Raw genomic sequence first — 108,323 nt, 5'->3', positions numbered from 1 at the left:
GTTAAGGAAATTTTAAATATTTAATATTTACTTTTGTATATTAGAAAATGATATATTTATCAATTAAAGTTTAATATAAATATTAATAATAATTAATTAATAATTTCATTAATGTAAAGGTCAAGGGAATTTTACTTATATATTAAATAAATTAATACATAATACTTAATATATTTGTGATATATTAATATTGTAATATCACTTTGTTTTATTCTATTGTTTTTAAATTTCAATCTCAATTATTTATTCATAACTTAATTTAAATTACATTGATATTTAGTAATTTAATTATGCTGTACCAATTTACTACATGTCAATTTTCAAGGCTCCAATTGGAGTGGTAGGCCAATTTGAGAAGCTGATGCGATCATTTTTATGGGGTAATTCAGATGGGCAGCGCAAGATAAGCTGGATTGCGTGGGCACAGATCTGTAAGGACCAGCAACTTGGTGAAACAAATCTCTCCTTCTCAAATGGGCCTGGCGCTTCGGGGTGGAAGAGAATGCCCTGTGGAGGAAAGTGGTGTGCTCAAAGTATGTCTGGGAAGAAAATTGCCTACTCTTGCATCTGATGGTGGATAGATTCAATGGATGCTCGATCGTGTGGCAGGACATTCTAAAGACGCTTTCTGAGGATACTCTCTTAGCGAAAACTTACTTCTACATTGCCAAAAAGTGTGGAAACTGTGGTGTAGCATACTTGATCGTGAAGGGGTCTCTTGGTGCTGTCCTAGTCAACTCCAATTTCTGATGCAGGAATGGTCCTCTCTTAATGCAAAATCTGATTATGCTCGATGGGACATGATTCCATATGCTTTGATCTGGTCGGTGTGGCTTGCCCGTAATGAATTGGTTTTATGCATCTATCGAATTTCTCTCCAGCTTTAGGTGGCTCCTTAGTCCTTCCATTTGACTTGTACTCTTCATAGGTAGTTGGTACTTTGTCCTCATTTTGTTTTTCTCTTTGTTTATCTCTTTCCTTTTGCATTTTCTTTTCTGTAGCTTAGCTGGGAGAGCCTGTTCCTAGTGCTATTTCTTTCTCTCATTAATAAAGTAGCTTTTTGTTGTAAAATAAATATTATAAATTGAGATACTTATAAATTATAATTATTAGTATAATTGAGTTTTTAAACTTTTTAATATTATTAATTTTTTTTAAAAGTCATGACTTTTTACGATTAATCAAATTTATATCTTTTACGATGAATACTTTTTTTTTATATCTTTTACGATTAATACTTTATTTTGAAATTATAATTATTAGTATAATTGAATTTTTGATAGTGTTATTTATGAAATTTAAATCTTTTACGATTAATACTTTTTTTTGAAAGATAAAAGCATAAAATATTATCAAAAGACTTGAGAGCAGAACTTGCAAGCGAGAGTACAAACCAACCAATGCCGGAGGCAATAAAAAGACCCCAAAGATTGCAAAAAACCGCAAAAATATATTAATTAATATATAATATATTAATAACTAATTCATATTTTATTATCTTCAAGTCCTTCTTCACCCGCGAGGACAAGTTGGGTCCTGAGCTAAAGTGTAGAAACCTATACAGATTAAAACGAGAGGAGAAAGATGATTTAGAAGTGCCCTTTTCCGAAGAGGAAATCTGGAATGTTATAAGATCTTGTGATGGCAATCGCGCTCCGGGGCCGGACGAGTTTAGCATCAACTTCTTTAAACAGTTTTGGCCAGTGGTGAAGGAGGATGTCATAAAATTCTTCGAAGAATTTCATGCTTTCGGGAAACTAGTCAGAGGGCTCAACGCGGCCTTTATTGCTCTAATTCCGAAACATAATGCCCTTTAGTCCGTGTCTGATTTCGGACCAATTAGTTTGATTGGTAGCACATATAAATTGATTTCCAAAGTCTTGGCTTCCCGATTGAAAAAATTAATGCCACTTGTGATTTCAGAGAACCAATTCACCTTCACTCATGGGCGACAAATATCGAATCACATTCTTATAGCAAATGAGGTGGTGGATTTCTTCTGCAAGAGCAAAAAAGGAGGGTTGTTGTTAAAAGTTGACTTTGCCAAAGCTTATGACAATGTTGATTGGGGCTTTCTTCTCGACATCCTACACGAAATGAATTTTGGCGAACATTGGATAAACTGGATCAGGAACTATATCACTTCAACTTCATTAGCTATTCTAGTGAATGGGTCTCACTCTGAATTATTCAGAGGGGGCTCTGTCAAGGAGACCCACTCTCTCCTTTTCCTCTTTAATATCGTGGCCAATAGATTGTTGTGTATGCTCAACCAAATCGTGGAAGAGCCCTCTTTCAGTGGAGTGAGGATTGGATCTCAATTGACACTAAATCATCTACAATTTGCAGATGACACGTTATTCAGCGAAAATAATGAGGAACAACTGGATCTCTTATGCTACACGCTGCTGGCTTTTCTTTTTGCTTCTGGACTAAAGGTGAATCTGTAAAAAAAAAAATGTTGTTGGGTTGTAATATGGAAACTGTAGAGGTGAAGAGATTGGCTGTGAATTATGGATGGAATATGGGCAATTTCCCAATAACGTACCTTGGGGCACCACTAGGTGGGAACCCACGCAAGAAAGTTTTTTGAGACCAAATGCATGACAAACTCAGGAAGAAAAGATGAACTTGGGGGAGGTAGAAAAAAATACTAAGAAGCTTCCTCTGGGGTGTGGAAGAAGGAGATCGGAAATCTATTTGGATTCTGCGGCTCATGGTGTGCCAATCTCATGCTTCCGGGGGATTCAACATTGAATTTATTGGATGGAAGAATAAAGCCCTTTTGCTGAAGTGGGCATGGCGATTTAGTGTGGAAATGGGAAGTCTATGGAGGAGAATTATCACCAATAAATATGATTTGAATGATAGATTGATTCTGTTCCATTCGGCCATGATTGAGGGGAAGAACTGTTGGTAAATCCGCAAGTGTACGAATCCACCCGGTTTTAATTATCGAACCACAAGGATTGTGAGTGACTAAATTCGGTTTAAGCTTTGAGTTTGAAGGTTGGTATTGAATAAGAGATATGTTGAAGTAGTAATAAGGAAAAAGAAAATATAAATTCAGAAATGAAACAGAAAATGAAAAGAAAGAGTGATTTACTTTGGGTTCTTGCTCAACTAATCAATTCAAGCACATCATTCTAAGCACATGTTCTCATGAATCTCTCCTTGATGTTATAGCCTAAGCAACTACCTATCGATGCCTCGCATAGATAATTCTTTCAAACCAAAAGATAAGCCCAATTCCTTGTGTACTTAAACATTTGTTTGAAGCATAAAGATTATAAAATTCAGGCCAACAAACCCCAACCCTTCCTCTATTCCTAGTAGCAAGTATAGAAGAGGTAATCCCAAATCGGTTCCCTAATCTATAACAAACTTCCGTTCTATTATAGAAAAGCATAAAGTTAGCACATGTTCTAACTTGAAAGAAAAAGCATGGATATGGGATTCAAGGAAAGAAGAAGAACATGTGGGAAAGAACTTAAGATTATAACTTAAAAGAAAAAGTCTTACAAGAAAACCAAAGTAAAGAAGAGAGATTAGCCAAGCATGGCAAGAGCCATGCTTGGCTAAGAACCTGAATTACAAGCTTAGAAACCCTCTCACACTCTCCTAGATGCTCCTCTACCTCTGAGTTTATGTAAATGAAAGTAGTATCAAAGATTACAAAAGAAAATGACTAAAATCCTATATATAGGCAAAAATCCCGAGTTTGGGCTATTCCGGGCGCTCAGGCGCCAATTCAGAGCGCCTAAGCGCCAATTCCATGCTTAAAAAGTGCCTCTGGAAGGTAATTGGCGCCTAGGCGCCAATTCAGAGCGCCTGAGCGCCAATTCCAGAGCGCCTGAGCGCCAATTCAGAGCGCCTAGGCGCCAATTCCAATTTATGGAACAGGGCAATTGGCGCCTAGGCGCCAATGGAGCATGCCTAGGCGCTCAGACTCGCTGGAAATTCCCTTGATCTTCATTTTAACTCTTCTTTATGCCTCTTTAAGCCTCCCTTCAATTCACCAAGCTTCTTGACCTTCCTTCTTCTTCAGTTTCAGACCTGATTACTCTCATCAAAGCTCAAGGAAAAATATCAAGAATACCAACCATTTAATTGCACAAGGGACTCAAAACTAATGACAATTAACAAAAGACTCAAACTATACTAAAATGCAACTAAAGCCCTTATAAAACTACAAAATTACTAAACTAATGCTAATGCACAAATAAAAGTTAAAATGCATGAGAATGCATGAAACACTACATGAGACATACGAAAAAGACTCAAAACTAACAAAGAAAAACCCTAAAAATATCATATAAACCCGGGTCATCACACCACTATACTCAACGACAGCTCGCCCTCGAGCGTCACTAAGATTAGCTTGCCCTCAAGCACAAAGAATTGCTCCCAACACACATGCCAAAAGAGGGATACATCTTATGAAGGAGAAAGTTCAGGAAAAGTCTAAGGATTGTACCAGAATCGATAAAAGGTATAACACGATCGATATACGCTTAAACCTAGGTCAGAAACCCTAGTAAATAGCTATTTTACACTTAAAGAGACGATGGAAACTAATTCCAAAAATCTTCAGAGAAATGTTAGAATTTCTCTTAATCCATGTATAACAAGCGTTTCAAGGCGAAACTCTAGGATCTACGAACGTCCGATTCCAATCTTCGGAAGTTTGCCGAAACTAAAACCCTGATAGTTCAAAACCCTAGAATCAACCGATGATGAAGAATTTTTCTATTCGGAGCTTCAAATGAAGATTCTACACGCGAACACCCATTTCTCTTGATGATTTCAATCTTTCTTCAGAAGGAAATTTTCTATTCCGACATTCGATGCAAAAAGTAACTTATCGGGTAAAATAGTTTTACACCGACTTTGCATTAGTCGCCTAAAATACAAGGAAACCTCTTTTGAGTTTTGGAATTCTTTCGCCAAAACCTATCTTAGAATTCACGGAGAATGAAGCCGGAAAAATCAGATTCGCGAAACTTTCATTTTCCCGCGTTTTTCCAACCTCTATATATAGCCAAGAAATGAGAAAATATCACAAAACTCACCCATTTGCTCCCAAGAAGGCCGCGAGTTTGCAAGGAGGAGGAGAAGAGAAGATTTTGTTCATTTCTTGCTTGATCGTTGATCCAACAGTTGCTACTTCAAGGTATCGAGGTATAGTCGCTAATCCTTACCTCTGATCGTCTTTTCCATAGCTTTTCTCTATGTCTTTCTGTGCTCATAGTTTTGAGGTTTTTGCAAAATTATCCTGATAACTTCATTTTTGATTCTAAACATCTTCCCTACGTGCCCAAGAGCATGTTTATCTAATAATACTGCGCCGATTCTCGAAAAACTATCGTCGAGTTTCAATTCTGCTTAAAATACCCATTTTGGGGCAAAGCTTCGTCCTTTGGACTGAAAACTATCGCCTTAGCTTAGTGCTAGTAGGATTAGTTGTCACAAACGTCGTTGGTGACGTCCCCATCCAATTTGTTTTTCGAAATTTTAGTTTTGAATTTATGAGCTAAAAATAATGACCAAAATACCCCTGCGACAGTTTTCGATCCGATAATTTTTCCGAGTTTAGAATACCCTTAGTTACGACTAATAATAACCTAGGAACCAATTTTGATCGAAGAAAAATCGACCCACCTAATTACCTATAGTGGCCGAGCACCCTAAGGGGGAGGGAGGAAAATTCCATTTTCGAAAACTTGTCCTTTCGCGCTAGATTATCGTACCTCGGAGTATATACTACTTCGAGTAACCCTAGTACCTATTGTTTGCTGAGTTTCTGACTCATTGTGATTGATTTCTGTGGTTTTGCTCTAAAGGTGCTTTTGAGGAATTTCGTGAAGAGCAAGGCATTGATTGTGAAGGAACGCTAGACGGGAACCCTGGAGAATCTTCAGGTGAGGGCTTCTCACTGAATCCTTAGTTAATGCTTAGGGTCGATGCTTTCGACATTGATTTACTGTTTATGCACTTGTTTGTGTTTGATTGGAAAAATGTTTTTTGAGGCTTCGGCTGACAATGTAGATGATTCATCTACTGAATGTTTTTGAGATTGAATTACATGGTACGTGCTAAGTGGGTAATCTAGGATGTGTGATGCATGCTTTATATGCTAAGTGCTACGTGGTTATTTTAGAATATGTTGATATATGACATGTTGGTTGATTGTGTTGATTTAATTATGCCTTTTCAATGATATCTGTGATTCTGAGGAGTGAGAATAGCGGGCAGGTCATGCCGATTTTATTTTGAGATTTTGGGGAAAGTTTGATAGGACGAATGAGATTCGGGCCTTGTTATGGTTATAATGGATCGAGACATTCTCGGGGAGTTAATTGGGATTATGGGATGTTGAAAACCCATAAGATTGCGATAAGACTAAAAGGATATTATTTTGTAAAGAAAACTCATAAGGAATTAAACAACCTCTAAATCTTCAAATAATGATAATAAACTCGAAAGGAAGCTTTGGATGCAAATCTTAGTTTTGGAAAACGAGAAGTGTCGTCGGATCCAAGTGTTGAGAAAATTTGTAAGTTCTGAGTATGTTGATACTCATTCGCTCTTGGAGCAGTTTGTTTAGCCATCCAAGGGATGTGCCGAGAAGCTTCACTGAGGCGTGAGACCTTGTGAATGCGTGGTACTTCACTGAGGCGTGAGACCTTGTGAATGTGTGATACTTCACTGAGGCGTGAGACCTTGTGAAAAGCATGGATCTTCACTGAGGCGTGAGACTTCGTGGATTGCATGGAACTTCACTGAAGCGTGAGACTTCGTGCAAGTGTGTAAATTCACTGAGGCGTGAGACCTCGTGAAAGCATAAAACTTCACTGGAGCGTGAGACTTCGTGATTGTATAAGACTCCACTGAAGCGTGAGACTTCGTGAGAGCATTGATGACTCGAAGAGTTATCGTGAGTGTTTGCACTCATTTTACGATTAATTGTATTTTGTCGCAGAATCGACTTTTACCTTAGGGTATGTTTTTAGAGACAATAAGTTAGCTAGAACACGTGGCGACGTGTCGAGTGAGGTCGGAGACGTTGTTTGGCTAATCACTTTGCATTCATGCACACATTTTGAGGTATTAACACGAGACGAACTTCGGACCTCGGTGGATTCCAAAATGGTCATAAGACCCGGATTTCCGTGTAAGAGTGCTATTAGGCGACTCTTAGTAGCAGACCGAAATGGCAGGCCTTCGGGTTTTATGCTGATCTGGCTACCTTTGTGTGGTGTAAGAGGCACGCGAGCGGAAATGGTCCCACCGTTGCTGGTGCTAGGATTGACTCGTTGATGTCCATCCGTTTCCGGAATGCATATTGGTTAACTGGGTTAACCGGCATCTGCATCTCATGCAACATGCATACTGACTTAGTTGTTGAGTGTGATTGATAATTGTTAATCTTATCTGATGCATGTTAATTGTTATTACTGTCTTTTATATTCATTGTGAAACACACAACCCTAGAATGCTATCTCTAACTTATAAGCCTAAGTGGCTACTCCTTATCTTTACCTATTGGATTTATTACTTACTTAATTCTTTGGAGTTGACCCTCGCGTCTTCTGTGTGTGCTTTGGCGGACTACGCCCTTTGTCAGATGTCCATGGCGGACTGATTCACGATGGTTCACCCTTCGGAAGGAACTAGGTTTGAGATGCTGGAACAGGAGCGCATCGCAGTAGCGAGAGGAGGACAGATGGTGTACATAGACTTGGTCGTTCTGGATTCAGATTCAGACGACGATCACGCTAGCACGTAGTTCTGAGTGCTGGTGTGAGCTCCTCTAGTTAGGATTAGTGTAGGAGGAGAGTCTTAGCTCTGACCATCATTTGTTTATTTGGGGACAGGGTAGTTTCCACCTATAACTTTTTGTGTGGTTTCTTTACGGGAATCACAGAGAGTTGGTTGGACTTAGGAGGTCTTGTTTCAGGCCGATTGGGCTAACTCATTCTCGTTTTTGAGGTTTGTGTTGCGGACACTTCACCTTTACTTTAGTCTGTACATATTGCCTTCGGGCGTTACACTTTTCTACTTTCCGTCACTGGAGGTTACTCGTGACGAGGTTGCTACTTACAGCGGGGGCTGTATTTATATTATATATTAGTTCTGATTATCTTTGTTGTTGAGTTCCCTTTCTTTCAGTTATTATTTCATTATCGAAAAAAAAATATTCACGTTTTTCCGCATTAGTTTCTTTTTGGTTACTAAAGTGACGCCACCGAAATCGGGGTGTTACAGTTCTCACTTTGGGGGGTTTTTGGTGGTGTTGTTAGAGCATTCCTTGATGCTAGTGGATTTTGTATTTGTGGGATTTTGCCAACTTGTTCTTTGGTTTGGACTCTTTACCCATTATTCAGAGGGGTTGTTTCTCAACTAACAATCTATTTCAATATATTTTCACTTTCTAAAACAAAATGTAAAGGTCAATAAACTTTCAAATATTCAATACTTTTATATATCAGGAATAATTGAAATGTATTACTATTAATATTTAATATAATGAATAATATAAAATGATATTAATGACTAATTAATAATTTTATTAATTTATAAGCCAAGGAATTTTTACTTATATATATTAAATAAATTTAATACTTAATTTATTTTTAAATATAAAAATTACGTTGTTTTATTTTATAATTTTTAATCTTCTCAATTTTTTTGGTATGGTAAAGTTGACTTGACTATCAATTAATAACAATATTAAATAAAAAATTATTAATATTAAAAATTTAAATGTATTTAATTAAAATATTAAATATGAAAATGAGTTTTTATCTTAGTTATCAAATTTAAAAAACAAAATATAACAAAATAAATCAAGTAATACGTTAATATTTTATTATATTAATGCGAATATTAAAAATTTAAAAATAATTTAACAAAATATTATATTTTAGAAATATTTGTAATTAAATTATCAATTAGAAGTATTAAAAATAAAATAATCTAAATAAATTTTTATATATAATAAATGTATTACTTATTAAAATTAGTCAATTATAAAATTTTATTTTTTCCTTTCATAATTTTTTTAATAAGTATATCATAAAATTATTTATAAACTTCTAAATGATATTTTTTTCTTGTTTTTTTACGGCAGAAAAGTAATATAACATAAGCATGGTAACAAAACTCTCCCAAGTGAATGTCCGAAAGAATGTATATGTGTATCATATAAAAATCTCGCTTCATTGTAAAAAATAATAATAAAGTGTCTAAATATATTATGAATATTTTCTTTAGAAAATAAAAAAATAGTAATTAAGAGTTAGGTTATCAAATATTTCAATTTACCTTATGATGTTTCATATTATTAAAGATATCATATAATCATGAATTTTTTATTTGTTAAAATGACTCTTTAGTGAATAAAAAATTTAAAAAATATTAAAATATAATAATTATTGTTGTAACTATATACAACTAATTATATTAATTATCTTTATTCAACATGGAATTTTGTTTTATATATTTTTTCCGGGTTGTCTAAATGACCCATGATAAAGTTTGGGTTAAATAACCCATCATCCAATCACATTGGAGATAAATGAGTTGGAAACCCAAACTTTATCATGACTCATTTAGACAACCTCATTTTTTCCTTACCTTTTCTTGTTTTCTTAATTTTGTAGTTTTTATTTTGAACTTTGACCCTTTTAAAATAAACTTTAATATTGTAACTTATTCTTACTTTCTCTCACCCATATCTCTCTTTGTGGCACCCAAATAATTAATACAAAGTTAATGCATTTACAACCATTTCTTTTTAACAACCTTCTAATTCCCAACCTTTTGTTTGATAGAATCCGTTTTCTTTAGTGTTAGAAGTATAAAAAGTAAAAACCAACAAATAACGCATATGATTAACTTTTTGTTATTATTTTATCATTTTTATAGTACTTTCTAACGATAAATCAAAACATATATGCCTTTAGTTAGGCGCATTCATACTTATTGATGCAGTAAGAGACACTATATGTAACAAGTGTATGTCTAATTCATAATAAGCCAGAGAGACCATTTTTTGACACCCGAATCCAGCTTTTAGAACAATGAAGGATGCCGCCGCGGTTGCCACCAAGGAATGCGACGTCACCGAGGCCAAGGAATGCGACGTCACCGATGGCAGCAAGGCCTGGAGTTCAGTTGGCTTCGGAAGCCACCTTTTTGTGAGGAGAGTCATGCAAATCGTCATGCTCCTTATTGGTTTTGGTGTGCTGTGGACATTTCTCAACAAATCTGCTTCTCCCCTTGAATTCCCTGCCATCTCACACCACTTCATTGATAACTCATCAAAGGTGAGTCTCTCTTTTATCTTCTCTTCATTGGAGTCAGAATGTGTTTTGCGGTTAGAACCGGTGGAGAATAGAGAATAATAGAGGGGTTTTGGAATTATGGGTTTTTGGTTTTCGATGCTTAATTATATTTCTTGAAACTAATAAAAAAGTTGAATTTTTCAATTAGGTTAGGTGATTTTTCATTTCACGCTTGAGTTCTGAGTATTTTGACCAATCTTTTAATTTGTTTTTGTGGGCCGATTTGGATTCTCCATGTCAATCAGTTACAGAAGTTAGTGTTTGTTTATTAGTTATGTGGGTAAGTGATTTGGATTCTCCATGTCAATCAATGCGTTTATTTTATAATTTAAATTTGATCTGATCCAGTATATAGAGGTTTGTACTAGGACGATTAGATTTTTTTTTTTATGTAACTTTCTTTCCTTTGATATTGTAGTAATTAAATCCTTAAGTTTGAAATGGATTTCATATCATGGGATGATGGGGAAGCTGGAGAGAGTGTGGCTAGAGTAAATCACATTTGATATTGTACTTCAGCCACACCTTTGATATTGTACTCCAATGATTTAAGCTTAATTCAATTTCACGATATGATGTACTCCAATGATTTAAGCTTAATTCAATATCTGATGAAAAAAGGGAGCAAAAATAATGGATGGTGGCGGATTAGGCTTATTATTCAAGTGCTTGATGAAAAAACAAAATCACGATTTACCAGATCAACGTGCGCAGGCCATCCTAGGATAGTACGGGCAGAGTTTTAGGTGTTTGGTTAGTGTATAAGGGTCTTTGTGGGCTGCTTAGGTTGTCCATGGTGCTTAGAGTTTTAGGTGTCCATGGTGCTTTGTTGGTTTGGTTGGTGCTATTGGCAGGTTGGGATATTGTCAATTTTGCTGCATTTTGATCCCTTTTGAGGAGGGATGTAAATCCGTGATATTTTCCTCAATTAATAGGTACTTTTCTTTCGAAGAAAGAAAAATTTTGTAAGAAAAATAAAATTAAGGAATGTGGTTTCCTTTTCGAGGAATGTTATTCTTTTGGGGACAATGAAACTATGAGTTTAACACTATCTGCTACCACCCTAAAATTGCATGGACTACTACAAGGATGTCCTCTGCACTGGGTCGGGGTAGGGAGTACCTCCCCTTTTCGTGTCCTCACATCCCTTCTCTACCCTTGTCTCCATCACCATTCCCCGCGGTAGGGGAATTTTTACCCACTCCATTCCCGATGGTACCCCGAACATATCATTACATTTTTTTAAATTAAATTAAATATATAAAATCCTTTAAATTCATGCAATAAATTTAATTTTTTTAAGTGATATTGAAATTGAGTCAAATTCATCAATATATAATAAATTAATAAAAATATTAAATGAAATTTATCACATAATATATGATTGTTACAAAGTAAGTAATCTGAATTGTAAATTCAAACATCCAACACATTCAAATTGTGAAGCATGACACTCAAAATATTCTCTCAGGAATTCAACTTATCTAAAATGTGAAATCTTCATTAATATTTGTTGAGTTCTAATTGTATCACCAACCATTCCATCTAATAAAATTTTTGCTTTAAAAAAATCATTTGTAAAAAACAAATCATCCAACAATTACATCGTAAATTGATGTTTCTACAAAACATGAAGCACATAAATATGTATTTAGGCCTTTTATAATTTTTTATTTATTTATTAGCTATTTAAATTGGTTATTAAGAATACTATTGTATTTTCATTAATATTATATATATTTGTATATTTATATATACACACATGAGGCGGGACCTTGTAGGGCAAGGGGCAATTATCCCTATCATTGTCCCAAATTTACTCGGGGATTTTCATTCCCCATCTTCACATGAAAATTTTCTCAAGGTCGGATGGAGCACAAAACAGGATAATCCCTATGAGGACCCACATCTCTAGTTAGAAATTCTCATCCCTAAACTAGTGTGAGAGTTTGGAGGCCACCTGAAATTAAGTGTGCTTAAAATTTATGGACAATTTTTTTTTACCCAAAACAGATTTAGTCATTTAGGAGCCAATATAAGCAAATTGATGGTATGGAGTATGGACCATCTTGATCATTGGATGTTCAGAAGTTTGTGTGTCCCCATAGCACTTGAAAGTACTTTTTTGCACACTTAATTTTTCCCTCTTTCGATATTTTCCTAACCACTGTGGTTGATTCCAAGCACACTTGATATATATATGTTTTGAAACTGACACATGATATCTTTACATTCTAGAAATTAAAAGTGTTATTTTTTTTTTTAAATTTCACGACCATGATGAGAAACTTGTTACCATGCCTAATTTAACTTTAATTAGTTTATTACATGCCATGTTATCCCTCTTTATGTTTGATGAATTTCCTCTTTGAAATATGATCTTTTTTCCAAGTGCTTAATACTAACTCCTATCTATGTCTCAGATCAATGGTTCAAAGCTAGAGAGTGTTCTAAGAAATGCATGCATGAAGGATAAGACAGTGATAGTCACAAATTTAAATAATGCATGGGCTGAGCCAGGTTCCATATTTGATCTCTTTCTGGAGAGTTTTCGTGTCGGAAACCAGACAAAGAAGCTTTTAAATCACTTGGTGGTAATAACATGGGACCAAAAGGCATATACTCGTTGCCTATCTTTGCACAAACATTGTTATCAGATTGAAACTAAAGGTGACAATTTCACCAGTGAAGCATTTTTCATGACCCCAACCTATCTACACATGGTGTGGAGAAAAATTGAAGTTCTTGGTTCTATCCTTCAAATGGGGTACAACTTTGTATTCACGGTATATCAGTATTTGTTTGCTACAAGTTTTTCTTAATAATTTCACCTTGCACACACACACAACCAGAACGACTAATAATTAAGATTTAGATTTTGTGTTTCTCCTTTTGCAGGACAATGATATAATGTGGCTTAGAGATCCCTTTATACAATTTTACAAAGACACCGATATCCAAATTTCCTGTGATAGTTTCAATGGCAACTCCTATGACATGAAGAACTTCCCAAATTCAGGATTTCACTATGTAAAATCTAATGACCGGACTATATGGTTCTACAAGTTGTGGTTCAACTCTAGGGAAACCTACCCAAAATTACATGATCAAGATGTTCTCAACAAGATCAAAAGGGACCCCCTCGTTTCAAAGAAGAAATTGAAGATTAGGTTCCTCAGCACAAACTATTTTGGAGGGTTTTGTGAGCCTAGCAAGGATTTTAAGAAGGTCTCAACAATGCATGCCAATTGTTGTGTGGGTGTAGAAAACAAAGTCAATGATCTTAGGATTTTGATTGAGGATTGGAGGAAGTATATGGCATTGTCTGAAGATGAGAGAAATATATCACAACCTTCCTGGAGTGTACCTCAAAGTTGCAGGTAATGTAAATAACTTATGTTACACATTTTACGTACGTATCAACTCATTTTGTAAATTAATTAAGGCTTCAATTATGTTGCTATTATTAATGCCTTTTTTTTTTCTGTCTAGAGAAAATTATATATGCATCGACATTGTAAATTATTTTTTACACATTAACCATCACATTTTAAAGATGTTAGAAAAAATATTTTATTTAATTTATAGATATGATGACATATACTACTATTTGAAATCTAATGGATTGATAGCGTAAAAAGTTTTCACCAATCCATGAAAATTTGGGATCTATTAATGTTTTCTACTTGACATCATACAGGACATCCTTTCAGCGTAGCAGACAAAGGAGGCATATATAGGACATCCTTTCAGCGTAGCCCGTAGCAAACATATAGTAAAGTTGTTCTGAATAATTCACCTAGTAATAAAATAAGTGGTTAAGTATGTTCAGTTAGATAGTTAAAAGAGTAACATAATTGGTTACTTGAGCTACACAGTGGTTACTTGAGGCTTGAGCTACTCAGTGTAATGAAATACAGTATGTAAGTGTATGTGTTATATGTTGAACTAGTACTTTTACCGGAGTTATTCATTTTTGTTTATTTTATATATTTTTTCTTTTAAATTTGTGCTTTTTTATAACAACAAAAAAAATGTGCATTTCCTTAAAGGATTTCACTTAGGTTTCTGCCCCGAGTTCGATTTCCTCTGAGGTCAAAAATAAAAACCTTTGTGGTCAGGGACATCACTACCGTATCCCGAGCCAGATTAGTCACGTGGGGCTCCTTTCCCTCGTGAAGACTGGTGGCCAAAGGAGAAACAAAAAACTAAAAAAAAAGATATTTTATTGATAAAGAAGTCTTCATGTGAACAACACCCTCATGAATCTATAAAATCCAAATAACAAACTACCCGAGCTCTTAAACCTATTGAAGGAAAAAAGACTACACCATACTTTAGAGCCCTTGAATTGCAACCGAATAATTATTAGTTCACACCTCAAAATCAGGTAGAAAGAGGTGGAGGAGGAGAGAGATAAGAAGAAAATAAAAAGTAAGAGAGATAAAGTATAAGATATGATAAATAATAAAAAAAGAAAATAGAAATAAAAATAGGTGAAAATGAAGTGTATAAAAAATGAGGTGTGTATATATCATTGTTGATTACATTCAAAACACCCCACAGAATCACACATCATTACAATCCTTGAACAAAATAAAAGAGCTAAGACAAGAACATGAATTCCAATCTGCACGCCTATCCTCCATTCCATTTTACCACCAAGGCCTTGTCTTCCTCTGTACATCCACACGCAGCATGAAACAAAGATACCAAACCAGCTCCTTGAACCTCCATAGTAAGGATCCTGCATAATTAGCCTCAACACAGCAAAACATAGGCCTCCCTCCACACCTCTGTGCTGCTGAACCGCCTCTCTTTCTTCCCCTCCTTTATTTGCTCATCCAGGTTACAATTTGATCTCCTTAAATTGACATTAATTGGCTTTAATTCGTGCTTCTCCTCTTGACCTGATCCCCCAAAACTTCTCTCTTTGCCAACCGTTGCCACCCTTTGAATCCATCCTAGTAAATCCTGAGCTGAATAACCTGACTCAATTAAATCTTTTAAAGTTTCAGTTACCAAACGACTTACAGCCATCCCTACCTGCGTTACTTCCCCGCCGGTCTTCTCTACATCCTCACCGCCATCACCATTGATCATCTCTGGTTGCCCAACATCGCCATAGGCTCCTGTCGAACGACCTTCGGTTTCATCCTTTGTATCCGATCAAAGTTCTGACTTGTCCTTTTCAACCAACACACGGATCACCGTTCCATCAACGTTATATCCATGAATTGTTGCTCAAAACTAGGATTGGTTGTATCAATCAATAAACGTGCAAAATCAAGTCGTTATTTTCTGGATGTTATCCCATCAATGCAAATAAAGTTCCCTAGTGAATTTCCAATGACGGAAAAAAATCTTGTATTCCATGCTCCCAACGACACTTTCCAAACCCGCACCCATGCTAGAAAGGACTTTTCTACCGTCAAATCCACACACAGTTTAAACCATTCGAAGCACTCATCAAAAGAACTAGCTGCCTCCAACAATGTGCACTCCATATCCTCCCTTGAATCGAACTCAAGAAGCACGTCGCGTGCCCCCAACAACTTAACTTTAAAATTTGTCAACCCTTGCCTTCCTGAACGCTCTCAAAGATCAGACATTATACGTAGTTGCGCATGCACACCTAGTAATCCATGCCTTCTCAACTTCATCCATAGAATGCCTTCTATTCTTTTTATGTTTATTAAAAGAAAATTTATTATGAATTAAAATAAAACAATTAATTTTAGATATAAGCAACATAAATTATTTTTTTTCAAGTGATGAATCTATTTGTTTTTATTTTATAGAAGCAGAATAATTTTATTTTTTTGTAGTTTATGTACGTACTTTTTTGTTTTCAAGGATTATTAGTTTTAGAAAAAAAATTTCGTTGACCTTTAGTGTAGCGGATAATTGAGTAAGAAGGTAAACGATAGAAACATGACGATATATCCTAGTTCAACCACAAACGATGAGGCTACATCCAGTCCTTGGCTAAACCAAGATTTCACTATCCAAGTATGAAGGAATTCTCCTACAAGTATTCACCAGGACTTCTCCCAACAAGTATTATCCATGACTTCTCCTTACAAGTATTAGACATGACTTCTCCGAACCAAATATTCTACAAGGCTTCTCATAAACAAGTATTCTAAGGACTTCTTCTTCACCAAGTATTGTTCATGACCTCTCCTAAGATCTTTTACAAGATCGTTTGATTCTACAAGGTTCTCCTCTCACAAGAGGGATAGTAGATGCTTTTTAAGAGCTTAGGAACAATAAAGTATTTGAATTGAGATTTGACTCTAAAGATATACTTTATGTTCTAAATCTAGAGCGAGTTGGATAAAAAGATTTGACTCTTGGGTATGGTTCGCTCCCTCTTGAAGCAGACGATGTCAAAAGATTTGACTCTTAACCTTGTCTTGATTTCTAGCTTCTGGTAGACTTTGATCGTTGAAAGAGGATTCAATAGAGATTGGATCGTTGAATGCAGAAATCTTCAAGTCTTGCTTATATACTCCTTGATCTTCCGTGAGAGTGATTAAAACCATTAGAGCTTGTTCTTCACAAAGATTCTAGCCGTTGAATCATTCGGTGCTTTTGTGTACTTGATGGCAGGTGCATTAAATGCATGACACTGTTTGATGAAGATCTTTTTCCCAAAAGATGTATTATGTCAGCTGCTAGGTATCATTGGTCTTTTCTTCTATCCGTTGAAGAGCAAATATGGAAACTTGATGGTGACAACGTTGTACTTCAGCTTTGGCCATTGTGATTTTTCAGATCATATGCTCTTCTAAAATGTCTTCTTCTCCAAGTTTGTCTGAGACTTTTTCTGATTTAAAGATGGCGCTCATTCTTCAGACAATCTTCTTTTCTTAGATGGTCTTTTTCCTTCCATAGGTCATTTTGAGTGAGACGATAGACTTTGACTAGTAGAATGCAACTTCTTCACAGGGATTGAACCGTCTTTATGTGTAAGATGATTGGCTTGAACAGAACAAGGATAGACGATAATTCAAGGTATTCTGAAATATGAAAAGTGTTCCACTTATGCCCTTAAAATTGTTATCGTACAAAACAAGACAAACAGTATGAGTAAACGTTTGAACTTAACAAAGTCTTCTAAGATTGTTTGCAGTACCGCTTTTATTACTTATCTATGTATTTTTTATCATCTTCAAGTAAGCTCATCGTATAGCACACATACTTAAATGTGTCATATGTCGCACAAAACTAAATTTAGATACAAGAAATCATAAATTTGAAAGTTCTTTACCTTGAAAAAACATGAAAAATTAGGAAAACTCAATTATACATGGAAAACTGTCCAATATAAAGTAGGATGGAATCAAGAGGAAATCATTACGAAATTGACGAGCAAGTTATATCATATTTAGGAATTCTAAGCTAAAACATCAGTATCTAACTTATGGGTATATGTACCTCCAAAATTATAAAAGTTCGAGCCTTAATTCAATGCAAACACGTCAACACATACTATACGAAATGCACATTTTGAATGAGCGGTGTAACTAATTTATATAGTTGTAGGGAAAATGGCTAGTATAAAACCCACTCAGATTTTAATTTTTTTTGGCAAAAGACAAATAAATGATAAAATATAAGAAAAAAGCAAAAGATATAGTGAAAGAGTATTCATCATTTGAGAGTGTGATCAAGCTTGAAGGGTCAATGATTCAATCTACTTTAAACCAAATAAGAAGCAAAAATAAAGGTAAGAAAATCGGGAAAAAAAGTATGGAGCAAAGATGTATTTATACCTATAGTTTAAACTTTGAAGAAGATTGAAGGTCTAGAAAAACTGAAGAATATTGAAGGTCTCTTCAAAGGTTCTTAGGATCCCTTATGAATGAATGAATTGATTTTTACAATTAAGTTTAGTGAATGTATTTGGGAATGCAAAAAAACAATGAAATGACTATAAAACGGACGGTTTTGATTGAATCTTGGAGAATAATTTGCATTTTTACCAAAATAACCATAGTCAAATTTTCAACATAGTGTAATAAAATTTTAAATCAATATTTTACCCTCAAGGTTGCAAAAACTTCTCCAAAAATGAAAATATAGATATAGATATAGATAATAATAGAGATTTCATTTTGCATTCAATTTTTTTTCTTTTAATTCTCTCTCCCTGTGTGTGATACTTCTTGATTGATGCATAGCACTTGAGTAAGGTGTTCTAACAAGTGGTATCGAGAGCTTGGTTCCCATCTTAGTGATCATTGCTGCGCATCGTCATTGCTACCATGAATGAAAATTTCACAACTTCACTTCCTGTTTTTTATGGGAAGAATTATGAAAAGTGGTGCATTCAAATGAAGGTTATCTTTGGATCGATGTCAAGAAGTAATGGAGAGAGTGAATCTTCTCATGCATATTGAAATTCTGGTTCACGCACAGGACAGATGTCGAACCAAATGTCTAGGACATTTGGCACAACGTACAACTGATAACAACACAGTATTAAATCAACAAAAAACAGTAAAGAACACAGAGAATTGTTAACCCAGTTCGGTGCAACATCACCTACATCTGGAGGGCTTCAGCCCGAGAAAGATAATCCACGATTATAGAGAATCAAGTACAAAAAGGTCTTAATTGAACTGCCCCAGTTCACTGCCTTTCTACCTAATCCTACCCGTGGTTTATTACTTAGGTCTCCCCTTACGTATGAGAACCCCCTCTCACTTTCTCACACACAATCACTGCGACAGTGATTGAAACAATAAACAACAAGATAAAGATGAAGAGATTACAACTCAGCTAAAGAAACCAACTCTATGCCATATGATAAACATGTAAGATCAAGTTTTGATCTAGTAGTACAACTCTATGTTTTGATGATTTTATGTTAACTATTATGTATGAACAATTATGGTATTCTAACGTTGTTTTCTGAGTGTTCTAATGACAGGCCATGACTCTGGTCTTATTTCACATAATTCAGAAACAGTTTGCTAAAGAGTAACCTTTGCAACGCTTTCGCACGTACTATGTTCAATCTGAAGAGTAGATCAAGCTTTAGAAGATCTGAAGATCATAAAGCTCTGATATGGATTCAGCTCACTAGAAGCTCTGAAGGATCAGAAGCTCTGAAGGTCCAGAAGCTGAGTAGTGAAGATTCTGAAGTCCAAGAGTAAGTTGACTCTGAAGACCAAGTACTTCTCATCCGAGTCTAGAAGCAGAAGGTACAAAGGTCAGAAGATCCAAGCTTCCTTCTGACTCTGATCACCAAGCTTCACAAGTTCCAATATGAAGCATCACTCTAATCAGAAGTCAACAAGGATAAAGGTCATGTCACTATCCAAAGTACAAAAGCAATTGTACCATTCCTGACGACCTTACCTAACTTATTCAGCCACAGCAGAACTTGGAAAACCCAGATTTGCTCTCCAACGATAGCATTCCATGCAAACTTCCAAACCTAATTCCTTGGAGTATATAAAGAGGCTGAAGATGAAAGATGCTTTTCAGAAGAAACTTTGTAGAAGCTCACGCGAAAATCAAATATTCTCTCAAAGCATTCTTTCCTCACATTGTATTAATTGTGTTTACTATTATCTTTCTAAGAAGCATTTCTTTGTAAACCCAAACCTTCAAACAGTTGTTTGATTTTCCTATAGGAGATCAAGGTTGGTTGGATCCTAGAGAAGACTAAGAGAGTGAATCTTAGTGATAGCTAAGTCAGTGTATAGTTAGTCACTTTGCAGGTAGCAAGTGCAGTTGTAACAAACTCTTATTAGTGGATTGCCTTCATTCTAAGAAGGAAGAAATCACCTTAACGGGTGGATTGGATTAGCTTGAGGGATTTATCAAGTGAACCAGGATAAAATCATTTGTGTGCTTTCCTTAACTCTTATCTTAGCACTTTTATCTTTGGTGTTTGAAGAGATTTGTTTAAATCTCAAGTGGATCGAGTTTTAGATTTAAAACACTATTCAAACCCCCCCTTTCTATCGTTTTTCATACCTTCAATTGGTATCAGAGCGCAAGTTCTGAATACCACACCTAACAGTGTTCAGTGATCCGGGCCGGTGTGAAAAACTAGAATGACTGCCACCATTGAAACGCAAAAAGATGTCTACAGTGCAAAACCTCCTATGTTTGATGGGCAAAGATTTGAGTACTGGAAAGACAAGATTGAAAGCTTTTTTCTGGGCTTTGATGCAGATCTCTGGGATATTATAGTGGATGACTATGAGCGTCCAGCTGATGGCGATGGCAAGAAGATCTCCAGAACAGAGATGACTGCAGAGCAGAAGAAGCTTTACTCACTGCATCATAAAGCTAGAACTATTCTTCTCAATGCTATTTCCTATGAACAATATCAAAAGATCACAGATCGTGAGTATGCTAAGGGTGTCTTTGATTCCTTGAAGATGACCCATGAAGGAAACAAAAAGGTGAAGGAGTCAAATGCGTTGACCTTGATCAGAAAGTATGAATCCTTCCAAATGGAATCCAATGAGTCCATTGAGGATATGTTCTCCAGATTTCAGTTACTCATTGCTGGAATTAGACCTCTCAACAAGAGTTACACAACTGCTGATCATGTCATGAGGATTCTTAGAGGCCTTCCTGAAAGCTGGATGCCTCTGATAAATTCCTTGGAGCTCACAAGAGATGTTGATCAGATGAGTTTGGAAGAACTCATAAGCATACTGAAGTGTCATGAACTGAAGCGTGCTGAACATCAGAATCAGAAGAAGTCTATAACGTTAAAATCCAAATCTGAAAAGGCTAAAGCTCTCCAAGCAGAAGAAGAAGAATCTGAAGAAAACTCTGAAGATTCTGATGAAGATGAACTAACCCTGATCTCCAGAAAGCTCAACCGCACTTGGAAGCACATGCAGAACAAGTACAGAGGCTCTTGATCAGTGTTATCAGACTCGGACCGGTGATCGACTCGGTCGTGGTACTGGGTCAATGAGTCAATGGTTCACCCACTGGGTCACTGGTTGAACCGTTTAACTCGGTTGATACTAAAAAAAATTAAAAAAATTCATAATACCATAATAAAATGTCACAAAATACCATACACACAAAAGCAATAAGGAATTTTTTACCACAACAAAATGTCACAACTCACAACTAACTGAAATAAGTTTTAAACATCATCAAACAACATCGATTTTACGCTTTAATCACAACAAAAAGCGTAGAAACAAGTTTAAAACAGAATAAACAACTAAGATCTTGTACATTATAAACTAACAAATGATATATGCATATGAAACAACTTGTATATAATCCAGTTTCTGATTCAGGCTAGCTAAAAAGATTTTCAATTTTTCAATTTTTTACAACACCAAAGCTTGTTATTCATATTCTTTAATTTGTCCTCAAAGAAACGACAAGAAGACTTTGCAAAGAAATTATATACAGAACAACTTGACTCATTCTATATTAAAAAATTAAAAGAATTAATAATACTAACTAACATTAATTAATAACTTCATAATAAAAACACACAAATAATTATTTTAACTTATTGTTAAATAACGTTTTTGAAACAATTCTTAAATAACGTTTAGAAATAGTTATTGTTAAATATATATATATATATATATAAAAGTAATTATTATAATGGTTGGGTTGTGTTTTAGTTATTTTGTGTAATAACACTAATCTTTACTTTCGTTCAAAAAAAAAAAAACTAATGTTTACTTGTCAAAGATTTGTATAGTATTATTTTTGTTTATATAAATACAATTAATTGTAACCATTATATCAAAACACTTGTCTAGCCTAGTGGTAAGGTTCACCTCATTGAATCTTGAGGGAATGGGTTCGAATCCAAGCTAGACACTTTTCCAAATTTTTTTCGCAACTAATAAATGCGAAGGAAAAAAAAAGTGCTCTGTTAAAAAAAAAGGCCGGTTCTAAGGAAAAAAAAGTGCTCTGTTCAAAAAAAAAATGCAGGAAAAATAAAGGCCGGTTCTAAGAAAAAAAAATTTGTTCAAAAAAAAAAGGCCGGTTCAATCGAGACCGGCCGAGTTGACCGGTTCACACCGGGCGGCTTGCATGGCCGATCCGATGCTCGGCTCGAACCGGTCTAGGGTCCGGTTCTTGGCTCAACAGGTCGAACCGGCCGTTTCGAGCCGAGTTTTATAACACTGCTCTTGATAGAATAAAGGAAAGAATGAATCTTCTTCCGGTCAGAAGAAGTCTTCATCAAAGGAAGTCACATGCTTTGAATGCAAAGAATCAGGGCACTACAAAAGTGATTGTCCTAAGCTGAAAAAGGACAAGAAGCCAAAGAAGCATTTCAAAGCTAAGAAAGGCCTCATGGTGACTTTTGATGAATCAGAGTCAGAGGATGTTGACTCTGATGGAGAAGTTGTTGAAGGACTCATGGCTATTGTCAAGAACAAGGAAGCAGAGTCAAAAGAAGCAACCAACTTTGAATCAGCATCAGAGGAAGATCCAGACTCTGACGATGAAAATGAGGTATTCGCTTCTTTCTCAACCTCTGAACTTAAATGTGCTTTGTCTGATATCATGGATAAATATAACTCTCTTCTGACTAAGCATAAAAAATTGAAAAATGATTTTTTCTACTGTTTCTAAGACTTCTGCTGAACATGATAAAATTATTTCTGGTTTAAAAGAAAATAATCATGTTTTAGCAAACTCTAACTCTGTGCTTAAAAATCAGATCCTTAAGTTAGAAGAAGTTGTTGCTTGTGATGCCTCTGATATTAAAAATGAATCCAAATATGAAAAATCTTTTCAAAGATTCCTAGCTAAAAGCGTAGATAGAAGCCTGATGGCTTCAATGATCTATGGCGTAAGTAGAAATGGAATGTGTGGCATTGACTATTCTGGACCTAGTAGAAATGAACCTCCTATGCCTAAGGCCAAAACTCTGTATGAACATTTTGTACCCTCTGGTACTATTTTGCCTGAATCATTGCCTGCTAAAGTTGCTAAACTCTCTCGTAAAAAGGGAATCCTTTTATACTCAAATGTCATGCTCAAATTCCTTTACAATATCATGTTGAGAAACCCAAGGTCATAAGAACCTCTGGGGTAACTAACAAGAAAGGACCCAGAAAATGGGTACCTAAGGATAAGATTATCTATGTTGCAGATATCCTTGATCGCTCCACTGAAACACCAATCATGGTATCTGGACAGTGGATGCTCGCGTCACATGACGGGAGAAAGACGTATGTTCCAAGAGCTAAAACTTAAGTCTGGAGGCGAAGTTAGCTTTGGTGGTAATGAAAAGGGTAAAATTGTTGGTTCTGGTACTATTGGTGTTGATAATAGTCCATGCATTGATAATGTTCTGTTGGTAGATGACTTAAATCATAACTTATTGTCTATAAGTCAATTAGCTGACAAGGGTTATGATATAATTTTCAATCAAAAGTCTTGCAAGGCTGTAAGTCAGATTGATGGCTCTATTATGTTTAACAACAAGAGGAGGAACAACACTTATAAGATCAGACTATCTGAGTTGGAGACTCAGAAAGTAAAGTGCATTCTTTCTGTTAATGAAGAGCAGTGGGTTTGGCATAGACGGTTAGGGCATGCCAGTATGAGAAAGATTTTTCAGCTGAGTTTGCTTGACCTTGTCAGGGGCTTACCCACTCTGAAGTTCTCTTCAGATGCTCTTTGTGAAGCATGTCAGAAAGGAAAATTTACAAAAGTCTCTTTCAAGGCAAAGAATGTTGTTTCCTCCTCAAGGCCTTTGGAACTTCTACATATCGACCTTTTTGGACTAGTGAAAACTGAGTTTATAGGTGGTAAAAGATATGGGCTGGTCATTGTTGATGACTATAGCCGCTGGACATGGGTAAAATTTCTATCCCGCAAGGATGAGTCTCATTCTGTGTTCTCTACCTTTATTGCCCAAGTGCAAAACGAGAAGGCTTGCAGAATCATGCGTGTCAGAAGTGATCATGGTGGAGAGTTTGATAATGACAAGTTTGAGAGTCTGTTTGATTCCTATGGAATTGCACATGATTTCTCTTGTCCTAGAACTCCTCAAAAAAATGGGGTTGTTGAGAGGAAGAATAGAACTCTTCAAGAGATGGCTAGAACCATGCTCCAAGAAACTGACATGGCAAAGCACTTCTGGGCTGAGGCAGTAAACACAACATGTTACATTCAGAATAGGATCTCTATCAGACCAATTCTGAATAAGACTCCTTATGAATTGTGGAAGAAAGTAAAACCCAACATTTCTTACTTTCATCATTTTGGTTGTGTTTGCTATGCTCTGAATACTAAGGATAAACTGCATAAGTTTGATTCTAAATCTTCTAAATGTCTATTACTTGGTTTCTCTGAACGTTCCAAAGGCTTTAGAATTTATAATACTGATGCTAAAACTATTGAATAATCTATTCGTGTTAGATTTGATGATAAGCTTGACTTTGATCAGTCAAAGCTAGTTGAAAAGTTTGTAGATATGTGTATAAATGTTTCTGATAAAGGCAAAGCTCCAGAGGAAGCTGAGCCAGAGGAAGACTCTCTAGAGGAAGATGGTCCCTCTGATTCACAGCCTCAGAGGAAGAGTAGAATTGTTGCCTCTCACCCTAAAGAGTTGATTCTGGGAAACAAAGATGAACCAGTCAGAACCAGATTAGCATTCAGACCCTCTGAAGTGAATCTACTTAGTGTGAAAGGATTGGTATCCTTAATTGAAGCAAAGTCAATTGATGAAGCTCTTCAAGACAAAGACTGGATTCTGGCAATGGAAGAAGAATTGAATCAATTCTCCAAGAATGATGTTTGGAACCTTGTCAAGAAACCTCAAGGTGCTCACATCATTGGAACCAAATGGGTGTTTAGAAACAAGCTGAATGAAAAAGGAGATGTAGTCAGAAACAAAGCAAGGCTAGTTGCTCAAGGCTACAGTCTGCAAGAAGGAATAGATTATACTGAAACATTTGCTCTAGTAGCAAGATTGGAAGCTATCAGACTGCTGATCTCATTCTCAGTGAATGACAACATAATTCTTCATCAGATGGATGTTAAGAGTGCCTTCCTGAATGAATACATCTCAGAGGAAGTGTATGTACACCAACCTCCTGGTTTTGAAGATGAGAAGAACCCTGACCATGTTTTCAAATTGAAGAAATCTCTCTATGGTCTGAAGCAAGCTCCCAGAGCATGGTATGAGAGACTTAGCTCATTCCTTCTGGATAATGAGTTTGTGAGGGGTAAAGTAGATACAACTCTCTTTTGCAAAACTTACAAAGATGATATCTTAATTGTGCAAATTTATGTTGATGATATTATATTTGGACCTGCTAATCCATCTCTTTACAAAAAAATTTATGAGATGATGCAGGCTGAATTTGAAATGAGTATGATGGGAGAACTCAAGTACTTTCTGGGAATACAAGTTGATCAAAAACCAGAAGCTACTTACATCCATCAGAGCAAGTACACAAAGGAACTTCTGAAGAAGTTCAATATGACAGAATCTATAATTGCTAAGACTCCTATGCATCCTACATGCATTCTGGAGAAAGAAGATGCCAGTGGAAAAGCATGTCAGAAGCTCTATCGTGGAATGATAAGTTCACTTCTATACTTAACTGCATCTAGGCCAGATATTCTGTTTAGTGTACATTTATGTGCTCGATTTCAATCAGATCCAAGAGAAACTCACTTAACTGCTGTTAAGAGAATTCTCAGATATCTGAAAGGTACCACTAACTTTGGCTTGATGTATAAGAAAACATCAGAGTATAAGCTTTCAGGTTACTGTGATGCTGATTATGCTGGAGATAGAACTAAAAGAAAGAGTACTTCTGGAAATTGTCAATTTCTGGGAAGTAACTTAGTCTCATGGGCAAGCAAGAGGCAGTCTACTATTGCACTATCCACTGCAGAGGTAGAATATATCTCAACAACTATTTGCAGCACTCAGATGCTCTGGATGAAACATCAGCTAGAGGATTATCAAATCCTTGAGAGCAACATTCCAATTTATTGTGATAATACTGCTGCAATCTCACTCAGTAAGAATCCAATCTTACACTCAAGGGCAAAACACATTGAGATAAAGTATCATTTTATTTGAGATTATGTTCAGAAGGGCGTACTTCTTCTGTAGTTTATTGATACTGACCATCAATGGGAAGATATCTTTACAAAGCCCTTAGCAGAGGATAAATTTAAATTTATACTGAAAAATCTGAATATGGACTTTTGTCCAGTATAAAGATGGATCAGAACCTCTGACTATGATGCTTCCTCATCATAAGATGTCTAGTTCAGAAGGTAACTTAGTCAGAAGATAAGTACTCATTGGTGCTTACTCTAAGACAAGACAGTAAATGTGTGTCAGTCCATTCTGATGCCTCGTTCCTTGTGCCCTCCGGATAATCTGTTGTAATGAGTGTAGTTGTGCTTATTCTCCACCGTGTGTTTTGTGTATTAACTGTTCATATTAATGTCTTTAATTTTCAACCGTTGATTTTACTTTTGCTTTACAATCAACAACGGTTACTTTCTAAAACCCACTACACACACACGTTCTCCATCACTTGTGTTATTTGCTTCTCTCTCCTGTTTGCAAAAACCTATATCTCCAATTCTCTCTATCTCTTGTTCATCCCTCTTCTACCCAAACCTCCAACCTTCAACAATGGTGAGATCTGAAAGAGCTGATTCCGGTGAAAGGGCTGACTTAGCCGATGGAAGAGTGTTCCCAAGGATGGTTGTGGGTCTTCCAACAGGGCAAGCAGGTCCTGTTCTTCGTCCCAGATCGACGGGGGTGCTCAAGCACAAATCCAAGATGCTGAGGATGTTGTTCCTTTGTCCCAAAGGAGTTGTGCAGTTACATGCGTCTTCCCTCCAGAAGAACTTCAAGTTCTTGCTGAATGGCGTTTCGACCTAGACACCATTGCTGCTAATGGGGTCGATCTTCGTCCTGAAGTTCAGACGCAAGGCTGGGAAGGATATTTTAATAGATTTCATGGTCCAATCTATGATAAACTGGTGAAGGAATTCTGGAAGCACGCTGATTGCAACGAGTATCAGGTGGTGTCTTTTGTTCTGGGAAAAAGAATCATCATCTCATATAAGTCTTTTGTAAGATTTCTGGGTGCAGATACAAGTCGTGGCTACAGATTTCAGATGCAAGAGTCCAAAGTCAAGACAAGTACCAAGGAGAAGGTCAACAAGGCCTTATACTCTACATGGAGACCTGGAAAAACTGATTGCAAGACTAAGGATCTTCATCCTGACCTGAGAATCTGGCATAAGATCCTCCTGAACTGCATAAACCAAAGGCCAAAAGGAAGCTCTCCTGATTACATCAATTTCACTCAGAAGGTGATGCTCTTCTTCATCAAGGAGCACAAAAAGGTCTGTCTGCCTTACATTCTCTTCTCCTATCTGAAGGAGTGCATCAAGAAGTCAAGGACTACTACTTCACCAAAGTCTGCCATCAAGTACATACCCTTTGGCAGATTACTGTCTGACTTCTCAATTGAGAGCAAACTGATCTCTGCTCTGACCAAAGCTGGATGCACAGAAGACCTAACTACAATTGTTGGACATGTCTTCACTCCCACATCATTGAAGAGAATGAGCTTAGTGGAAACAAAAGTTGAGGTTAACCCTGCTACTGCAAAGTCAAGAGGAAGAAGAATCCCTCTGAAGGACTACCCTCTCTGGTCAAAGGCTGATGATCCATAGGCTATCAGGTTCTATCTGGATGATCTGAAGCAATAAGGCTTTGTGATTGACGTGGATGAATTCTTCAGAAATCTTCCAGAGCCTCCGAATTTTGAGTCTCCCAGGAAGAAGAAGACCAAGAGAAAGCAAGTGGAACCCTCTAAGACACGGGATCCCTCTGATGGTGATGATGATGATAATGATGAACCACCGCCTCAGAAGAAGGCCAAGAAGGTCAGAATTGCAATGCAAGTCATTCATCTGGAACCTTCAATCTCTACCAGAGTCACAAGATATGCAGTCAGAGCTTCAAGTAAGTTCATTGCTCTTTCTGATGATGATGATTTAAATTTGCTTGATGCAATTCCTGTAGTTTCCAACCCTGAACCCACACAAATTGATCAACCCACTTCACACAATTCCCCACCTAGGGCCTCATTCTTTCAACCCTCCATTGAGGAAGAACCCCTTTGGAAAATGCTTCAAACACCTAAGTCCACTACACCAACCTCACCCATTATTCTTCCATACAATCCACAAACCTCTGAACCAATGGTTTCTGAGACACAAGCTTCAGAAATACCAAACCCTGAAAAATCCAACCTTGAGCCTCAACCCTCTGATCACTCAAATGAAGAACCCTCTGATAGAGAAATTCTCTCTCATGCTCCCTCTGTTTCTTTTCCTACCAATGTTCCATTTTCTTCTCCTTCAAATAAATCTGAAGCTTCTCGCCAATTCTTTCAACTTGCCAGAGAAAGAGTTTCAGAAATTCCTGAACATTTCCTAACTATTCCAAGTCCAAACTGTCCTCTTTCTCCTCCCCCTCAAAATGAAAACTCTGTCTTTGACCAATCTCCAAATCCCGAGACTGAAGTTTCTCATCAAAACCTTGAGACCAATCACTCTGAACTCCAAACTGTGCAAATTGGTTCTCCTCATCGTGTTTCTGAAGCTACAAGTAGCAATCATCTCTCTTCACCTGAACCCCACCTTTCCATTGTTCCCTATACTCAACCCAGACCAAACACCCTGCTAGATTGCATCAACTTATTTAATCATGAAGTATCTTTAAGGGTTCGCAATGTGCAAGGTTGCACTGACCTCAGTGAGAAACCACACTTGGTTGCTGAAGATTGGGATCGTCTTTGCACTTGGATACTTGACCAAGCGACAGTGATGATAGGTTTCCTTACTGCTGAAAGGGATCAAAGAATTGAAGCTGCTAGTCAGTGTTTCAGAAGAAGAGAAGCAATGGATGAACAAGGTTGAGAAATCAACTTCATGCTGCTATTGAAGAAGCCAGAAAGAAGAAAGAACAAGAAGAAGAAGCTGCAAGGCTTGAAGCAGAACAACATGAAGCTGCAAGGCTGCAAGCTTTGGAACAAGCAGCTAAATTACAAGCTGAAGCTGAGGCACTTAGAAATCAGGCACTTGAAATTATTCCATTTACTGATGTTGCCTCCACATCTGCTCAAGTTCCTCACTCTGATCAAGCTGGTTCGTCTGCTCAACCTCAGTTAGATTCAAGAATTGATCTCATTGAACAAAGACTTGATTCTCATGAAGCTCTTCTTCAGAGTTTGAAAGAGATGTGCGCAGAACTTCTGAAGAGGACACCCAAACCTTAGTCTTTAGGAACTCTTTTTATTCTGCTTTTCTACTATGTTACTATGTTTTCGCGTTTAACTCTGGTTCTTCTATTCAATTATCGTTTTTATATATGTTTGCATAATTCTTGTTTATCATGACTTAATTCTCACTCATACACATTAATCAACAACCAAGCTTTTTTAATTTCTTAATAAGATAATTCATACAATGCATTGTTACATTTAAAAAGGAGGATTTTTCCTCCACACTCTACATTGCCTACGCATCGCTGCTTTCTCAAGCTCCAGACGATGCTGCCTATGTTCTAAGAGGACTAAGCTATGGCGCAGCTCCTGCCTCTCAGGACCCTCCGCTACAGTCTCCAGAGCCACCTCTGTTGCTCTGATCTCCTCGTAAAGGTCCAGCTCCTTCTGGAAGAACACTTGCATTTCCTCCACGAATCTGAGGAAGCTTCTGAGGATGTTGTCCATTTCTGGACTCAGGCCTATGCCTAGTAGCTGATTTGTCAGACTATAGACACTCGGCTCCTCTGGATGGCGAACATTGATGAATAGATCTTCATCAAAGGCCTTCTTCCTCAATTGCTCGATGCATGCTATGAAAGATGCCATTGCAATTTTGAACTCAAGTGAAAACAAGATGTGAAGACTGATATGCTTTAACCGCTATTTATAAGCTCAGTTCAATCTACAGAAGTTAATGCTGAAGCAGTTTCTCGAGGTTTGTTTATTGGTAACAGATGTTTACCTTTAACTCCTTGCCTGGTGGTAAACGTTCCACTCCTTCATTTAATCTTCTGCATATGCATTACTTAAAAACGTTTTCTTTAATTTCTTATTATTTTCTCCATCTTTTTACACTTAGACCTTTTCAAAGGGGGAGTACTTTGTACTTCAAGCTAAGTTTTTCACACCCCGTGCTTTTTCTTATGACAAAAAGGGGGAGTATACAACCAGTTAATTTTTTGATGTGTAGTGTGATTTCTTTTTCTTTTGGAGAATTTAAGAGTTCCACTCTTTATGACCATAGATCTGCCCGTGGGCATTTGCAAGGAATACATTTTCACTTCCTCTGAAGTGATCATATACTATATTGGTTGACTATGATAATTGTGCCTTGCTCCTGACTCTGAATATTTATGTGCTTTGATATTCACATATTATCTATGTCATAAATTCTTACTCTGAACTCTTCTATTATTTAGCTCCGAATCTGGATATTACTAATGTCTTCATTAAGTCTTAGATTCAGGGGGAGCTAAGCTCAGAATCAAGCTATGACTTGGATTCAGAATGAGCAACATAAACCATTCATATCAGGATAAGTTTACTTCTTTTCTTTAAACTCTGAGTGAATTCAGTTTATTGTTTTAGAATTGTTCATCAAAAGTACTTGGTTTTGTCATCATCAAAAAGGGGGAGATTGTAAGATCAAGTTTTGATCTAGTAGTACAACTCTATGTTTTGATGATTACATGTTAACTATTATGTATGAACAATTATGGTACTCTAACGTTGTTTTCTGAGTGTTCTAACGACAGGCCATGACTCTGGCCTTATTTCACATAATTCAGAAGCACTTTGCTAAAAGAGTAACATCTGCAACGCTTTCGCACGTACTATGTTCAATCTGAAGAGTAGATCAAGCTTCAGAAGATCTGAAGATCATAAAGCTCTGATATGGATTTAGCTCACTAGAAGCTCTGAAGGATCAGAAGCTCTGAAGGATCAGACGCTTTGAAGGATCAGAAGCTCTGAAGGTCCAAAAGTTGAGTAGTGAAGATTCTGAAGTCCAAGAGTAAGCTGACTCTGAAGACCAAGTACTTCTCCTCTGTGTTCAGAAGCAGAAGGTACAAAGGTCAGAGGATCCAAGCTTCCTTCTGACTCTGATCACCAAGCTTCACAAGTTCCAATATGAAGCATCACTCTGATCAGAAGTCAACAAGGATAAAGGTCATGTCACTATCCAAAGTACAAAAGCAATTGTACCATTCCTGACGACCTTACCTAACTTATTCAGCCACAGCAGAACCTGGAAAACCCAGATTTGCCCTCCAACGATAGCATTCCATGCAAACTTCCAAACCTAATTCCTTGGAGTATATAAAGAGGCTGAAGATGAAAGATGCTTTTCAGAAGAAACTTTGTAGAAGCTCACGCGAAAATCAAATATTCTCTCAAAGCATTCTTTCCTCACATTGTATTAATTGTGTTTACTATTAGCTTTCTAAGAAGCATTTCTTTGTAAACCCAAACCTTCAAACAGTTGTTTGATTTTCCTATAGGAGACCAAGGTTGGTCGGATCCTAGAGAAGACTAAGAGAGTGAATCTTAGTGATAGCTAAGTCAGTGTATAGTTAGTCACTTTGCAGGTAGCAAGTGCAGTTGTAACAAACTCTGATTAGTGGATTGCCTTCATTCTAAGAAGGAAGAAATCACCTTAACTGGTGGACTGGATTAGCTTGAGGGATTTATCAAGTGAACTAGGATAAAATCATTTGTGTGCTTTCCTTAACTCTTATCTTAGCACTTTTATCTTTGGTGTTTGAAGAGATTTGTTTAAATCTCAAGTGGATCGAGTTTTAGATTTAAAACGCTATTCAAACCCCCCCCCCCCATTTCTATCGTTTTTCATACCTTCAAAACAGTGGAGGCAATAGAGTGGTGTACAAATAACACACTAAGGACTCAAACCACAAGCCCTAAAAACACCACCAAACGGTGCCAAACGCACACTTAGCAACTAAGGTTAATACTCTTTAAATAGTCGTTCTTCAGCAGGCCTTGATCTTCAATGAGCTTGTACAAAAATAGAGTCCATAAACCAGATCTGGAACAAATCTTTTAAACCAGTAAAAAATATTATCAAATAATATTTGAACAAAAGATAACAACTTTCACAGTTTAAACAAATCAAATCCTCTTCAGTAGATTTGATTCCACTATAATATATTCCAGATAGCACATAGAAGCTTCTTCAATAACCCTAACTTGAATACCACGTAATCAAAGCACAGCTTCACGGATAACTTAGGCAACTCATATCAGATCCGCAGGGACACATGTCATAGTTAATATGTTACAACATCGTGTTCGACATGTTGGCACAGAGAAGTATACCTTAGCTAAAATGCAGACAACCATGAAAAAAGGAACAACAATCTCCCCCTTTGTCAAATTATAGCTAATACAATCCACTACCATAAAGCTCTTCAGAAAAATTGCAGCTTGAAACATCAGATCAGAGCAAACAGAAATATCAAGGTAGCTTACACATCTTTCATCAACATAGCTTTTATCATCAGCTATGAACAAACCATAAACTACACAGTAGTTACCAAATAACCAGTAGTAACTACACAAATATCACAACGGCAACGACCACACAACTGCTGAAAATCAGAAACCACAACCACAATCACAGTACTCCCCCTCATTAGCAGAATTTTTGCTAAAAACAACTTGTGAGCATAGTGGTGGAGAAAATCGTCATCAACAACTATCGGTTGCACATCATTGGGTTGCACATCAGAGACACAACATAAACAACAGTGGATACATGAGATCACAAAATTAGATATATTGATTGATCATCCTTCCTTGGCGTTGTCCATGAAACCAGAATATATTCCCTGGAACTCACCCAAACATAATAGGGTGCCTGCTCTGATGCCAATTGAAATTCTGGTTCATGCATAGGATAGACGTCGAACCAAATGTCTAGGACATCTGGCACAACGTACAACAGATAACAGCACAATATTAAATCAACAAAAAACAGTAAAGAAGAAAGAGAATTGTTAACCTAGTTCGGTGCAACATCACCTACATCTGGAGGGCTTCAACCCGAGAAAGATAATCCACGATTATAGAGAATCAAGTAAAAAAGTTCTTAATTGAACTGCCCCAGTTCACTGCCTTTCTACCTATTCCTACCTGTGGTTTATTACTTAGGTCTCCCCCTACGTATGAGAACCCCCTCTCACTTTCTCACACACAATCACTGTCACAGTGATTGAAACAATAAACAACAAGATAAAGATGAAGATATTGCAACTCAACTAAACAAACCAACTTTATGCCATATGATAAACAATGGAGGTAATAGAGTGGTGTACAAATAACACACTAAGGACTCAAGCCACAAACCCTAAAAACACCACCAAACAGTGTCAAACGCACACTTAGCAACTAGGGTTAACGCTCCTTAAATAGCCGTTCTTCAGCAGGCCTTGATCTTCAATGGACTTGCACAAAAATAGAGTCCACAAACTAGATCTGGAACAAATCTTTTAAACCAGTAAAAAATCTTATCAAATAAGATTTGAACAAAAGATAACAACTTTCATAGTTTAAACAAATCAAATCCTCATCAGCATATTTGATTCCACTATAATATATTCCAGATAGCACACAAAAGCTTCTTCAACAACCCTAACTTGAATACCACGTAATCAAAGCACAACTTCACAGATAACTTAGGCAACTCATATCAGATCTGCAGGGACACATGTCATAGTCAGGATGTTACAACATCGTGTCCGACATGTTGGCACAGACAAGTATACCTTAGCTAAAATGCAGACAACCATGAAAAAAGGAACAACACATATATAATATGATTGTTAAATATTAAAGTTAGTTAGTCACAACATGAAAATCCTCTCTCCTCTCATGGTGTTGTGCTGGGGTTTCATACCCTATTGTTCATGATAGGCATTCACCGGCTAGGGCTGCAGCGAATCGGTCTTAGTCCATGCCACCATCCGCACAACAAACTTTCTCCTTCACTATTCTTCTACTCCAAGCTTCCTTCTCGTTTACGATCTTGGTTTTAGAAATCTTATCTTCCTCATCCCAAGGAGACGATAACCGCTTCAGGGCGTCAGAGGCTAGGTTTCAGGCGGAGGCCACGAGCCCAAATTCTTTATTGACCCAATGATTCATCCCTTTCTCCTATCAGCCCTTTCACGACTTGTGTCAAGAAGCCTCTTTCTTCCTCTGTTTCATCGACATGAAATGATGAAACATGGCCTTTATGGCTCTATGGTTGGATTTGTAATGACCTCCGATAGTGGTCAACGATGACCGGGGGAGCAAATCACAGATGAGGATGATGAAACGAGCCTAATGATGATGTAGGTGGGAAAAATGTTGGGGTCATTCGTATCTCGCTTTCCCCTTCTCTGCTGTGTGCATCATTGTTCGTTGGTGGGATTTCAAATTCGATTGGGTATCACCAGGTTGAGGTCTATTCAAGCATTTGAAAAAGTTGACAAATGTATATGTACTGGTGTTCCGGCTTGGGTTCGTAAGATTCGCATCTAGGAAAGAGGTCTTGACAACTATCAAATCGGTGGATGGGTATCAAATTTGGAGGTGCGGATTTTCCTGTTACATTGGCTAGGTCTCCGATATATGTTGCTTCAAAGGTGGGTTTTCAAAAGGCATGGGTAAAGAGTTCAACAATGAAAATAGATGGGCTTGGTTCAGCGATTTTCTTGTCATGTTGTTGGATGTATCTTCGAGAAAGGGAGAGGCACGTCGTGTCCCTCCCTTGTGATTCACAGTTTTGTTATGATTCTTTACCGTGTGGTTGTGAAGTTAAATATCTTTAGGCCTAGAGACAGAACTAGAAAAGTTGAGTAGAGAGAAATTAAAGGAAGAAGAAGGATCAAGATGGGTTCTCTAGAGGCATTATTGTAACTGAAAGGCTGAGCGTTTTTGGAGGCATGCAGATGGAATCAACTGATGCTTTTGTGAATAGATTCTTCGGAGCCACAATGTGTTATGGATAGGGCGAGCAGTTCCCTGTTTGTAACGCCCCGATTTCTCGAGTGTCACACAGTAATCAAAACGTCGTGAATTTTCGTCGTTTAATTAATTAATCTTCAATTAGTGACAAAAGTTCAATTTTACAAAATTCTTGAAACTTAACCATTTCAAACTTGCGGAAATAATCATCAACGTAAACCTCAAACTTTATTAATCATTGAAAATAGTATGAAATAAATATCCGAAAGAAAACTTCAGAGTAAATTACATCAAGTTAAAATATCCCAACTAAAATAAAGTAATGGTTCAATGCTTCCAAAACTCGGTACTCTCAACCCTAAAGGAAAAATGGATGTCTCTCAACCCAACCATATCCTTGGCTCTTTCCTCTTTATCTTCTTCCTCTTCATCAGGAGTATAGTCGTCATCCGATAGTGGCTCGTCACGTAGTATCAGCTCCCAAGAATGAGTCGTCGCCGTTATCTTCACGACCATCTACCCCCCCCCCAAATAAACACATAAACAAGTAGTGCAAGGGTCAGGTTCCACAACAAATCATGCATAAACATAATCACATCTCATATAAACTTTCATCATATGAACATAACCACGTGTCATAACTTCTCTTTTATTAATAGCACTAATTGAGATAGTAACCTACTTCTCAGTTAGACTAACGTTTCCTCACATCACACAACCCAGTAACCCATCAAAACACCTTGGCCAATCACATACATCCGCAGATGTACAATCACATGGATACGCAATGATCCACAATTCATAAGTCTCACGGTGACCGCAGTCAACCAAATCACGAGGATCCACCGATCCACAAAATCTCCCTCGCGTGCAAGCTACCGTTTGTCTCTAACGGCACCATCGTTCTCATGGCCCATAGTCTTCACTAGACCTATGTCCGATTTATCACATTTACTTGCAAGCGAGTTATATCTCATTCTCTTTGTATTTAAGGCTCTAAAGTCAGTCCTAGAGTCTTATCAACTTTAACGACAAATAATAAACATAACGACAATAAATATTCACAACACCAATGGGAATTACAACTAGGTGAGCGACCCATGTTCCCCAGTCAGGCGATATTCATAACACATAAAATATCCCTAACCATATTCGCATGCTTCTCAAACACATATACATGGCAAGATAACCAAAACGAGATGTCTAACAACCGGTGCAAGAAAACGAAGAAAAGGAATGGCCTGAACCCTAAAACTAGGTTCGGCCGAACCATGTACATGGCTCTAAGGTTTTTCAAAAACATTTCCTTCTTCCTTTTCAAGTGCACTAGCCTAGATCAGCCCTCAAACATCAATCTAATTACCCAAAATTTCAAGATCAGATTAATCATCAAACGTCATGTTGGAAACAAATGAAAAGTAAGCCAATCTAGCAAGTAGTCATATGAATTTCACATAAAATCATAGATCCATGGCAAGTATATCAAATGTGTATTAATAAGCATGCATCCACTGCACAAATTTCCAGCAACAATTATATTCACAAAACATCAAGAGAAAACCTTCAAGATCATCACTTTTCCTCATAGAAATTCATAGCATCTCCTAATCACATATTCCTAAACAAAAACTTCAAACATTTTCGCAACTTAGCTTTAGACAGCAGGGACAACATTCATTGAAAGTGGTCTATAGAACGCATCTTCCAACCAAAAATCACGTATGATACCTTTCTGGAAAGCTATTTTAAAGATATACAACTCTCTAGGTAAAAACTTTTTCATCCGAGATCCAGAAATGGGTGATAATAGGCCCTGAAGTCCGCTGTCCAGCACAGAAAACTGGCAGAGAAACTTCCGCCTCTAAATTAATTTATAAACCAATTAAGCACAAGGTTTTAAGCTATATTTCAACAACAAAGATTCAGTTAACATGTGTCTCATAACATGCATTAATTTCCTGAACCAACAACACTCAACAAGATCTCATAAAAGTATGCCAAGAATCACAACATCACAAACACTCATGATAAAGCCCTAACTCTACCCTTTTTCTAAGAACAAGCCCTTACCTTGATGAATCTTGATGAAAAAGAAGGGATCTTGATGCAAAACAGGTCCCAACAAGCTGTTGTCCAGCCCCTCTTCTTCTTCCCCACTCGATCTCTCCCTCTCGTTCTCGCTATCTCTCTCTCACTCTCTCGGTTTTCCTCTCTTTCTTTCTATCTTCTTTCTTCTCTTTTCTTCTGTTACATGAATGAGAGAAAAATGTTGTGTTTTCTTTGTGATTTGAGAAGAATGAAGATGAAGAAGATAGAATCCTTGCTTTCCTTCCTCTCCTTCACGTCCCCTCTCTTTTCCTTTCTCTTTCTCGGCTGCTCTTTCTTCACTACACCAGAAAAGGGCTTTTACAGCGCCCCTATTACAGCGCTTCTCCTAGCAGGCGCTGTAAAAACAAAAAGACGGAGCGGATTATAGGATTTTATAGCGGTTAAAGAATAAACCGCTGTAAAATCATTACTTATTAACAGCGGTTAATTTTCCAGCCGCTGTAAACACAAAAACACGGAGTGGATAATAGGATTTTATAGCGGTTATGTTCTAAACCGCTGTAAATAATTGGGTTCCACTATTTACAGCGTGTGTCTACTAACCGCTGTAAATAATATATCCTGAAAATTAAAAAAATGTTTCATTTAGGATTCGAACCCGGGTACACATCAATAAATTGCATGACTTCTTACCACTGGGCTCGAGTGAGCTTTTATTGAATATGTTGGTTTTTATATATAAGTATATTATATTGAATTCGTACCCCACTAACAAAACCCAGTAACTGTAAACCCTATTCTTTACCACACTTCACTCTAACCTCTTCTTCTCTGAAACGCGTTTTACCTCTGCCTCCACCGTCCTTGCCGCCGCCGGAGACGTCCTAGCCGGCGTCGGAGCCGTCCTTCCCGTGCCGTCCTTCCCGCTCTTGTTTTGTGTTCCTTTGTGCACGGTTGTTGCCATCTTAACGTCGGTTCCATCTCTCAAAAGCTTGCTGCACCTTGTGCCTCCACCGTCCTTGCCGTCCCCTCCGTCCCTGCTGCGCCGTTGCCGCTCTTGTGTTGGGTCCCTTCGTGCACGGTTCGTTGCCCTGTCCTCAGAGTTCAAAAGCGCACCCTTGTTCCTCGCCTCGATCAAGCAATTTTCTTCTTCCTCATAAGGTATGATTTTCTTCAATTTTGTAAATGCAACCTAGGGTTTGAGTGTGTTTGGAATTAGAAAATTTTCTTCCTGTACAGATAGCTTGATCATGTCAGAAAGTTTCATGTCAGTTTGGAATTAGAAAATATAGTTGTCACAATTTCTGATAACCATTGCATATTTGGTTAAAATGAGTCTGGAATATTGCAAAGGTACTTAATTAGATCCACTCTTCAAAACCAGCACTTCCAATGAGTTTTTCTCCAAGCTTAGACCATTCTTCTTCAATATTAGCTTGGATGGGGAGAGTGACCCATATCCCAATAGAAATCTTAACTCATCAGCTATGGATATGCTGCATCTAGTCAATGTCGTCGATGTTAGTGATAAATTCTGGTTACAGTGCCATTCTAGTGGATGCATTTATGCTTGTGCTTCTCTCAAATATATTCCCGAGAGAATTGCAGGTTGTTCACCTTTATGGTTTCTAGATACCTTTCATGTTCTCATAAAAAAATCATCTCGGAGCTTGTATGCCTACCTCTGTTTGCTCCCTCTTCTAATATTTCTACTCTAGAACCCCTGAAGAACAGAGACACATGCAGAATATAATGTAATTTCTGATGTTGTTCGGGATTGCAGGTGCAGCTATGTTGTCTCCTATGATTAATCTATATGAGTCACACATGACTAAGGATGAGATTAGTCTTTGCCCATTCCTGCTCAGCTTTCAACCCTGGCACTTGGTTCCCCAAATCATCCCTTTCATCTTTCATCACAATTCCTTTGTTAAACAGTTCTATCTTTCTCTTAGCAACCATGTCTTTCTGTGATGTAAAATCTGCAATCTCAGATTTCACTGCATTGATTTTCTCTTCAAGCTCCCTCTTTTTTTCTTCCAAGGAGGCCAACTAATCACACAAACATCTCTCCACCATGTCCATTTCCCTGAATTCTTCAGCATTAGCTTGAAGATCTTGTTTCAGTTTCCTAGCTTTTGATAAATCCAGTGGCGTAGGCACAGGGGTGACTTACCCCTGCTTAGTCACCCCTGAATTTTAGGAAGTTTTCAATGAAAAAAAATTTGAAGCAGTGTGGGACTTGAGAAGGAGAGGAGGATGGTATGTATGGAGCTTGACATGTCTTTTCCCCCTACATACCTTTTGTTCGTCCCCTCTTGTCATGTTTTTTCTTCCTTGTTTTCCTCTCTTTTGCCTTTTAACTCTTGTAAACATTGATTCTTGTTCGGTGAAAAAAAAGAACATAAACATGTCATCATCCTTTTTGTTCCTCCTATGTTCTTGTCTCATCATCCTTTTTGTTCCATTTTGTGAACCTGGAACAGCATGCAGGTCCACAATTACCTTCAATTCATACTTTCTGCAATCACATTAATTATGATGAGTCATGATGATTGAGAGATTAATGTCTATTTTATTTCATGGTATAAAATAATTAGTCTTACTGTGCCCATGTGAATGCATTGTCAAGTATTTCCAAGGATCCTCCTACAAATGGCTTTGGTGGTGTTGGGTCTTGAGCTATCCACCACCCAACTGGAATTCTAACAGCATTTAAGCCATTTGTTGATATGAATCTGAAATCATCTTCAGTGATATATGTATTCCAGTGATCCTGCATGTCTAGCATAGCTCTATCAATCAATTAAAATCTGTTATAAATTTAACTGCTGGTGCTTGTTCTCTTTAAAGCAGATATTGTACCTGCATGATTATTGGAGCTCTGTCTGGGCCATAACCATTTGTAAGTTGGTATTCGCCTTTTAATATGGTGTGATTCAAAATTATCATTTTGAAGACTGAAGGGTCATTATCCTCCCAGCTCGATCCTTCATAATCTGCAGTCACTAGAGTCTCTGATATGGCCTGATATACATTATAAAAACATAACATTACAAAATATGGAAGCAATTACCACTGATAAAACTCATAATATGGTTAGTGAGAGTTTACTACATTTCAACCAGTCCCAAAACATTAGATTCGAGAGGGTTTAAATCTTCAGCAACATCATTTGATCAATAGCATAACTAAAGTAAATTTACCTGTAAAAACAGACCAGTTGATCATCCACCATGTCATTAAGAACATAAACATGTCATCATCCTTTTTGACTGTGTTGGTCTCCATGTGATGCTGTTAGCACACTGAATTTTCAATGTTGTATTGTTTTGGTAACTTTAGGAAATTTAAGGGCTATACACTAACTGTTTGTAAATCAAGTTTAAATTTTAGCCTTCAACATAAGGGCTTTTATTGTCATTGGACTACTGTTTTTTTCATGTTTTGTTCATGATTTTTTTGGCACAAGGGCTTTTATTGTCATTTGAAATCTATGCTCCTAACTTGACTGATCTTATTCAAGTGTAGGAGGCTCTTTAACTTACCAATTTTCTTCTTCTTGTGTTTATCTCAGGCCAGTTATCCAACTCCTTGCTAACAAGCAAAGGGAACATGTACCCCTCATGAACTGTGGGTTGGCGTTTGCTCTTGTAATACCATTTACCTAATTTACTCTACAAGAGAAAAGACAAACCAAAGTACACAAGGTAAGAATTCATTCAAAGGCCTAATCAAACGTGACAACTCATGCTTATCAAACTTTTACTTGATAAGCTTTGACAATTCAAACACTTAAAGGCTAAGACTCTAGATAAATAATTATTTACCATCTTCTAGGAAATTCTAGGAAAGCAAGGGGATATGATATTATTTACCTGCTTTGATATTTAACCTTTCATACATTTAAAGTTAATTGTACTTTAATTGATTTTTATAGTTGTTTTATTGTAAATTTTATTTAGCATTTTGTAAATTTTTGCCCCCTCATTAAGTTTCCTAGTTTTGTTCCTGCTTGGTCATGAGTAAATACAATTTAGGATTTTTTGAAAACTAATTGGTTTTATGTTAATATGCTAAGCTTGGTGTACTTGTAGTCATTGGAAATTAACAGGGGATTGAAAACAATAGTATCCTTAGACTATGTTTACATACGCACAGTACTCTTTTTATGATTGGAGCACTAATCCAAGGTACTGCCTGAGCAATCTATGAGACCATAATTGAATAGCTGAATGTTGATTGTCAAGTCCGTGGTTTTGCTACTCTCCTTTTATTATTTGATGCCTTATCTTTCATGCTTTCGTCTAACTTTTTTTGTTAATTGTTGTTCATAATTAGTTTGGTAGATTGGGATAATATGGATCGAAAATGGATGTTTGCGAACCGTTTGTCGAATGAGTACGAGGGTGGAGTCAACGAGTTTGTCAGTTTTGCGGTTCAACATGCCGAGTCCATTGATAATATCATATGCCCTTGCTTACGTTGTTACCATATAAGACGAGTCAATCAATCTGAGCTGAAAGATCATCTAATAATTAATGGAATTGATCCAAGGTACACATGTTGGACGAATCATGGTGAGACAAGTTCTGAGTCTAATGTGAGATATGCTTCACGTGATGATGACATGGAGACTGATGCAGATGAATGTGATCGTATTGAAGAGCTTGCAAATATGTTTGAGGATGATTTTAGAGATTGCCCTAAAATGTTTGAAACATTGAAAAGTGATGCGGAGAAACCATTGTATAATGGATGTTCTAAATTCACAAGATTGTCAGCTGTCTTGAAGTTGTTTAACTTGAAAGCGAGCAATGGATGGACAGATAAGAGTTTCACTGAATTACTTATTCTTTTGAAAGACATGCTTCCAGAGGACAATGTGCTTCCAAGTAAAACATATGAGGCTAAACAAATGATGTCTTCTATTGGCATGGGCTACGACTTGCATTGTGTACCGATGGGTTTAATCCGCATAGCCTTCAAAGTAACAGTCACAGTACATGGCCGGTGATTTTAGCTATCTACAACCTACCTCCATGGTTATGCATGAAGCGCAAATATATGATGTTGTCGATGCTAATTTCAGGGCCCAAACAACCAAGAAATGACATAGACATTTACTTGGCTCCTCTGATTGAAGATTTAAAGCATTTGTGGGACATAGGTGTGGAGGTGTATGATGGGTATAGGGAAGAAAACTTCACATTGAGAGCTTTGTTGTTTGGTACGATTAATGATTTCCCGGCATACGGTAATCTATCAGGATATAGCGTTAAAGGACAGTGTGCTTGCCCTATATGTGAGGATGATACAACTACCATGCGATTGGAACATGGTCAGAAAAATGTTTTCCTTGGGCATCGTAGATTTTTGCCTGTAGGACATCGTTATAGGACGTGGAGAAAAGCTTTCAATGGGAGTGCTGAACAACGATTAGCTCCTAAGGGGTTGAGTGGTGCTGATTTATTTGCTAAGGTGCGTGGCTTGAGTTGTACATTTGGCAAGAAGTTTCAGAAGCTGCTTCCCAAAAGCGGATGGAAGAAAAGGTCTATTTTCTTTGATTTGCCATATTGGAAGGATCTATATGTGAGACATTTTCTAGATGTCATGCATATTGAGAAGAATGTCTGTGAGAGTGTTATTGGTACATTACTAAATATGCCGGGTAAGACTAAAGATAACATCAAAGCGAGGAAAGACTTGGTTAGTATGGGCATGAGAACAGAATTGGGGCCGGTGAAGAAGGGGAATCGTACGTACCTACCTCCGGCGGCCTATACTCTATCTAGAAAGGAGAAAATTATTCTCTGTGAGTTCCTTGAAGGAGTGAAAGTTCCGGAGGGGTTCTCATCAAACATCAAGAACCTCGTATCAATGAAAGATCTCAAGTTAAAAGGTTTGAAGTCTCATGACCTTCATATTCTCATGGAGTATTTGTTACCGGTGGCTATACGTTCTATTTTTCCAAAAAAGGTGCGGCATGCCTTAATGAGATTGTGTTTCTTCTTCAAAGCCATATGTAGGAAGGTGATTGACCCTCAAAAGTTACCGAGGTTACAACAAGAAATTGTTTTGACTTTGTGTGAGCTTGAGATGTATTTTCCGCCTTCGTTCTTTGACATAATGATTCATCTAATTGTTCATTTGGTGAAAGAGACGTTATCATGCGGACCATGTTATATGAGATGGATGTATCCGATGGAACGTTACATGAAGATATTAAAAGGATATGTGAAAAATCGAAGCCGACCGGAGGGTTGTATTGTTGAACGATACATGGTAGAAGAAGCTGTTGAATTTTGCACTGATTACTTATCTAATGTCAATTCCATAGGGCTTCCGAAGTCTCGTCATTCAGGAAGAACAGAAGGAGAAGGAATCATGGGATCTAAAATATTTGTCGTACCAACCAAAGAATGGGAGCAAGCACACTTGTATGTCTTACACAACACCACCGAGGTTGAGCCATATGTTCTTGAACACAAGAATGAGCTCATGAGTTTGTACTCAAATAGAAGTGACAGTTGGATATCAAAAGAGCATAATCGAACCTTTATACAATGGTTAAAACATCATATTTCTAACAAAGTTGATGAAGATCCATCCTCAGTTTCAGAAAGGTTAAGATGCTTATCTTATGGTCCGGGTATACAAGTATTTTCCTACACTGGTTATCTAATTAACGGGTGCACGTTCTACACAAAAGCCCAAGATGATCGAAGTGTAAGGCAAAATAGTGGTGTGAGTCTTGTTGCTCAGTCTATGCATACCTCAAGTTGTAACGACAAAAACCCCATATATGCAAACATGTCATACTATGGGGTGATTGAGCACATATGGGAGTTGGATTACACTAAGTTTCGGGTGCCGGTGTTCGGTTGTAAATGGGTTGACAACCAAAACGGTGTTAGAACCGACGAAATGGGGTTCATACAAGTGGATCTTAATCGGGTGGGGTACAAAGATGAACCTTTTATTTTAGCATCTCAAGCCCAACAAGTGTTCTTTGTTAGTGATCCAGCTGACAAGAAATTGTCTATTGTCCTTTTTACAAACAAAATAAACAACAACATTGATGATCAATATGAAGAAGAAATTCCTACTGTGGATGATCCTTTTGTGGGGATGTCACAATCACTCAACAATGATTCAATAGGTGATGATGGTTACTTCATGAGAGATGATCATCAAGAGGGAATTTTCATTAAGAAACCACTTCGTTTCAATGTGGGACAAACAACTGTCCAACTGAATAAGAAAAGGAGAAAAACTAGAAAATGTATGGATAATTTTTTGCAAAACATTTCATGCAAGTTTATTGCATTTTTATTTATTATTTGTGTATCATCATATCCTACTATGCATTGGTGTTTTACTTGTGTGTTCTAATTATTTTTACACAGAATGACTTCTTCGCCTAATGAAAGTGTGCCTTCTAATGAGAAGAATTTGAGTAGAGATTTTAAGCGTGGAATGACTTGCGCAAAGAAGGTCATGAGCGCAAAAGAAAAAGGAGAAAAATTGGAGGTAATATATTTTGTTTTTCTATTGGGAAAGTGTTGTACTATATGTTCTCAAAATAATATGTTTTGTTATGTCAATTAGATTGGATGGAATATTTGAGGTCAACCAATAAACCCCAACAAAAATAGCTTTGTTGAATATATTGGATATTTATCTCGTACACATGTTCCAATAACGTTCAATCATTGGCCGACACACCAAAACTATACAAAGACAAGATTTGGGAAGAGATTGAGGTAACTTAACTTACCTTGATACTTAGTTCAGATTCTGGTTTTTATTATTCTGTTTCTATTAAGTACTAACACTCATTTTGTTCTATAGTCTGCTTTTGAAGTTGCGGAAAATCGAAAGAAATTTGTCCTTCAAAAAGCCGGTACTATATGCAGAAATTCCAGGTCATCATTAGGAGACTATATGACAGATCCTTATGGTAATATTGTTGCGCATCCTCCGGCAACGTATTCACGCGTCATAACTGAAAGTGCATGGATGAGATTTGTTAAGCATCGTCAAACCGATGAATTCAAGGTAAAATCAATGTTAAGTGATGCAATTTTTGCAACTTGCCCAACAAATACATTATGTTAACTACTGTGTTTTCAAACAGAAAATTAGTGCATCAAACAGAGAAAGAGCATTGAATCCCGAATTTCCATACAGAAGATCACACATGGGAGCTGCAATTGTTGAACAAAATTTGGTATGTGTATATAATATGCTTCAAGTCTCCATTTTTGTTCCCTATTTAAGTGACTTATTTTGATTAACCATGGTAATAATATAGATAGCAGAATCAGGATCAAATGAGACATATTTGCCTCGTTCTTGTATATGGAAGGCTTGCCGAGTGGACGCAAGATGTGTGATTGATAATGAAAAGGTTCAGCATATTTGGGAACAATGTGTAAGTGTAATAACATTGTATTAAACATTTGTGGGTTTGTTATTTTCTTACATATGTATACTGAATAATATTTACATGTGTTTGTGTCAGGAAACATTAGCACAATCACAATCAGAGGCAGATGATCAAGGTCATGATGACATTCTTGCTAAAGCAATGAAAGTGCCAGAGCACCCTGGTCGTGTTAGGGGTATTGGATCTGGAGTCTCTCAAAGGAAATACTTCAAAGGTAAAAAACAGTCAAAGAAGGAAGACAATAAGTTTAATCAATTACAAAGAAAGTTTGATGCTTTAGAGAAGAAGTTGGAGCTGTTAATGCATGCTCAAGGACAGATGAGTGAGGACCAAGAGCTTGAAAACTTAGCATACACCAGTGGTAGGGATAGTTGCACTCCGCTTGAAGTAAACATGACCAATATACCTGCGGTAATTATTTGTTATGGTTAATATGATTTTTGCTTTGAAATTTCATTTGTATCGTAGTTAAGAACATTAACATATATACTTCTTACTATTGTTGTAGGATCCCACCACTTGTAATTTATGTTTAGACAACCCGTGTTTTCGCATTGTTGCTAAGGGAACGGTTTATAACCTACCAGGTGATACTTTGCATAATAAGCCACTACCTCCCAACCATCTCAGGGTTAGCATTGACGTTGTAGATGAAGATGTGGCAGCATTGCCCGTACCTCTTGAAGATTTTGATTTGCACATTGTTGGCGATGCTCTTGGTACTTTTGTGGCATGGCCAATCTACTTGATTCAAGTCAATTCTAAGGTATATATGTCATTAACTTTTTATCTATATATATATTATTTGTTTGTAATTAAACTATGTTTCATCAATGTAAATTTTTAGGCTCCCAATTCCAATGAGAAAAAGAAATCAGCCAAAAACACCGATGAAGTCTTAGCATCAACACAAAAACAATTCAATTCTGAGGTACATATATGTCATGCTATCTTTATATATATTATTTTAGTCAACTATCAACCATAAATATAAATTTAATTTGTAGTCTCCCAAACACTCGAAGGAGAAAAAGAAACCAATCGGAAGCACTAATGAGCTCATAGCATCAACAAAAAAAACAATTCAACTCGGAGGTATACATATCATGCTATCTTTTACTCGCATATAAATATTTTTTTGTAATTACATATGAACCATAAATATTAATTTTTAGACTCCCAAACATTCCAATGAGATAACGAAATCAACGGGCAACACCAAGGAGTCCATAGCATCAACACAAAAGCAACCAATGAATGAAGAAAATGGACGAGATAATGTGTACTTTAATCGTGTGGATCATATCAAGTGTCTCCAAATTGTTGCTCAAGCATCACTGAAAAAAAAATGAACAGAAGCCTATACTTTATGAGCCAGCAATATTCAATTATGAATGTACTGACCACATTGGGTTACCTGAAATCATGCATGTTGTGAATCATGAGCAATTATCTGCATCTGTGATTTGTCTATACATGAGGTAGTGTATTACTTAAACTATCATTCAAACAGTGTCTTTTTACTATTTTTTATTGAAATAATAATTTTTTTCAGTTATTCATTTGTGTATTCTCATTTAAGGTTTTTATATGACATCGTCTTGCTCGAACATGGTTTGAGAGAGAGATTCAGCTTTTTGTCTCCAGCACAAACCATTAAATTCTCTTCTGAACAAGTTAACTACATACATGAGGCCTTCACGGCACAGGCGCGAAGAGATAAATTGTTTCTCGCACCATTCAATGCTGGGTAAGTCAATTTTTTTATTAACCTATGTAATTGTTGAGGAGTAATTTGTGTATATTGAACTGATCATATGTGTTTGGCTAAAAAGTTTGAATTAATTGGTTATATTGTCATGTGTTGTGGATTTTTTTCATGTATTGCTTTATCTATAGGGAACATTGGGTGTTGATAGTGATTGATGTGTTTAAAGAAAGAATATACTATTTGGATCCTTTACGTCAAGAGCTGACAGAACGCAAACAAATGAAGCTTATGTTTGATACGTAAGTATAAGATTTTGTTTTTTTTTTTGACATACGAAATGATAAGGGAATTTGTTTACTTTTAAATCTTATTTTTTTCTTGGATTTATTAGGGCTCTGAAGGTTCATCGGTCAACTTCTGGTATGAGTGTACCCAAAGCAAAGTAAAATTATATTTCGTGGGATATCATTGAGGTATAATATTAACTCGTTATTACCGTTTAGTACGTTTATATACAGCGGTAATAATGCTAAGTGCTAACAATTTGGAGAAATTTTGTAGTATTTAGGATTGAATGCTACCTGTCCTAATTTGTCATAAGTTTGTATTGCTTTTGTTGTAACAAGACATTGTTTGCAGAACTGTCGCACTAATATGTAAGTACTTGTAATTTTTGTGATATAGTAGCTGCTAAGTATCCTTTGCCTCGTGATATAGCTGGCAACCTAAAACTTGTACCTAAGTTAATGTAAAATGGAGTAGTGTCTGTTTATAAACTTGTCTATTTATTTACATGAAGTTTTCTATATAGAACAAAGATATCTGAGCTTACAACATTCATTTAGTGTTTATTCTTTGGCTTTTGTAGTGCCCTCGTCAGACTAATAATGTTGATTGCGGATATTATGTGATGAAGTTCATGAAAGATATCATCACTCACCAACAACTTGTGATTCCAACGAAAGTAAGAAACTTTGATATGCGTTCGCATTGGATTTTAAAAGCTCTAATTGTAACTTAACTCTATTTTTATGCTGTTTTGTAGTATTTTGAAGATTGTCAGTTCGTTTCCTACAATGAAGAGCAATTGCGTGAAGTTAAAGATGAGTGGGCTGCTTATGTTTTTTACAATTGTTTTTAGTATTTAATCTATTGGATAGTTATCTATGAGATGGTGGTAGATGAAGTTAAGGACGTGGTTGAGATATTATGCACTTTAGAAATTGCTTCGAATTTATGAAGCTTTTGATATTTAGATATATTGGTTTTGATATGCTGAAGTTCAGAAAATGTTTATTTTATGGCTGAGTTGATATCCTGTGTTTAGAAAATGTTGATCTTTTTTGTTTGGAAGACTCAAATGGGGAGAGGGTCCTTATGATTTGGAGACACTCAAGGCACATTTCTATTGCAAAAACTCATTTATGAGAGTTTTTTTTGTTGCTGTCATGAAATTACTGTTCATATGCTTGCTTTAAGAACAAAGGTTCTGTTTACATGAGATGTTACTGTGCTTATATGATATACCTTGTTTTAGCTTATGTTACTGTGTTATACCTTGTTTTAGTTGGGTGATGTGTATTGATTTTGCAGTCAGCTTTCATAGCTTTTGAAATGTGTACCCTTTCGGTTAAATTATGATCAATATATCTTCTTTTCAGAAAAAGAAAAAAAATGAAATGTTGATCTTTTAGCTGAACAGGTGTGGTAATTAATTCGACAAAAAAAACAAATTACAGCGGTTTGGAACCGCTGTAATATATATTATCAAATACAGAAAAAAAAAATTACAGCGGTTCCATTACAACGGTTTTATTAAACAACCGCTGTAAATAATGCATCTTTTACAGCGGTTATAACCGCTGTTAAGGCTTTTACAGCGGCGAGATCTACAGCGGTTTTGTACCGCTGAAAACCGCTGTAAAAGCCATTTTTTGGTATAGTGCTTCTTCTCCCCTTCAACTTGCGTCCCTCACTTCACTCTCTCACGACCTCTCTTCTTTTTCTTTTCTCTCTTGTGCTTCACGTGTAATTGTGGGTTGAAGGAGCTCTCTGTCAGCCGTTTTACTCTTAAGGAAAAGAAGCTGAACCCTTATTCTCCTCCTTAGTCAACTTGCGGCTACACTATACACTACAAAAAAATGTATTTTTAGTGGCATTGATATTGTTAAGTTGTGGCATTTATTAAATGCCCCAAGTGTTATTAGTGGCATTCACCTTTAAGTGCCTCTGTTACAGGTGCCACAACTGTTTTGTGGCATTTTTTGCTTAAATGCCGGTTTTTGTATGCCACAAATGCTTCTGGCATCTTCTAAATGCCACAAATTGAAACTGGCATCTTTTTAAATGCCACAAACTACATATATGCCTCATTTTATCAATAATATTATATTTACTTATATATTCATACTTTTATACTTTGTGGCCGAAATTCTGTTTTTTTTTTTTTGAAAATGAAATCCTGTTATCTTTTATAGAGAAAATGATTAAGTATAAGCTCATGAACAATCAATAAGTATGCCTCAAGATGTCACAAGGTTCAAGCAAATTAACAAATGGGCATGAACATGAAAGGACATATATGGTTCCAGCATCTGAGTTTGAGTACATAAAGATTGAAACACCAAAATACATAAATCTATTAGAAGAAGATATATGTAAACATCCAACACTAGCTAACCAATTACATAAAGATTTAAAGACTCAAATATTGTTAGACATTTCCTCATTGTATCTATATTGCCATCAATTGACCCTGCAATGAAAAGAGTAGGCATATGTCAAATTTCTAATCAGTAGCTGAAATCCAAAAAAAACCATAGAGTAGGTTATGTCCTTTCTCCATTGAGATCGAACTAGAAGCCTAACTGACATGCATGACTCTACTCATCCATCTCATCCATTAATTCAATTCAATCTATCTTATCAGCTACACAAGGGGAAGATGGATAAGGTGATGCTATAAGAAATGAGAGAATAGTTGTGGATGCAAGGACCCAATCAAGTAATCACTTCAATGAGAAATAGAAAGGAAAACATTCAGGATTCAAAACTAAATCTCCAAACTAGTGGCAAACATGACTAACCTCACTAACATTAGTGAAATCCTTTTGCATGATCAGCAGTTTCAACCGGTTCATCGTAAAATTGTTGGTTTAAGTTAGTTCTTGTTCCACCTGCTCCTATATGTCATTTGGGTAAATTGATAGCATGTCATTAACTTAACTTATTTTAAATCAGCAGCACAAAAATAAATTAAAATTAGTATGGCTGCATGTATAACATAATAATCATAACTTAAATAAACTTAAAAACATATGACATACAACCCAAGGGTGGAGGTTAGATACTTAGGACATCAATCAGCATCATCAACAATCTCCATTGTCACGAAATCAAACCCATAGGAAAATCCAACTCAAAGGTAAGGAACCAAAGCATCATAAACACAATACCAAATGTGATTGAAAACTTTCCAATAGAATAGGTAAATACCTTGACCATAGTTTGACTGAACCTAGAAATGAGACAATATCGATTCAAATACCAGCCACTGCAATAAGGGCACCAAACCGCAGTAGAGCCTCCTAGGAAACTCCCTCGGGTAAGCACTACTTCAATGTAGAGGTTAGTGTTCAACTCACAATGTTATCAATATGGAACAAGAAATAAATACAAGTAGGGACTATGTACCTGCAACAAATATCTGCTTCCCATTTCATGAAGCATCATTTATACTCACTTTCTTTGATACTGATGGATTTTACAATGTATATTCTTAGGAAAAAAATACTTCGACATGATAGTTTTAAGAAATTATGTTTCCTCAACTGAGCTAGTTCACTAAGAAATCAGAAATGCATTTCCACATAAGAAAAACCAATGACGAAAATGGTTAAAAAGGGAAAAAGTGAATAGAAAATGGTCAGGTCAGTGTCCGTATCATTTCCAAGTTCATATTTATAGCAATTAGTTAAAAGGGAAAAAATACCAAACTAAATAACATGTCTTGTAGAATAATATACCACACAGACATATAAAGAAGAAAGACTTACAATAGCTTGAGGATAGAGCATAGGTCTGTAAGCAATAATACTACTAATGTAAAAATCAAAATAACATGTTTAACACTACAATTGTCAGATAAGGTATTTAATCTTAACTTAAGAACCATTAATATTCAGGGAGATGAATAATAAGATATAAGTGCGGGAAAAAAGAGTGAAATGCAGGGCATACAACCCCAATGATCTGATACTGTTGTATTTGATTTGTTTGTTTAGTTGTCATTTGAGAGTTTGATGATGAGTTGCTTCACGCAGCTGCCCTGATGGCACAGGAACTTCAAATGGAAAGAAGCACAAAAATTTCAAAACACTGTCGAACATAAAGAGCAAATCATCCATATATCTTCCATGCATTGGATTTGAAGAAAAATTAAAACAATTGAAAATTCAAGTCCCAAAATCAGACTTTACTCAAAAGGTATACCTTCTCCACGGTGATAACACGCCCTTCAAGTACACAGTGAATCAGAATATCAGATACTTAAGACATCGATCAGCATCGTCAACAGTCTCCATTGTCACGAAATCAAACCCACATGATTCTGTAGTCCATGGATCAACTAACATATGCCTATATATCACCTAGGAAAATCCAACTCAAAGGTAAGGAACCAAAGCAAAACAAAGACTGCCACATGAATAACGACACCAGTGGTAGCTAAAAAAACACAAGTGAACAAGTCACATCCAAAAATAAGATTTAATCCCTGTGTCATGCCCAAGATCTTTCAAAACAAGTTAAACCATAGCTTAAAGTCAAAACAAGTTTGATAATGAATATAATAGATGAACATGTTTAAATCGAGTTCACTATCAAGAGAACTAGCCAAACCTTTAAGGCTAATCAAGACTTGAGAACATATAGATAAGTTCAATGGCCAAAAAACCAATTCATCAAACAAAATTTCACCCTGAAACTATTATCCAAGCAAATATGTAAGTTAGCATTAATAAAGAGAAAAACCACCACTTCAGACTTGTTCCTAGAATCGGAAATGTACAGGATTAAAATTTACAAGCAAAGAACAAACAACTAAATACTGCATAAATGCTTGGCATTTCATCAAACAGTTGGTGTACAGTTAGTCGATCTTTGTCATTTCAACACATACTGAGTATCAAATGCAAGGTACCTGATCCAGTGATTGGAGTTAAAAGATGAAAAATAACACAATAAATCAAGGAAGGGAACGTTGAGCAATCGAAGCTACCTGGAGACCACCACAACCTGCTGCGATTAGTCATGGTTTACTCGTGGAAGCAGGGAAGCTCAAAAACCCTTCGAACTTGGAACTATGCATCGCCGTTTTGCAAATTTCCTGAACCCTAACATGCATCCCCTTCGCACATAACGTCTCCGCCAATTTCCTCCGCACCCTCGCCGCAACCCTGTCTTCGAGTTCACAGTTTCCAGCGCCATCATCGTCGCCCTCCTCGCTCAATCCAGCAACTTCTCTACCAAAAACGCCGCCGGTGGAATGGTACCAACATCGCCGTCGATCCTCCGCCACCTGAGACAGTTATCTCCAAAACGGTTCAGGATTTGACGCCGCTTCTCCGATTTCTCGCCGCTTCGCTCGGAGACGGAGAAGCTACGAGAAATCGATGATCAAGGGAGAGAAATCAAAAGTTAGAAGGGAAAATGATATTTGCAGAAATAAATAAAAAAAATTGACTTGAAGTTTTTGTTTGTGTTGTAAAAAGCTTTTAGAAACTTAAGAAATGAATGTTTGATTGCACAGTCTCTCTAGCACACTAGTAATTAGGCGAAATGACCACTTTAGAAAATGTGCTGCCAAATAGCTACTAATTCGCTAGGAATGCAGTAGTGGCATTCTATTTAAATGCCAGAGTAATATCAGTTTGTTGCCAAATAACTGCTAATTAGCTAGGAAGCGGTCCTGAATTAGTGGCATTCCAATTAAATGCCAGAGTATTCCAGTTTGTTGCCAAATAGCTGCTAATTATAACTAGGAAGCGGTATTAAATTAGTGGCATTCTAATTAAATGCCAAAATAATATCAGTTTGTGGCATTTTTTGGTAAATGCAAAAAATGCCACAAATGTAGTGCCACTAAAAACAAGTTTTTTTGTAGTATATATAATTAAATTTATCTTCGACTGCATTTATAACAATATTTATTATTATTTATAATAATTTATATTATTAATTATAGTACCTATTAATAATATATATTATCATACATGTACATTACATTATAATATAATATAATATAGTACAGTATATTAAATTATTTTACTATATTATATTATCACAGTAATATATATAATATATAAAATCTAATATAATACCGTAGTAATAATTTTTTCAAGTTTTAAATTCTTTATAATACAAGACTTTGAAGTCAAAACTGGGTTTTAGAAGAAAACAAATTGTGAATAAATTTTGAGTGTCAGAATTAATTCTTATAAATAAAATTTATACATAAATTCCATAAAAGTAATTTTATTAGTAAAGAAATTAAACTTGAAATTTTTTTGTACTTACTTTTCCTTAGCTTTTCATGCGTGTGTCTTTATTAGTTTTCTTTGTGAGGATAGACCACTTTTTAAAATAATAAGAAAAACCCAAACTTTAATATTGCAATTTGTTCTCACTCTTCGCACATTCTTTTGATACACTGCAAAGCAAATACATTCCAAATAGTTTTATTATTCCAACAACATTCCAATTCGAAATCTAGTCTTTGTTATAATTCATTTGTTTTACCGACATAACGAGAAAATAACACACCAGAAGCACTTTTAGTCGTCAATTTTTCATTTTTATAGTGTTTAACAGTAAACCAAACACACCTTTTTGATATTAGTTTTTATCAGTAAATCAAACACGACACGGTTTTGACATTAGGAAGTTTTCAATACATGCATCATGTGACATATGCATAAAGTTAGGTTCATTCATTTTAATTCATGTAGTTTTAAGAGATAACATATATAGAGCGTCTAATTCACAAGAAGCTAGAGAGACCATTTTTTTAAACACCCCAAATCAGAAAAATGAAGGACATCACCGCCGAGGAATACGTTGTCGCCGATGGAAGCAAGGCCTGGAACTCAGGTGGCTCAGGCAGCCACCCTTATATCAGGAGGGTCATGCAAATCATCATTTTCCTTGTTGGGTATGCTATGTTATGGATGATTCTATACAACGACTCTAATTCTCCCCTTGGATTGCCTGCCATCTCACACCACTCAGTTATTGACTCATCAAAGGTGAGTCTCCTTCCCTCTCTCTCTTTATATGTTTTTTTCCGTGTGTCATTCTTTGTTTTGCAATAAGAATTAGTGAAGAACAAATAATAATAAGAGAGGTTTTGAAATTTTGGGTTTTAGGTTTCGATGTTTATATTTCTTGCAACCAATAAAAAATTGGATTTTTGAATATTAGGTCTTGATGTTCTTTCTAGTTCACTCTTGCATTCTGATTGGTTTTGACCAATTTCTTTTTGTTTCTTTTGGCCAATTTGGATTCTTTATGTCAAACTGCAACAACAAAATTAAACCTTGATTTTTCAATGTTTTTGTTATATTTTTGTTGTTGTTGTGAATATTGTTAATTCACATTGACTATTAGAGAAGTTAGAGTTTAATGAGTCGGGTAAGTGATATATAACACATGAAATGTGTCACATGCACCTACGCTGAATGTATAAAGTGGGTGTGTTCACTTGTGACCTTCTTGATTAGTGTGAGGAATAGCTAGAGCCATTAGGTTTGCATCCATTCGACTAAAGCTCGACGACAATTGAATACAAAATATGAGCATATGAAAATGAGAAAAATAATCTAAAAATTAAATCCAATGAACTAGATATAATGCTTGCGTATTAAGCGATTTTATTATAATATTTTATAACCATAATTTTTTTAAGTTATGTGAAGGAAATCAATTCCGTGACCATTATTGATAATGAAATACCCTATATATACAACTTACCTAGTTGACTAACAATAAATATTAAACCCTAATTACAGGCGTAATTACAAAGAGAATAAATAATATCCTATTCTATCACACCCCCGCAGTCGAAGCGGGAGGTTCACCGACGCTGAGACTGGAACGAAAATCATCAAAAAGAAGCCGAGGTAGGCCCTTGGTAAAAATGTCCGCAATCTGATGACGGGAAGGAACATGAAGGACGCGAGCCTGGCCACGCGCGACCTTTTCCCGAACAAAGTGGATATCCATCTCAATATGTTTGGTACGCTGATGGTGCACTGGATTCCCAGAGAGGTAGATGGCACTAACATTGTCACAGTGGACCAATGTTGCCTGAGAGAGAGGAAAATGAAGCTCCAGAAGTAAATTGCGGATCCAGCCGGACTCGGAGACAACATTAGCAACACCGCGATATTCAGCTTCAGCACTAGAGCGAGAGAGAGTGGGTTGCCGCTTGGAGGACCAAGATATGAGGTTGTCACCGAGGAAAACACAGTAACCAGAAGTGGAGCGTCTGGTGTCAGGACAGCCCCCCCAGTCAGCATCAGTGTAAGAAACAAGCTTTTCAACCGGGGAGGGATACAAATGTAGCCCATAAGTCAATGTGCCACGAACATAGCGGAGAACCCGCTTGAGGGCAAGCATGTGCTCGGTGTGGGGTGCATGCATATGTAAGCAAACCTGCTGAACAGCATAGGAAATGTCAGGACGAGTAAATGTGAGGTACTGTAGGGCACCCGCAAGGCTCCGATATAGGGAGGCATCCTCACAAGGAGTCCCAGAGGAAGAACTGAGCTTCTGCTTGGTGTCAACCGGTGTAGCAGACGGGTTGCATGAGGCCATGCCGGCGCGAGCAATAATCTCAGTAGCATAAGTGCTCTGACTGAGGAAAAGGCCACCTGCATGTCTAGTGACAGCGATGCCAAGAAAGTAACTCAGAGGACCGAGATCCTTCATAGCAAACTCGGATGCAAGAAGTGCCATAAAGGATTTGCGGAGATCATGCGATGATGCAACCAGGATGATGTCATCAACATAGAGAAGTATGTAGGCAATATCAGAACCCTGCCGGAAGATGAAAAGAGAATGATATGAAGTGCTGTGCCGGAATCCAATAGAGGAAACATAATCAGCAAATCGCTGATACCAAGCACGAGGCGCCTGTTTCAGACCATAAAGGGACTTCTTCAGACGGCAGACATAGTCCGGGTGGTGAGGGTCGCGGAAACCCAAAGGCTGATGCATGTAGACAGTCTCATGGAGATCACCATGCAGGAAAGCATGCTGGACATCCAACTGATGTATGGGCCAGGATCTGGAGAGAGCAATGCTGAGAACTGTCCGGATGGTAGCCGGTTTCACCACGGGGCTGAATGTCTCATCACAATCCACACCTGCAATCTGAGACCTGCCATCACCTACAAGACGAGCCTTATACCGCTCAAACAAACCATTAGACTGCTTTTTATGGCGAAAAATCCACATGCAACGAATAACATTAACATCACAAGGACGGGGAACCAACTCCCACGTATTATTTCTAATAAGAGCATTAAATTCAGACTGCATAGCGGACTTCCAATTTGGATCGGATAAGGCTTGTTTTGGGTTACGAGGCAAGGGTGAGATGGACGGGTCATCAATAGAGACCGAAAGACTAAAAGGCTTTTTAGGTTTGGAAATGCCGTGCATGCTACGGGTAGTCATGGTCCGTACGGGTGGTGCAGGAGGGACCGGAGGCAAGGGCAAAGGTGAGGGAGAAGCGGTAGGGGAGACGGGAGCCGATAAGGGAGGCGAAGAGTCAGTGGGACTCGACGGCTGGACCGGAGGGTCAGGTGGGCGGGAGGATACGGTTTGCCAATGGTGGATCAAGGAAGGAGGGAGGTCCTCGGTGAAGCACTCATAAGAAGGGGCAGGAGTCAAGGATAGGTCAGCAAAGGGAAATCGGGTTTCGTCAAAAATGACATGCCGCGATATTAAAATTTTTCTGTGTGACAAATCATAACATTTATAACCTCTGTGATTCATCGGATACCCTAGAAAAACACACGGAGTCGATCGTGGTTGCAATTTGTTTATTGTAGCGGAAGGAAATAGAGGAAAACATAGACAACCAAAGACACGTAAGTGGGAGTAGGAAGGGTCGCGATGATACAACAGCTGAGTTGGAGAATCATTCTGAAGAGTCTTGCGTGGCAAAATGTTCAGAAGATATGTTGCCATTTGAAGGGCATGATGCCAAAATGAAGGAGGAACTGACGAATGAGCGAGGAGGGTGCGGATCATGTTGTTAATGGTGCGAATTTTCCGTTCTGCTTTGCCGTTTTGAGAAGAAGTGTGAGGGCAAGAGAAGCGAAAAATAAGGCCATTAGCATCACAATACCGATGAAAGGATTCATTGTCATATTCACGTCCATTATCACATTGAAGACATTTAATATTTGCTGAAAATTGTGTTTGAATAAGTGTAGCAAGAGTAGTAAACATTTCATAAACCTGAGATTTCTTGCTAATCGGAAACGTCCATAAAAAATCAGTGTGATCATCCAAAAACAAAACGTAATAACGATGACCAGCAGTACTTAAAACAAGAGACGTCCATAAATCACTATGCAAAATATCAAATGGTCTCAAAGTAATAGTTTCAGATGAACGAAAAGGCAACCGGACATGTTTGCCTAAAACACAAGAGTCACAAACAGAACTAGAACGCGAAGGTTCACAAAAAATAAGTTTATTATTCCTAAGATGGTTTAAAGCTGAGGAAGCTGGATGACCAAGTCGATTGTGCCAGACACTAGAAGCAAGACCAGCAAAGGGAGAGGAACGAGTGACTGGGTAGAGGTCGCCGAGGCTGTTACATCTCAGGAGAGGCATCCCCGTCTTGAAGTCAGACACCGAGAATCCAAATGGATCAAAAGAAACAGAAACATTATTGTCAGTAGTGAGTTGTCGCACAGAAATTAAGTTTTTAATAATTCGCGGAGTGTGCAAGACATGATTGAGTGCTAAAGGTTTGTGAGGGGTAGGAATAGAAGTGTATCCTGAACCCTGAATTGGAATGCCCTGACCACTACCAACTATCAGTTTCTGATTTAAATGACTTAAATTAGAATAAGACGTGAGAGTACCTTGAGATGCCGCAGTATGGGACGAGGCGCCGGTGTCCATGTACCACGTGGTGTCTGTAGGAGTCAAGGACATGGTGTGCATGGCAGCAGCGATATCAGTGGGTGCTGGAGAAGCAGTAGCGGTGTAGGCCTGAGGACGCGGACCTAAAACGCCGGGTTGCGGCGGAGCACCCATGGGACGCGACCACTGAGATGTGGGGTAAGGACAAGGAGGCATGCCCCAAGGGGAAGGAGCCCAACCAGGGGGAGGAGCCCAACCCCAGGGATTCCAGGATGCCTGCGGTGGTGGGCGCCAGGGTGGAGGAGATGCAGCAGAGGAACCAGAGGAGCCAGATGATCCAGGATAACGGGAGCCACCTTTCTTCTTAGGTTTACTAGAACCACCCTGATAATTGCGAGTGTGCCCTGACCCATAACGATGGTTGGAGTGGCCCTGATCGCTGCGGTAGGTGGGGCGCTGCGGAGAGGAGTCAACGGAGGCCTGTGGACGGGAAGCAGAGGTGTGCAAAGCAGTCTGAGAGGCCGGACCGGACATCCTGGCGAGACCAGATTCCTCTAGAATCAACATGGAGCGGACCTTGAGGAAAGAAGGCAAAGGCTCGCTCTGACGGATCAGGGTGGCAACACCACGAAAAGGCTCAGTGAGACCAGAGACCAACTGAAGAACAAGACGATGGTCACTGACTGGGGCACCAACATTGCGCAACTGATCAGAGATATGTTTCAGACGCTGACAATAGGCCGAAACATTAGGAAAATCTTCCATGCGTGTGGAGATGAAATCCTGGTCGAGAGCGACAGCACGAGAGTTCTGATTGTCCTCAAACATAGAAGCGATGCGGTTCCAAGTAGCCATAGCAGTAGAACCTTTTTCCATAATAGTGGAGAGAAGATCAAAGGAGATGGTGGAATAAATCCACTGCTTGACAGTAGAGTCAAGAGTAGCCCACCGAGCATAGGAAGCATCGGTGCGCGCAGGAGGCTCCAAACCAGCTTGTGGAATGATGTGGTAGAGCACCTGAGTGGCGTGAGCATGAGTTTCAAACAATTAAGCCCACAGAGCATAGTGGTCCTTGTCGAGCTCGAGTTTGAAAGGAATGTTGGTTTTGATGTTAGTAACAGCAAGGGCCGGATGAAACTCGGGCTTGACAGTGGGGGACGAAGGGGCCGTAGGTGTGGCAGTGGGCGTAGGAACCGTAGTGGTGTCGCCGGTTGGAGAGCCAGTTGTCGAGTCGGAGGTAGCCATAGAAACGGGTTGGCTGAACCGGTCCGGTCCGGGCGAGTTGGATCCTGGCGAACCGGAAAGAAATAAAATAATAAGAAAAAAAGGAACTTGGATCCTGGATCGGATCCGGCTGGGCACGCGGGTCTGCTGCCAACAACAAGGGCTGGAAGCGACGGGAGGGCGTGCGGTTGAAGGCGCGAGGGACAGCGGTGGCCGGCGGGAGGGACGGCGGTGGTGGCGGGACGTCCGACGAGCCTGGAGGCGCAGAGAGTCACGCAGGCACAAGGTGAGAAGACCTGTGCAGCGTGGTGAGAGTTCTTCGATGGGAGAGGAAGAACCGGCGACAGCGAGGAAGGCCTGTGGCGGCGGCGGCGCGAGAAGGAGAGGAGTGCTGCGGCGACGGCGGTGTGGCGGGTGCTAGGGGAGAGACAGCGGCAGTGGGTGGGTTTGGAGGGAGAATTTAGGAAATAAAATAAAAGGATTAGGTCAGATTGGAAGAGGGGATCTGAACCTGCTCAATGATACCATGAAGGAAATCAATTCCGTGACCATTATTGATAATGAAATACCCTATATATACAACTTACCTAGTTGACTAACAATAAATATTAAACCCTAATTACAGGCGTAATTACAAAGAGAATAAATAATATCCTATTCTATCATTATGTAATTATTATTTATATTTCTATATTTAAAGATTTCTTTGGGTAGTTTACTTGTTGGTTTCTTTTCCTTTGCCAATCTCTATGTAGATTGTACTCTTAACAATTTTTGCATCAATTAATTTCTTTTAGTTGAAAAAAATACTTAAAGATATGCTTAAAAATTATTTTTAATTATAAAATATAATAAAATCCCTTAATGTTTTTTTTATAGGCAAATGTTAGTGATTAGTTGTTTGTAAGTTAGAAAATCCCTTCAAAGTTCCCTTCCAGGATTCGAACCCTGGACCTTCCGCTCCCCACCTTTATGTCCCCTAGCTCTTACCACTTGACAGTCTTTGGTTATACGATCATTTCATATATGATATGAAACATGATCATGCTAAAATAGAAGTTTATCATCATTAAGTTGAAACATTATTTGTTGATGAAATTGTATAGTAATTTCTGGATTTTTAGAAAGATAATAGGCGGCATTTCTAAAAATCCTATATAGCAATTACAAATTTTTTAATGTAGGAAAATAATTTTTTTCTTTAAAATTAGTTTTTAGAAAAAATTTCTAAAAACAATTTTTAAATACAGTTTTAAAAAACTGCAGACCTTAGTTTTTCCATACAATAGTATCCCGGTATCCCCCTATATGTTTCATGAATTTTCTCTTTGAAATATGAATTTCGTTTTTCCAAGAGCTTAATGTTTACTCATCTTTACATGACCAGAACAATCATTCAAAGCTAGAGAATGTTCTAAGTGAGGCATCAATGGAGAATAAGACAGTGATAATCACAGTGATCAATGATGCATGGGCAAAACCAGGTTCCATATTTGATCTCTTTCTTGAGAGTTTTCACATTGGAGGGAACCAAACAGAGAAGCTTTTAAATCACTTGGTGGTAGTGACATGGGACCAAAAGGCATATGTTCGTTGCTTATCTTTGCACAAACATTGTTATCAGATTGAAACTAACGGTGGAAATTTCACCAGTGAAGCAATTTACATGACCCCAACCTATCTACACATGGTGTGGAGAAAAATTGAATTTCTTGGATCCGTCCTTCAAATGGGATACAGCTTCGTGTTCACGGTATGTCAGTCTTTGATTATTTGTTTTCTAGCTACAAGTTACCTCTTAAATTTTTACCATGCACATTTAATTTGAAGACAGTGTGGCCTTGGTGTGTGTCGTTGCTGCACTGAACTTTACCACATATATATTCTGGTTTCTTGTTGGTTCACAATCTGCTATCCACAATTCTGGCCTCCACTGTTTGTTTTGCGTGGCGTGGGTAATGGAGAGTTTTAGGCTTTGTAAATTTGCAATGGTCTAACTCAATTATTGAGTGACCTTGCTGTGCTCTGTTATTTACTCTGTTCTGTCCAGTTCTTTTTCTGTTTTCTTGTGCTCTTTCATTGTATTAGGGATTGAAGTATCCCTTCTAGTTCCTTCAATGAATTTGTACTCTTTGCTGATAAGAAAAACACACAATCAGAAAGACAAATAAGATATGGATTCGAAGTTAATAAACAAATTTAATAAGATATTTATGAGGCATGTGGACTTCAAACACAGCGAGATGGGAGGCGCGTGGGTTGGAATCCGGCGGCAGTGGCTGACCGTAGTCTCTATTAAGATATTTAATGATATCCAACAGTTGGGAACTCTCAACCACATATATGATCAATGTTAGAACAACTAGAGAAAGACATGTTCGTAATAATAGAAAACGCAAGAGGTTTGTTCTCACAATTCGGCAAAGTGTGCTTATGTTTGCGACCACATTGTAGTTCCATCTTATTGATTAGGTCAAGTACTGGAGTTACAGTGTTACAAGCATTATATATAACTAATAACATTCCAAATTACAATAGTACCCTTAGACATTACCCATGAGTCATACTCAACGAGATATCTCTTATATATGAGATGACAATCCTCTTCCAAGTTAGATTTTGAGGTAGAGTTATGTCTTTCAAATTCTAATAATTAATTAATGTTTTGTTTTCTCCTTTTGCAGGATTGTGATATAATGTGGCTTAGAGATCCCTTTAGACATTTTTACAAAGATGGCGATTTCCAAATTTCTTGTGATGAGTTCAATGGCAACTCCTCTGACATCCGGAACTCACCAAATTCAGGTTTTAGCTATGTCAAATCTAATGAACGAACTGTTTGGTTCTACAAGTTCTGGTTCAACTCTAGCGAAGCAAATTTGAAAACTCAAGATGTTCTCAATAAGATCAAACTGGATCCTCTTGTTTCAAAGAAGAAGTTGAAGTTTAGGTTCCTCAGTACACACTATTTTGGAGGGTTTTGTGAGCCTAGCAGGGATTTTAAGAAGGTCACAACAATGCATGCCAATTGTTGTGTAGGTTTACAAACCAAAATCAATGATCTTAGGCTTTTGCTGGATGATTGGAGAAAGTATATGACATTATCTGAAGATGAGAAAAATATATCCCACCCTTCCTGGAGCGTACCACAAAATTGCAGGTAATGCTAAAGACTTTTGTTAAATGTATACGTTGATTATACATATGAAATAAGTACAATATTTTAGAATATATTAATTATTTCTTTCTTTTTCATTGATCTCTACGTTGACCATGATTTGAAATTTCAAGTGTAAGTGCTAATTGTTGTACAAAGAAAATAAGTTACAAATCTTGCCTTTGATTTTTACTTTTCAATATGAAATTTCAAAGAAATTCCAAATAGCATAGAATCATGATATAATTCAACTAATGAAGAGGGGTATACAACAAAGTTAAAATGTTTAAATTTACATTCACTTGAGATAAGGATTATTAAAAAACTCTCATTTATTAACATTTGTCCATCACAAACTTCATTATTTAATTGAGGCTTCGATTTATGTTGCTATCATTAATGACATTTTTTTTGTCTATTTATATTTTATACGATAATGACATCATGCAGGACATCCTTTCAACGTTACGGAATTAGGAGTAAACTGACTAAATTGGTCACCGCTAAAGGGTATTTTACCAGGTCGGCTGTTGGAAAAAAGCCTACACCCACACAATTTAAAGAGAAAAAGGAACGTAAGGTGAAAACTACAAACATAGATACTGTGAGCAGAGCCAAGGACACTTTGCAGGTTGCCCAATAGTTGTTTCTTGATGCACCCTATGATTTTTTGTTTTCTGCGATGTATTTGAGTGTTTTGCACCCCTTTCACAAACTCCAATGTGCATTGTTTTAATGTATTTAATTGATCATTTATGGCTGAATCATGAGTCTTTTGTGGTGGCCGCCCTCGACTTGCGCCAATGCTGGCGGCGGAGCCCCAACTTGGTTGGAGAATCTGGAGTACTACTTTTTCAAACATATACTATAATGACCATGCGGGATGATTTCACTACTAGAAATATGGGATTTAGTGACAGATTTTAACGACAGAAGAAATTTCTTAATTTATCATAGATCTTGTTTATTTAGGCTGCCCTCGTCCAAAGTTAGTCCCGACAAGGCGCTTTGTTGTTTGAACACCTAAGTAAGTGTTTGAACACGTAGAGTTTTTCCTAAGTATCAAGTACTTAGAGTCATTCTTAGAACTGCTCATCACTTAGATTCTTTTCTAAGTTTTAAATCCTTTGATCTTTTCTTGATTGTCACCAAAATCATCCACGGTCAAACCCCTAGGTTGGTGGGGGTAATGTTATAGTCAGGAATGATTGCACTGAGTAGCTAGTTTCTAGGGAGGGCTTCCTTGTAGTCATGATTAAGTTGAGTACATCTGAACCTTTCTCGAGGTGTAATCCTTAGAGGGTCACTCCGGCCAAGCGTTGGTTGATGGTGGAGGACCTCCTAACAATTAAGGAATTACCCAGTCGAGTTGACATCTTAGAGCGATTCCCTTTTGTTCCGGAATGAACACTCATAACAAATATATGCCCAAACCTAGCAGAAGCAGAGTGAGGTAATAACCTAGTCGTTTTTAGATAAATGTCAAAAATTCATTCTCATGGTACCAAAGTTCTCTTTTATAGGGTGATTATATAAGAACCCTAACACCTAAGCTAATTGTTCCTTGTTATCCTCGACCCAACTGCCTTATATATTCTTGACCACCTTATGGCGGTCTCACTAAATGCCCAAGGCCTATGCCAAACACGACAACTCTTTGTTGTGGACGAGACCTCTTTAGGGGCTAGGGGGCCCGCCCGGTCCACCTTTTTTAACTTTGAGCTGAAGGGGTCTGATGTGCACAAACTTCTTAAGCATTTGTGTTGTAGATTAAAATGTTAGTTGCATAGAAAGTTGTTCACAAAGTAGGCTGCACGGGAATTTTCTTTGAAAGGAACTCTAACATTCAAGCTCCTTTGTAACGTAATTAGTCACGCGTGAGCTGAAAAATTCTTTAGTTTTGTAGGAAAAATAAACAATTAATTGATTTATTCATATATAAGTTTCATCTTGGAAGCCATGGAAAGCTTGGGAAAGTTTCTATGGTCATGGTTCTGTTTTCTTTATTTGGGTTTCATCATCTCTTCATTTCCTATCTCTTGTATATGTTTCTTTTCTATTTTTGTATTCATATTGTATAGCTTGATTCATTGCTTGTTGTAAACTCATTCATTGATGTAAATGGAAATCATTCATGTATGGTGTTTCTCTTTGCACTTCATGATTCCAACCAGTCAATTGATAATCTAAGAGAACCACTAGTTTATTATTAGATCAGAAGATAATTATGAATTGATGAATGACTAGTTCAAGCAATGTAGAGCTCCTATGTCTTAGGTCACAACTTCATGTGTTGAAGTTTTGTTTTTTGTGCTTCAAGTATCAGTGATTTGTGTTACATTTCTATGGACTAAAAGAGATCAAGAGGTAATTACGGGTCCGGTTAGGGTGCGAATATCTTGGGCATGAGTCATAGTGGATTTCCATGTGAAGGGTGAGTTTTTTAGTTCTAACAAGAGTTTCTAAGGTGACAACGAGGACTTGCAAACCTAGGGTACCTTGTCCTAGAATAGACTTGTTATTGGGAATGTCTTTGATAGATAATATGAGATGTATTGTTCCTTTTGAGGTTTCTAGATGGTAAGAGATTACGTTTAGGAATTCTAAATGATAGATTCACCTTGGCTAGGGATATGGATAGTTAGGTGGATAACTCTCGACATCATTAGTGAAATGAACCTTTACAAAAGTGTTTGAGTTTAGAACAATCTAACGATTAGGTGAATGAATTTCTCATTGCACCTTCTTCTTTGTTACCTTGGCATACCTTCTTTTATTGCTCTTCTTAATTAAAAACCAAAAAAGTAATTCAATCAAACTATCTTTCTATTCGCTTATAAATGCTTGGCTAGTCAAACTGATGTTCACACAATTCCTGAGGATGGAAAATCAGTATCTTCCTAACTACGATTGAACTATAAAGGTTTAAGCCAAAAGCAGTACAATTAAGAAAAAAAAAACCTTTATCAAATTTGATGTTGTTTCCGAGGGTTGTGTTTCGAAATGTTGGTGAAGATAGTGGAATTGATGTTCACACAATCCCTGAGGAAGATAAACCCGTATCGGCTTAACTACAATTGAATCATAAAGGTTTAAGGAAAAAACTGTACAATCAAGGAAACAAAACCTTTATGATCTTCCCATTAAGAGTCTAGAGCCGATAAGCTCCCTTTCCAGTGACTTGTGTCACCCTATATGAGCCTTCCCATTTGGGGCCAAACTTTCCATGGGTAGTGTTGCGACCTCTAATGTCGGCTTTACCATTTGCGTGGAACTACCCTTGCATAGTACCTTAGACAAATCCTGTATTTCGTGGCCACTTCTCGGATATGATCTATCACCGTTTGCTAAATCAAAAGTCTTGATTCTCGGTTATAACACAATCATTATCCGATTCAAGAAACAATTGGTCCCTCTAAGATGTCTCGCCAATTTTTAAGCAACATGACCTCAGAGTCGTAGTTGAGCTTGGAAGAGTATTGTCTCATGGAGTGCAGAGTTCTCTAATAAGCCCATAAAAAATGGTCTATCCGGTCGGGCTAATTTCAGGTTTCTTCTTTTTAACCCTCATTTTAAGGGCTCAAAGGATCATGTGGTTAGCAGCTTCGGCTTGTCCATTGGTCAACGGTGGCTAACCACGGTGAAGTGTTTTTTTATCCATAGTTGCTTCAATAGCTCTTGAATCATTTTTCGATGAATTAGGTTCTTTTATTAGTGATAACTGACTTTGGGACACCAAAAGAATTGTTGATATTCCTACAAAAGAACTTTTGTATATTGGCTGAGGTTAATGGTGGCTAGAGATTCGACTTCGATCAATTTTGTGAAGTAGTGAACAACAACAATAAGGAAGCGAACCTGGCCTAAGCCCATAGGAAAATGTCCAAGTTGGTCGAGTCCCCACATGCAGAATGTCCAAGGCTCAATTAAGGTGGATATCATGGCCGACAGTGCTTAGTGGAGATCAGTGTATTCTTTCAGTGTTGCATTTCTTGACGAAGTCATCTACTTTAGCATTCATGGTAGGACGGTAGTAGCCAACTCATAGATCCTTTATGGCAAAAGGACTACCATCCAGGGTGGTGGCTGCAACTCCCTTCATTGATCTCGACCATGACATATCAGCATTGTTTAGGATTTGGGTATAAGATAAAAAGAGCAGAAAATTCCCTTATGTAGAGGTGAGCATTAACATGGTGTACCAACCATTGATGATTTTGTTTGCTAATTTCTCATCATCTAAAAAATCATAACTAGCAAGGTAAGCCTAAATAGGCGTCTTTCAAGAACTGCATAGAATTGAAGGGAGGAACTATTTCCCTTTCATTGTGTACATTGTGCTTCTTGACCATGTTGAGGAGTCGTTGAAGCAGCGGCTCCTTAGCCTGAGAGTCCTCATTGAATTCTGATAGAAACAACTACAATCTGATTTGATGATGAAGGAAGTTTCCCTGGTTCTCGTAACTATTCGGAGTTCAACAATTTAGGCCTCGTATTTGGATTTATTGATTACTGTTATAAAGTTGAACATTAAAGATTTTCAAACTAAGAGGCCTTTGAAGTTTTACAAAATGATTTCGACTTCACTTCCTTTCATATTGGATGAGTCGTCTACATGAATGACCTAAGACATGGAGTCATGAATACAACTAATCAATGGAAGGATGAAATCGGCCAAAATTTTACTTTTAAGGTTTGTAGTTGATATCATTTTCAAAGAGATATATCGCCCGAGCGGTTATCCTCATGACCAGGTGATAAGTGTCATTTTAACGTATTCTTTAGTATCTTCTTAGCAACTTATCTAACTTGAGTGCTTCACTTATTAGTTATTTGGGTTAATCATCAAATTAGTCCATGTGTTTTTGCGCCTGTTTGAGTTTAGTCTCTCGCCCGAAAAAGGTTTGATATACATCCCCACGATTGCAGCCAGTTTGACTTTGGTCATCGTCGGAGGGCGGAGCTCCGGTGAGAGTGTTGAGTGACAGGAAAAGCTGACGTGGCATATCCACGTGTAATTTTTAATTAAAAATTAATTTCCAAATGTGTAATTAATAATTAGCATAGTCCAACAAGGACTAAAATCAAACTGGCAGTAATCGTAGGGATATATCAAACTTTTTTTCGACGAGAGACTAAATTCAAATATGCATACAAAACAAGGACTAATTTGATGATTAACCGTAGTTATTTTATCCCTAAAATTAGTTTAATTAGTAAATAATAAATTTAGCATAGGACTAGTGTAAATAATAGGTTTTTCATGTTCAATCTTTTATTCTATTTATAGGTATAAAAAATCATGAAGAATAAAGTGGAGAATGGAGTTCATGTAACACCCCGGTTTCTCAACTGAGGAGTCACATTAGTAACCTAATAAAGTCTAAGGACCAATCTGCAATCCCTAAAAACCAAGGGAATTTTTTTCTGAAAAACAACTAAACACTTCGGCTAAAAGGTTGGAAACATATCATAACTTTATTTAAATAACCTGTTTCCCGATATACTCTAATAATAGTTTACAACACCATAAGTAAGGTTCAGGCTTTAATAACAGAGTTCTCATATGGTAAGGGAGACTCAAACATAATCCATAAAGGAGAAGCAAAGCTGCTTCTCACACCTCTACTCCACCGCCCACGACCCGAAGCTAAGCTTCGGCGGAAGGATCTTCATCGCCTAATAGCGTTAAGCGCCCAAACAACAAGTAGCAAATAGAAAGGGTTAACTCCATGCAACTACCACATATAAAAGAGAAAATCATGCTATTCAAATTTAATTACCTAGCATGGTAAATAAACTAGCAACTTAAGTTAATCCAGATATCAACAAAATCAGCAACATAACTAAACTCATATATCAACAAATGAACATAGATTAACTCAGATAATAATAACCTCAACAATATAACATCAAGTCAGATATCAATAAATCAATAACTAAAATCCAACAACATAGGGTCAGGTGTTAGTTCCCTATAATGCAACTATATGCTACTATCAAAATGGATCGATCAATATCGTCTCTCAAGACGGGACAATCACGCGGGACCACACCCACCTCATCGCCACTTAGCGCCACTACGGACGAGACAATCGCGTGGGACCACACCCACCTCATCGCCACTTTAGAACATCTCGAAAGATGGGACAATCCCGCGGGACCACACCCACCTCATTGCCACTTTATAACGCCTCGAAAGACGGGACAATCACGTGGGACCACACCCATCTCATCGTCACTTAAGGACCAAAGCCTATATGCCAAGTCAGTCAACAACAATGCCCAAACCAATGATTAATTCAGAGTAACCACATGTTATTCCTATTATCAACGAACATAAATCAACTCAATTGCATACCAACACAGTTCAATGACAGAAACCAGTAAACGGCCGAAGCCTCTCAGAAAACGGAGACACACGTCTCAATAAGTTTACTCGACCGAAGCCTTCAGAAAACATTTGGCACAAGCCTCAGAAACAGTCAACATAAGCAAGCATACAACATTGCAAGCATAATAATCATAATCCAATGTCAATCAATATAAACATCTTCATCTCAACGCAGGCAGTGCGATAAAAGCAGGCAAGACTCAAGGACACTCTAAAACTGAGTTACCCTTACCTTCGTGAGTAGAAGTTGTGCATGGAAGTTGTGAACCTAGAACAAGGAAACACAATCATCAACACAGCCTCACTAGAAACAACACTATCTAATAACACTAATCGAAATCGTAAAGAAAGCTTTTAAAGCTTCAGAGTTCCTATTTAAGCACAAATTGACAACGGAGACTTCGTTCGCTAAAACGAGCTACAGAACTCGGAATGACACGAAACCGGAGCCAAAATTTCGACAATTGAAAGAGCTACGCTATAGCTCAGGTCATAGAGACCCAAAAATTATTTTTGGACACGGTACCCTAGCAAATAGGTTTCGGCCACTCTCAAAAATAGGGTTTCCGAACTTTTTCTTCGATCTAAATCGATTCCTAGGTATTCTTAGGCGATATCTAGGCCAGGGAAACTCTTAGAAAAATTATCGGGTCGAAAACTGTCGCAGGGGTATTTTGGTCAATATTTTTAGCTCGGAAACTCAAAATCAGAATTTCGAAAAAACAAATTAGATGGGGTCGATACCAACGACGATTATGACGACTAATCCTACTGACGCTAAGCTCAGTCGAGAGTTTTTGACTCAAAAAGCGGAACCTTTGTCAGAAATGGGTATTTTGAGCAGAATTGAAGTTCGGCGGCGATTCGACGAGATTCGGCGAAATGTAATCCGCTAAACATGCTCAGGGGTACGCAGGGAATAAGTTTAGACAGAGAAATCAAGTTATTTGGACAGTTTTACAAAAAGCTCAAAACTTTGAGCATAGAAAAACATAGAGAAAAGCGACAGAATTTACGATCAGAGGTAAGGAAAAGCATCAGTACCTCGAGGCCTACGCGTAGCAACGAACTGTGGGACAATCAGGCAAGAATCGGCAAAATCACTTCTCCTCCTTCCTCCTTGGAAACCCACGGCCGTGTGTGTGTGTGTGTTTGTGATGTTTTTTTTTGTTTTTTTTTCATTTTTCAAGCTATTATAGGTTTTGTAAAATGCGGAAAAATGAAAATTTCGCGATTCCGATTTTTCCTGCGCATTCCTCTGTGAATTCTAAGATAGGTTCTGGCGACAGAATTCCAAAACTCAAAAGGGGTTTCTTCGAATTAAATCAAACGATCCAAAGTCGGTGTAAATCGATTTTACCCGAAAAACTACTTTTTGCAGTTGATGTCGGATGAGAAAACTTCCTTCTGAAGAAAGGTTGGAAACATCAAGAGAAATAGGTGCATGCGTGTGGAATCTTCATTTGAAGCTCCGAATAGAAAAAGTCTTCATCGTCGGTTGATTTTAGGTTTCTTGAACTATCAGTGATTTAGTTTCGGCAAACCTCCGAGGATTAGAATCGGACGTTCGTACATTCCAGGGTTTCGTATCGAAACGCCTGTCATTGAAGGATTAAGAGAAGTTCTAACATTTCTCTGAAGATTTTTGGAATTAGTTTCCATCGTGTCTTTAAGTGTAAATTAGTCGTTTACTAACGTTTTCACCCTAAGGCGGAAGTGAATACTACTCGTGCTATAACTATATCGACTATAGTACTATTCTTAGTCATTTCCTGAACTTTCTTCTTCATGATATAAATCCAAACATTAAACGAAAGTCAAGTTCCTCTCACGCTTACACAGAATCCTATGCGTGAGCTGGAAATTATTTATTTATTTAATTCTAAAATTTTGGGTCTTACAGTTCACTTAAGCGAAGCTCTAGGAAAACAAAATCCAAAACCAATATTTTTCAATGTTGTAGATTTCGTTTGAGCGAACATTTTCTAAAACTAAATATGTTCATTGTAGCAGATTTCACTTGAGAGAAGGCTTGAGCGGTCGTTTTCTAGATAGGACAAACAATTTTGCAATGTGGTTAGCTTGAGAAATCATGATATGGGTTGAGCAAACTAAGGCGGTTCCAGAACTTTTAAACGTGAACAAAGTTTGCTCAAGCGAACCTAAGGCAGTCATAACATCTATATATGGCTAGAAACTTCATTTTTTTTTTCAAAATCCTTCCCACTCTTCTCCAATTTTCTCTCTTAAATCACACGAAGGAAGCTGAGCTAAGCTTCTTGGAGGAGGGATCCTTGGGCTAGGAATTGATGGAGTGAAGCTCCACATCACGGTGACAACCTCTTGGAGGCCATGGAAAACTTGAGAAAGTTTTTAAGGTTGTGGGTTCATCTCCGTTATTCCGGGTTTCATCTCTTCTCTCATTTTCCCTTGTATATATTCTACTTTATTTTCGTATTTAGATTGTTTTAACTTGATTCATTGATTATTGTAAATTTATTTATTGATGCAAATGCAAATCTTTCATGCATGGTGTTTCTTTCGCTGCTTCACGCTTCTAACCAATCAATTCAAAATCAAAAAAGCTTTACTAATTTATAAATAGTTCGAGATTTTGATATGAGTTGGTGTATGCTTAGTTCAGTAAAAGTAAAACGACTATGTCTTAGGTCACAATAATATGTGTTTTAAGTTTTTCTTTCTACACTTCAAGTATCGCTGATTTATGTTAGATTTCTATGGACAAGCATGAGATCGAGAGATAATATCGGGACCGGTTCGAGAGAGAAACAACTCAATGAATTAGTTATCTGAGGGTGAGAATATCTTGGGTAGGAACAATAGTTGATTTCCACGTGACAGGTGGGGTTTTGAGTTCTAATTGGAGTTTCTGAGGGGACAACATGGATTCACAAGCATGGGATACCTTGTCTTAGAATTGATTGATCATTAGGAATGTCTATTAGAGAAAATTTTAGTTGTAGTGTTCCTGTTGGGTTTTCTATATTTTAGGAGATTAAGTTTAGGAGTTCCAACTAATGGATTCATATAGCTAGAGATAGTTAGGTGGACAACTCTCCACATCAGAAATGAAGTGAACCTTTACATATGTTTTTTAGTTGAAAACAATTAGAGGATTAAGTGAATGCATTTATGGATACACTTTCTACTTTGTTATCCTTGTAAACATTCTTTTACTATTTTCTTTTTGTTTTAAAATAATAAATACAGTTTCTCAAACATCATTTTATCCGCTCGAATCAATATTTAACTCGTGGAACTGATGTTCAAACAATCACTAAGAATGATGAACTCGTAACTGCTTTATTTTGCTACAATTGAATCTAAAAGGTTTACGTCAAAAGCAGTACAATCTAGGAAAAAACCTTTATCACCAGGTCTGGTGAGGATCTGCTCGAAGTCAGAGATCTTTCCTTACGCCGGTCAGATGAGATTAGAAGTAGTGTCATCTTGATTATGAAGGTAAGGGTGGATATTTCTAGCTTTTGATATCTAGGGCCTTGTGAGATGTTTCTCATGAAATATACCAGGCGTTGGTCATCTTCAATTTCTCTAATTTGGGTCAAGCTTACTGCTTCTTTGCCCACAACTAAGTATAGGAAGATGAGCTCTAGTACATCAGGCTTTCTCACGACCTTGAGTTCTTGGAAGGAGGCTTCATAATCCTTAGGGTGTCAAAATCACTACCCTTTCGAAGATGTTGGTAAAGAGGGAATGCTCAATGCACAAATTTGGTCATAAACATTGTTAAGGCTGTAATACTTGCCGTTAGTCGTTTAACCTTTTTGACGCTTCTAGGGCTCTGCATTTCGATGATGACTATGCATTTGTTTTGGTTTTCCTCAATGTCATGAAGGGTTAGCATGAATCCCAAGATTTTTCCAACTTGTACACCAAACATGCATTTGAAGGGGTTAAGGTGCAAGCTATGGTTCCTTAGTTCACGAAAGATCTCTTAGAGGTCACCAAAGTGGTCAATGGAGTTTGGTGTTTTTACAATCATATTGTCGATCTAGACTTCCAAGATCTTTCCCACCTAGTTCTCGAAAGCTTTTGACATCACCAATTGGTAAGTAGCCATGACATTCTTCAATCCAAAAGACATCACCTTGTAGCAGTGAGTACCTGTGTTGGTGATGAACGAGGTTTTCTCATTATCAGTCGGGAACCAAAAATTTATTTGCACCCAAAGTAGGGTTCGAGCTTCCAAAAAGGATAAACCTCGAGGAGTTGTCGACCAATGAGTCAATGCTGGGTAGAGAGAAAGGTCTTTTCGGAAGGCCTTCCCTAAAGTGGTAATAAGCCTAAAGCGGGTAAGAGATGAGAGATTTATGTAATTTTGAAGTTGAAAAACTAAAACTAGAAATTGCTCTGTGCAGGTCCTCTTAAGTAACAAAAAAAAAACTAGTTTAGCATCATAAAACACACGTTAGTAACGGAAAATCATACCAGAATGCATTGTGCAATTTTTTGAACATGTTTTATCAACCAAAAGATGTTGGTGATTTTAGAATCATCAATGTATTTTAGTAGTAATGTGATCTACTATAGGCTGATGCAATTACGCGTTAGGCTCGGAATCGAGTCAGGTTAGTGTAATGTGCACGCTCGGTGAGCCAACGCATAATTGACCGCGAATATGAACCGGGGTCCAAGGGGCGGAGCCCCTGGCTGGGGTCAATTATTGTGACCCTAGTTTGAAATTGTTTGAAAAGTTGTGACTTATTTTCGAACTGTTGTGATCATTCGTGAAAACACAACCTCTATATAAGGTTACTTGCAGCCTAAGGAATTCTACACAGAAAAACCAGAAACAGAATATCTCTACTTTCTTTATCTGTTCTCTTGTGCCAAGAAACAAATTGATTGTCAAGTATTATCCCAACAAAGATTTCGTGAACCCAGGCAATTATAGGGTCGAAATAATTTGTTCGGAAAGTGGACGCTCACGATTCTTGACTTTATCCAGGATTATCACAACCAGATTTCTAACAAACGAACAAATTATTTACTAATAATCATGGCTGGAGAAGGCGCTGTCAAGGAGATGACTACTAAGTTCGGGAAATTGGACAAGTTTCAAGGACAAGACTTCAGGCGTTGGCAGAGGAAGATGCACTTCTTGTTGACAACATTGAAGGTGGTATACGTCCTGTCTACACCGATTCCTGAACTTCTGGAGGAAGAAACTGTTGAAAATATAAGAAGCAGATCAAAGTGGGAGAATGACGACTACATATGCAGAGGACACATTCTTAACGGTATGTCTGATCCTTTATTCGATATTTATCAAAATGTGGAATCTGCAAAGGAATTGTGGGATTGTCTTGAAGCCAAGTACATGGCAGAGGACTCATCCAGTAAGAAGTTCTTGGTGACTGATTTCAACAATTACAAAATGGTTGAATCAAGGTCTGTCATGGAACAATACAATGAACTTCTACGAATTCTTGGACAATTCACACTGCACGGATTGAAGATGGATGAAACAATATCTGTCTCAAGTATCATAGACAAGTTGCCCCCTTCATGGAAGGATTTCAAACACAATTTGAAGCATGGAAAAGACGACCTGTCTTTGGTCCAACTTGGAAGTCACTTGCGCATAGAAGAATCTCTAAGAGCGCAGGAGAGTGACAAGGGAAAAGGAAAAGAAGTTGTTGGTCCCTCGGTTAATATGATCGAGGAAGGTAGTAAGAACAATAATAACAAAAACAAAGGAAAGAAGCGTGCTTTCAAGAACAACAAAGGAAGTTTCGGTTCTAACAAGAAACCGAAACTAGAATGCTGGAAGTGTGGTAAGACATGCCACTTCAAGAGGGATTGCCGTTCTGGAAAGAAGCATGATAACGCGAATGCAAGTGGTTCGGGAAAGGGGTCTAAGGACCAATCCCAAGAACAAGGTCAGAAATCAATTCATAACTTGAATATTTTGATTAAACATTCAGTTTCATTAATTTCTGAAGCATTTTATGTGCAGGATGATGCTATTGCGTGGTGGATTGATTCTGGCGTCACAACACATGTTTGCAAGGATCGTTTCTGGTTCAAGACTTTTGTTCCAGTGGAAGATGGATCTGTCATCTACATGGGAGATCATCACTTTGATCCTGTTGAAGGCAAAGGAAGCGTGGTGTTAGAATTCAGTTCTGGAAAAACTATTACTTTGTTTAATGTTTTGTATGTTCCTAAACTACGTAAGAACTTAGTTTCTGGTCCTGTATTGAATAAGCTTGGATACAAGCAAGTGTATGAATCCGATAAATATGTTTTATCGAAGTCTGGTGTGTTTGTAGGATTTGGATATTATAATAATGGTATGTTCATGATGAATTTGAATGGAGTTCCTAATGATTCTGGTTCTGTATTTATGTCCAATTCGAATGTTATTAAATCTTCTTTATGGCATGCTCGTCTAGGACATGTACATTATAAAAGAATGCTTGAAATGTCTAAAGATGATTTAATTCCTGTTTTTGATGGAAATGTAGAAAAGTGTAAAACTTGCATGTTAACAAAGATCACTAGGCAACCTTTTAAAAGCATAACAAGGAAATCTGTCATACTTGAATTGATACATAGTGATTTATGTGATTTGCATGCTACTCCATCATTAGGACATAAAAAGTATCTTGTCACTTTCATAGATGATGCATCTAGATTCTGTTATGTTTATTTGTTGCATTCTAAAGATGAAGCCTTAGATAAATTTAGAGTATATAAAACTGAAGTTGAATTGCAACAGAATGTGATGATTATAACATTACGTACGGATAGAGGTGGTGAATATTATGATCCTGAATTCTTCCAATCCGTAGGAATCATTCATACGGCACCTTATACACCTCAACAAAATGGTGTGGCTGAAAGGAAGAATAGAGTTCTTAAAGAAATGGTGAACGTCATGTTAACGGCTTGCTATTTGTTAAATAGGGTTCCTAATAAAAGGAACAAGACTACCCCATATGAACTTTGGTATAAGAAACGACCCAACTTAACATTTCTACGTGTTTGGGGTTGTAGGGCCGTGGTTAGACTCCCGGATCCTAAAAGGAAAACTTTGGGTGTAGCTTGCATCTTCGTTGGATATGCTGAACATTCCAAAGCCTATAGGTTCTATGTTATAGAACCTAATGACTCGGTTTCTATTAACACAATTATAGAATCAAGAGATGCCATATTTGATGAGAATTGTTTCTCTTCTATACCTAGACCAAAGGACCTTATATCTAAGTCGGATGAACCTATAAAGGATGATCATTCAACTGATGTACCAAGTAAGACACTCGAACCTCGGAAAAGCAAAAGAGCTAGAAAACCTAAATCTTATGGTTCTGATTTTCAATTATATTTAGTTGAGGGATCAAAGGATCAGATTGATAATCAATACTATTATTGCTATAGTATAGAGGAGGATCTAAGAACGTATGATGAAGCTGTGAAATCTCGAGATTCTGCTTTTTGGAAAGAAGCAATTGATGAAGAGATGAGTTCTATCATGGAAAATAATACTTGGGTATTATCTGATTTACCACCAGGTTGTAAACCATTGGGTTGCAAATGGATCTTCAAAAAGAAGATGAAAGTCGATGGTACAATTGACAAGTTTAAAGCTAGATTGGTAATCCAAGGCTTTAGACAGAAGGAAGGGATTGATTACTTCGATACCTATGCTCCAGTTGCTCGTATCACTACTATTAGATTGTTGATTGCTTTAGCGGCTATTCACAATCTAGTGATCCATCAAATGGATGTCATAACAGCATTCCTGAATGGTGATTTGGAAGAAGAAGTGTATATGAAGCAACCTGAAGGATTTGTAATTCCTGGTAATGAGCATAAGGTGTGTAAGCTAGTTAAGTCGTTGTATGGGCTGAAACAAGCTCCGAAGCAATGGCATCAAAAATTTGATGAGGTTGTTTTGTCTAGTGGTTTTATTCTAAACCAAGCTGACAAATGTGTATATAGCAAATTTGATACATCCGGTAAAGGAGTTATTATTTGTCTATATGTGGATGACATGTTGATCTTTGGCACGGACCAAAATCAAGTTGATAAAACAAAGAATTTCTTGTCATCAAAGTTCTCCATGAAGGATATGGGAGAAGCGGACGTTATTCTTGGTATTAAGATTAAACGGAAGAATAAGGGGATTGTAATTACGCAATCTCATTACATTGAGAAAATACTCAAGAAGTTTAATCATGAAAGTTGTTCTCCGGTTAGTACTCCCATGGATCCGAGTGAAAAACTTATGCCAAATACAGGTAAATCTGTAGATCAGCTCGAATATTCAAGAGCTATAGGCTCTTTGATGTATGCTATGATTAGTACTAGACCGGATATTGCTTTTGCGGTTGGAAAGTTGAGCATATTTACTAGTAATCCTAGTAGACATCATTGGCATGCGATAACTAGGGTATTCAAGTACTTGAAGGGTACTATGAATTATGGATTGTCATATGTGGGATTTCCTTCGGTATTAGAGGGTTATTCGGATGCTAGTTGGATAAATAATGTTGAAGACTCATCCTCTACAAGTGGTTGGATGTTCTTGCTTGGGGGAGGTGTCATCTCGTGGGCTTCCAAGAAGCAAACATGTATAACTAGTTCTACAATGGAATCAGAGTTTGTAGCATTAGCTGCTGCTGGTAAAGAAGCGGAATGGCTAAGAAACTTGGTATATGAGATTCCATTATGGCCTAAACCGATATCACCAATTTCTATCCGTTGTGATAGTGCTGCCACATTGGCCAAGGCTTATAGTCAAATGTACAATGGAAAGTCTAGACACTTGGGTGTTAGACATAGTATGATTAGGGAATTAATCTTGAATGGGGTGATATCCATTGAGTTTGTTCGGTCGCAACAAAACTTAGCTGACCACTTGACGAAGGGGTTAGCTAGAGACTTAGTGAAGAAGTCGGTAATTGGAATGGGATTAAAGTCCATTTAAATCTACTAGCTATGTTATACCCAATTCCCTTCTAATACAACGTTAGAAGCTGAATTCAATGTGGAGAGATCATAGTTAGAGATTGGAGCACTTGTGTTTATCTTCCCAAGGTATGTGCTCAGACCTGCAAGTGATGGCTAGGTTGAAGTATATCTTCTTAATGGTTCTTTTGGAAAATTGTAAATGCAGGTGCAAGATTAAAAGGATCACCTATGTAAGCATGAAGTTTTGCCGCTTCAAGAAGCTTGGACTTGGCTTCCTATATGCTTATTAATGGATAAGGACACATGGCTTGTAAAGTGTCAAGTATGAATAGTAGAGTGTTGTAGAAACATATGTGTACAATATCTTTAGATATTCAAATGGGTTGACGGGTTCAATCTTTAAAGACACCCCGATTCTCGAGTATTTAGAATGTGTATTTGTACTAAAGTGGAAATTCAATCGCAAGATATTTTCATCTATGCATTTGTTTGATCGTTATATCTGTGTGTTATAAATTTGTATATATTTTCTTATACAAATTGAGTAGATCAAGGATTACACTAAAATGGGGGGGGGGGGATTTGTTGGTGATTTTAGAATCATCAATGTATTTTAGTAGTAATGTGATCTACTATAGACTGATGCAATTACGCGTTAGGCTCGGAATCGAGTCAGGTTAGTGCGGAGTGCATGCTCGGTGAGCCAACGCATAATTGACCGCGAATATGAACCGGGGTCCAAGGGGCGGAGCCCCTGGCCGAACTGTTGTGATCATTCGTGAAAACACAACCTCTATATAAGGTTACTTGCAGCCTAAGGAATTCTACACAGAAAAACCAGAAACAGAATATCTCTACTTTCTTTATCTGTTCTCTTGTGCCAAGAAACAGATTGATTGTCAAGTATTATCCCAACAAAAATTTCGTGAACCCAGGTAATTATAGGGTCGAAATAATTTGTTCGGAAAGTGAACGCTCACGATTCTTGACTTTATCCAGGATTATCACAACCAGATTTCTAACAAAAGATCATCTCTATCAATTTTAAATCAATCCAAACCTCTAATTAACCTTAGGAATCATCCATATAATCAATCAACACAAAGAAGTAAAGAACTCTACCCACCCAAATAAAAGACCGACACACAAATAAAGAGGTTCTTCAGGTTCTATTGTCACCATCCTCTATGGAAGATCGATGAAGCTCCTTCATCATCATCGTCGCCTCCTCTCTCCTCCTCCTTCTTTTTCTTTTTCTTCTTCTAGAACACTTCAGACCAAGACTTCCATTGTTTCTTTAGTTCTTAATTAAAAAATTAAATTTCTTTAATAGATAAATATGGAACAATTACCAACATAGATATTCACAAATTATAAATTATTTTAATAAGTTAGATAATCTAAACGTTTAACATCAAATAGATTTACATTTTTATTTACGTTTAGGTCAATTTTGTATATTTGTTATGGTTTGCTTTTAAGTAGACACCATAAGGGTGGCTTGATCTGGTTTTGGAACAGATCACCCCGGTCTAACTTGGAAAGTGTCCGAGTGACCTTACAAAGGGGCAAGATGAACGCTTAAAGTCAGACAACACCTAGCAAACTGTGCGCCAGAAGCTCCACTTAAGGACTTCCCTTACACCTACAGAGGCACTGAACACAGATACTGGCCTTATAAATACACGTTAATTACTTGAGTTCTTCTAGGACTCGTAGATTTTCTCATTGCTCACACACTGACTTGAGTGTCAGAGTCTCTTTTGCGGGTACTTCCCCTACGTTGAAGGTTAAAACCACCGCACTCTCAGGCGAACCTCAGCCAAGCATCGCCGCTCCAAGGAGAATGACAAGTCCAGATTCTCGGAAGAGTAATATCTTATAAAAATAATCATACAATTGTCTAGAAATAATATTGATTTCTTTTATCTCCACTTATGTCGGTCACAGTGGTTAAAATTGTCAAGCCCGCCAAATCCCTCATTATGACCTTAATTTTTTCAACCCACCAAGCCCTAATTAACCCTTACAATCCACTAAAATTGTGGGCTAGGGCACTTTCAGTTGCCGTTATTAAAAATATAGTCGATTTCAATGCTCAAGTTATCAAAAACTCAATCCATAGAAATCGCAGTACTCTTAAAAAGGCATTTGGCCTTCACAAGATCAAAATTACAACAGCAAGAGTTAGTACATAAAAATCAAGGGGTTTTTAAGGGTCAAGGAATGAGACAGAGTAATTGATGTCAATCCCGATCGAGTAGTAAGTTTGGATAAACAATGCAATATAATGAATATATATTAAAATTTCACATCCAACATACGTTTCTATCTAGAAGAAGACTACACTAAATATGACTCGTTCCGGTTGCAACAAAAAAGATTTAACCAAATACTGAAAATAGAGAACTACTAATTAAAAAATAAAGGTCCTGGACCAATGAGCTGTCCCTCATAGTAGTTTAACTTTATGTGTATCTCATGCGATCATAATAGTACTATGTTGATATAAAGAACACATTAATGCAGAATATTCTTCTTGACAAGCTGCCTTGAATGGACCCATTAACCATATCCGGATCTTCTCCATTACGTACCACAACTCCTTCCATTCTCTTTCCTAACTCAAATTCATGAACAATTTTCAAAAAAAAATTCATGCTACTAGTAGTTTTGAATTTTTTTTACAATTGATTCTAGAGTTATTTTAACTTATCTACCGTCAACAATAATATTAACAAATTTCAGTGTTGTGAATGATCAGACAGAGTGATGAATAGCTAATAAGGGACGAGTGAAGATCTACCACACCAAAACTAATTTTGACGAGAAATTGTTCGGTCCCTTCCATCTTATTTTTATACATTTTTTTATTATTTTTCTGCAAATTGTGTCACATAACAAATTATAATACTAATTTTTCTTTTTTCTCTTCTTCTTTACCTAAGGTGGAGATAGAAATGAATTGTCAACATAACATTATTCGTGTGATAATTGATTAGCAGAGAAAAAAATTCATCCAACTTAAAATAGAAATTTAATCCACTCAAATCATATTTTCTTTTGCGTGACATTTTTAAATCCGCCCACTTATTATTTTTTTATTTACCATTTCTCTTTTCTTGACTTTTTTGAATTATTTAAACATGCAATTTTGTTCATACTTTTCTTTTCCTTAGCTTTTCCAATTTGTCTCTTCATTAGTTTTGTAGCTCTTGTTTTGAGATTTGACTTGTCTTTTTTCCCTTAATGTATGTACATCAACTTCAGTTATGACATTAATTCTCCAAAATTACATAAAATTTGTTAGTTTTTTCTAACAAATCATTTTCTATCGCACCGGATTAAAATCATAAAATAAAAACAACCTCATTTATTATAAAAATAATCCAGTTTCAAAAAATTGGGTGTGTGTCCCTGAATAGTACCTGAAGTGATAAGAGTTAGAATTTTGCGTTGGTTGAGAGAAGTCCAGGAATCAATTCCCGATTGATGAAATTTATTTTTTTATGTAAAAAATATGGGGTATATATATATATATATATGTGAGTATAGTTTATAGAAATGCTCTGACTCCAATCCTATATATTTTCTTCCTGAGCGAAATTAGAAATCACAAATCATCAAATTAATTACTACTACCAGTTTTCTATTGCAACTTGCTTACTACTATTATTAGTTTTCTATTGCAACTTGTTCTCACTCTTTCTTCTCTGTTTTGTCTCACACAAATAATGGAAATGCAAAGTTAATGCATTCGAAACCGTTTCATTTCATTTTCAATTCCAAACCCGTCTTTGAATTTGTTTCTTCTCACATCACACCCTTGATCATCATCATCACAAATCTCCAAGAGTGTAGCAAAACAAACAGCTTTGGAAACTCCTCTGCCTTTTTTGTAAGCATTCGATTTCGACACATAAATCCAAACGCTGTGTGCTGATGCTGGTGGTGATGAAATCAAGGAAGCTTATGCAGTAAGAAATAGCTTATATACAAGTGGGTCTGATTCACAACAAGCCAGAGAGGTTTTTGAAATTGCTGATTCAGGTGGTGAAAAATGAAGGAAATCGCCGCCGCTGCTGCTGGTGAATACGCCGTTGTCGTCGTGGCTGATGGTGGCAAGGCATGGAATTCTGGTGGAGCCTCCGGCAGCCACCTTTTGGTGAGGAGGGTCATGCAAGTCGTGATGTTTGTTGTTGGTTTTGGTGTGTTGTGGATGTTTCTGTACAACTCTGCTTCTCCTCTGGGATTCCCTGCCATCTCACACTACTACTCATCAAAGGTGAGTGACTCTCTTTCTCTCTCTGTTTTTGTGTCTTTTGCAATTGGAATTGGGTGAGAACAGGGAATAATAATTTGGAGGAGTTTTAGAATTCTGGGTTTTTTGGATTTTGATGCTTGAATCTTTTTAATTTTTGAGTTTTGATGCTATTCTTAGTTCAACTTTTGCTTTTGATTGGTTTTGAACCAAACTTTTCCTTTATTGGGTCAATTTGGATTTTGCATGTCAAACTTCGACTATTTAGACCCAACAAGTGCAGGTTACAGTGATAAAAAATAACTATTTAACTTTTAGGTTACAAGTTCGATTCGTATCATAGAAGCTGCAAATACTTTTGCCCTTCACCAATGTTTATGGGTTAGGTTGGTATGCATTTTGCCGTTTTCGTTTCATGTTTGATCAAGCAAAATAGCAACCTTTTATTTCTGCTATAGAGATTCATGAGTTGAAGCATGATCTTGCTCATATAGAAGTTTATCCATTATTCAAGTGAAACATTACTTCTTGATGAAAATGCCTAGCAATTTCAGGGATTTTTGGGAGATAGACAGATAGTGATGTTTATGAATTTATTACTATGAGAAAAATGGGGGAGGAAATAAATGGATAGTGGAGGGTGGGGACTATTTCCAATGCTTGATGACAAAAAGATTACACAATTGCTGATTGGACATGCATCTCATTCAGTTGACTCTTTGGGTAAAATTTCCGGATTTTACAAATTGTAAATTTGGCACTATTAGGAATTGTTAAATGACACTTCTCTTTCAAATAGCCCTTCAAGTATTGTGAAAAATGGAATATGCCAATATGGGAAATTTATTTCAAGCACAAATCTTATCTGAAAAAGGTATAATGCACTATGTAAAGATGTATTCAGTTGAATTGATTAAAGTTAAAAATTTGATTGGTTGATAATTTTTTACTAATCAAAGATACTAGTATCATTTTCTTACGGTTGTCAAACATACTAATATTATTAAGTTTGTTAAAAATGTCTGTTTCGAGAGAGTGAATTACTACTAATTAGATAAAAATTGATCTCTTCATTGTTCATATTTAAAACTTCCTAACAAAAACCAAGAGTTTTTGGTTTTTTGAGGTATCTCTACCGTTAACAGCTGGGATTAATCTCTTGAGCCTTAGAAATCATGTTAAGAGTGTATGTTTCTTCCAATAAATGTTTATTCATATGCACTGTTTAGAAATCGAACTCTGAACTAATTGGTTAAGAAGACTAACAAAAACAAAGACTTTCGAAACTAGTTTAATAAAAGAATAATCTCTAACTCTAATATATATATATATATATATATATATATATATATATGCGTAACTATTAATAAATATTGCACAGCTAATCAATGTATAAAACATGAATACTTCTAAGTAGTTTAACTATCACCGAGTAATGCTTCATCAATTATATTAATTTGTCAGGTGATATGTGGCCATGTGGGTGTCATCAACATGCATCGTGGCTATGTTTATATATTTCAAAATTGATTATGACTTTTAATTTGGTATAATTAAGTTAGAATGGAAGAACATATCTTTGACAGCATGATTGTGTTTTTTGCATTTTAAGATAGAATTATTAATTCTGAATTGCAAATGTTCTTATTCTACCCTTAAAATGACTTTTTCTCTACAGAAAAAATAAATAATTTCACTTTCACAAAACCTTTTTACTCATTGTAAATGTAATTTTAATATGAAGTATTTTCTAACAAATAACTTCTAATGTAAGAAATTATTTTAGTGAAACATGTTTTGTCAAACTACCCTTTTTAGTTTTTCCTCTTGTAATAAAAAAAAAGTACCCTTCTTAGCCTTAAAATAAACAAGCACTACGCAAGCATATGTTGAGTCTACAAATTTTTTAAGTTTGCACCCAACGCGGGTGATTTTTCTATATGAGGGTCCCCATTTTAGAATTGATTATTTTAATTTAGTTCCTCTCTCGGTGTACCCACATTGGATAAGGAACTCGTTTTTTATTTATTTAAAATACAGCATGAAATGCATTAATAATATTATATACAGTACTTTTTAATACCAGATTTAATTATTACTTTTGACTATAGTTGCATAAATTAAAATTTGAACCTTTCTTGTTTGAGATTTAACATTACGGGCCCATTTCAAATGAACTCTCTCATACTTTTCTTTCTTTCTTTTTTTTATTAATTCCTGTGAATGGTTTCATTTGTACTTTTGAACACTCCATATTATTTTCCTAACTGCTCTCCCCTTGTTTTCCTTTCTATGCATTGGTCTACGTTTCAAAGGCATATAACATCAACTCTACCAACGTAATATTATTTCATATGGGCCATATGCCCATTTGATTCGTCACTATAAAACTACGGACTGGCTTCAATTATTAAAATTGTCGTATTTTTTATTTTGAGTAAATTATTTTTTTTCTTATCATTTCTTTTCATAGATGTACACTGCCATATTTATATTTGAGTCCCACTTTTTTCACCAAATATATAATAGTGGTTTGAAAAATCACGTGAACAAAATAATTTTGGATGCATTTTTCTAATGTCATATTCTGTGGTACACGTTGTTTTGAATAATATTTGTGAACCATGTGCCAATGTAGTAGCAATCTGTCTTGACCAGCTGTTCACGTGGTTGTCCATTTGGACTTTGCATTGACTCTGTTTGCTTTAATTTCAAATGAAGAATCTATGGTTCATTGGTTGTCTTTCATCATGATTTTTGTTTGCTTGGAGTTTATTACCAATTAGTATATTTGATAGAAATAATAACTTTAAGCAGGTAGTGTTGATTATTGCCACTTCACTGCCAATTTGCTATATATCTATTGGAAACTTGCTTTAAGTGCATTACCTTACTTGCATTTTTAGACAACAGGACCAACATGTCATAGTGTCCACAACTCAATATTTGATGGTTAATGTAAGTGGGAAAGGAATAAAGGAATTTGATTTCCTTTTAGAAATTTTATTCTTCTATGTATGTCATCCCCAATAATGGAAGTGTGACAGTTTCACACTGTCAGCTACCACCCTAAGATTAAGACCAATGTGAGAGATTTGTCCATTTAAAATTGATTAATGTTATGTTGAAGCAAATTGTACACCCACATTTAGTGTTAAAAAGAAAGAAAAGTGAGATAAATGTGAGATATGATAGATGATGTGATGAAAAATGAGAGATAGGAACAAAAAAAAATGTTAAATTGAAATTGAAGAGAAAGGGGGTGTGAATATACTAAATTTCTTTGAAATTCAAGAACAAATTTTTACCCAAAACAGCCTTAGGAGCCAATAATGTATGAGCAAATTGATGGGGGGACCATCTTGCAAATTGGATGTGTAGATGTTTGTCTATGTCCTCCCCATTAGCAGTTGGAAGTACTTTTCGCTAACTTTTATTTTTCTTCCTCTTTTGGATGTTTTCATAGCCACTTTGGATCAGATCACTCCCAAATTATTTGATTCCATGCACACTTGGTGTCTTTACATTCTAGAGAAGTACTGTTTTTTCATTTCACAACCATTTAGGAGAAACTAGCTGCCATGCCTAATGTAACTTTCGTTTTTTCCATGCCATATTATCTATCTCCCTATGTGTTTGATGAATTTCCTCGTTGAAATATGAACTTTGTTTACAAATGCTTAATGTTGACTCATATTTACTTATCAGAACTATGATCCAAAGCTAGAGAGTGTACTAAGAAACGCATCCATGAAGCATAAGACAGTGATAATCACAACTTTGAATGATGCCTGGGCTGAGCCAGGTTCCATATTTGATCTCTTTCTTGAGAGTTTTCGCATTGGTGGGAACAAAACAGAGAAGCTTTTAGATCACTTGGTGGTAGTAACATGGGACCAAAAGGCATATGCTCGTTGCATCTCTTTGCACAAACATTGTTATCAGCTTGAAACTAAAGGTGACAATTTCACCAGTGAGGCATTTTTCATGACCCCAGACTACCTACACATGATGTGGAGAAGAATTGAATTTCTTGGTTCTGTCCTTCAAATGGGGTACAGCTTTGTGTTCACGGTATCTAACTTTCTCTTTTCTTAGAATCAATTCTGATACTCAGAAGTCACTCAGTCCCCAAAATTGATTTTGAGTGTGAATTAATTGTAGAAAGATTTCCAAACATGCACTTACATTCAAAGTTAATAAACATACTTAATGTTGTGTTTTCTCCTTTTGCAGGATACTGATATAATGTGGCTTAGAGATCCATTTAAAAGCTTTTACAAGGATACAGATTTCCAAATTGCTTGTGATTATTTCAATGGCAACCCTAATGACATACAGAACCAGCCAAATGGAGGGTTTAACTATGTAAAATCTAATCGAAGAACTATTTGGTTCTACAAGTTCTGGTTTAACTCTAGGGAAGACTACCCAGGATTGCATGATCAAGATGTTCTCAACAAGATCAAAACAGACCCTCTCATTTCTCAGAAGAAGTTGAAGATTAGATTTCTCAACACTCGCTATTTTGGAGGGTTTTGTCAGTCTAGCAAGGATTTTAAGAAGGTCTCAACTATGCATGCCAATTGCTGTGTGGGTTTAGAAAACAAAGTTAATGATCTAAGAATTTTGCTTGAGGATTGGAGGAAGTATATGGCATTGTCTGAAGATCAGAGAAATAAATCACATCCTTCCTGGAGTGTACCACAAACTTGCAGGTAATGTAAATAACTTCTGTTACATATCAATTCATTAGGTGAAAAAATTCATTACATAATTCCAATTACTTACCATTTTGCATCACATACATCATCTAATTGAGGCTTCAATTTATGTTGCTATGATTTCTGTATATTTATGTTTTCTCTACATCATTGATATCATGCAGAACATCATTTGAACGTACAAGACAAAGGAGGCAGGGTAAGGGGAAGTTGTGACAGAGGTTGCATATTACTGTGTGATGCTTGTATCAATAGGTATGGGAAATTATCTGCAATTATAGGCTACCTTATAAAAGCATTGGACATTAATTTTACATTTGATTTATTTGTTGTAAGTTGTAACTAGCTTGTTGTCTTTCAATTCACTCCCCAACAAAAGAAAAGAAGAAGCCTTGTCTAAAATGTGCTTTTGTTTTTACTTCAAAATGATCTGCTAATTTCCAATGTTAATTTTTGTCCAAGATGTATCATTTAAAGTGCAAACAAGTTAATATGAATTTCTTTGTGAATCATGTATAAAGATAACTTTTGCTTTCATCTATACTTATTAATTTCAAACAGAACAGAGGAGTTCCTTATTACAAGAGGGAATCCTTTTGTTTACTTACAATGTTATTGCACCATGTTCTTGGACTAGATGTTCCCTCCTTTCTCTTCTATTAAACAAGTGGATAATTATATATTTAATTACTTCTTGTAGATTATTTTTTTGCTTAATTACTTATACTCTATCCTGATTTTGTCATGTTTATCAATTGGTTTTGAAGGTTGGGGAACAATTTGCTCAAGTTTAGGATGACAGCTAAAGATTTTATGTTGACAAGCCAATTCTTTTGGGTTGGAAAAAGATTATAGAAGTGATAAACAAATCGAAAATGCGGACAAAGAAAAAAATGTTCAAGCTCTCAGACTGTGATGTAAATTTTACAATTGTGAAATTCAATAGTTTTTTGCTCAAAATTTTATTTTACTCTTTTGTGATTTTTTTACCTTTTTTTTCAAATTATATTTTTGTCATTTTTCATGTGTATTTATTTTAATACTCCTATTTAACATTTTTTAGTTAACAGTTTATGCGAATTTCTCTTAAACTGTAAAACTATATGTTCATAATTTGGAAAAAAAAAACTTTAAAAACGGCAATTCCCCTGTTAAGAATATTTTGGTTACATCCCCTGTTAAGAATATGACTGTAGGTTCTAAATATTAAAACCAGTGCCGTAATAAAAGTAAAATTCAAGAAATGAGCAATTTAGTAAAAATTCACAATGTTCCATCAAAGCAAGAGGGTGTGTCATTGGTCTTAATTCTTTATTTTTAAATACAGATTTTGTATTTTCAAAAAAGAAAAAAGTACAGATTTTGTAAAATGATGTTTGGATTATGAAGTGAGAGTGCTTAAGAATTCTCAGCCAAACATTTCCGTTGTATAAAGTAGTTTGGCACGTTTGTATTAAGGGCAGCAGTTTAACATAAAATGAACATTAGTTTTTTTTTCCCTACTTACCACCTATTTAATGATATTTATCAAATATTTTATTTTTTTTTGTCAAAGAATTCCTTTTGTATTAAAAGAGATCGAAGCCCAAATGCCCTAAGGCTTACACGACAGAGTACAGACTCTCTATCCTTTAGATTGGGCTCAAGCTAAGTTCACAAGGGGAAGAAAACCCAAATCGTTTGAAGTCCATCCCTGGAGAGTGGAGAGGAAAACCGCAAGGTGAGAAGGACGCTTTGAGGGACTTGATGTCCATAGTGAAGGTACTGATCTCTGCTACTCTAAGTTAGGCTTTGTTTGGTTGGGTGGAAAGAAATGGGGAAGGAAAGAAAACACGGAAATCAATGCATGAATTTAGACTAAGGTAAGAAAACACGAAAACCGATGCATGAATTTAGATTAAGGTTAGTCTAAATTCATGCATCGGTTTCCGTGTTTTCTTTCATTCCCCATTTCATTCCTCCCAATCAAACATAACATTAATTTTCAAACATAGCATTAATGTTATGTTTAGTTGGAAGAACGGAAAGGGAGAAATAAAGAAAATACGGAAATTGAGGAAGAAATTTATACTAACCTTATTTCAAATTCATTTTTTAATTTATTTATGTGTTTCCTTTTCTTTTCTAAGTGTGAATGCAACACAATGCGCGTGGTGGCCGTGTATACCTACCACTACCAATACCACCGCGTAGCTTTTCTGTTATTTTAAAATAAAGAGACCAAACAACCGTTATATTAATATAGTTTTTTGCGAGACTTATTGACTCGAGGTCTGCGCTCTAAGCATAAAAATAAGAATGAAGAAGGGCAATTCATTGGAGTGCAGCCCCAGCGAGGTGTTATGGCCTATTCTTCCTTCATCTACGATGTGTTCATCAGTTTGATAACCTCTGATACTCGATTCGGTTTCAGTGGCGATCTCTACACAGCTCTCTCTGACAAAGGAATCCTCACCTTCATTGATGACGGACTTCCCCGTCCGGATGACATCATGTCAACAGTTAATTCCAAAGCAATTGAAAGTTCCAGGATTGCTATTGTTGTGATCTCTGAGAACTATGCTTCTTCTTCGTTTTGCTTGGATGAACTCATGTACATCCTTAAGCGCCGCGAGGAAAAGGGTCTGTTGATATGGCCTGTTTTCTATCAAGTGGAACCTTCTGATGTGCGGTATCAGAAAGGGGGTTTTGGAAAAGCTTTTGCCAGTCATGAGGAAAGGTTCGGCAGTGATAGTGCGAAAGTGAGGAAATGGAGGAACGCTCTGAAACAAGTAGCAGATTTGAAGGCCTTCCATTTTTTCAAACACGGGTACCATACCTCTCTCATTAATTTTACATTTGATTTATTTGTTGTAAGTTGTAACTAGCTTGTTGTCTTTCACTCCCCAACAAAAGAAAAGAAGATGCCTTGTCTAAAATGGGCTTTTGTTTTTACTTCAAAATGATATGATAATTTTCAATATTAATATTTTCCCCAAGATGTATCGTTTAAAAGTGCAAACAGATTAATAAGAATATCTATGTGAATCATGTACAAAAAAAGTTCTGCTTTCTTCTATAATTATTCAATTTAAACAGAACAGAGGAGTTCCTTATTACAAGGGAGATTCCTTTTGCTTACCTACATTATTATTGCATCATGTTCTTGTCCTAGATGTTCTCTCCTTTCTCTTCTATTAAACAAGTGGATAATTATTTAATTACTACTTTAATATATTTTTACTTACTTACACTTTATCCTGATTTTGTTAAGTTTATCAATTGGTTTTGAAGGTTGGGGAACAATTTGCTCAAGTTTAGGATGACAGCTAAAGATTTTATGTTGACAAGCCAATTCTTTTGGGTTGGAAAAAGATTATAGAAGTGTTTAACAAATCGAAAATGCCGGACAAAGAAAAAAATGTTCAAACTCTCAGTGATGTAAATTTTACAATTGTGAAATTCAATAGTTTTTTACCTTTTTTTCAAATTATATTCTTGTCATTTTTCATGTGTATTTTTTTTAATATTTTACATTTTTTAGTTTACAGTTTATGCGAATTTCTCTTAAACTGTAAAACTATATGTTCATAATTTGAAAAAAAAAATTAAAAAAGGCAATTCCCCTCTTAAGAATATGACTGTAGGTTCTAAATATAAAAATAGTGCCGTAATAAAAGTAAAATTCAATAAATGAGCAATTTAGTAAAAAAATTACTACAATGTTCCATCAAAGCAAAAGGGCGTGTCATTACTCTTATTTCTTCATTTTTAAGTACACCGTATTGGCTATTAGACCCAAAAAAAACACGAAATTGGCTTAGATGGAGATGGTGCTCTGGGAACCACATTGGCTATAACTTCAATGAGAGTAGGAGACCAAGTAAAACAGCAATGTGAGAAGGACGCTTTGAGGGACTTGATGTCCATAATGTAGGTATTGATCTCTGCTACTCCAACCTACACTCTCTAGTCACTATTATAGCAAAAGTTTGTTTTTAGATTTATTCAATAAATGATGTATGTTACCATTTTAATGACCACATACATCATTTATTGAATGAATCTAAAAAACTTACTTTTACTTATAATAGTGATACGAGGGTTAAAGTGTGAGTGCATCACAATGCGCGTGGTGGCGGTCTATACCTACCATTACCTTAAAATAAACCAAACAACCGTTATATTAATATAGTTTTTCGGAAGACTTATTGACTTGAGGTCTGCGTTCTAAGCATAAAATTAAGAATGAAGAAGGGCAATTCATTGGAGTGCAGCCCCAGCGAGGTGTTATGGCGAGTCGATCTTCCTCCTCCTCTTCCTTCACCTACGATGTGTACCTCAGTTGCAGAGCTTCTGAATCTGATACTCGAACATTGGGTTTCAGTGGCAATCTCTACAAAGCTCTCTCTGACGACAAAGGAATCCTCACCTGCTTTTTTGACACACTTCGCAGTGGGGATGAAATCATGTCATCACTTTACAAAGCAATTGAAAGTTCCAGGATTGCCATTGTTGTGATCTCTGAGAATTATGCTTCTTCTTCATTTTGCTTGGATGAACTCGTCTACATCCTTAAGCGCCGCGAGGAAAAGGGTCTGTTGATATTGCCTATTTTCTATAGAGTGGAACCTTCTGATGTGCGGTATCAGAAAGGGAGTTTTGCAGAAGCTTTTGTCAGGCTTGAGAATAGTGAGTTAGTGATGAAATGGAGGAACGCTCTGAAACAAGTAGCAGCTTTGAATGCCTTCCATTTCAAACGCGGGTACCATACCTCTCTTACTAATTTTTTTATCTACGGATATATATTATATATATGTGTATGATGAATAATATTTCAATTTGTGCATAAAACAAACACACCCCACCGTCCCACGTATCAGATATAGGAAAAGAACAAAAAATGTAATAGAAATAAAAGAAAATGTGTGGTGAAAAAAAGTTGAATATGTATAAATCACTACTCGTTCATTGACATATATTCTAGCACGCAATTGAATAATTAAGAAGTAAACCACAATAAGCCAATAAAACCACACTTTTCATCCTAAACTTTAAGGAATGATTGTATAAGAGCTCACCAATATCTATTATCATTGGAGCATATTTTTAATTTCAACATGGCTAGTGAGGGTATGAGAAAGTAGATACTCAATTTAGTCATGAAAAATGTGTTTGCATTTATTATTGCTTAATGTAAAAGGTTTAAATAAACTTGCAATTAGTAAAATAATTTTTTTATATAAACGTTTAAGAGTTGTTGGGTTTAAATAAAAATTAATAAAATGACGTAGATGATGTGACATTATTGGGAGTTGTAAAAAGTAAAATGTAAATACTTTAGCATGGTTAAAGATGCTCTAAGTAACTTCACTTATATATTATTCGGGTTTGTCTAAATGACCATAAGAAAAATTTGTGCTAAATTACCATAGTTCTAGGTGGACCAATGACATTTAAGCTATTCGCGGGTTGGAAGAAGAACTTATGATGATATTATCTTCAAGAGTATCTCCAATGCAAGGTTCTTAGTTCTTATTTTTGAGTTAAGAACTAAGAACTGAGTTCTTAACCATTGGAGGTGCTGACATGGAGTTCTTAGTTTTTAAAAATAAGAACTCAGTTCTTATATAAGAAGTTTTACTTTTTGAGTTCTTAGCATAAAAAATTATTTTTTCTCTCTCATCCAAATTACTTTATTACTTTATGAGTTTTGTTTTATTACTTTATGAAAATAAAAAATATAAATAATGTGGTTGGTGAGACCAAATGAATAGTGATAAAAACTAAGAACTAAGAACTCATGGTTGGAGCAAAATTGCTTAAGAGTTGCTTAAGCACATGTGGCAATACGGGCCCACATGAATAGTGCTAAGAACTAAGATTTAAGAATTAGCATTAGAGATGCTCTTAGTGTCTAACTTAGTGGATTGTTTTGCTTGCTTGCTTCCTGACTTAGGGAGCCATTTTTTATTTTTGTGGAGTTTTTATAGGTTGTTCTTTGTTGGGTACTGTTTTGGTGGGCTTTTGTTCTTCAACTCTGTAAAGGTTCTGGTCCTCTTTTTATTTGGGTTGCTTCTTTTTGTCCTTTGTTTGGGTTTCGGAGTTTTTCATGATGATATGAAATCATTTTACTTTCAAAAAAATTATTATTATTATTATTGAATTTTTGAACTCATTTTAGTGATCTACCTACTATGATAGTAGATTTAACTCAAATTTTTCTAGCATCATTCACATGACTCCATATTATTCAATACTCTTTTCTTTTTCCCTTTCAGGAGTGGAAATGAAAGGGACTTCATTATGATTGTCGTTGAAGAAGTCTCTAAGATGATTGTTTCTCAAGTTATGTTACGGGCTAAAGGGCGAGCTGAGATGGTGTGGAGACTTGTTGGTCTTGCATCAAGTGTAGTTGGCATGTTATGTCATGCTTTGAGCCCTTCTTTCACACGTTTAATTCGTGGGTGGAACTTTTTGAAGCTTTCTCTTTACTGTGTATTTTTCCTGGTGGTATGTGCCTCCATTTTGTTTGGGAAGCGGTTTCCACTCTTAAGACAGCAAAGTATTTTCAGAAGCTACGTGATCTTTGCAGTTTTGATTATCATCTCTGTGTACTCATTCTTATACGACAAAGCTGTAAATGGGAAACCTGAAGTAACGAGCTTGGTTGCTAATGCTGCATTTACTTTGATGTCACTGAGCTTGTCCAAACTGATCAAGTCTGGATATGAGATTGGTATGTTTGCCTATTTCCTAGGCTGCTTAACCATTCAACTGGTGACCATCAACTGGGCGCTGATTTTGGTCGCCATAGTCTTCGGTTGTCCACTCTTTATTATGCATTCCTCTTCAGATTCCCCACTAGATGCTGGTAATGAAGGTCAACTTTTCCATTCCTCTTTGGATTCCCAACCACATGTTGGTAGTGCTGGTCAACATGTCGTAGACATACCAAATGAAGAAAGCAAACTAGTGTCCTTTGATAGTGGTTACGATAGTGATTATGATTATTATGGAAGTGCAGACCCGACGCAAATAGGATTTTGACACCGGGGTGGCTAAAGCTCGAAACGACTCCACATGTGTAAATCAATAAATAAAACTGATTTTTTTTATAAAAAGAAGAAATAAGTAATATAATTAGTTTGAGTATAAGAGAGACTAATTGACTCATAAATTTGTTAAAACTGAAAGTCCGAATAAATAAAAATCCAAAACATGTGTTTGTCTTTTTATGATATTACTTAATGTATAAATAAACTAACTTGTCAAACAAATCAATATACTTGTTCCTAGTTTAGTGTAAGTCATATTAAATTTGTTCTTAATTTTGGAGGGTTTAACTATGTAAAATCTAATCGAAGAACTATTTGGTTCTACAAGTTATGGTTCAACTCTAGGGAAGACTACCCAGGATTGCATGATCAAGATGTTCTCAACAAGATCAAAACAGACCCTCTCATATCTCAGAAGAAGTTGAAGATTAGATTTCTCAACACACGCTATTTTGGAGGGTTTTGTCAGTCTAGCAAGGATTTTAAGAAGGTCTCAACTATGCATGCCAATTGCTGTGTGGGTTTAGAAAACAAAGTGAATGATCTTAGGATTTTGCTTGAGGATTGGAGGAAGTATATGGCATTGTCTGAAGACCAGAGAAATAAATCACATGCTTCCTGGAGTGTACCACAAACTTGCAGGTAATGTAAATAACTTCTGTTACATATCAATTTCTTAGATGAAAAAATTCATGGCTTAATTGCACTTTTGCTCCCTTAAGTATCATTGTTGTGTGATTTGCCTCCCTTAAGTTTAAAAGGAACGATTTGCCTCCCTTATGTATCAATTTGTGCCAAATTGATCATTCTGTTAAGTAGGCATCCAACTACTAACGGAGGAAGTTTACATGGCCTTATTAAATGACGTGTCTCTGACATATACCCACTTAGATGTCATGTCACATTTTTTTCACTAAAAATATTCTTTTTTTTCTTTTAATTTAATCTTTTCTTTTAATTTTTCATACCACCACCACCATTCCTTTTCTTCCCCAACCCCAATCCCTCCATCTTTCCCCAAATCAATTTTCCGAAAAATCACAAGCAAAAAAGAATAAGGTGAATAAGAGGAGGAAAACAGATAACAAAACCCAGACCTTCAGATCCAGAACCCACTCCATCTACTTCTCCCTTCCCAGATCAGAAACTCAAAGCTTCCAAATCAGAAACCTCAAAACCCAAACGCCACAATCGTAATCCATTGCTCATCGGCAACCAATTCCCACATTCACCGGAGAGTGGGCATCACCGTCGTCTTCCGGGAGCTTCGACAAGGTCCACCAGCTCCTACCGGGTAAAGTGGACTCTATGAACTCGAATCATTTTTCGACGACTTTCTGGAACCCAGAAGCATCTTCCTTGCTCTCTGTTGCGACGAGTCTGCAACGGGTCTTCGAGCTCGTAACCTAGAAATTCTTTGAACGAGCCGATTTGGTGAAGGAAAAGATAAATCTGGTTTGCGGGTTGTTGTAGATGGAGGAAAAGACCCAGCAGAAGACCCATAGCAGAACGGGAACGAGAAGCACCAGACACCAGTTGCAGAAGAGAAGCCAAGCAAGATGAATTGAAACAGATAAGGAACGAATGAGCAGGAGGATATGCCGGCCTGGGCAAGAGAGAATTCCATTTGTTTTTTTTTTTTAATTTACTTATGCATCATTTAAGATGGTGTAATTAGTCAAGTGGTGCAAATAAATGTTAAGGTGGTGTAAATAGCAGTGCCACGTCAGCAAATTCTGTTAGTAATTGGATGCCTACTTAACGGAATGACCAATTTGGCACAAATTGGTACATAAGGGAGGCAAATCGTTCCTTTTAAACTTAAGGGAGGCAAATCACACAACGATGATACTTAAGGGAGTAAAAGTGCAATTAAGCCAAAATTCATTACAAAATTCCAATTACTTACCATTTTGCATCACATACATCATCTAATTGAGGCTTCAATTTATGTTGCTATGATTTCTGTCTATGTATGTTTTCAACATCATTCACATTATGCAGGACATCCTTTGAACGTACAAGACAAAGGAGGCAGGGTAAAGGGAGGTTGTGACAGAGATTGCATATTACTGTGTGATGCTTGTATCAATAGGTATGGGAAATTATCTGCAATTATAGGCTACCTTATAAAAGCATTGAACATTAATTTTACATTTGATTTATTTGCTGTAAGTTGTAACTAGCTTGTTGTCTTTCACTCCCCAACAAAAGAAAAGAAGATGCCTTGTCTAAAATGGGTTTTGTTTTTACTTCAAAATGATATGATAATTTTCAATATTAATATTTTCCCCAAGATGTATCTTTTAAAAGTGCAAACAAATTAATAAGAATATCTATGTGAATCATGTACAAAAAAAGTTCTGATTTCTTCTATAGTTATTCAGTTTAAACAGAACAGAGGAGTTCCTTATTACAAGGGAGATTCCTTTTGTTTACTTACATTATTATTGCATCATGTTCTTGTCCTAGATGTTATCTCCTTTCTCTTCTATTAGACAAGTGGATAATTATTTAATTACTACTTCAATATTTTTTTTTACTTACTTACACTTTATCCTGATTTTGTTATGTTTATCAATTGGTTTTGAAGGCTGGGGAACAATTTGCTCAAGATTAGGATGACAGCTTAAGATTTTATATTGTCAAGCCAATTCTTTTGGGTTGGAAAAAGATTATAGAAGTGATAAACAAATCGAAAATGCTGGACAAAGAAAAAACTGTTTAACCTCTCAGACTAATGTAAATTTTAAAATTGTGAAATTCAATAGTTTTTTTGGTCAAAATTTTATTTTACCCTTTTGTGAATTTTTTTACCCTTTTTGTTTCAAATTATATTGTTGTCATTTGTCATGTATATTTTTTTAATTTACAGTTTATTCCAATTTCTCTTAAACTGTAAAATTATATGTTCATAATCAATGAGCTTTTTGTTAAACCAAATTCAAAACAGACTATAGGATATCCAAAATTATAACGCAACTAAGTAACCTTTTTTTTAAGAACAAACACATAAGTACCTAAAATGAACAATCGATACCATAAATTAGCCTTATTTTAAAAAGAATGACTTGCTAACAAAGCAACAAACAGCACTGCAACTTCCAATATGCAAACAAAGGCCCGTTGCAACATTGACTTCTTCGTCAATTTCAAGTTTGCATTGCTTCCCATTTTCCATCAACAATCCTGCTTGTAAAGAATGATTTATTGACTACGCAAATTTTATAATCAACTAGAAAGAATACTATAGGTGATCAAGATGCACCCAAGTCCCAATCAAATATGTATTTGGTTGTTAAGCATATGGGGAGGGAATGAGGATGTATGGAAAATTGTGATATTGTGTGCAAGCCTAAGGAGAGGGGGGATTGGGGGTAAGGGACATTGTGAAATTTAATAGAGCGCTATTAGGAAAATGGAGGTGGAGGTTGTTGCATGAGGGGAACAGTTTGTGGGGAAGGGTTTTGAGGGCAAAATATGGTGAGAAAGTGTGGGTTGGGGTTGATGGGTGCTTTGATAATGGGTCAAGATGGTGGAGGGATGTTGGCCGGGTTAGTTCAGAGAGTAATGAGGGAGCTTGGTTTAAAAATAATATTAAGCGAGTAGTGGGTGCGGGAAAGAGGTGTGTTTCTGGTTGGGGCCTTGGGTGGGAAGGGAGAGTTTAAAACAAAAATATAGAAGGTTGTTTGAGGTTTCAGAGGGGAAAGAGAGCACAGTGGCAGATATGGGAAAGTGGGGTATTGAGGGATGGGAGTGGAGGTTTATTTGGAGAAGGGATTTATTTGAGTGGGAAAAGGAACTTATACAAGTTTTATTGCAGGAACTCTCCTTAATACAAATGAACAAAGATGCAAAGGATAGATGGGTTTGGCTACAAGAACCTCATGGCTGCTACACAGTGAGATCTGCCTATGGAACACAACTGTCAAGGCGTGAGACTGCTGATGGACAGTTCTATAAGGCGATTTGGTCAAGCCCGGTACCGTCGAAAGTGGCTGGGTTAGCATGGAAGGTGGCACTCCAGAGATTGCCGACAATTGATAACCTTGCAAAGAGAGGCGTAACTGTTAATCTAAATGGTCAAGGAAGCTGCGCATTCTGTAGAAGGCATGATGAAGATAATTCCCATGTCATCTTTACATGTAGCTTCTCATATGGGATTTGGATGGCATGCTATAACTGGCTGAAAGTACAGACTGCTCTTCCAATGGATTGTATAACACATTTTGAGCATCATGGAATGTGGGGAGTAGGGGGAAACCGAAAGACAAAATGGCGAGTTATCTAGTTAGCTGTGGTATGGAGCCTGTGGTTACATCGTAATGCAATTGTTTTCAGAGGTGAGCAAGTCAATTCTGAATCTGTGCTAGAATGGATTAAGCTTAGATCTTGGCTTTGGTTGTGGTCTTTAGTCGCAGATTTTAAAGTCTCGTTCCAAGAGTGGTGGAGAGAGCCACAAGCTTGCATGTCCATTATATTGTGATTAAGGGGATTTCATGGCTGCTGATTTAATATATGCTGGGATGGACTTGCAGCAGTAGCTTATCTACACTTTAGCTGTCAAAATTGAAAGTAAATGGTGGAGATGGAGTTGCAAGTATCGTTTTTTCTCTCATGTTGACATGATCGAAGGGTAGACTTGGGGTGTGGATATTAAATTTACGTGGGGCATATGTATCTAAATGGCTACCCTCTGTTATCAGGCTAATTTGCCAAGTTTTTTATAAGTTTTCAAGTTTTCTGCTTTTCTCCTTTACTTTATCCATGTATTAAGGGTTGGAGTACCCCTTGTACTCCCTTTTAATGCATTATATTCATTTGGTTTATCAAAAAAAAACTATCATGCATTTGATGCACCGACCAATGCACAAAGGGTGTGTTTTTAAGGTATGACATACGCAGAACAGCACAATATAATTAAATTAACTAAGTCACTGCACAACTTTTAGTTCTATCAAATGTGTAGGTGGTTGATGCATAACACTAATAATTTTGCAAACATTTTTCTTTTTCGATGATGTTCTGTGTGGGACAAAAAGTTGTCCTAGATTTCCTGAGTGACATATTTTAAGACTAGTGTGCTGTCTGCATGTTTAGTTTTGTAATGTCCAGCTACCATTTTCAAAATCAAACGTGAAAGAAGTTTTTTTCTGATAACTAACTAGCACTTCATATTCAATCAAAGTTTATGCACCAAAAGATTCTACTTTTCACATTTCTTCAACATCTAATAACTCTTTATTCTTTTTTCTGATCAACATCCATTAACTTCAAAATAGAGATTTTTCCCAAACCACAAGCCACTTCCTTTCATTCAATACAAGCAATGACATTACCCCATCCTAACTAAAGAGAATCGACTTACTGTTGAGAGATGGGATACAAACAATCACATTATTGCACATGTACAATTTGTTTCTCAACCCAAGGGATTCATAATTTAACCATCAATAATCTATAAGCAGAGAGACTGAGCAAAGAGCAGAGAAGGAAGCAAAAACAAAACGAATTATAAGAATCTCTTTTCAAAAAGTTGAATGCCAATTTTACCTTTAGCACATTTTGGTCTCAACTTTTGCTGTTGGTGAGTTTTGAAGCAAAAAGTCCACTATTCCAGCAGGTATCGGTGCACGCTCAAATGTTGTTTTCCTTAAGTAGTCAGCTTCTTTCCGTAACCTAGCAGCTTCTCTCCGTGACTCAGTAGCGGCTTTCTTTCTCTTTGCAACTACCATTGCCATTTGAAGCGGAAATGAAAGTAGCTGCAGCACTTCAACTTTCAATGACTTCAAGTTACTTAAGAAAGGGAGCTTACGGTTCACTAAGTCAGGAATTAAGAAGAGAACCTAAGCATGAGGGTGAATTAGGAATGACTTAACATGAGTAGAATGATTTTGGTAAAAAAGAATTGAAAAAAGAATTTTAAGAATTAAAAATAAAGTCTCATATTAGTAAAACTAGAACCAAAGGAGGCACCTGAAGAGTATCTGTAGAAACTGTCAATGATTTGATATTAGTAAGCTCTTCCAGCCAGCTGAGTACAACCAAAGGAGGGTCTGGGGAATAGTAGCTCATATCTGCATGAATACTTAATTCTTTAACCGAAGAAAGACTGCTCCCACAAAGCCGCTGAGAAGGAGAGGAGCCAGTAAAATCAAACCTTCGAAGACTTGGTGCAGAGAGCTCAATTTTTTTAAAGCCCCCAAAAGGATTAATAATAGTTACATCAACAAGCGTTGTACTTGAGATGCAGAAGGTTTGTGCATCCTGTACCGTACAATGGTCAATGATCAAACTATGCAACTTCTGAAAGGCCGAAAATGGCTCAACTATGCCATTGCCACTCCCGCTGAAGGTGAAACAATCCAGATGCAAGCTGGTTAATGCTGGCAAATTCAGACATGAAGCTCTCGGAAATAAAGTGCGAAGAGTATTAAATCGCCCAGGGTGAACTGAAAGCTTGAGAGAGGTTAAAGACTGGCATGAAAAAATGCGAGCAAGGAGATAATAATCATATTCCACAGTCATTGCCAATCGCTGGACATATAGAGACAAAGCATAGTCTACTACCCGTCTGTGGACAATATACTCAATAGAACCATGACGGTTAAAATCAAAGTTGTGCAGTGGGAGTGAGCGATCACGAAGTTCGAAAAGCTTAGCAACGAATTTGGTGAAAATCTTCAATGTCGAAAAGTCTGAGGAAAGTAAAATGAGCGAAGGAAGACACTTCCAGAGATCCTTCCATCTCGTGGACAATATGCAAGTTCGCACCGCGTATTTGGTGCTCACCAATGACAAAATGTGAAGGAGAATGCAATCAGGCAAATCACTGAGCTTGTCTTTGTTCTCTTCATCACTCACACTCTCACTTTCACTCTTGCTAAGCCTTCCTCGCTTCGACTTTGGCAGAATCAACATCTCAACCGTTGAATCAGACATTCAGATAAGTACATACCTAAGCATGAAAAGGCAAAAAACAAAACCTAGAAAGAACCCTAATAAGGATCAGCGAGCATGATCAATCATACAGGAAAAATGGAAAATGAAATTCATTCGGGAATGGTGAAATACCTCAAGATTGATTTGCTACTACGTTTGCGCTACGGAAACGGTGGAGTAAGGAATCGAGCGATTGAAATTTGAAATGAATGAATCACAAGTGTTACGTTAAGGTTTTATAGGGTTGATGGTTTGAAATTATAATTTTGCGCGGAAGGTAAAGAAGGTTGAATTTAGATCCTCTGATTTGAGTTTTTCATATGACCATATCATGTGTTAGGATCATGACCTTTCAATAATTTTAATGAGATCCAACGGTGGAGAAGGTAGTTATATTTCTCTCGGTTTAATTTTCACGGCATCATGTTTTTCACTTTTTCCATTCTCTTCTTCCTTTGATTTATCTTTAGTCCAATGGATCCAAATGAGAAAAACACTGATGCCCACCCAATTAAAATATTATCTTCTTTCTTTGAATTATACTAGTGTTCAAAAAAAGAAAAAAATTATCGTAGTCTTTTTTATGGGTATTTTTGTCAGCCCATGACCAATTAGAACCATAACGGTTTTGTGAAACCATGGGATCTTCCAATGGGTCCAAAGGAGAAAAACACTGATGCCCACCCAATTAAAATAATTTTGGAAAAACAGCAGACAGACATAACGATTCTAGCAACATTAAGAGCAACTCCAATGGAGTTGCTTAATAGCATTTTCAGTTGGAGCAGTTAAGCAATGTTGATTACTTTGGAGCAACAAGGAGCAACATGGCATGCTTAGTTGTTTAAATTTAAGTGAAAGTTGTTTATTCACTTTGTTCTTACTTTTTGATTAAAAAAGTATCATGAACTTGAATAGTATCATAACCTTGAAATAATATAAATATATGAGGTATAGTGAGACACAAACAAAAGTAAAATAAACAACCGTGGTTGAAGCGAATTATGCTTGGGTTACTTAAATCCTATATGGTCGTTTGAGCCCACCAGAATAATGTTTAAGCAACTCAACTAGCAACATTGCATTGGAGATGCTCTAAGGGAAGAAGAGAATGGGTCTTGACTTGATGAAGAACAAATTTGGACTTTTAGGTTAAACAGTAAGAAGAAAGAAGGTTAGGGAACGACACACAGTAATATTTCGTGAAATATAAGACTGAAATTATCATCCGCGGTTGATTCTCATTAAAATTAAAAAGGTCACGATCTTATCACATGACATGATCATGCGAAAAGTCCACATGAGAGGTTCCAAATCCAAAGAAGCATCTACATTATTGTCCCTAAAAAATTTCACATCAGTCAATTTATTTATCTCTAAAATGCAATAATTGTTTTTATATCAATTTAGTCCATCCAAAGAGACTTTTGTACCCAAATAGATTAGTTTTGTAGCAAAATTACAGTTTTGGGGTTATTTATTTATTTAACATTTTGGTCTAAGTTGTGGCCTTTCCAATGAACCAGGGGAGGGGTTGTTAATGGTTGGTGTCCTAAAGAGATGACTTCTATTTTATATCTTAGATATAATATCTGTGCGTTGCACCGGTTTATTTACAATATTTGTTAACATTATATAAAAATTAGTATACTTTAAATGAATATTAAAATAATTTTTAAACTATAAGTATTATAAATTAAAAGTAATTAACTTGAGATAATTTAGAGTTTTCTTTGTGTAAAAAAATACATGCTCAAATTTAATAATTAGCATTAAATTAGTTTTAATCATTTAATAAGTCATTTATTTGTTTATATGAAAAATAATTATGCAAGTTTGAAATGTTTTATATTAAATAATAAATTTTTAATATCATCAAATAAGTTATAATAATAGCATAATTTGTGTGTTTTTTATCAACAAAAAAGTAATTTTAAATTTTTAAATTATAATAAATTATAAATTTATTATAATTTATAAAATCAAGCTTTTTATAAATTTAAAAAGTTTTCCTTGCTGTAACAGCCCCTGTTAACCGCTCTTACGCCGCCTCCTTTTTTTTGATAAACCAAAGCATTGCATTTAATCAACACAAGGAGTGCTAACCCAAATACAATGAGAGAATATTCAGTCAAAGTGACTAGAACCAAGACAAAAGAAAGAAAATGAAACTTACATGAATTCAAGCCAGCAAAAAGAAACAAAACAAAGCAACCCAAAAACTAATGATACCCTCTAGAATAACAAACATAGGCTCCTCGCTGAATTGCATCATTCGAGAGCAGTACCATCCAGCTTCATCTTGTACACCCTGTGAATATGGATATGAATATCCAAACAAACTCGGGTTCTCCTTCCATTTGAACCAAGAATAACTGAAACCAACAACTTTCACCCTTAACCACTGTCATACTCTTAATTGTGCCAATTCCAAAATCTGATTTCTATCAAAGGTCTCCCCATGAAAGATCACTTTGTTCCTCTTTAGCCAGATAGATCACACAATTTCCATCCAAATAGCGCTCTCCCCTGCCCTTTGAGCTTTGCTTCTTCCAATTAACGGAAGTTGGAGTAGATGATCCTGTATTGACGGTGCCATCGCCGATTGAAATCCAAGCCATCCTAAGCAAGATACCAGATGGGGCTTGTGGCATTGCAGCGGAAGAATAAGTGGATGTTGGATTCCTCCTCTTGTCGACACAGAGGGCATATAGAATCCTCTCCCTTGTAAGAACGCGCCTCTTGCATAAATTCTCCCTTGTTTGAACTCTGTCTCTCAATAGACGCCATATGAACGCTTTAATATTAGAAGGTACTGGCTTCGACCACACCAGTTTGAATACTGGGTCTTCATCCTCCAGGTGTTGGGCCTGCAAAAACAAATAAGAAGAGTTAAATGAATAAACCCCCTCCCCAACGTGTCTCCAAGCCCACTTGTCATGTTTATTTTATGTTAAGGGTACAACCCTCAACTTTCCCAACACTTCCTCCAACCACTGCACCTCCCGACCTCTAAGCCTCATTCGCCATTTAAAATCCCAATTCCACACCCCATTTGACCACTTACCCAGATTTTGACAACCTCGCGCTTTTGCTGTGAGAGATTATACAGTCTCCAAAAGCGTAGATCAAGAGCTCCAGACCCAAGCCAATTTTCGGTCCAAAATTTTATAGCATCGCCAAACACAGTTTTCTGGAGCCCAGTTTCAAACCAGTTCCACCCCTCAAATATGCAGTTGGACTGAACATCTCTCCACCAAGATGAATCACCATACTATTCACTCCTCGCCTTTATCACCCTACACCAAAGGCTCTATGGCTCAGTCAAATACCTCCAATTCCATTTACCCAGGAGTGACATGTTAAACAAATGCCAATCCTTAATTCCCAATCCACCATGGTCCTTAGGTTTGCATCCTCTGAACATTTTACCCATGCAATCTTACTTCCCATGTCCACCCCTCCCCATAGGAACCTCCTCATAACTCCAGTACATATCTGGGCTACACCAACAAGGACTTTGAAAAATGAGAGAAAGAACAGTGGTAGTGCAGACAACACGCTCTGAATGAGGCAAATTCTCCCCCCAAAAAGAAATATGTTTCTGTTTCCAAGCTGACAATCTCCCCCTCAACTTGTTGATAATCGGATCTCATAGTGCCAAGATTCTGGATTTACCTCCCACTGGAATGCCTAAATAAGTGAACGGAATGCTCATCAGTTTACAATGCAACACAACAGCGAACGTGCCAAGGCAATCACTTTCCACAGCAACCCCAGCCAACTTACTCTTGTGAAAATTAACTTTTAGGCTAGATATCAATTCAAAACATCTCAGAACACTTCAGAGTTGTCACATTTTGTATTGTTGCATCTCCTATAAATATCGTATCATCTGCAAATTGAAGCATTGAGATGACAAGTTCCGATTGTTCTCCAAGTTTGAACCCCTCAAATTTTCCCATGCTCACAAATTTAATGAATAGACTATTCAAGCCTTCTGCTACGATTAAAAACAGGAACGGAGCCAGTGGATCCCCTTGGCGTAGTCATTTCCCCATTTTAAATGCCGCATCTTGTGATTTGCTCTGGCAACGATCTCTCTTCTCTGCTGGATGATGACGGTGGTTCATCCCTATTGGAGAATTTCATTCCTGGGTTCGTTAGTTTCACCACTGTTGTGCTCTTCCTGTTGTGTTGTTGTTCATGCATACGCGTTGTGATCTTCTCTTACGTCGGTTCCTTGTCCTCGTCGCCGCTTCTGTCAATGGAGAACACGATGAGGAATGCAACGTCTGCTATCCATGTTTCCATCTTCTTAACCTGTTCCTATTTTGTGGCTCCCAAGTTTCACAAACGACAGATTACGATGGGATCGGAGACTTGAGGAGTCGAGATTTGGACTCGGCGGTGGGATTCCAACAAACAGGAGTGCTTCAGATTCGTAGGTCAGCGTTGAAGCATGGCATACAAATGTCGTTGTCGTTGGTTAGATCAACAGAGGTTGTATCTTCCTAGTCGATTGGGTCTTGAATTAACAGAGGTTGTATTTTCCTAGTCGATTGGGTCTTGAATCGTCCAGTTGTTCACCTCTGGTTGACGCCAGTTGAAGATTTGGATGATGCACAGAAGATGTTCGATTAAATGCCTCAGTGGGACGTTGCCTCTTGGCACGCCTCAATCCCAGAGTCAACATAAGGGACGAGCTCCTTGCATGATCTGTCTCCATTGTCGTGGAGCTCGCTGCCTATAATTTGCGACTCCAATGTAGAATAGTTTTCTTCATTCTGAATTTTATTTTGCTTAGTTTTGTTACCGTTCTAATTTTCTAAACTGACAAGGTTTTTTCTTTGATTTGAGGTGAGGGCCCAGAGTCGCCACTTTATGGTAGTCAGAATAGACCTAAATATCACGCTAACCATTGAAGGAGATGAAGACTTCTAAGGAGAGGGTAAGTGAACAAAGAGCTGGTCAATTATGAAGAACGCATGGAATCCGGAGTCGATTAACACCCAGGAGCTGATGTGGCTTTATCCACGTAATTTTCAATTAAAATTTAATTCCAACCAAATCTTCTACAATTAAAAAATGAATCGTGTGCCGCGTAGCAACCGTAACACCAAGCTAATTCAAGATTTACAATTCAAGATTTATAATTCTTTTATGGAATTTGAAATTATCATTCAACTTGTCTTTCAGACCAACCTGAACTCATCTTTTTGTGGACCGATATTTCTTAAACCCGAACCTCATTGGGTTTCTTTAAGTCTAGGAACGGGTTCAGGTTAAAAATTTGTTAAGTTAATATATAGGGTCGGGTGAAAGTCAAGTATAATCCGCCCCATGAAAACTCCTTGGACATAACACATGTTCGTTTTGTTCAATATATTATGCTTCCTTGAAAAAAACTTCAATAGAAAAAGTATTATTTAGTGAATTTAATTTTTTTCAACTTTGGTCATAATTATTTTCCCTTGTTATACATTAAGTCACTTATACTCATATAAAATAGATCAAAAAATGTATTTAAATATTTTTTCAAATAATATACACATACGTTATACTTAACAGTAAAACCTTAGAGGCCCCTCCATTTAACCAAAAAGTAAAACCTTATATGGAAAAGTTTAATTTTTAAGAATTTAAAACTACTTTGTCTAGTTCTACTACTTTAGAATCGCTTTTTTCTATTCCGTGCTCCAGATACTAGAATAAATACCTGACGAGTTAAAGCTATCTCTATCAAGATGATAGATCCATTTTTGACCCAACGACTTATCAGCTTCTTCCTAAAAATGATTTTGCAACCTATCCTTCCGGGCCTGAAAAAAACCAACGAGTAATAAACAATCCTGTTATACACAATAAGAGGCGGTGGTTTACCCTGTGGCGGATGCCAGCGGTTAAATATTTGTTAATTAATAGTATTTTATTTTTAATTAATTTTAATTCTTAATTTTTTTATATACAAAAATTATTTAGTTTTATTATAATATTTTAAAATTTTCCCTGAATTTATGATTGATAATAAATATTCTAAATATTTTTAATTAATAATTAATACATTATTTATTTGTATAAGAAAATTAAATGTTAAAAATTAATAGGTAATACAATTGATGACATAAAATAAATAATTAATCACGTGATTTATTTATTTTTATTTTTTTTGGAAAGATGAAGATTAATATTAATAAAAGGATCATAGTACAAGATAGAAAGGAACGCAGAATTAGAGCCAACATTGCACTAACACAACTACCACAAAAGCAAAAATGAACAGCCAGGATACAAGGGATAAAAACCATGTGTAAAACAAGATAAAAAACCCTGTGATTTATTTATTTTTAATATCAACCATTAATTTTAACAAAAGGTTAAAAATTATTCTATCGCTCTCAATCTGGAGTAATGCTATTGGAGGTAGGGTTGGCATCTGTTGAAGTGGGAAACCCTTGTCCTCCCCAAGCAGCTTGGTGGTATTGGCATCAGAGATGTGCAGCACGCTAATTTTTCTCTTTTAGGTAAATTAGTTTGGGCCCTACTGCAGAAAACTAATAGCATTTGGGTTAATGTTTTGGCCCATAAATACCTAGGGCATGATTCTATTCTTCAAGCTTTTGCGACTCCTAATGCGTCTTCCCTATGGAAAGGTGCGATTCGTGCCAGGGAAGATCATCAGGAGGATTTTTCATTTTGGATTGGCAACGAAAGTGCGTCGTTTTGGTTCGAGGATTGGAGTGGTTTTGGGCCTGTGGCTCGTCGGGTTCCCTTCGTCTACATCTCTGACACAGATATTACTCTGACATATTTGGTGGTCAATGGGCAGTGGAATGTGTCTTGTCTGTATACTGTTGTC

At 36.8% G+C, this 108,323-nt stretch overlaps 7 protein-coding genes across 13 annotated transcripts; 6 read left to right on the top strand and 1 right to left on the bottom strand.

The window, feature by feature from the left end:
• Positions 1–10,085: 10,085 nt before the first annotated feature.
• On the top strand, positions 10,086–14,089 carry LOC130736775 (uncharacterized protein At4g15970-like). The gene is made up of 4 exons (XM_057588565.1): positions 10,086–10,331; positions 12,773–13,135; positions 13,248–13,729; positions 14,050–14,089. Exons 1-4 carry the CDS (start codon positions 10,086–10,088, stop codon positions 14,087–14,089), a joined length of 1,131 nt encoding a protein of 376 aa, XP_057444548.1.
• Positions 14,090–38,247: 24,158 nt separating this feature from the next.
• On the top strand, positions 38,248–48,874 carry LOC130738643 (uncharacterized). 2 transcript variants are annotated; one of them, XM_057590737.1, is made up of 18 exons: positions 38,248–38,599; positions 40,295–40,343; positions 41,016–41,148; positions 44,848–44,971; positions 45,050–45,204; positions 45,293–45,499; positions 45,579–45,671; positions 45,756–45,875; positions 45,966–46,301; positions 46,399–46,656; positions 46,738–46,821; positions 46,898–46,985; positions 47,066–47,371; positions 47,473–47,640; positions 47,790–47,900; positions 47,993–48,074; positions 48,470–48,565; positions 48,647–48,874. In XM_057590737.1, exons 6-13 carry the CDS (start codon positions 45,386–45,388, stop codon positions 47,083–47,085), a joined length of 1,113 nt encoding a protein of 370 aa, XP_057446720.1. In that variant the 5' UTR covers positions 38,248–38,599; positions 40,295–40,343; positions 41,016–41,148; positions 44,848–44,971; positions 45,050–45,204; positions 45,293–45,385; the 3' UTR covers positions 47,086–47,371; positions 47,473–47,640; positions 47,790–47,900; positions 47,993–48,074; positions 48,470–48,565; positions 48,647–48,874. The 2 variants fall into 2 exon arrangements, with proteins under 2 accessions (XP_057446720.1, XP_057446719.1); XM_057590736.1 differs by lacking the exons at positions 38,248–38,599; positions 40,295–40,343; positions 41,016–41,148; ... (11 more) ...; positions 48,470–48,565; positions 48,647–48,874 and adding an exon at positions 42,491–44,723 and having other exon boundaries at positions 45,050–45,198.
• On the top strand, positions 47,316–48,742 carry LOC130736774 (uncharacterized). The gene is made up of 6 exons (XM_057588564.1): positions 47,316–47,371; positions 47,473–47,640; positions 47,790–47,900; positions 47,993–48,002; positions 48,470–48,565; positions 48,647–48,742. The coding sequence occupies exons 1-6, from the start codon at positions 47,316–47,318 to the stop codon at positions 48,740–48,742; spliced, it is 537 nt and encodes a 178-aa protein (XP_057444547.1).
• Positions 48,875–54,605: 5,731 nt separating the features above from the next.
• Positions 54,606–63,909, top strand: LOC130738642 (uncharacterized protein At4g15970-like). The gene is made up of 4 exons (XM_057590735.1): positions 54,606–54,905; positions 61,376–61,741; positions 62,673–63,148; positions 63,596–63,909. The coding sequence occupies exons 1-4, from the start codon at positions 54,690–54,692 to the stop codon at positions 63,786–63,788; spliced, it is 1,251 nt and encodes a 416-aa protein (XP_057446718.1). The 5' UTR covers positions 54,606–54,689; the 3' UTR covers positions 63,789–63,909.
• An 18,249-nt stretch (positions 63,910–82,158) lies between these two features.
• LOC130738641 (uncharacterized protein At4g15970-like) lies at positions 82,159–97,134 on the top strand. Of its 6 annotated transcripts, XR_009019494.1 has the most exons (6): positions 82,177–82,785; positions 86,470–86,835; positions 86,998–87,479; positions 87,650–87,740; positions 88,253–90,294; positions 90,759–90,968. XR_009019494.1 is itself a non-coding variant. In XM_057590734.1 (5 exons), the coding sequence occupies exons 1-4, from the start codon at positions 82,561–82,563 to the stop codon at positions 96,576–96,578; spliced, it is 1,125 nt and encodes a 374-aa protein (XP_057446717.1). In that variant the 5' UTR covers positions 82,159–82,560; the 3' UTR covers positions 96,579–96,617; positions 97,116–97,134. The 6 variants fall into 6 exon arrangements, 3 of the variants coding, with proteins under 3 accessions (XP_057446717.1, XP_057446716.1, XP_057446715.1); XM_057590734.1 differs by lacking the exons at positions 87,650–87,740; positions 88,253–90,294; positions 90,759–90,968 and adding exons at positions 96,527–96,617; positions 97,116–97,134 and having other exon boundaries at positions 82,159–82,785; XM_057590732.1 differs by lacking the exon at positions 90,759–90,968 and having other exon boundaries at positions 88,253–90,463.
• A 1,115-nt stretch (positions 97,135–98,249) lies between these two features.
• LOC130736773 (uncharacterized) lies at positions 98,250–98,813 on the top strand. Its single transcript, XM_057588563.1, has one exon. It carries the CDS (start codon positions 98,250–98,252, stop codon positions 98,811–98,813), a length of 564 nt encoding a protein of 187 aa, XP_057444546.1.
• Positions 98,814–100,049: 1,236 nt separating this feature from the next.
• Positions 100,050–101,464, bottom strand: LOC130736772 (putative F-box/FBD/LRR-repeat protein At1g78760). The gene is made up of 3 exons (XM_057588562.1): positions 100,499–101,464; positions 100,210–100,368; positions 100,050–100,158 (listed from the first exon to the last, which is right to left on the bottom strand). The coding sequence occupies exons 1-3, from the start codon at positions 101,462–101,464 to the stop codon at positions 100,078–100,080; spliced, it is 1,206 nt and encodes a 401-aa protein (XP_057444545.1). The 3' UTR covers positions 100,050–100,077.
• Positions 101,465–108,323: the final 6,859 nt, after the last annotated feature.

This window comes from Lotus japonicus, chromosome 2, assembly GCF_012489685.1.
Source record: "Lotus japonicus ecotype B-129 chromosome 2, LjGifu_v1.2".
NCBI classification, from domain to species: Eukaryota; Viridiplantae; Streptophyta; class Magnoliopsida; order Fabales; family Fabaceae; genus Lotus; species Lotus japonicus.
Note: the sequence above shows the minus strand (reverse complement) of the source record. Positions and strands in the feature narration are given on the sequence as shown.

Coding starts and splice junctions, on each gene's coding strand:
- LOC130736775 (XM_057588565.1), top strand. CDS start 10,086: ATGAAGGATGCCGCCGCGGTTGCCACCAAGGAATGCGACGTCACCGAG. Junction 10,332..12,772: donor TCATTGATAACTCATCAAAG/GTGAGTCTCTCT, acceptor TCTATGTCTCAG/ATCAATGGTTCAAAGCTAGA. Junction 13,730..14,049: donor AGTGTACCTCAAAGTTGCAG/GTAATGTAAATA, acceptor GACATCATACAG/GACATCCTTTCAGCGTAGCA.
- LOC130738643 (XM_057590736.1), top strand. CDS start 42,491: ATGAAGCGCAAATATATGATGTTGTCGATGCTAATTTCAGGGCCCAAA.
- LOC130736774 (XM_057588564.1), top strand. CDS start 47,316: ATGCATGTTGTGAATCATGAGCAATTATCTGCATCTGTGATTTGTCTA. Junction 47,372..47,472: donor GTGATTTGTCTATACATGAG/GTAGTGTATTAC, acceptor TTCTCATTTAAG/GTTTTTATATGACATCGTCT. Junction 47,641..47,789: donor CTCGCACCATTCAATGCTGG/GTAAGTCAATTT, acceptor CTTTATCTATAG/GGAACATTGGGTGTTGATAG.
- LOC130738642 (XM_057590735.1), top strand. CDS start 54,690: ATGAAGGACATCACCGCCGAGGAATACGTTGTCGCCGATGGAAGCAAG. Junction 61,742..62,672: donor GATACAGCTTCGTGTTCACG/GTATGTCAGTCT, acceptor CTCCTTTTGCAG/GATTGTGATATAATGTGGCT. Junction 63,149..63,595: donor AGCGTACCACAAAATTGCAG/GTAATGCTAAAG, acceptor GACATCATGCAG/GACATCCTTTCAACGTTACG.
- LOC130738641 (XM_057590734.1), top strand. CDS start 82,561: ATGAAGGAAATCGCCGCCGCTGCTGCTGGTGAATACGCCGTTGTCGTC. Junction 82,786..86,469: donor CACACTACTACTCATCAAAG/GTGAGTGACTCT, acceptor TTTACTTATCAG/AACTATGATCCAAAGCTAGA. Junction 86,836..86,997: donor GGTACAGCTTTGTGTTCACG/GTATCTAACTTT, acceptor CTCCTTTTGCAG/GATACTGATATAATGTGGCT.
- LOC130736773 (XM_057588563.1), top strand. CDS start 98,250: ATGGGAAAGTGGGGTATTGAGGGATGGGAGTGGAGGTTTATTTGGAGA.
- LOC130736772 (XM_057588562.1), bottom strand. CDS start 101,464: ATGTCTGATTCAACGGTTGAGATGTTGATTCTGCCAAAGTCGAAGCGA. Junction 100,369..100,498: donor TTTCTACAGATACTCTTCAG/GTGCCTCCTTTG, acceptor CCTCATGCTTAG/GTTCTCTTCTTAATTCCTGA. Junction 100,159..100,209: donor CTACTGAGTCACGGAGAGAA/GCTGCTAGGTTA, acceptor ACAACATTTGAG/CGTGCACCGATACCTGCTGG.